This window comes from Cyprinus carpio, unplaced genomic scaffold (genome assembly GCF_018340385.1).
Source record: "Cyprinus carpio isolate SPL01 unplaced genomic scaffold, ASM1834038v1 S000006512, whole genome shotgun sequence".
Taxonomy (NCBI): Eukaryota; Metazoa; Chordata; class Actinopteri; order Cypriniformes; family Cyprinidae; genus Cyprinus; species Cyprinus carpio.
The window spans coordinates 52,397-196,575 of NW_024879180.1; the positions used below are offsets into that span (position 1 = coordinate 52,397).

The 144,179-nt window shown below is 37.5% G+C and overlaps 4 protein-coding genes, 1 non-coding gene and 1 pseudogene across 5 annotated transcripts in view; 5 read left to right on the plus strand and 1 right to left on the minus strand.

Moving 5' to 3' along the window:
- The first annotated feature begins 21,713 nt into the window (after positions 1–21,713).
- On the plus strand, positions 21,714–23,034 carry LOC122143813 (HAUS augmin-like complex subunit 6). The gene is made up of 4 exons (XM_042754400.1): positions 21,714–21,837; positions 22,667–22,729; positions 22,841–22,896; positions 22,987–23,034. The coding sequence occupies exons 1-4, from the start codon at positions 21,749–21,751 to the stop codon at positions 23,004–23,006; spliced, it is 228 nt and encodes a 75-aa protein (XP_042610334.1). The 5' UTR covers positions 21,714–21,748; the 3' UTR covers positions 23,007–23,034.
- A 2-nt stretch (positions 23,035–23,036) lies between these two features.
- LOC122143816 lies at positions 23,037–30,612 on the plus strand (annotated as a pseudogene).
- Positions 29,228–29,358, plus strand: LOC122143817. Its single transcript, XR_006159380.1, has one exon.
- A 139-nt stretch (positions 30,613–30,751) lies between the features above and the next one.
- On the plus strand, positions 30,752–89,794 carry LOC122143814 (DENN domain-containing protein 4C-like). Its single transcript, XM_042754401.1, is given in 18 exon segments — positions 30,752–31,083; positions 74,805–75,095; positions 75,097–75,116; positions 78,229–78,481; positions 79,548–79,617; positions 81,241–81,410; positions 82,773–83,014; positions 83,292–83,358; positions 84,370–84,449; positions 85,664–85,808; positions 86,849–87,024; positions 87,137–87,237; positions 87,378–87,400; positions 87,402–87,597; positions 88,103–88,212; positions 88,214–88,249; positions 88,964–89,002; positions 89,615–89,794. Coding segments are annotated over 17 exon segments (2,160 nt in total). The 5' UTR covers positions 30,752–31,083; positions 74,805–74,816; the 3' UTR covers positions 89,768–89,794.
- A 48,095-nt stretch (positions 89,795–137,889) lies between these two features.
- On the plus strand, positions 137,890–139,678 carry LOC122143815. Its single transcript, XM_042754404.1, has 3 exons — positions 137,890–138,419; positions 138,523–138,707; positions 138,858–139,678. Exons 1-3 carry the CDS (start codon positions 138,339–138,341, stop codon positions 139,630–139,632), a joined length of 1,041 nt encoding a protein of 346 aa, XP_042610338.1. The 5' UTR covers positions 137,890–138,338; the 3' UTR covers positions 139,633–139,678.
- A 2,972-nt stretch (positions 139,679–142,650) lies between these two features.
- LOC109064769 overlaps positions 142,651–144,179 on the minus strand; it is a 9,259-nt gene continuing 7,730 nt past the window's right edge. Inside the window, exons 7-11 of the mRNA XM_042754406.1 lie at positions 144,113–144,159; positions 143,911–144,036; positions 143,653–143,823; positions 143,216–143,559; positions 142,651–143,093 (exon numbers count right to left, since the gene is read on the minus strand). Of these exons, the coding sequence (XP_042610340.1) occupies positions 142,733–143,093; positions 143,216–143,559; positions 143,653–143,823; positions 143,911–144,036; positions 144,113–144,159 (1,049 nt within the window). The 3' untranslated portion in view covers positions 142,651–142,732. The remainder of the gene's footprint in view (positions 143,094–143,215; positions 143,560–143,652; positions 143,824–143,910; positions 144,037–144,112; positions 144,160–144,179) is intronic.

The following is a 144,179-nucleotide window of genomic DNA, read 5'->3' on the forward strand; positions in this document are numbered from 1 at the left end:
CAGTCGCGCGGAGGACGTTGTGCGAGGCCCCTCGAAAGTCGACAGGCAGAGAAAGCTTCTCCCCGTATTAGCATGTTTACCAGAGTATGCCGATTGGAGACACTAGCGAGGAACCTTCCCTCTCGGCCTACAGGGGTGCCCCGGGACGTTCCAGCGAAGGATGGAAATCCCCCCATCCTGCGTGGCCACACCAAGGAGTACGCGGCCGCCTTACATGGCTGCATGAGGCAGCTGATCAGCTCGAGGACCATGGGAGGACATCTGGATCCGTTTTATGCGGAGGGTACTCTCGGAGGCTTGGCGGGCTTAAGGACTCACCGACCAAAACCCGTTCGAAAAATGCCACCTCTAGCCCTCGTACTCTGGCGGCCTGGACTCACAGCTAACCCCCGATTGCCAAGCCCTCGGGCCGAGGTCTCCCAAGTCGCTGCAGGTATCATCGGCGCACAGGAGAAAGGAAGGGGAGGCCACTCCCATATCCGCCCCGAATGCCACAGACGCCAAAGGACCCAGGTACGAGCCCTTCTTGGGGTTGGTGGGTTAGTTACCACGATGTTTTAGTTCCACCAACTTTCTCCTCTTTAGCAGCCTCGACCCTGACGAATCCCGTGACCAGGAAGGGGCAGCCGAGAAAAAGTAGTGCTTGACCCCATCGGCAGAAGAGGCCTTCGGCCAGGAGACCCAAGACACAAGCACTTACCTAGTCCGCACCTGTCCTTACGCGCTATACCGGACTTCAGATGCCCCTTCCTGTTGACAGACGGGATGCCTCCGACGCGGGACTGGTTGAGCATCCTGTCCCAGGTCCAGGCAAGGCGCCAGGAGGAATCGGGTAATCTATATCAAGCAGGAAGCTGTCCCCCGACGAGAGAAACTACGCCGTCGTGGAGAAGGAGGCACTGGCCATCACACGTGGGCAGTCATGGAGCTGCCGGTACTCAATGCTGGAGGCAAGTCACGTGGTAACCGGACCATGCGCCTCAGACAATGGATGGCCCGCTCACAAGGCCACCCATCATGCCAGGGTGACTCGATGGTCTAAGCGCTCCAGGACGTTCGCACTTGAGGTGCGCCATCGGGACGGGACGCCAACGGAATGCAGGAGGCCTCTCACGAATCTGGACAGCTTATGCAGGTCTGTCGGGGGTCATTTCCAGCCTTCCCGCCCGCACCCTACACTTCACCCCTACTTTCATGCCACCGTTTATATTTATAACCGCAGGACCAGATACGACGCTTGTGTGGGGGGGGGGGGGGGTGGGTTTCTGACGAGCGTCTAGGATGAACTCAGTGGTCGCCCTGGCAACCAAAGGAGGCACACCTGCACGTCCTCACCGCCGGCTGATCGGTCATCAGCTGCATCTTCTACCTCGAAAAACTCAGCAAACGCTAAATCCTGCTAAAATGCGCATTATTCTTCTTTAGCTTGGGTTACGACTAATTAATTTACTTGGCGTGGCAGCCGCAGCTGATGCTAATTATGTCTCTGATTTGTTTCGCTGTTGCTGCCACGCGGATTTAATCTAGACAAAAAACAAATAAAAATGGATCCAAAAGAACTCCAGTCTGGATCCAGAAATGAGAAGAGATGAGCCACACCCTTAGCGTACCTCAGATGATGCTAACCCCAGAGACACATTACAGAAACTACAACATTTTAGCTATAAAGTTTGATTTGCATAATTGCTGTAAATAGTGTTGTGTGGTTACGTTTGTTATTGATTTTTTTCCAAACATTTCTGCCTATGCACATAAAACTGACAGTCCATACAAATAGGAAGGTGACTCAAGGAACCTGACAGGACACTGGAAATTGTCTAGAAACTTTCATTTTTCTGTAAAGTTGCTTTTGCAATGCATTTGTCATCGTAAAAAAGCGCTGCTACAAATCAACTTGAATTAATTATTTTACCAAGATACAAAAATGTTTAATTCCAAAACTTTGCCATTTACCAATGTTGTTTTCCAAAAAACCTTTTAAACATTTTTTAATGTTCAAACCTTTATTTAATTAAGTGTTACAGTCCAAGTGGACATATAATGCCTCATTCATTCAAAGTACATGCATGGGGGTAATTTTGCAAAAAGTTGTGTAATTATTTTATCTACAACTTATTGTACTAACGCTATTTTTGGCGTTATTGCATGGTTTTGTAAATACAATCGTTCGCTCATGCCAGCTTGGTTCAAGCTAGTTCTTTATGGACTTTACAAATATGCTTTCATAATAATGAGATGTTTATATAATTTAAGTAATGTTATTGTATGTATTATAATCTATAGATTTAAAATGGAGTAAGTAAACGTTTTGGTCTACGGTAACGTTATCAAGTTTAAAATTGTCATTGTGATACCTGTTAGAAGTACAACGAGGATTAGAAATGAAACTGGGCTAAGTTCTGTGGAGTCCGGCTTGGATGAATGCAGTGTCAAGTAAATTTCACAGGTCCCGGTTCTAGTTTGATTCGAGCCCAGAAATCTGATAGTGATGTTACACAGGCATCCAGCGGCCCGTGATGTGGCAGATGGATCCGGACCGATATGACAAAGCAAAGGGTTGAAAAGCTTTAACCGAAAATTCAGTCGACGAGTTACGAGAGAAGTTGTGTACAGGCTCGAGTAGGGCATTGTGTATGTCAACGCCAGAGGTCAAACGGCGGTTCAAAATTGGTAAGTTTTATTCACTAGGACTTGTAGTGAAGTCAGCAAAGTTCGCTTGACAGAAGAATACAGGTATCTAATCCTAAAAGTATCTATTTTTTTTTTCTATTATACCAGTTGTTTTGAAGTGAAGATGTTATTTTGGTACGCGGCTACAGCAAGCTCAATAACGATACTGGGCGGCGTGGCAAGCAAAAGACTTCACTACTGAACATAGACTGAAACAATAAAACATAAGACAAGTGTTTGGGTAGTGCCGTGGGGTATCTGGGATGAACGTTATACTTAGTGTTATGCATTGTGGTCTATGGGAAGCTTCCTAGACGTGTGAACATATGAAGCAGACATCAGCGAGTCCCTCGACAGTTAAGAAGCATTTAACTTTTTTACAGTGACTATGGTTAATTAAAATCGAGGAGACAATTCGAGGGGTGGTCCATATAAAGCATCCACTTAATAATTAATAAATAATAACATAATAATAAATAAAACCATTTCAAAACAAAAGAATTGAATGCTGGATATTGTTGCCCAAATGTTAGTACTAAGGTAAGACCCCCCCCCCCCCCCAGCCAAACAGACCCCCACGATGTACCACATGACAGTTCAGATAGACCACAGAAATGTACAACCCTATTCACATCACAAGCCACTTACAATCCGTTTTTTTATTTGTTCATTTTTTTTTTTTTTTTTAACAGCTATAAGATAATTAGATTTTAGGACACATGAAGTGACGAATTCTTGGAAGCGTGAATTTTTGTATAGTGAAAATGTTTGTGAAATATGAATTGAATTTGCACCCTAGATCACTTGCTGTTAATAAACCCCAACTACGTTTAGCATTCCAGGAACCTAATTAAATTTGCAAGCCCTGGAAACACACGGGCATTAAAATGCAAGCACTAGTTAATGACGATGCATTAATTTCATTTCAGGTTAGTGACTTATTCAAACGTGCTTTTTTTGTTTTGTTTCAAAGACAGATGGCATTTATTTTTTTCTTTCCTATGACGTACGTATTGCAGGCTTTGACTCAACCCGCTATTCTACACAACGCAACTATGCCATTGCTAAATTAGAATAGGAGTTTCGAAAAGCATGGCGAAAAGAAATCAGAACCAGGTCGACTTAGGGTGTTTCATACGAGGAAACAGAAAAACAAAGAACCCGCACCAAACGTGTGGCGGTAAGAATCGGGAGATTGTAAGTTCGACTATGCGGCGGCAGGACAAAACAGAGGGGCCGGCTGATTTTTCCGTTTCCCTGTTGTTTTGTGGGACCCGGCTTTGACGATCATTTGTTGTTTGATAGCTCAACGGTGGGTGCTATTTGACCCTGGTAGGACGAGAAGGCGAGAAGCCCGCCTCATACATGCCACTCCGCTGGCTTACCGCCTCCTCTCGGTCCAATGCTTGGTTCCGCGTCGGGGCTGCTAACGGAAACTGCAGAAACAGAAACCAGGGAAGAGACCGGCGCCAAGCTGATACGCCATGCCCACATTTGGCTAACCGATCACGAAGTTGTAGATATAAAATCATGATTACACAAAGTTTGGCGACGTTTTAGCTACGGACGCGCTTCAACTCTCTCAAAACAATTTTTTTGGCAGGTTAGAAGAAGTTGCTTCTGCTCTTATTACGTTTCCATGTTAAAAAGTTTTTTGTGGTAGTCTTTTCTGGCCTCGTCGCGAACCTAGACCAAGCGGACAAAAATATTATTTGGTGAATTTGGGTTAGTATTGATAGCTTGCAAAACGTTGGTCAAAATCGTTGAGTCGATTTGTCGTAGAGCCTCAAGCGTCTGACTGCTCTATTATGCGAGATGTTCCAAATTTACAAAAACCAACGGTAAACTTATTGTGGTGTCCGTCTGTGCCTCGAATTCACCGGAGTACATTGCAAAAACATTAAACATCTAATCTATGAATGTCCTATACCAAGCTCTTTTCCACCTCTTAACGCGAATACCCCTTCTAACTCTAATTATGGCAAGCGTCAGGCCTTTACAGTGATGTGTTATATGGTAATGATAGCTTTATCATTATGTCATAACTCTAACCGGTGACATTATATTCGTTGCTTAATGTCCACTGAGCCAGCGACATTTTTTTTTTTTTGTAATTTATTTTTTGCTTTCAACAAGTCGACATTTCTCAGTGTGCTGTGTCCTCCTGATCAGCTTGTGCCAACTCGTTTCTCATTAGCTACAAATTTTTGTAAGTGATAAGGATAATGTTTAATATAATCATAATCAATAATAAATATTATTTTTAATTAATTAAATTAGGTATTCTGATTAGAAATCAGTCATTTCCACCAGAATACTATACTATTTGGTAACACTTAAAAAAAGAAAAAGCTTTTATTAATAATACAATTTTAACTTAAAAATATGTGTCTATTATGTTACACTCAGGGCTATTTTATTAAAAAGAACAACTATTTTAAAATGTATAGTTGTATGCATTAATTTGTGCAACAAAAAAAACTGCACTTTTAACATCATAAAAAATGAACATGTTAAAAGCACCAGGACCTGGTAAAATCACAAATTACAGATAATAATTAGAAACAAAAGCACAAAAAAAGTGTCAACTGGTCATAGGTTGAACGTCTTGCTGGAACACTTTTGGTCTTCTGAACATCTTTAATCTTTAGAAGTCTATATTGCTATGTATATGGTGGGTGTTATCTAAGTTACTGTTCATTAATTTAAACACATACTTGTATTTTCTGTTGGAGATGTTTCTGTTCTCTCAGCATCCTTCATACGTCCCAGATGTTATGACTTCTTAAGATGAAACAAATAAAATTTTTTTCGTCCATATAATGCAATATACAGGACCGCTTCAAAAACCACAAACAAAGTAAGCATAAAGTAAAGTAAGTTGGACGGATGGATCCCCCCCCCCCCCCCCAAAAGAAAAATCTGTGTTCATCTGAGAAAGCATTAAGATAATTTAAAGAAACAAGAAAAATCCTCCTCTTATTTGTATTTTTGTGTAGGTTGCTTCCACGTTTTTTAATACCTTAAGTACCTTTCACTCAATGTGTCTAGTCCGATCTTGTCACCTTTAACTGACCCCTTCGAAACAAGACCCGTCCCACTTTCTTCTCTTCTTTACTGTTGCAAGTCCCACCAAGCTATAACCCCTGGCACCCCACACAACTGCCGACTGCGAGTACTCAGACAACAAGCAAGTTACTTCGTATAACAAGTGGTTGCGCTTTAGAATTTTGCTTTTCTTTAGTTTTTTTTTTTTTTAAAACACAGAGAAATTCTCTTTTAATTTCCGTGACAGATAATTTTAGTTCCTAAGTTCTAGAGGCACGTGAATCTATCATCAAATCATATTTACTTAAAACATGAAATAAACATGAATGAACATCAATAGGTATTTTATTTCAACTGCGGGAAGTGTCAATACGCACCATTTTTCTTCATTCATAGGTTGGAAAGCGTCTTGCTGGAACACTTTTAGTCTACAGACATCTTTAATCTTTAGAAGTCTATATTTACTGTATATATTTGTGTGTAGTCTAAATTCTCAGTCATTAATTTGCTTTTATGCTTGCAGAAAATTTCTATCTGGAGTATGTTTCACAGTCTCTCAGTCATCACTCTCCTTTTTTATCCCAGATGCTTAATACTTGACTGCTTAGGATGAACAAAAAAAAAATTTTTTTTTGTAGATCCATATAATTGCACATATGTCTGGGGGACCCATCCAAAAACACACACAAACAAAGTAAGCATGAGTGAAGTAAAGTTTAGACGGATGGATCCGGATGGGTCCAAAAAAAAATCTTTGTGTTCCATCTGAAGAGAAAGCAATTAAGATAATTTAAAATGAAAACAAGAATATCCTCTCTCTCTTATTTTTATTTTTGTTGCAGGTTGGCTTCCACTTTTTTTAATACGCCAATGTACTTTTTCCACTCCAAGTGTGTATATGGCCAGATACTCTGTACTTTAACTGACTCCTTCAAGAAAGACCCGGCCCCCTTTCTTTTACTGTTGCTGTTATGTCCGATAAAGCTGCTCACCACTGTCACTCCCCACACCTGGCGTACGACAGACAAGACAAGAGCAAGAGATTACTTCTGGTATGAAACAAAGTGTTAAACTTTAAAAGTTTTTGTCTTTTCTTTTTTTTTTTTTTTTTTTAAAAGAGAAATTCTTTTTAATGTAGTCGTGGACAGATAATTTTAGTTCCTAAGTTCTAGAGGCCAGCGGAATCTATCATCAGAATCATTATTTACTTAAAAACATGAAATAAACATGAATGAACATCAATTAGGTAATTTTTTATTTCAAGCTATGGGAAGCCAATAATGCTTTTCCATTTTTTTCAAGTTTAAGTCCACCCACTTTTAATCCTGCTAATCAACTAAATAGTAATTTTTTATATAATAATTAAGTTTAAATAATTAATTTATAATTTATATAAATATTTAATTTATTTGTTTAATAAATTGCCTTTAAAAAAAAAGAAAATAAATAAGTCATTATTACTATTATTGTTATTTACACACACCACACATACACATACACATACATATATGTTTTAAAAAGACAATATTAATTTTAGTTAGTTATTTGTTTGTTTTTCGTTTTGACAGGAACATGTTTGATAAGAGCAAAACAAAGAGGCATTCTACATTGTCATCCACTTTTTATTTAATAAACTGGAATATTCAAAAAGCTCAAGATGTCTTCAGGTAGTACAATACAGCACCTCTTTTAAATTTTGTCATCCTCATTTGTTCTGATTTGAATTGTGAATTTGAAAATCGCATTGTTTTCATAGACATTGCTGGGCGATTCGGGATCAGAAGGTGGGGATGCAGAGATTTCGAAGGTTGCTTTTTCATGGCTCCAAGAGATAGCGGTATGTTTCATTTTGATGTTTAATGTATATTATTTGTTACTACTGTGCCTGCTTTGCGTAACTGCAAGAAAAAATGTTTAGGGTATATATTTTTAAAAAAGTCCTTTTTGAATGTACATTTATTTTTTTGACTTTTTAATGACTGTTTTTATTGTTCTTTTTTTTTTCTTTTTTTTCTAAATAAATATATTTAGAAATGAAGAAGGTAAAAAGCTTTTCCTAAGGTGGCTGCATCACATTTTGCTCCTCTGCTTCTTTGGACCAAGATTTATCAACTTGATGCTCTACCTTATCTAAACATATCATGCTGAAAACACTGAAGACATTTTACCACAGGTATGCTATTGTTTTTTCTAAACATTTCCTCAAAAAAAAAAAAAAAAACATCAGGATTTTTGAGTGCTTTTGCAAACTTCTTTCAATTAGGTTTCTACAGCACCCCCTGAGCACAGTCAAAAAAATTTTCAATATATCATACAGACTTGATGAGTATGCTCAAAAACACAACTTCCTTTGTTTCCTTGCACTTCTGTCCTCCAAAGCTATTGACCCAGGTATCAATCAAAGTTAGCCATCTTGAAGGAAATATCAAATCTCTAAATTGCAACCATAAGTATTAGGAAGTAGGAGGAACTAGTAGAGAGGAAGCTTTCAGACTATCTGCTGTAAGTGAGGATACACATGTGTATTCTGTGCAAAAAGTAATGTTGCTCCATCAAGAAAACAACAAATAGCCAAAATTTGTTTATAAAGCCACAATTTTAAAACTTGGGAAAGCGCTAAGAAAAACAAAGTCACATATTTCAAAGACCAGAAACTATAAAATAACACTACAACATGCCCAGCAAAACATAAAACAACATAGGAAGCTACTAATGAGTTAAAAAGCTGAAATCTTTGCAGGTGCAGCCACTGCAAAAAGCCACAATCACCTCTAGATTTCAGATGAGTTTTAGGACTGTTAATAGCATCTGATCAGTAAAAACTTATTGATATCCCGAAGCTGATATTTCCAGATGAAAGATCAACAAGATAGTAAGAGGGAGCCAGGCCATTCCACAGATTTAAATACCGTAAAAAGACTTTAAAATCAATTCTATAGTGAACTGGGTAAGCCAGTGCGTAGTGAGCTTAAGCAGGGATAGTTCACCCAAAAATGCACAGGAATTCTGTCATTAATTTCTCACCCTCATGTCATTCCAAACCTGTAAGAAATAAAATTAAAAGATTTTTGATAATGTTCAAGAGCTTTTTGACCCTTCATAGACAGCAACACACACTGACATGTTCAAAGGCCAAGAAAGGTAAAAGTAAGGTCATCTTTAAAGTAATCCATATGACATCAGGGGTTCAACGTGAATTTTATGGAAGCCACGAGAATACTTTTTGCTTGCAAAGAAAAACAAAAAATAACTTTATTCAACAACAACTTCTCTTCTGTGTCCAGTCTTCAAGTCAGTTTCACTGACACACACATGTGTGCAGCGTTATCTTAATTTGTGTTCTGCCGGGTTTGGAACAACATGAGGGTAATTAATGGCAGAATTTTCATTTTGGGTGAAAATATCCCTTTAAAACAGGCATGATGTATTAATGATTTTTTTAACCCCCATCAGAAGCCTACCACTGCTTTTTTGTAATGCTTGCAGTAAAGCAAGAGATGACTGATTAATTCCTATGTACAGAAAAATACAATATTCCAGCTTTGATGTAATAAGTGCATGAATCTGCCATTTCAAAGTACAAACAATGTCAATAATTAACAACAACAGGTCATTTAATACTTTTAGCTAAGAGCTGTCTCTGTAGAGTGACATTTTCTAAGACCAGATTGGAAAAATGTGAATATACAGTTGGAAGTAGTATTGGAACAGATGCATGTTTCGGGAGACATTATATGGTTCCAGATAGGTGTGGAATTGTCACTGTTTTCACACTTAATTTTGATTGACAATTGATCATGTCAATCCATTCAATCTCGATTCAATATCACAATGCATCAATGCATTATATAAAATTTATTTAGTGTGTTTTTTATTCAATTATATAAGAAGTTAGCTAATTTTTTAAAAATACTCATAAATTAATAATCAATCAAAAACAATTAAGAACTTAATCAAATAAATATAGCTTCACAACTTTGTGACACTGTCATTATCAAGGGACATGTTTTAACTGCTCTATTTATTACAGTGGTTTTGTTTATTCGAGAGTCTACTGATTTACATACTCTTAAGTCCATTTTATGCCTCTATCAGTTTTTAGAGGTGTGTATGTCTTTAAGAACTGATTGAGCTGGCCTGTCAGGTGATTAGTCACCTGACACAGGAAGTAGAAACCCCATAAAAAGAGCAGCGTGGTGTAAACAAACAGGGAGGCCATTGGGTAGAAACCCCATAAAAAGAGCAGCGTGGTAAAACAAACACCAGGAGGCCATTCAAAAGCATAAAAAGGGGAAACAATTACAAGTAATTTCTGTGCATCTAAGAGTGTTAAAGTATCTGTAAGTTTAGAGACAACCATTTGCCTAAACTACATCCAGTTTTTTGTGCTATTTTGTTTAGGCTGTAACGGTCACCGTGAACAACCTGCACTGCCACGCCATGAAGTGCATCGACGCCACCTATAACAAGTATAATACTAAGTTTTGTATACAAGTGTAATAACAGTAATAGTTGCAAATTGTTTTATTTGGACTATGTCTATAGTAATTACAAATGACCTCTTCAAACGCCATACACGCGGTTTCCTTTAGATTTAGAGAGGAAGAGGAACTGCCCTGCAACTTACATCTATTAATCGCGAAAGTGTCGCAACAGGTTGAAAGTCTGTCTTGTGTCCACACAGGACATTTGTAACTTCTGTCAGCACCTCATAAATAGGATGATATGAAGGTAAATGATTATAGAGATTTGCATGCTAGAGTAATATTTGTGGAAGTGTACATAAGACTGTACGTGAATTAAATTTGCATGCTAGCGAGAAGCTTTTGTAAATGTGTGTAAATTGTGTCTCGGGCACAAGAAAAAAAAATATTTGCAACGCATTTACTGTTGTCTGTAAGTGTAATTAGTGTATTGTGTGAAACTAAGGCTTCATGTTAACGCCAAAATCAATATGATCTGCATTCTTCTGACTTCCATTTTTTCCCGCTTACTTACACCTTTGGTACATTTTTTTTGCCAAAGATGGTCACTTTGCACTACAAGCTCATGAAGCGGTGGTAGTTGGTAAACTTCAAAAACAACAGTTTAAAGAGAACTGCAAAACAGATTGACTGCATAGAACCAATCTGTATGTGTAAAAAAACAAACTGTTGCAAATGTCTAAATGACTTGTGTATATGTAGAACGGCAAAAGTTCCAAATAATCCCGATCGTACATAGCCTCGCTCTTCCTTTCTGTTCTCTGCGCTTACTCATACCTTTAGCACATGATTCTCAGCCAGCACTGAGTTTTGCAAAAGCACCTAGGTGGGGGAAGTTAGGTCCCCCTTTTCTTGTAACCAATCAAATGAGGCTCTTGCTGACTCTCTCCATTTTACTCTTATCTGTTTGTTATTCAATAAACACATCATATGCCTTGGTATTTATGTTAATTTAGTTCAGGATGCGCTCTGCTTTTGCAGGATGGGTACTTTTAGCCTATACCGCATAGCAAAGTGTACAAAAAAAAAAACTTACTTAAAAACATGATATTTTATAAGTTTATTGTACCATTGGAAACACCATGTGTTCATGTACTCGAATTCCGAGCTGTGTAGTTTCTTCTCTCCCTCAGCAAGGCTATATATGGATATATTGGTTTATGCCAATATTATATTGTACTTTTTATTATACTTAAAAGAAAGGTCTAGTATCTGCACTAGCCCTAATGCACATTGCATAATTTTACCTGTGTCTACTGATCCATTTTTTTAAAAACATTTAGTTCAATAATAATTGAACCAACAGTAATATATTTTTTTTTTATTTTAACATGTGTTGTAATTTAAGGGGGATTTTACAAAACAGTACTAAGAATATTTGATAAAATATCTGTCTCAACGTATTCTCCATTTATTATCTGTAATACTATTGTGTAACCACTAGATGGCTGTTTAGCTCTCTCTATATAAACATAAACATGACTGTATGTTCCCTAGTGGCTGGGAACTTTGGATCCCCACATAATTAGCTACTTAAAATTTAGATATATATTTAGACATTATTAAAGACATTATTATTATCAACGTTTTTTGCATTAGTCAAATCTGGACTACTTGAAAAGCCTTTGTTACTCATTCTTGCATCATATAATAGCTTGATCACATGAAAGTGATCGAATTATTACTGAAATTTCAAAATATACAATTGAGTGTTAAATACCATGCATAAACAGAAACATGGTCTGAAAAAAATTGAAAAATTCATATTTAAGTAGCATTATTGGCATAGTAAATTTACAAAGAGTAGCACTCTGATACCATAGGAGACAGAGTTGAGCATTGTCACATAACATTGTTTTGATTAAAGTTTAACATCAGCTGTAAGCAGATTATGAAATTTCAAAGTAAAGCCAAACCAAAGCAAATAATGTTAACACCGGCTTGCAATTCAGTATGAACACATGCGAGTTTAGCAAGGAACACAGCTTATCAAAGGAACATGCTTTAAGTTTTTATTTTTAAATCTTTTTTTTTTACTGTATGTGCAAGTTAAATTTACCATTCCGGTGGCAAGAACGATCCTGAACTAAATGAAGATAAATGTATTGGCGTATGATGTTTATTGAACCAATCAGATAAGATCATATTTATTTTGCGTTAAGCATGAAGCTGCAGTTTCACAATACATGAATTACACTTACGAATAACAGTAAAATGCTGCAAATAATTTTTCTTTGTGCTTGAGACTAGATTTACACCTTTACAAAGCTTCTCTTGCGCATGCTAATTTAATTTACGCTTACAGTCTTATGTACACTTCCACAAATATTACCCTGCACATGTAAACCTTTATGACGTCATTTTACCTTCATAGATGAGGCAGTTTACTGTCGGGGATTTGTCATTTCGTGTCGTGCTGTGCCACATCCAGTGTAGCATCACTCATTATAAATGAGTTCTATAATATTGCATCATGCTCGCTTCCAGTGTAGACAGGGTGTATTTAACGTTCTTATTTAGGCTATTTTCTCTTTTAATGGTATTATTTCTTAGATGTTTATTTTAGTGTTTTGGCAGGGTTGCGTATTCACTGACGGAAGTGCAAAAATAAACATGAGCTTTCGCGAAGTTAAATAGGGGTGTTAGATGACTGAGACAGTATTGGGGCTTTTCTCAGCAAGGATTCAAGAGTTAAAAAATATGTATCACTCCCGCATTAAACCAGTGGTCAACCACACCAAAGTTATAAATCATGTAAATATCACAGCCCACCAGTCAGGTGGTGCTGCATTAGATTAAACTTCTCAGGCTTTCCTTCATTGGGTCTTGTTAGCTGATGACCTCAAAAGAAGTTTCGTGCAGCCGATCATCGCCATTGAGTTCTCAGCAAAATATAGCATTTACTACAAAAATTTTAAATGGCAGCAGGCCCAAAATGGCATCTGACATGGGAAATTTTTATTTTTTTTTTTGGACAAAACCTTTCAGGAAGTTATTAGCAAAAAAGTATGCATTTTTCTCCATATCTCCCTCAAGACCCACTAGGTGTCAGGAGTGCTCAAACACAGCAGAAGTCTGGTGCAAAGTCATTTCTCTGATAAAGCACACACCAAGTTTGGTTTCATCTGGAAACCATTGCGGAGATATAGCCTCATATCCATTTTTGTCGTGTTTTGTAACAACTTAAAAATATTCTGAAAAAAGCTAAACCTTCACGATTTCGGCATGAGCCAAGGAATCAGAGGAAAAATAATTCTCCTTCAAAAACTTTCCCATGAATAATCAAAATAACCTGAGATCATTTAGAATGATTCAGCTTTTAAGATCAAGCAGAAGATCCATGCCGGTTTCTTGATGGTAGCACCATGGAACTAATACACAAATGGCAATCTCATTGGCTGGGGCAATCTATTGAAATTTTGGATCGATTTCAGGCAAATCAGTGCTCGAAGGCAAACACTGACAACATGATTGCGTATTCATGAATCTAGCAGTTAGTAGTAGTATTAGTAGTATTATTATCTTTTTAGTAATAATTTCTATTAACTGTGATAACCAATATGTTAAGCATGGACCACCACTCGTAAGTTCAGGTAAAATGAAAATATGTATTCATCCAAGGCTGCCAAGTTTTAGTTCTTATCACTAGGTCTATCGAAAATTAAATGGGTGCAACATTATCACATCATCATAATATAATGCTTGATTGACTGATGTTGAAGCCTTTAAAACTTATGATATCAAATTATCATTGTCTTTCAGTATACCATAGAAACATGGAAAATAATCTACAAATACTGAAGCAGCAAACTTTACAAAACATCAAATTTAAAGAGATATGCCAAATAAAATTTGGTCATGACAGTAGGGTATTTCTTGAATCACTTAGTCGACATTGGATACTTAGACATGTCTTGACGCTATCAGCATTATATGGGAAATGCAAAGTACATATAATGGTACTTCCCAGATGTTCATGCAAATCGTCATATCGAATCCTATGAGATCGATTCACAATACTATCTTGTTGTATGGTCATTGTTGCAAATCCGCCATATCAGCCATAGATGATCAGCTGACTACAATACTAAACTAATGTGCATGCGCTTGTATGCAAGAGACGAGACTTGTACTATCATAGCCTGGATTTTATCCAGCTATGTAGTGTTTAAATCACGGGCCTTGCACTGAGAGACCCTTTGAAAGCACCAACGAAAAATGTCGAAATAATATACTTTCAAACATGCTACTGATAAACTAATGTTAAATATAAAAAATATTTAAAACTGCTATTTCATATATATATTCGGATGCAACAGTCATATATTGCTATTAGGACCGCACGTCCTGTGACGAGTTTGCCGCATCAGAGCAAAGTTATCAATCTGCAGTAAAAGAAGAAAATCAAAATTAAAAACAAACAAAAAAACAACAAATAAACAACAAAAACACAACAAAAATAAAAGTATTTTAAACAGGCAAGTTCATATATTTGCAGTAAAGTTAAATTGAACGGATACATCGGCGGATACATCAGTCATATTACAGTGCAAGAATGAAATGCGCATGATGAGCCCGACGCACCACCACAGAACCAAGAATGAAATGCACAGCACCAAGAATGAAATACACTCAAACATAACTGTATATTAAACTCAGTTAGTGGGAGAGGCTAAGCTTAAAATATTGCACATATATAGGCTGTTCAGATTACTTGTTAAAATGCAATGAAATACCTTTATCAGCAGGCTCCATGTAATGCCTCTGTTTGTGGATGTGCTCCTTCACCGCACTTCAGGCTCTAATCCTCATTTAATTCAAGAATGCATCTTTCCGGCTTGATCTCATGGAACATGGCAATACTAGGAAAAACACAAAATAAAAAATAATAAAAATAAAAATAATAAATTAACACAATTAATATAACAAATAACGAAGTGAAGTGGCGTAACATACAGCCAAGTATGGTGACCCATGCTCAGAATTCGTGCTCTGCATTTAACCCATCCAAAGGCTTATCAGTGCACACCACAGCAGTGAACACACACACGTGCATCTGCTATAATGGTCGATATCTCGTGAACATTCTGCCCTATCATTTATATCGACATTCGTTCAGGGTTTGTTCATGTGTTGTTTCTGTTACATGGACGTAGCGGTCTCTAGGGGCGAGATTTTTTTGTGGGGTGATGACATCATCGTTTCAGAAAATAAACAAATTTGCTGGTCCGCACGAAAACGCAAACGGCGGCGTTTTTCAAATTGTCCATCTGGGACCCGGTTTCACATCAAATTAGTCATTGGTAGGCAGAGGCTTTTTTTTTCCGTGTCTTTCTTTAAAAATGAAATGATGTCTGTGCATCCAGTGATTAAAGGCTGCGTTCTTCACCCTTCACCATTCCATTATCTTGTTGCTGATTTCTTTTGAGCGCGATTCTGACACCCCCCACCCCCGCCGGAAACACTCGAAGAATCACGAACGTATATAAACGGCAGGTTTAATAGGAAAAATAAAAAGGAAATTTAGGCAAATCATTGAATTGTGAACGACTTATTACCATTGTGTAAATAATATGTAATCATGTAATCCATAAAAAGTAACTGTAGTCTGATTATGAGTATTTTAAAAAGTAGTTTACTCTAATTTACAAGTACTGAGTTTTGGAAATCTGATTACGTAATCCAGATTACATGTAATCCGTTACTACCCCAGCTCTGTATGTATATATATATATATATATATATATATATATAGTGTATGTATATATATATATATATATCTATATATAAAAAGTCAATCATTAACATAAAAGTTTTAGAGCATTTATCAAGCAGAATTTCTCAAGTTTGTTGGAACATAAATGTAAACTTAAATATACATTAAAATAAAAGAAATAAAATTTTATAAATAAAAATCAATTAAACTGGAAAAATATAAAAAAATAAAATATATAAAAAAATAAATAAAAGTAGTGCTGCAAACACACTAGCAACCAGCAACATTTGTGTTTTGGTATAAATGACACAGAACATCTAAAGTGCATTCTAACTTCAAACTTACATCGCAGTCTGTTCATTATTAAGATTAAGTACAGTCAACCAAAACATATAAAAGGTTACACTGGTCAGTTTAAATAGACCGTAGTATACCGGTCCACTCTGCTGTTATGCCAAGGATGTTTTTGCTCATGTGAAGAGGATGATCTTTTCCGTCTAGTTTACATAAAAAAAAAAATATAAAAATATTATAGTTTAACATTCAGGTACATTGCGAATATGGAAACATTTGGATATGTGCAGAACGAGACGTGAGCAACAACCTCCAAATACCTCTAGCCAAAACCCACGCGCGCTCGTCCTCGTCGGCACGCACGCATGCACTGTCACGATCTACGGATTATTAAAATGCCGGGATTTTTAAAAACAAATAGGCCTACTGGAATGCGAAAATTCAAAATCGAACATTTTGCAGAACAGGATCAAATAAAGTACTGGTCATTAATACTCGCATAAATGTTCAATGTGAAAAAAAAGCGGTTCACTGACTGCGCAGCACAGCCACAAGTGCCACAGTTAGCCTACGTTTGGGATAATTTTATTTTAATACTGTGTCATTTGAAATTGCAATTGCGTTTTAAAATACAACAACGAGCACCACGAAACCATTTAAAGAGGCGCATTCAGCGGTCTCCTTGACGGAAAAACAGTCAACAAAGTAAAATTATCTCAAACGTACAGCGCGCTCCCTTCATTTTATCAAATGATCATAATCACATTCATTTTACAGTCCTGCTACTAGCATTTTATTCAGACTAAAACCCCTTTAATTCGGGTGAGAAAGCTTTTTTTCCGAGTGGCTTTTGCATATAATGATAATACCGCTGCAGACGCATTTTGCAGCAATAAGCTTATTCATTGATTGTTAATTTAAACGACGATCGATCATGGAAATGAAATATTGACATCCCTTAAATGCAAATGAGTGGATGGAAACCTGGCTATTGTCTGCATCAAACCATGCTTCTGTACAAATGTTATTCACCATTCTGGGCTGCTCCAGGACAGCTGTCTCTCCGAGAACGGTGCTTTCTGTGAGCGGGGCAGAGTAACGTAGCCCTCAATCACGCTGCAGTGTGTGTGAGAACTTGCCACCTACTCCACCTCATTTACAGAGTGAACTTCTCTGACTACCTTTATCTCCCAGGATTGTTGTTGAATCTTCCAAAAAGTTTTGGGCTTGGGGTCCTTCACATGCGGCAGCAGCACTTTCCACCGCACCAATAGCACGGGGCTGCCCGCCGACGTGCCTGAATTTAAATCGGCGCTATTAAACACAGATATCGGCCGATGCCGATATATACAAAAATGACAAATATCGGCCCGCCGTATATCGGTATCGACCGACCGATATATCGGTCGATCTCTAGTCATAATAAAAGTAAAAAAGCCCAAAGCTAATTGCAATTAAAATGTTACATATTATTTCCAAGCATTTATACCATAGCTAATTAAAAGCTTGCGAATAGTCACATAACATATTACTTCAGAAAAATCAACATAAGAGCGAATTTTTAAATGGTTTTAAAAAAATGTTTTACGGTTATCAAACCAGTGGAATATTACATTTATTCCTTCAAACAATTAACAAATCACTTTAATGCAGCTATTGCTCATATTACGACTTAATACGTGGGGAACAGGAAGCTTCTCGCTCAGCACAGTGGAGCGCATCGTTTTGTTAACTTTGTGGTTTATTATTTTGAGCGTTTGGGACGCGGGTGACACACAAGACCCTCTCACAACATATTGCTTTATAGATCTGTTGCGTTTGCCGTTCAGATATGTTCACGTAATCATGCTGCACGTATCAGTAGTTCCCTGCTCCGGTGCGGTTAGCGCTCACACTGCATGTGTACCGTGCCCTGATTAAACTGAACGCTCTGACCCCCCTCTTCCACCTCCCCCCCCCCACACCTCTTTTGGGCACCGCGTCCGAGCGCGGCACGGAGCGATCACAGTCAACCGAACCGGGCTTTGGGGGAAGACACGTTTGGGCACGGTTCACATCCTTAGAAAATAATCGCACAGCCTAATCGATAATCGGTCATTAAATCGACTAATCGAATATTCGAAAATCGTGACCCATCCCTAGTTTATAATGGGTTTTATGTTTATGTCTCGTCATTCCGGCTGGACAAGGCTTCACAATATGTTATGAGGTGAAACATTTCTGTCTCAAAAATCAAACGCGTTTCAGAAGGGGGGGCATAGAGAAGAAACAATAATGTACAGTATGTAAATAATGTGTTTTTTTTTTTTTTAACCTTAAACCGCCATATAAAAAATTTTATTACACCAAATACACAAAATAATGTTCTTTTTAGCAGCATCATATGACCCTTTTAATAGTGTACATACAGATATTTAAGAAGCTGTTCAGTTTTACAAAGATAAGCTGATTTGGTGGTATAAAATGCTAAGCTATAATATATATATATCTATATATATATATATATAATATATATAATATATATATATATATATATATATATATATTAGTGTTTATGTGTGTATGAAAAATAGTATATCAGCCTGGCAATTATATTGCCAAGGTGGGCGTATAGGGTTGGTCCTAAGACAAGAACACATTTTGGTGTTAGGTGACTAACCTCACCACTTCAGTCAAAAGAGTGAAAACTTTAGGTTTTTTCATTTCTCTATGGAGTGTTACAAGACTCGACCACACACTCCTAAAATGGCTCGTTTTAAACACACCCTCACATGTCTACAGTACGTCACGATGTGGGAAGATTTGCATAACGCCGCCCAGATTTTCATGCAAAGAAAGAAGGCGTAACTTTGATTCTTGCTGTAGTATTGTTGCTGCCGCTGCCATGTCGTGGAGATGCTGTGTGGTTCGTTGTGAAAGCGAAAATACTTTTCTTTGGCCTTCCAAAAAGAGGACACGACTAGAAATCAGTGGTTAAGTTGTATTTACAACACTGTTCCAGAACAGTTCAACCCAAATATTCAGATGGTGTGTGTGCGCATTTTATGGAGGACTGTTTCCTGATCCAGGGATAGTAGACTACAGTGCTAGCTGTTTTGACTCACAGTCTGTAAGTACATTTTCAAATTTAAAGAATTTACCACTGACTATTCAATTGCGACTTTTGAGCAGTGTAGAGTAGCGCTTGTTTGTTTTAGTTCCTTCGATCATGAATGCAGACATGGTTTGTATGTTTACACAGCGCGGTGCATATAAAAAGAGAGTATAAGTCATTATAAATCCATAACTATGTCCCCACTGGATGCAACAAATGTCTCATTTATGGATTTAAAACAAAGTTATTATAAATAAGATAATTTGAGCTGGGCTGTCAGTGGACATCACCAGTCACCAGTTTCTTTACAAAACAATAAATAACATTAACTATTAGGCATGTCTAGATATTTGACATCTGTACATGCCTTGTAGTTAATGTCATGATGAGTAGTACAATTATGGGTACTGTGTTTTCATCATAGATAATATAACTGCTGAATGATGTTAAACAAATAGGCTAACTTTCCTAACTTATTTCTACCTAGGCTACACAGCATATTAGTTACTAACCAAAATGCGATGGGCACACAAGAGTACAGTGCAAGATGAGAGGGAGAAAACGCTGGCTACTCAGCATACATGGGAATAATACTCATAGTCTTTGCTCTGCAAAAATATATATATTTTTTAATTATTATTCCTTTTTTTACTGTGTGAGAAAATGGATGTGTGGCATAAGAACAGTGTTAATTGCATGAGTCTTACACATAATGCATAAGTTGGCAGCCTTGCGTCAAGTGATGACTTAAGTTTTATGCTAATATAGAAACATGGACAAGACGTGTTTGTTTTTTGAAAGTGTATTATATTGTTAAAATTGGAGTATATTGTAAAATTGGGCCCCTTAAGCAATTTATAGGGCTCCCCATCTCCAGAAAGCCAGACCAGTACTTATTCTGGTCTTATTTATCTCTTTAGCTGCATCCCAATTCAAAGACTAATGCGGCCAGCGTGGTTATTGCGGTCTTCAAAGGACGATCCGAGTCTAGCCTTCGCAGGATTTCCTAATTGCGCCAGCAGGTGTTTCAGATTGCCACTCTTGTCGCATAGCAACGGTGCAAGAAGAGAGCTGCCATATATGTTATTCTTAATGAAAATGAAAATAACTGGAGCCTGTATTGTTAGATTTTGACTTTTAATTACCGAATAACACTTTAAATGTAAGTATTGGGTTTCGACTTGAATATTGTAATGACATGAAAAGAAACAAAATATAAAGCGAGTAAATGTCGATTTATATCTTACCAAAATGTGATTTTTGTTATTTTATTACTGATTATTATGTACATAAATGGACCATGGTGAACATACTTAAACCGGTTTTCAACCCTGTTTAGTTTTATGCAGCTGAATTTAAAAAAGTTAACTTACAAACGTCACTGCCACTCGTCAATGGCAGCTGTCACAGTTGCTAGGCAACAAGAAGAGTCCTCTGTAGGCTAGACCGGTCCAAGTGCTTCGGAAGCAGCCTTGATATGGTTTGCAGTTGTAGCAACTGTTTGTTAATATTCTAGCAATAAACTGTATTCGTTTCATTTGCAAAATAACAAAGTAGTGAAGTAGTAGAACAATTTATTTTCATTTGCAAATGTTATTTAAAAAAAAATATATATATATATATATATATATATATATAAGAAATTGTCATTTACAAATTATAACTTGCTTTGCAAAAATGAACAATTTCCAGAACTACTTGTCTTTTATTTACAAGTTTCAACTAAATCAATGCACAAAAATTACTTGCCTTCATTTACAAATAACTTAAATTACAAAAGTAAATAAAAGTAAATAAAAAGGACAATTTTCTGCGAAGGATCCATCTGTTGTATCCTTCATTTGACGCAAAAACTGAGTTCACACACAAAAACAATCAGAAATAAGGCATCCTTAGCAAGCTAGATATTTGTCTGGCGGCTTTCAATGCACCCCTTGCGGGATGCATCGTATATTGGGATGGTCTTTGCAGCACCGCCGTGACGCAATCGGCTTTCAAATGCAGCCTTCGTAGGATGCGTTCTTTGAATTGGGACAGCCTTCGTCGCACCGCCATGATGCAATCGCCTTCAAATGCGCACGTAGCCTATGAATTGGATGCAGCTTTTGTCAAAGGTGTTTTTCTTTTCTTTGGAAATTTGCCTTCAGCAGAAAGCTCTGTAATGTACTCCACCATCTCACTTTTACAGATTACTCTGGGGGGCCACTCTCACAGTCTCCTTATAAATGCGGGGAGGGCCAAAAATTTCTAAAGGAATTTATCACATTAAATATGTAGCCTTGTATATTGTCACCCTTTTTTTGGATTGTTTAGAAATTAAAATGCCATGTTTAGGGTATTCTAATTGATAGAATTGTGTTTTTATTTTGTCACATTAATAATTAGATGACACTTGGGTCCCCTGAGGCTGCTGCATTGCCAGTAAGTACAAAGTAGCTGGAGATGAAAAGATTACACCTGGTGAAGAGACAATTCCAGAGAGTGACTGTAGGGCAGGACTTTCTCATTCAAGACTACCAGAAAAGAGCTAAGTGAGTGGCTGCAATCCTTCCTTTTTTACCAGGGGCTTTCACATCGGAGGAACCTTTTCATAGTTCCTAGAACTATTGGCAGAGGTACTCACTTTTTAGTGTGTTCACACCGCAGGGAACTAGGAATGGTTTTCAGTTCTAGGAACTCCGTTTGGAGAAACTAATTGATCCTACTTCAGAGTAGGGTCTAAAACAGTTTCTATAGTAAACTACTAGTGACATAAGTGTGCTGATTGGCTAAACGCATATGACACACCGGCTACCCGGCATTTTTAAAAAGCCATGCAAAAATACTTACTCCATGAACATGGAAAAACAGCGATAATGGGATTTACCTGTTGATATGGGAACACCCCTCATGTGTGGTGATTTGTCTGAAGCTCCTATAGAAACAGTAATTCATTGGCATATTACACATACCACACCTCAAAAAACATTGTCACATCCACATTCGAATTTTTTTTTTTTTTAAATTAAAATTTAATTAATCTAATCCAATCAAATCAATCCAAGCCAACTGCACAAGCCAGTGGCTTTGGTTGCTGTCTCAAGAGGCTTACGGTCAATAATGCGAATATTGCATTGGGTAAGGGATGCCGTTTCTCATTGAAGTTAAAGGATTGATGGCATAGGAGGTTCCTTATATAACACCAATGACACAACACCTCGATCGACTTGATTTTGCTTGTTTCTATATGGGATTCAGATAATTGTCACACCTGGGGGTGTTCCTATTATTGTTGGCTACTGTTGCAGCATCTTATTCTCTACTCAGGAAAGTGTAACATATCTATGCATTTTTTATTTTATTTTATTTTTTACCTTTCAGAGGTTTGGAGACATCTTTGAGGGACCTTGATGCAGAAAATGCCAAATATGATCACTTGCTTAAGTAAACCTCTAAAATATTTTATTTGACAGCTCTGTTGAAGTAAATTGAATTTGCACAAAATATTGGTTTCATTTTCACTTTACTTAAAAACGGTGTTTCTTTTTTTTGTAGAGAACATGACAGTAACACAGATTTGAAGGAAGATATTCTTGCAAAAAAATCGAAAGGTTTGCACCAATTTTTTTTTTCAGTAAACTTTTTAATTTATCATTTTAATCATACCTATTGGTTACATTTCTGATAATTTACGTTCTTAGGTGCGAGGCTTTTGGACTGAGACAGACAGAGTCTTATCCCCCCTTGTATAGTAGATCGAAAAGTGGTGGAGAGTGTGATCCATAGACAGGTAGACCAGTACATCTTGGGTGGGCAGGACTTGAGCGTGAAGATACCTGCGGTTCTGCATGAGAGGATGGAGAGGCTATCCCACCAGGTGAGAACTATAGGCAGAAAGGGTAAAGAAAACTTTTTTAACATGTTAGAAAAGGTATGCATTTGAATGAACATGTATTTCCTAAAATTTGATAGGTCAGCATGATATTTTGATGTTGAAACATCTGCCAATGACAGGGTGTCCGTGGGTCCTTAACATTTATTTACATTTATGCATTTAGCAGACACTTTTATCCAAAGCGACTTAATGGATTCAGGCTATACGTTTTTTTTTTTTTTTTTTTTACCAGTATGTGTGTTCCCTGGGGATTGAATTTTAAAGCATAACTGAAGGTCTATAAAACGTTTAGTCAATAAAGCATTTTTGTTTTAAACAATGGCACTTAAAGTTTACAAATAAAATATTATTTCAACCATATAGCCTGTGAATAAACACAATGCATACTTTTCAATGAAACAACACTTAGAGAGTGTAGGTAGCATCTGGTGTGTGGTTTTGTAGGCTACTTCAATATAATGAGGTCGAAGTTTAAGAATAGCCTACACCTAGGTGTTTTTTTTTTTTTTTTTTTTACTCTCTATTTAACAGCATGAACTTACAGTGAAATACGTCTTCCTTCAAGTAGACTGAATGTTTTCCTGCCTTGCTAAATATTAAGCTCATAATAGATAAGTTGTATTCGCCCCAAACTGATTTTGTAAAATCAAACCGTGGACGGTGAAGCTGGGTCAGTTAGCGCGAGTCACTCGCTGTGAAGCGGGAGCAGCTGACGGAGGATTCCGCTTGGTCTTAAAGCCTGCCTCAAATGCCTACATTCACAAATAACAATGATTTTTGCAAAAATAATGATTTATTATCAATTGATAATTTGTTGTTATGATGGTCTTGTGAAAATAATAATATGGGCTGCGAGAAAATAATGAATAAAGAGTACGGCTGATGTGAGTGCAGGCGTTTCAACCCAGTAACATGACAAAACACCGTTCCTCGCAGCTAAAAAACAAAGCGAATTCAGTTCAGCTGGAGGGGGTTGGGTTTTTTTGTTGGGGTAGTTCTGTATAGCTTGTGGGGGTCGAAATAAAAGGTGTGAAATTTCTTGCTCTTTCAGATGGACAGTTTCTTATGAGGGTTTCAAACTTGCAGAGCAGGGTTAGATAGGTCAATTTTGGTTTTAAGACAACTTTGAAGAAAGGTTTTGATCCACTTCAAATATTGACTGCTAGCACAATATAGTTTATTAGTTATTAGAACTTAATTTCAGAGGAAGTTGCCTTAACTCAAAAAAAAAAAAAAAAAAAATGCAGACTGTTGCGTTAATTTTATTTCGTTGCGTCCATACAATATTTTTTAGAGTGTGAAATATAAATTCTCACAGAATGTAGCTAATTCATTACCAATATATTGAACCATCTCTTTATGTTTTTCTAAATCCCAAACCGAGTCCAGACATCAGTAAAGGATTATAATTTTATAGGCTGTTTTAGATTTGGAAATTTTTGGAGACAATATTTGTAGACTTTGTGATTTACAATGCACAAACCAGAAGCAATAATATCTGCAGAGAAGGGTTGGCCATTCTCAAAACATAAAAATATAAATTTTATTTCAATTTTCATTTTTGTGCTTCAGAGGAAAAAATCATTAAGGTATCTCTCCATTACGGACCGTTTTGAAAGAAGAATTTATGCAAACGCGTATAAAATGCTTTAAAAACTTTAACAGAGATGTCTAGAGGGTATTTAATAGGTCTGCCCCCACCTAAGATTTTTCTAGTTAGGCTAATAGTAGTTCATTTGTCATTATTCAACTAATCGCAGGTTTATATTAAATTTACATCTATAATCCATAATGAGCCTTAATATATTCCGCGCTCAAGCACATGCATTAAGTTTGCCACAAAGCACTGGCAAGAAGTAGCCTAATGTGAAAAAGGAGACATTTTAATTATTTATTAATAAACAAATGTTTTCTTGTCGGCTGCAAGATGAAATTCACAGTGCTGACTCTGTCCACATGGATGTGCCTTTAGAGAGAAATGCAACCTTCACAGATTACATAATGCTTTTGTTTTGAATTGATTTGTTTAAAAGTAGACATTTCAAGATTTCTGTAGATATATTTCTCATGTATGAGACACCCCAATTTTAAGTTATTTCATTATCAGGAAAAAATTTAAATGAATGAGAGGGCACTTCCCTGTCATGCATGCGCAATAATAATTTTTGCACAACCACTTGAATATGAACAATAATTCACATTTTGCATATGCATTACAAAGTAAATAATTTTTTACATGCAATTATCCAAAATAAAATCAAACAAGATTTGTAATGAAGATAAAATATGTAGACAAATAAGAATAAATGCTGTGCTCAGCATCACGTGAGCCGCGCAAATCTTGCACTCTTAAATGCGGCTGCAATTTATTTAATTTTTTTTTACTTTACTTAAATTATATGAAAGCAGGTAAAAAAAAAAGCTTGTAACACTCCAAAGAGAAAGGAAAACTTGAAATTGCATCATATGACCCCTTTAAGTATGCAAAGGCTGATAGAACACTGATAAAAATATTGCTTTGGAATAAATTTACACCACCAAACATCTGTGATGCGGTGCTTTTGTGGGGATATTTTGCATGGAATATTGTCTGCTGATATGAAAGTTCACTGTATATCTTAGTAATAAATATAATTTTTTACAGCGTTGATATTTTGTTTTCTTTTTACGTTAAACATGTTAATTATTACATATGTGACCCTGGACCAATTAACCAATCATAAAGGTCAATTTCTCGAAATTGAGATTTAAACATCATCCGAAAGCTGAATAAATGAGCTTTCCTTAGATGTATGGTTTGTTAAGATGTTATGGTTTGTTATGACAATATTTGGCCGAGATACAACTATTTAAAAAATCTGGAATCTGAAAAAAAAAAAAAAAAACCTAAATACTGTGAAAATCACCTTTAAAGTTGTCTAAATGAAGTTCTTAGCAATGCATATTACTAATCAAAAAATTAGGTTTTGATATATTTATGGTAGGAAATTTACAAAATATCTCTATGGAACATGATCTTTTTCTAATGATTTTTGGCAAAAAATAAAAATCGATAATTTTGTCCCATACAATGGTTTTTTGGGCTATTGCTAAAAATAATCCCAGCGACTTAAGACTGGTTTTGTGGTCCAGGTTCACATATATGTATGTAATATAATGTGTATTTCCATTACAGGTTTAGGTCTTACATTTTATATAAGGTGGTATTAAAAAGATCTTAAAAGTCTTAAATTTAACTTGTTCATGTCTGTAGAAACCCTGCAATGAGTTCTGTCTGTGTCCATAGTCCAGTGTTGGTAGCTTGTATAAGGGAGGGCAGCCTGTCCTCGTGTGTTTGCTGGAGCTTCTAAATGAGGGATTACACATCCTAAGTGAGGAGAGAGAGAAAAATTGTAGTGCCCCGGTGTACAGCTTCAACACCAAGACCTCCAAGAGCATGCCTTGCTCTTCAGCCGCTCAAAAGAAAACCTCAAGCTTATAAGGTACCATAAATATGATCTTAAACATTAAATTGTCTTTTACATTTAGAATTTTGAAGTGTACTTTAATAAATTTATTTTATTAAATATTACAATAAAAGACGAAATGGAAAAACAAACACAAAGAAAAACACTTGGTTATTTCATCATAAAAACTAATTGGGAATTGGAAAAAAAATTGTCACTTGTGAGTTAGACACTGATGATTAATCAGCGTCTGATTTAATTCATGTGTTGGCAATTTAAATCTGTGACCACACCCTCTGAGTTCACAGTCACCTGAAGTATAAAGGCATGCAAAGCAGTGCAAAGGGACACGATGAATATGGGGACTTATATTGGTTGTTTACCTTTTGAATACGGTATTTTAGTGTTTCAGTTTAACACTTAAATTCAAGTGTTCAGAAGATGTGATTTGTGATATTATTCCAGGCGGAAACTAATCAAAGAGAATGCAGCAGAGATGAAGGTCACCATTGGGAGGCTGGAGGAGGACTGGGAAAACAAGTGGGCAGAGTGTTTGAAAAAAACACCTCTGATCTCTTATCTTAAAGAGGATCCTGTAAGTAATTAATTAATTGATTAATTAAAAATAATTTGGACATTTAGCAGACACTTTTATCCAAAGCAACTTACAAATTAGGACAATGGAAGCAATCAATCAATCAACAAAAGAGCAATGATATGCTAGGGCTATAACAAGTCTCAGTTAGCTTAACGCAGTACACATAGTAAGGTTTTTTTCTCGTGCCTTTACATGGAGCAACATTTACTACACAGACCCGTTGTTTACTGACAAGCTGCGCAAAACCACAATCATATTTTGTGCATGTTTTGCACAGCTTGTCAGTGAACAGCGGCTCTGTGTAGTAAAAAGATTTATAGTGCAGCCCTACTATTGAGGTTATTTGTTTATTTGGCCATGTCAAACGTTGCAGTATCCAGATTATACAAAGCAGTATCTATAGTATATAGAAGTTACACATTTAGTTTGGTGTATCTTTGTTATTGGTATGAATTTTTTTTTTTTTTTTTTTTTTTTTTTTTTTTTTTTTAATCTGCTCTCTGTAACCTTTAACAGGTTTTTGACTTTGTCTCCCCAATGGCTCCTCTCTCATTTGAGCCAGCTTCTAAGGCTAGCTTTGAGGCTAGTATCATCTTACAATATCCATATAAACTACCTGGTAAGTTAGCAGCTTATATGTTTGCATTATGTAATTTTTTTCTTTTGTCGATGCGGTGTAATATTTATTTTTTTCTGTCCCTCACTTTTGAGAACTGCTAGAGCAGCCGTCACAAAGAAAACCAGAGAGAATGGAGGCAGACATCAATTTGGAACCAGAAGTCTACCAGGAGCCAGAAATCAAAACGTACAGCATAATTTGATGTTTCTAAATGTAGAAAGTCTGGAAAGATAACATTTGTTCCATGGTCATGGAAAATGAATAAATAAAAGGATGTAACCACCCTTTTTTTTTTTTTTTTTTTTTTTTTTTTTTTTTTTTTTTTTTTTTTTTTTCTCAACAGCACTTCTGTGGAAGATGAATGTAAGGGGGTCTTGCTGTCCTCTGACAGCTTCTTTTCTTCAAAACCAGTGACTTGTGACACACCACCATGTGAAACTCCCTTGACTTACCCGGTTAAAATTAAGTCTGTGACTCAGACACCCAGTCCAATGCAGGTAGTTTTGTATTGCTAACCTCTATACTTTCCTGCTTGTACCTCTTCATATTAGCCACATCCATGCTGGCACAAACACTTCATCTCAGGTTGTTAATCTCAGAGGGAGAAATATTTACACACATAGGTAGCAACATCATGGGGTATTCCAGAAAGCAGGTTATGCTACATCTAGTTAAGTGTATGGATAAAGTAAACCAATAACCTCAATTTTTATTCCAAAAACTGAGCGTTATCAACTTATTCATGGCAGGTTATGTTTTAGTTTACTCTGGAGGTATTCAGTGCATACATGCCCTATTGAAAAGGCTTTGAGCATAGTTCACGGATTGTTAGTGATATGCCCTAAGAATGTCAATGACTACTTAACAAGTAGTATGAGGTGGTGCTTAGTCTGTTTCCATGGTGATTTACTAGATTCAGCACCATATTGAAAGTGTTCACTGTGAACATTCCCTGAGCTATATGAGGTTACTCCTTGTGTTTTGGGGTTTGTGATGTCAAGTTAACCCTGCTTTCTGTAATAACCCCTGAAGTTCATGCAAATAATCGAAGGTATGCTTGCATTATACCTTATCTCTGAGAATAATGTGGCATAGAAGATAAGAGCATTTTTGTAAACTGGTCATGCGTATATTTCAGCCTTCGTTTACCCTCTGGAGAGCAATCTTGATTCCATCTTTATTTTATTTTTATTTTTTCCTTTTTCTCTTTACAGGCTTCCCACAGGAGAAATCTGCAGTCTAAGATGAAGGCCTCTGTCCTAAAGAACAAGGCTGAAATTCTAGATTTGGAGTGTGACAACTTGGCAAGTCAAGTATGTGAAATATTTACCACATATTAAACATGCAGTGATTTTGTAGTTTTAGTGTTTTGTACAATTTACTCCGGGAAACTGATACATGGGCAGTGCTGAGCAGTGCTCTACCCAACACAAGTTTTCCCTATATCAAACCTGCTCTCTGATGACCGGTGCGAATTGAGAGAAATCGCCACGGACAGATACGGGGCAGACAATTTGCTGTTAGGTTACACAAATGCGTGTGCAATGTTACAAGGTTAATTTGCTTTTTGGTTTTCAGTTTGCAGAGGCAGTGATTATGAGTCCAGTCAATAGGAGTGATGTGGAACTGGGGCAGTTATTAAATATCATATCTGATCCCTTTTCAGCAAGGAAACAGCTGTGCCGCACCCCTGAGAGTCTAAGTATAAGTCTTTTGATGACGTCTACACACTAGTATTTGAGTTATACATGTTTAGGTCACTTTCACTGGAATTGTTGTTTGTGAATCTTGAGTGTCTTTAAATGTAACTCTCCCTAGTCAAAGATGTGAGAAGTTCATGGAGAAAAGCTGTGGAGGAAGGCATGGCTGAGAAGAAACGAGCTACTTGGAATCAGCAAGACAGCCTTTCTTGGCTCAAGACGCCTATGGCGGAGGTGAATGGCCCTTGCACCGGACCAAGTCCAGAACCTTCTCTATTATTTTCAGCTACTCTTGCCCATTGCACTCCTCCTCCTGTCCCAGCAGGGGTCATCCCTCCACTCAACTGTGTCATGGGACTCCTCAGAACTGGAGGCTCTTAACAGCCAAAGGTCAAGTGATATTATTAAATTCAGCATTGCTCAGGAGGAGCTCCCAGACCTTTTTGAGGATGACTTGTCATTTAACAGTGATGGCTCAGCAGAGAGCCATAGTAACAAGGAGCGAGAGGAAGAACTTATCCTATCACCTGTTGAATCTAAATCTCTTGATGGAAAAACTCCCTTACTGTGCTTTGAGGCCTCTTTAGATAAATCCCCTTTCAACGACTTCAATATTAAAGAGTCCCCAGTACATTCAAGGAAGAGCCCAGGTTTGAGCCAATGGACTACTGATGAGAGGCTTTTCTCTCTTGATTTGGACAAGCTTGAGAGTTTGTCCCCGCCTTCTCCCGCAGAGAAACTCACCCTGCCGAGTTTAGTGAATTTGACTCTTGATGAATACTAACATATCTTAAACAACTCTTCTTAGGGCTTTTTTTTTTTTCTTTTTACATACTAGTATGATGCAAAATGTGTCTGCCATGAATTTCACTTGCAGCTTGATGTGCTTGTGATCAGCCTAATTAACAAGACCGTTAAAACATTTTAATGCCACTCATTTTGTCTGAACCATGTAAATTCTTATGACATTTATACTAAACTTTAGTATGTACAAACTAATTGTTACTGGTAAATATTGGCCAGAAATTGTTTGTTCATGTTTTGTAATAAAGAGCATTTTATTTGCAAACCCTCTTTTATATTTGGTTTTCATTTGACTTTGCTTTTCTGACTTATGCAAATTTACAATCAGGAATCGCAAACATTGACATGCTGAGAAAAAGTGTAACTGTATGTTTTGTGGGTTGGGAAAAACTATACCAGACACCTGTTAAGCATGGTGCGCACTAGTCTGTAGATAAGGGGCGTTATGATGTGCAGAGAGGAAATGTGGAGCAGCGAGTCATTCATGGGCGGGTCCATCCGCCTCCAGCAGTCAGTCCGAGAAACCCGAGAGCGCACCAAAGTAACAAAACACAAACATGGCGCCTACTTACTGCAGTACAGACTAGCGCTGGACGGAAACAAAGTTTCCAGGAATTAAACCCAACGAGCTCACACTGAGTGGACGTTTATTCTCGCTCGAGTCGGAGTGGACGGGTTGGAAGTTGCGACTGGCCTACATGTCAACGCGTTTTTCTTAGAGTGCTTTGAACAGCTGGTATGTATTGCTGCGTTTGAAGTTGCTTAATGTAGACAAACGCTTCGAGATGTTACATTATCTCGGGCTTGTCGTCTCGTAATGTGATATTTTCGCAGTGGTTCTCTTCAGGGCGTATTTATTTCCACGAGCCGGTCGACATTTGATGATAAAACATGAATTGTTTGCTTTCTGTTGCCACGAAAAGTAAGTGTGCTGTGGTCGAGTTGTGAAGTTGCTTGATCTCGCGAAGATGCAACAGATGCAATGAAGCTCGTTCACAGGCCACATTAGGAGGGATACTGGCTGTGTATCAAATCTAGAGTGCTGTATACCTAGACAACATTTTGGGCTAAAAGTACGCGCGTATGATGTTTAATAGGTTGTTCGCTAGTTTTGGAATAGCCATGGTGTTTGAAATAAAGCTTGTAGTTGATGTTGGGTGTGTCTGCGTGCAGGTAAACCTCACTAATATGGGATCCGCCTGTTTGAAGTTACAGATGACTAAGAGAAGTTACGGTTCACCCCTGTTTGTGTGTGTGTGTATATAGAGAGAGGGGTAAAAAAATATAGCGCCAACTAAGGTCATTCAGTGACTAAAACTACGTAATAAAATCTCAAAACATTTATAATGTAGGATCAATTATCTGGGGTATTTTAACGCTTTTGGTGTCAGATTTGCCTTGGTCAAGGTGTAAGGAGGTGAGATTATTAATTTGTGTTGGTATTGGTTTGTAGGTGCTCTCATATGGTTTGCGATTCAGTCCTATGTAGCAGTAGAAGGCCGTGTTGAGTTAGCATGTTGTAAAATGCCTATCAATAATTATGTAAAAACAGCTATTGTTAAAGCTAATGTGACATTTCAAAATGGGTAGAGATTTGTTTATTAGAAAATTCTAATGTCAGAACACTTCATATTTGTATGCCATGGGGTGCTTCACATGTCAGTGGTATCAAGCGTGACAAAAATACTATACAAAACATCATAAAACAATTTGATGAATAATACATGCTGTGCAGAAATGGTGACCAGTTACAAAATCTAAAATGTACATCTGTCTTCTATATGCATATATACGTGTATGTGAAACTTTTCTTATGAAAGAAAAGTAGGCCTACATGTATGTTATTTGTTAACAGACCATATGCTAGTTCAAAGATATAAGTTTCTTGTTATGATATTTTATTGTGGTTAAAGAGAGAGAGACGTGCTTGTAAAAGAAGCTTGAGAAGGCCAGATGGTTCACATTAAGGTGATTGATCAATATTTGTAGTGACCTTGAAAATTGTCTAGATTTACATTGTGTCTGTGCATTATACTGAATTATGATCACTAGGTTGAAGGTTTTGTGTGCGCCTCTGTTTGTGTGCATGTGCGCTGACCTTGTGCCTCATTTACATTTACTCTGCTGCACTTCAAGGTTGCATCAGGTGACTATGCGATCATAAAAGGAGCCGTCCTCAGGAGTGGCTTAAAGGTAACCGTGAGGCATTGTGGGTATGACAAAAGGCAGGCCATGTGGCAAGAGGGCAGGGCTGCTGAAGTGAAAGGGAAACCCAAAACCACATGATAATACTTTTGGTGTGCTCACTCTCCCTCTAGCTTGAAAATGTTTAGCCTGTGTTATGTTTGAGAAGTGGAATCAATAGTCACGTGACATTTTTTTTGTAAACTTTAGAAGAAGAGAAAAAACCTTGGTGCCATTTCTTGAGTTATATTATTAATACTTGATTGTGACAGATTTTTAAAACATCTAAAGGGTGAACTTTAAAAGAAATTACCATTTTCACCTGGTTTAAAGTTTGTTTTAAACAATTCTACTGTAACCACATGGAATTCAATTTATATATAGACCCTCTCCCCCTTATTTTATTTTATTTTACTCTTATTTTAAGTTTTCAATCCTGGTCCTGGGGACCCACTGCTCTGCTCATTTTGTATGTCTCTCTTGTCTGACACACTCAGCTGAGTTCATGGAGCCCTCGCTTATTGAGCTGGTGATCTGAATCAGGTGGCGTAAAAGGGACAGTTCACCCAGAAATGAACATTTTGTAATAAATTACTCCCCTTCATGTCGTTCCAAACCAGTAAGACCTCCCATTCAACTTCAGAACACAGATTAAGATATTTGATGTTTTTGTGTGGTGCTCTCATGAATGTGTAGCGAAGACTGACATGGAAGAGAAGAAATTGTTAAATATACTTATTTTTGTTTTCTTTGTACACAAAAAAGCATTCTAGTAGCTTCATGACATTATGGTTGAACCGCTGATGTCACATGGACTACTTTATTGTCAGAAAGCTTTCAAAATTAACTTTATTTCTTTTCCGAAGATGAACAAATGTTTTATGGGTTTGGAACGACATGAAGATGAGTAATTAATGACAGAATTAAAATTTTTTTGGGTGAACTATCCGCGGGGGTCTTAAAAAAAAGTCTTAAATTTAGTGATATCAAATTTAAGGTCTTAAAAAGTTTTAAATTGTACAAGAAAGTCTTAATTATGATTTCAGGAGGTCTTAAATTTGGGGATGGAAAGACCAGAATTGTGATATGGCTTACTGTGAAGATTAAACTTCAAACGGCTAACGTTATGATTTCATTAAATAAACAAGCGTTGCACGTTCAGAGTCCGGTGCTGTGCTGCTTTGTGTTCTACCGTTACTACCGGGGAAACATTTATATTTCTACCAAACGCTCCACCTGCTGGCAAAGAATAAATGAGCATTTTCAATAAAACAGATGTTTTAAACATAAACAATACAAAGGCAAAAAACAACCAATGTTTTTTACCCTGCAAACACGCAGAGCTTTAAATGTGAACTGGTGGATCAATCAGAAGACAATGCATTATTAAAATCTAAACAGTATAAGGGTGTGCAATATGTATGGTCTGCAGTAATATCGTTATAGTTGTTTTGACAATGTACGATTTGATATTATCAATTATATTGCGAAAAGCAAAAAAAATAAAAATACACACCTACAGAGTGCAAGCTAACATTACGTGATGAAGTCAAGTAGGTTAGACTAGTGCGCATGCGCAATACAGTGCATTCTTTCACTGCGTTAATTAGTCTTTTAAAATGCATTTAGAATTATCACATAATTCAAGATATAGGTAAGAAAAGAAAATGTATATGATCAGAGACAAAAAGGGTGTTTTAAGCATCAAAAAAAAAAAAGTGCAATACAGCTTTAAGTTTTGTTTTTCCCCATACAAATATATATTTTATCATTCATTTTTTACAATGTCTGAAAGAAGACACTGACAAAAATGTCATTCAGTGTAATAATATTTATACACAAAAAAAATCTTGTTAAGCATATTTAAAACATGAATCATTTGATGACAGTGCAGCCCTCAAATATCAATTAACTTTAATTTTTAAATATTTTTCCTTTGCTAATGTCCTTCAAACTACTGTTTTCCAATTTTGCCATCAAGAAGTTTTTGTAAGGAAGTTAAAATCATTTAAAATATATTAAAATTTAGAATGATCATATATTCTTATTTGTATTTTAATAAGTACAGGTCAGAATAAGTATATTGTTTGCATTTTTACATAAATATTTGTTACACTGAATGACTATGGTTTTGTTACTCTGATGACGATTTGCCAAAAAGAGAGATGACATTGCCATTGTTCCCATAACTGAAATATTTTAAGTATTAATCAGTGTCATTAATTTAGTTTTAATAATAATCCTGAGTAAATGACTGCAGAAACAGATGTTGAAATATAATAAGAATTTTACTGATGCTCCCCTGCCATGCTTGCTTAGCTTGTCACTGTGTTTCTGACTTGATCAGCCTCAAAAATTTCTGCTTGCAGCCACATTTATTAATACTTTTTGTTTTTAAACATAAATAGCATTATCAGGATGAGACTTCTGGTGGAGAATCCCCTCAGTGAGCTCTCTTGAACCACTTACATACTGTAGTGAGGGGGTCTCTCTGCCCAGAATTATTGGCAAGCTATTATTCCAACAGTTACAATCCTCAATACCCTTCTCTTTTCCTGGCTAAAGGCATGTTCACACTAAGTATGGTAAGGATAAAGATAAAGATAAAAAAAAAAATAATAATTATAATAATAATAAAAAATAAATTACAAATATGGAAGAAAAAAAACCCCTTCTGTATAAAAGAATAGCAGATTCCACAGCACAAATAACGATAATTGCACAGAGAAAAACAATACTGTTGGAATCTCTTTTAAACTGTAGGATACTGATGAATGTGTTTTTTTTTGTTTTGTTTTTTACAGCTGGTGAATGATAAAAGCATTGACAGCCAATTAGAATTCATTCAACTTTAAAGAGCTCAAGCTTTTAATGTGGCAGACAACAATCTGCAGCACATGCTTAGAATGAACGGTGATATTGTTCATCGGTGTGGAGGCTAACATAGTTACTGTTATAGTTATTTTATAGTTATTGTTCTTGGTGTGAAAAGACTTTAAGAGTGCCACCCAAGCTACTGGGTCCACACTTAGTTTATTAGCTTTTTGGCTTTTTACAGTGCCTAGTGACTCCCTCAGTTCATGCATTTATACAACCAATCATTAAAATTTAAACATTCCTCATTTATCAGAAATATAAATAAGATGCTAAAATTGTTACCTAAACAGTGATACTGCCATTCAGTGTAATGGATGTCACTTTGGTGAAACAGAGAATTTGCATTGCACTGAATGACAAAACATTACCCTGAATGACGAAACTTCTACTTCAGCTGATATTTCAGACAATTTACTTGCATTTAAGATGTTTTTAATACAAGACTTTTGTAAATGTAATTTGATGCTGACACCAAAATTGTGACGTCTCCTCTTTGACCCATAAATTTTATATTATTTCATATAGTTCAGTGGTTCTCAAACCTGTCCTGGAGTACCCCTTGCCCTGCACATTTTGTATGTCTTCCTCATCTATCACACCTGATTCAACTCATCAGCTCATTAGTGAAGTCTGCAAGACCTGAAGTGGGTGGGGTCAGATAGAGGGAGACATACAAAATGTGCAGTGCTGGGGTACTTCATGGATAGGTTTGAGAAACACTGATATAGTTAATATCACACGAGGAGTGCCGTTTTATCTCCAAAAGTCAGCATAATTACAAAAGTGATATTGATTTTATACAACAGTTTAATAAACAAGTTAATATTAAGAGACTTGATATTATAAAGCTACATTAAGAAAACATTGAATAAATCAAGTTGTTTTTATGCATTCAAATAATTAGACATGCTAAAACAGAATTTGGTAAGAATAAAAAATATGGTAAGAAAAAAAAAACATTTCATAGGGCCCTTAACGTAATTTTTGTTAAACTTTTAATAAATTGATGTGAAAATGTATAGGTTTCATGATTTGAATTAATTTAGACATGCATTTTAATTAATACAATTAAATGTAACTATTAAAAAGGAGTCGAGAAGAATTAAAATAAAAAAAAAAACAGAATCCAGAAAAATTAAAATAGAAAAAACGGAATTTAGGAAAAAATAAAATGGATTTCATAGGGCCCTAATAATGCACAGATCTATTTCCACATATCAGATGCTTTGTCCTGTTCTGAAAACAAACTGACAGTGTTTACATCAATTTTGTATCATAAAAGTAGATGCAATTTCATTTAACTGCAGCCGCGAGCTTCAAGACAAACAAAAACAAAGCACACGCAAAAGTCTGTTAGTATGTGAGTTTCGTGCATCTATTACGTACTGCATTCCAAACGGCAGAAATGAAAGCGTATCTAAAGTAAAAGACTAAAATAACAGAGAGTGGAAGCACTAGCAATGTGCACGTGTCTCAGCGCATAATCTGTGCAGTGAAGCTATACATCAAATACATCCATAATATTATAAATTGACTGTTTATTACTTGTCTGTCGTTTTACAGTGCTGTAATTTTTAAAGATTTCATATTATTTTAAGGTGAGCTTAAAGGGTGCACTACTATGAAAACTCACACAGCTTAATACGTATAATTTCATAGATATTGTTAATATAGTTGTTCATATTAAAAGGGGTCAAATAATGTTGCTAAAAAGAATGTTATTTTGTGTATTTGGTGTAATGAAATGTTTATGCGGTTTAAGGTTCAGAAAACACTTTATTTTCCACATAATGTGCATTATTGTTCCTCCTCTATGCCCTGCCTTTCAGAAACGCATCGTTTTTTACAAAGCTCCTCGGTCTGAAAAGCGAGGTGTGTTCTGATTGGCCAGCTATCCAGTGCTTTGTGATTGGTCAAATGCGTCAAGTGTGTGACGGAAAATGTTACGCCCTTTGCCATACTGTGATGCATGTCCCCGGTCAGAACACCGGTGCGACAAGACAAAAACAATAATACCCATTATAAACCGAGCCATTTGTTGCATCCAGTGGGGACATAATCACGGATTATAATGACTTATACTCTGAGATTATATGCGTCGCGTTGCATCGCGCCGCTTAAACATAAAACCATGTCCCAATTTGTGATTGGAGAAATGACAAACAACAAGCGCTAGTCTTCACCAACGGTTCTCAATTCAAGTCCTCGTGCTGAGAACCACTGCTCAGAACTTGCATTTGAATCATAAGTGGCAAATCCTTTACAGATGTAAATGCACTTACAGACTGTGAGTCAGAAGTGCCGGCATTGTATAGTCTTCTCTCTAGGATCAGGAAACAGTCCTCCATAAAATGGCGCTGCACACATCTGAATATTAGGGTTGAACTGTTCTGGAACAGTGTTGTAAAATACAACTTTTACCACTGATTTCTAGTTGTGTCCTCTTTTGAAAGACCAAACAAAGTATTTAACTTTCACAACAAAACCCCATCTCCACGACATGGCACTGGCGGCAACAGCTAGAATCAAAGTTGCCAGTAATGGAGGATTAAATAATTGTTCCAGTTCCCGCCTCGGTGTACCAAGCTGAAGTGTGACGTCATCTGGGCTTTTGTGATATATGTATTTAGGATCTTTTTATAAAATACATTTTATACATACACATTTAACTAAAGAATCCTGCAAGCACTTCAATTTTTCCCCCTTTACTCATACTGCACAAAAAGTGTTTCAATAACGTTGAATGGGACTGATTATTGCAAATATAGATGTGTTCTGGTTAAACTAATTTTAATTTTTTTATTTTTTGGCTAAGGTTTGCATATGGTGGTGTATTCTTAATGACAGCTTTCTTAAGAATATATCCTATTCATAAAATAAGAAATATCCCAATATATCGCCCTTGCTTTCAGTATCGCAAAATACCGTATCACAACCACTGTATCGTGATATGTAATCGCCAGAATTCTTGCCAATACACAGCCCTAATAGAAAGGCAAACATTATAATACTTTCTCATTTGCCGTCAGCATTCAGCAAATACGCATTTCCATCATTTAAACAAATCTTTGAATGGCTAGGCCTAATAAAAATTAAATTTCACAAACAGTGCAAACTTAGTCGAATCCAGTTGTGAGATCTTGTGAAGTGTGCATGTGACTTGCATGATTGCGTGTTCTCTGCATGACTTTCGGTCCGTGCAAATGGAATGCTTTAAACATTAATTTGTGATTGTCAAATTATGCTGTGCTTTATGCATTTGGGCACTGTCATATTCATGTCATTTTCACTGTGTGCTGTATGTATAATTTGTGTTACCTTGGCTTTATTTGAAAAAATATGATTCCCAATGCACACAAAACTTCACAGAATACTGAGTGCTCTGTTGGTTACAGTTTACTTCTTTTTTTTAATTATATTTTTATGAAATATTTATTTATTTGTGGAAAATACTTTGTCATCTAAAGTATTAGTATGTTTATTTTACCAATTAATTTTTTAATCAATTTTTCAAATTATTTCAATTTCTTAAATATTAATTAAAATAAAGACAATTTTTTTTTTTTGGGGGGGGGCTGAGGTTCGAGTTCAGTGGTGCACAACGGGGAAAAAAGAGGGGGTTTATGGGGGGTGGGGACTGAGGGTCAGAGTTCAGTGGTGCATGGGGTAAAAGAGGGGAGGGGGTCAGCTTCCTGACAGCCTGATAAATGATGCTGTCCTTCAGTCTGCTGGTCCTGGGCCTGGAGACTCTGCAGTCTCCTCCCTGATGGCAGCAGACTGAAGAAGCTGTGTGACGGGTGAGTGGGATCACCTGCGACGCAGAGGGCTTTACGGTTGAGACGGGTTCCATAAATGTCCTGGAGGGAGGGGAGGGAGACACCAACAATTTTCTCAGCTGCTCTCACTATGCGTTGAAGAGTCTTCCGGCAGGACGCGTTGCAGGTGCCATACCACACAGTGATGCAGCTAGTCAGGATACTCTCGATGGTGCCTCTGTAGAAGGTGCGCATGATGGGGGACGGGACTTTGGCTCTTCTCAATTTGCGGAGGAAGTAGAGACGCTGCTGTGCTTTCTTGGCCAGTGCTGCAGTGTTGTCAGTCCAGGAGAGGTCCTCTGTGATGTGCACACCCAGGAACTTGGTGCTACTCACTCTCTCCACAGACGCACCATTGATGGTCAGAGGAGCATGCTGAGTGTGCACTCTCCTGAAGTCAACAACAATCTCTTTCACGTTCAGAAGAGATTGTTGTCACTGCACCACCCGGCCAGGTGGCTCACCTGCGCTCCTGTAGTTTGTCTCATCTCTGTTGCTGCTAATGAGACCCACCACAGTCGTGTAATTTGCAAACTTAATAAAGAGGTTGGAGTTGTGTGAAGGTGTGCAGTCGTGGGGTCAGCAGAGTGAAGAGGAGGGGGCTCAGCACATATCCTTGGGGGGCCCCAGTGTTGAGTGTGATGGTGTGCTGGATGTGTTGCTGCCAACCCGTACTGCCTGAAGTCTTCGAGTCAGAAAATCTAACAGCCAGTTGCACAGCGAAGTGTTGAGCCCCAGCTGGACCAGTTTGTTAATGAGCTGTTGAGAGATGATTGTGTTGAATGCTGAACTGAAGTGTATGAACAGCATTCTGATGTATGAGTCTTTTTTTCTCTAAATGTGTGAGTGCTGAGTGGAGGGTAGTGGCGATGGCATCATTGTTCGAGCGGTTGGACCACTATGGAAACTTGAAGGGTCCCAGGGAGGGGGAGGGCAGACTTGATGTGGTGCATTGACTAGCCCGTTCAAAAAAAACGCACTTCATGAGAATAGGGGTAAGTGCACCGCTGGACGGTAGACTTGAGCATGTTGGGAACAACACCCTGACTTAGCGAGATGTTGAAAATGTCTGTGAAGACATCAGTGAGTTCTGCTGCACAGTCTCTGTAGTACCGAAGTACGCCCAGCGCCGAAACTGTTCGGGAGATGTCAGGACCCGGAGCTTTGCGTGGCGTTGATCTTGCTGAAAGGATCTTCCTCACACTGTGTGTGGGACAGCGTCATCACCACTGGTCGCCGGGAGGCGCGTGGAGTCTTCTGTGCAGTGGGTGCTGTTTTGTGCCTGCAAAGCGAGCGAAGAAAGGCGTTCAGCTCTTTCCAGCAGGGGAATGGTGATCTTGTCACAGGGTCCGCGTTCTCTGCTGTCGCTGAATCGATGGGCAATCCTCCTGGAGTACTGTCCTCTTAGCCTCTCTGATGCCGCGGGACAGGTAGGCCTGGTGGCTGTCCTCAGCCCGGCCCCTCATCTCCAGCTCTAAAGGACAGCGTTCCGTGTCGTTCAGGAAGTCCCTGTAGAATCTCCCCTGTCATCACGGCTTCTGGGTTGGTTGGCCCAGCTACAGTGATGGTCTCTGTGACTGTTACATCACTCAATACACGTGGTGCTGTCGATGGCATTCAGAACAATCCCTGAGAATACTCTTGGAGGTCTGTGGAGTAGTGTAAGGTGCATTGCACACAGAGAAAGTCAGCTCCAGCCCTGCTTAACCATATTCCAGTCAGTGTGTCAAAACAGCCGTCAACGACGCGCCCTCGAAGACCCGTCAGGCCACACTTTGTTATCTGTTTTTGAACTGGTTTGGCGACTTTCCAAGGAGCAGTCCTGAATGCAGGCCTTAGTTTGGGTGACCATGTGTCTTTGCGGAGCCTCTGGAATGGCGTCCTTTTGTAAAACCGCCGTTTCTGGGGGGTCTTAAAAAAAATGTTGTAAAACCTCCCCGGATCGTGTCTGGTGAAAGTTTAATGTTGGGGGGGGGTTGTGTATTTTTGGGTAACAATACACTCTTAGGTCGGCATGGTTGAAAATCCCCAGCCAAGATGAGAAAAAGCATCAGGGTGGGCTGTCTACTGCTCACTAAATGTTCTGGTACACAGTTCATTCAGTGTTTCACTCCTGTTGTTGATGTTGAAGCAAGGAGGAATGTAAACAGCAATGAGCAGTATGGCTGTATATTCCCTCGGTAGATAGAACGGCCGGCACTTAATAATCATAAACTCCACCAGGAGTGAGCAGTGTTTGCAGACTACAACAGCATCAGCGCACCACACATCATTGATGTAAACACAAAGTTCGGCTGCGGCGTGATTTACCTCCTGCGGCGAGGACTCCGTCAAGCGATAGCATGTCAGCTGATCGAGCTGAATGGCACAGTCTGAAGCGCTGTTGCTGAGCCATGTTTCTGTGAACTACAAAAGCACAACAGTCTCTTACGATCCTGCGAGTTGGCGTGAAGTAATCCGGATGTAGTCAGATTGTGTGTCAAGGCGTCGTTAGCCAGTACAGTAGTGGGGATAGCGCTGGCTTGTGTGGGTTAGCCGTTAGCCTAGCCGGATACCACATGGCTTACCCTCTTCTGCTTCTCTCCGCGCGGCTTGGCCGTACTGTTGGCAAGGCGCAGCAGTGGGGGGTCGGTGGTGAATGTAGGCATCCAGACGGGCCGAGATCTAGGCCTTGGGCCGGTATTGAATTTTTCTTACAGCGGTTGAAAAGCAATAAATTCAGCGGTATTCGCGGTAAGCCAGCCCTTGAGCCAGTATTTTTGGAAGTGATATCAGATCTGATCGCAATTCTATGAGAGATCCTGAAGATGGGGCATCATAAGACAAACAAACACATTTTTTATTTATCGTATTAGACAGTAATAGATATTTGTTGCATGTTTATTTTCCATATTTTTTTTACCTTCAGATTAGGCTGCAATTAAATTCGTCATCAAACAATCACTTAAACTATAGCGACTTTTTCGCGCAGGAAGCTAAACAGATTGAGCATAAGGAACGTTTATTAAACATTTATTATTTCACATTTAGAATAAGAACATTTAGAACAGAAATTATGTCTGAAAAAAAAGTTGGCAAAAACAAAAAGGCTTTATGGTTTACATCCCAGCCTTTCTAATAGTCCATACAATGGAATGCTAATTAAAGGTGCATAGATACATTTTTTAATCTGATTAATACTCACCTGTATCTTGGAATTAATCTAGATAAAATGGCTCATTTGACTTCGTCTTGTTCTGCCGAACGGCAATTGCAGGATGTGCAGGGCAAGGTCTTAGTTTTTTTTTTTTTTTTTGTGCGGTGATGAACGGTTACGGTTAGACCCGCGGAGCGTCACGGTGACCGCGTATTTCGGTGTAAGGCATAACCGTCCCGGGTGCCTACCGGATCCCACCTTTTTCCCCCCCCTTCGGCATGTGCAAGGTTAACTCGAAAAAAGTGGTTCGTGCCAACATCGAGCCTAACTCACAACTGTATGCGCGCTTAAAGATAGTGTAGACCGATGAAGACGTACAAAAAAACTGCGACTCCCAAGACAAAAAACACGAAAACGCCGTTCTGACGGGACGAGAACCGCTGCGTGTCGGACGCGTGCCGCCATCTTGAGAAGTAACTTAAAAGAGAAAGGCTCAGTGTAACTATCGCACAGACTGTAATAACTATAGCCTCAATCTCTCTTTTCCTTTGCGCTGTGACTCCGTGTTGATTTCAAGCGAAGGCATTCTGGCGCACGGGATGCCGCAGAAGCTCTTGTGCCGCTCTGTTATTGGAGCTTTTCGTATTGTATAATACCTTTACGCAATGAAAGATTATGTTTACGTTTCTTGTTGTGACCTGTAAGCTATCTAATCTAATGTAGAGCCCAGTAATGGAGGCAGCAACTATGATATATAGAATCCCTCTAGCTTGTTGCTGCCTTATATTACATACATATAAAATTTTTTTTTTTTTTGTGCTATACATTTAAAAGAAACCTCTTTTAATTTTATAGTTTATATTTAGATATAAATACTTGTATTTAGATATAAATACTTAATTTACTTGTTTTTACATGATGGATTTTACATACAGAGACAATGTGTACATTTTACCAGATTTAGTGCTACACTTAGGTTATATGTTATGTGTTAAGTAAATAGTATTTTACTAATGTTAATTTATAAAAACTGTGCACGCATGATTTTTTCTAGATAAATTTGCTGCTAAATGTATCCACGAACCTGGTTTATAAGGTATTTTTGCATAGATTATGATATATTTATTTATATATTATTATGTTGATAGGTTTTACCCAGCCTCGATCCCTTTAATGAATATTAGTAGTACTTTTAACAACTGAGCGGTATGAGAGTGGTTATAGTTATATATTCAAAATCGAGCAAAAGGAACGGTGGTTTCTGTTGTTTTCATATTACAAATTAGTTACTATTACTCTGTGATGAGTGTGTTGCTTAGTCTTTGGTTTATTGGTTGATGTCTTTCCACATTACACCCTCCTGCCTCCCCCATTTCCACAGCTTTACACACCCATTTCTTGATGCTTTTTTTTTTTTTTTTCGTTCAGTTCAATCTTCTCTGTGTTTTCAAATCTTATTCAATTTCATGACATTTTTAAAGGAGGTTCAGGAATGTCCTGCCTGTATTGTGACAACTATATCATGATTTTGGTCATATAATGCAGGCTGTATGGGGTAGGGTGGCAAGATGGAAATATACACATGGATAAAGCATGAAAAAAGAAGTCTCTTAAACATGCCTAGAATTTTATAGGCATAATATTTGAATCATATCAAAACCAAACTAGAGCTTTTGGGCTATAATTTTTAAAAGGTTAACTGGCATAAAAAACAAGACCCGTTTCTTGTGCCCAAAAAACACCATATCCATGAAGAAGCAAGGTTTTGCAAGAATCGCTGCTGTCCGGCTCTTCAGTGGCAGCCTCAAGTGGGGCATTAGTCAGATAGAAGGATAGTGCTCCATATCCAGAATGTTTTTGGCAAAACTTGCCAATCCTTCTAATCTTTCAGCCGATAATAAGATTCTTATTTTATCTAATGTTGGTTACAAAAATTATGTTGGTTTCATTTAATTAAATAAGATAAGATCTGACATGATTTAACCTATCCATGTTTTTAAGCTTATCTCAAAAGTATGAGACACAACACACACACATTTGTCGACCGATATTGTTCTTTTGACTGCGAGCAGATATCTTGGATCTGGCGGGGGAAATACATCTTTAGGCTGCAACAACTGATATTATTACGATTATGAACAATCAGCGACAACGAGTCTCATCGATATTCGAGCTGCCCACAGTGCACGTCTAACTTCGGCCGGTCGTGTCAAATTACAGCAATGATTACTGCATTTCTAAGGACAAAATGCCTCTAAAATAGTGGCGGAGACAGAATAGATCGCGGGGAGTTACGTATCCATTGGCCCAAAACCTGAGAAACTTCAAACAGACACGGGTATCCTCCAATTTCTACTAAGTTTTCTTCCATTGGTGTTCGTTGGTTGCGCGGAATGATAGAGACGAGGTCTAAGTAAGCCGTATTTCTGGCAACAAGTCGGCATGCTGCGCTTTGTGGGATTTGTGGTCCCTATAACTCCTCCCCTGTTATACCTCCGCGCATGCTCTGTATAGTGCTCTCTCATCTGGATGTCGTGTCATAGCCGTTGTAATTTTTCAGATGGTCAGAACACTTTTTCACACACAGCAGGCACGGATTATTTGAATCGCCGAGCCAGCTCCAGGATAATTACTTATCCCAAGATATCTCACAAAGATCTATCGTGACTCGATTGGCCCTATTACTCGGGTCAGATCGTCTTATTTTGTCACTCACGTACGCTACTTAAGAACCCTGTGATTGTTCCTGTTGATTATCGGGGCATTTGCTTGCCGATTTTCTCCCCCTCAAACCATGTCGTTGAGCCCCAAAATCTGTCTCGAAAATCGTTGCATTGTATCTTCTGAACTCTGGCGCACTTAAGTGGAATAGTGGTGTTTTTCCTGCACGAACATGTACTCGTTGCAGCCTTATTGGTTACAACTTGAGTTAATTGTGATTTTATTCGTCTCTTAGTGCAATCTTTATTATTATTCCTTTTTATTCATGGAGATAGATTTTATGGAAGAAAATTTAAATACTGTATATATCATTATATCAAAATGCTTAACAAATTTGATTTAAAAACAAACAACAATTCAATTTAAACAAATTATGGTTTGTGCCAACTGCTGAGCGCTAAACTTACAGTAGTTTGATCACCAAAAATCATTCTTTAAGCTTTTCTCTGTATTGGTTAGTCCTTAGAATAAGTGCCTAAGCTCTTTAGTTAGCATAGTAAGGCTATATCTACATATCATATACAAATTCATTGCTCGTGATCCCAAAATTCTGTAAAGAAACTAAGGTCATAAAGGCTTTATGCGTGTTTTTTTATTGCCTCCCGCCCAGGATACCCAATTACAGTCAAGAATGTACCATCAAAAACATTGCCGAGCATAAATGCAAAGATCGTTATTAGGAAAGGGTATGAAGCCCATATGTTTGGTTATGTGAATAAATAACTCTTTAGGAGGACGATGTTGACAACTAAGTTGTTATGAGTCTTTGCCCAACACATGACATAAATAGCGTTCGTGATTTAAACAATTTTATTTTTGACAGATTTCCTAACATGTGTTTTGCATCCTTTATTACTGGGGGCAGGTGGGCTTACATAAATTAAGCACCTGTAATGTTCTTTCGATAGCATTTCAGGTTGGCCTTATTTTTACAGGACTTGGGCAGAAGTGGAGACGAAGGTGGTTGTTTTTAAGTCAAAGGGACAACATATAATATTTGTAATCCAATGATCGTGGTGTTTTTTTTTGACCCAAATAATTGATCTCAAAATAATGCGTTAGTTGGCAGCCTATTATATACTATCTATATATATATATAATTGATATATATATATTAGAGAGAGAGAGAGAGAGAGAGAGAGAGAGAGATAGAGGATAGATAGGATATATAGATAGATATCGAATAGCAATATTTAAGAACTTTGAAATCATTTTTTGACAATGGAATTAAACAATCAACACTGCAAGAGGGCTAGGAAAACTAGCATTTGACAACATTATTACACTAGAACAAAGCATCCTATCTCAGTAAGACGTAGAAATGACACCAATGCCAAACCTAAATAGTCACCGAAGACAGCTCTGGCTTAGTGCTGTAATGGTTTGTTCAAAAACTAGAAAACAATCCCCATTTAGACTATAGAACATATCCCCCAGAACTTTAAAAAACATGGTATCGCTTTAATAGATTTTATCTCGAGAAGAAATGCTACTCACTACCTTTGAGCCAACCCCGATTATTAATAATGACTTTTTTTGTATAAATTAATTTCCTTTGTATTCAAAAACATTCTGTCTGATTATTAGTACAGACTTCTAGTCCATATTAGTACACAACTGTGTAATGAATGACAGCGCAGCGAACAAGAGGGAGAATGTGCGCTCTGTGCGCTAAAGACATCGCGAACGACAGAGGAATGGCCCTGTGCCGCGGTCTTCATCCGCCGCGTAGGAAGTGTAGCAAAAGATGTGAGGAAGACAGAAAAAAAGAGATCGCGGAAGAATGTCAAGGACTCGGGATAGGCAGGCAAACCCAGTCGTGTGGAGGAGGATAAAAAACAAACAAGGGTTCATCTAACAAAATCTTGGAGTATTTGTGGGGTTGTGTGAATTTGTGGTGTAAGTAATAGAAGTGGATTAATGTAAATAAGAGTGAAGAGATCTGGAAGCTGTAAGTTATAATATATATACGGGGAAAGGGATCTGTGAAGGGAAAATACTTTATTTGATCCCGGGGGGAGAGGAGGGGGGGGGAGGAGGGGGAAGGAGGCGAACAGAGGAGGCCCTGCTGGAGAATTTTTCTGAGAGGGTCAGAGAAATGAAGGGTCCTAAAGTGGGAATACATTTTAGAGAAGACACTATCGATGTGATGAAAGGATAAATGGGGGGTGACAACAAGTGGTACAAAGACAGCAGTTGGATTGAGAATTAATGGGCAGGATGAGTAATGGAGAGAACTCCAGAATACCAGAAGGCCCCCCAACAAAACAAAAAAAAAAAAAGAAACCACACTATAATAACGAAGAGTAGAAAATTGATTTTGCATTGTCAGTGAGTGAAATACGTATTTTGAAGCCCCAAGCACCACATGGGCTTAGTATTGTGGTGCAGAAACCCTTGTTGTGCAAGCACAGAGGTAAGATGTTTGTTTGTAGTTGGTCACGGGGCGAGGTTTGATGGGGAGGAGCACAGGAGGGGAAAGAGAAAATACGGGGAAATCTCATGAGGGAGATTTTGAGATAAGGGGCCCCCGGGGGAGCGAGAGAGAAGAGGCGGAGGAAGGCGATGGGAGAGGAGGAGGAGGAGAGTGATGGGGGAGGGGACGAGGAGGAAGAGGAGCAAACATCGGAGGGCGCGTGCTTTCAATCACCGGCTCGGGCAGTCACACGATCCTTAGGTTAAAGAAATCAAAAGGGGGAGAAAATGTTAGGTTCTTGGCTGGTCGACATTTTAGGTAAACAAAGCTCAAAGATAGTTCAGCTATGAGAAGCCCGGGAGCGGAAAGAAAGAGAGCTCCGCAGGCCACCAAAGATTTCTAATTAGTATTAAGAGGTCTGAGAGACACCTCCCAGACTGACTTAATGTGCTTCTTCTTGCTATCCCACTCCTTTGTTGCCTTGGTGGTGTATGTTTTGGGTCATTGTCCAAGGCTGGAAGACCCATATGCCATGACGAGAACCCGAAATGCAGATCTGCAGTGGTTCCTGGCATGAAGGGAAGGAGGGTTCATTGTCCAAGATTTTTTACAGTACATGGCTCCGTCCATTTGCCCCCTCATTGCGTGAGAATGTCCATCTCCTGTACCCTTAGCGAAAAACAGCCCCAAAGCATACTGTTTCACCTCTGTGCTTGACTAGGGAGTGGGGTTCTTGGGGTCATAGACAGCAGTTTCTCTCCTTCCAAACACGGCGGGGCAGTTAATGCCAAAGAGCTCAATTTTTGGTCTCATCTGACCACAGCACTTTCTCCCAGCCTTCTCTGAATCATGTAGATGTTCTTAAATGGCAAACAGTAAATGGGCACTGTATCATGTCCTTCTTAGATGCAGGGGGTACCTTGCGGGCGCTGTGCAGGATCTTCCAGCAGTCCGATTGTCACGCGTAGTGGTCTTAGTTGTACCAATGGTTTTTCGCTTGGGGTGCGGACGCGTGTGTCGCTGCAACTGCCTTATCTCATCACTAGAACAAGCCTTTTACTACCCATTATTCTCTCAGATCTGGCACAGAGCTGTCGACCAAGGCATCTTGTCCTGCTGGTATCTCCTTACTTCTGCATTAGCCAAGATCTTGCACCGAAGGCGAGACTTCGAGACCCAGGCAGATTGATCCTCTCACCGTTATTGCGACTTCTCTTTCTCGTGATCTCGCATTCGCCTCGCTGAACTGGTGCGGCACCATACAGTTGTCTCCTCATCGTGTCACGGCGGCAATGCTTCCTTTCGCTGATGGTCGTGTAAACCACATAGTCCCGCTCCTCCTGTGGGCTGGAGGCACAATCTCGTTGTCTCCTGACATCTTTGGACAGCCTCCTTTTGGTCTCTTCGCCCATGGCGACTGCTGGTGCTGTTTGACAGTACAACGCTACTTGACCGTGTGTTGTCTGGTGTGCACAAAAACAAAACAAAAGATAACACGTCAGCAGTTGTCGACGTCAGCGGCGTCACAATAGCAGGTGCTATGAACGCGCGTCACACACCTCCCAGCAAATAGAGAAAATGCTGGAATAAAGTCGTAATGTTTTTGTTATTTTTTGGAACAAATTGTATGTTACGATGCGTAAAAAACAAGTTCTAACGGACATCCTCTTATGTCACATGGACTAACGTTGGATGAGTGGGTTTTTATTACCCTTTTCTGGATGGTGACAATAGTAACTGTGTATTCAGCTACATACGTGGCTCTCAATCCAGGTGACGGGACGAAGCTCCTCGGGACCTAAATCTAACAAAAAAATATCTTAAACTGTGTTTTCGAAGATGACGGAGGTCTTACAGTGTTTGGGAACGATCATGAGGGTGATTCCTTACTGATATCTTTTAAATATTTGGGTAAACTAACCGCTTTCAGAACAATGTAAGAACTGTCCTCTGAAGATAGAAGCTGTTCTGCAGATCCAACGATGAACAGGAATTCCTGCATCCCACTTCTCTTCTCTCTACCAGGATACTCTTGCTTCTGTTTTTGTTTACCACTGGTTTTTCGAAAACGCACCACCAATCTCCACCCTTAAAGAGTTGTGCAACGCAATCTGCTCTGGGCACAATGATCTAAGCTCAAATCTGATTGGAGGTCTGCCTGATTCATCACGGAGCAACGGGAAAAAATTGACACCACAAGGAAGAAAAAAAACAAATCCTTACTTTTTCCGCACATGCGAATGGATCATCGCCTGGTGTGAATATCCCCATAGTTGAGTCTATTTTTTCCGATTCAAAAGCATCATTGCCCAACCATGGGGTCTCGCAGCCGAGTGTTTTCCCACGTGTTCTCAAGTGTGTGAAAGCCTTTCTCTCCTTGTAACCACTATATCAACATAAGGGACAGTTTGTCTGAGGGTGGTTTGAACAAAAGAGTAGCCACATAACCTGCCCCAGTCTGATCGGGAAATCAAGTCTCTTGATGTGTGCACTGCTTCCACTGCCTGGTAGGGCACTACCTGCATGGTGTATGGTTCACGTTTGGGGGGGTTTTCCACCTGGGATACGGACCTGGTAACCTTTTTCAGCAAACTCATAGCCGTAACCAAGATTGATGTGTAAACCCTGCTGATCACTGAGTTAATGGAGAGAATTGTCACTAACTCTCGTCACTGACTGAAAGCTTATGCGACATGAGACACACAACAAACCGCTAGATTTAATCAGCACAAGACCAGCAAAAGGTCGACACAAAACTGTTTTTGAATGAAGCGCACCCTTTGTTTTTTTTCGTTGTCTGTTGAGGAAAGTTTCAGACCATTCCTCTTGTTGGATAGTGGAGGAGTGGGATCCAGCAAGCAGCTTGATGGGGCGACCTCTATTGAAAAGTTTTTTTTAGGGAGTCACGGCATAGTAGTCGTAGACACGCAGTGTAAAAGCATGGCCATTAACTTGAAGATTGTAACACGTGGCCTTTAATTTTTCATAATTCACTAGTATAACTCAATAATCATAACAGTTTTATCTTTTACTATCCTGCTTTGCATCCACACCACTTGGCTGTTTTGTTTTCATTCTGAAAAAAAACTAAATTGATGCCACCATTTTATATATATAAAAAGAAAAAAAAATCCTAAAGACAGTCTGGCATGATTTTTTGCCGGAAGATCACTTGAGACTAAATTACAGACAGAAATTTCACTTTTCAAAATGACAAAACTGCTCTATTGCTTACACATCTGTGCTCACTATGTAAGTTATTGCAGGCACTGTTAAGCAAGGCAAGTCGGCGATAATTTTTTATTTTTATTTTTTTTTATTTGGCCAATAGCGATGGATTACATTTTAGGCCTTTATTGCAGGCTTTGTTGCTTTATTTAAGTTGCACCAGAGACCACTCAGTCCTACACTAGGTGGCCACTATAATACTGCCTTTAAACGATTTTGGGATCATAACCTTGTGATCGAAAAAATATAATATAAACTTCTATATTTAATAACTTTTGAACAAACCGTTTAGGCTCTGTTTTTCATGAGATTAATCTTAGGTAGATTCTGTATTCTGATGTTGACAGTAATGATAAAGCGCCACAGTCAGCTGAAAGTTAGAAGCCTCAACCGCAATTCTCGTTTATTGCCACACTTTTATCAGCCTGATCAACCGATATTCTTCTTTTTGCATTGGCCGCATTTGCTGGCTGATATGCCCACAGATTTATTATTATTATTTTATTTTTTTACATAACATTTACAACACAGATACAAATTTGTAAAATGGTGTAGATTAACTTAGTTTTGTCCAGTGAGACGTGTGCTCCATGTTTTGACTACTGATGACTTCAGGTCCCTGTATCCACATTGACCACCAAACATATCCACGGCCCCCTGCCATCAGCTTCCGTGTCTCACACACAATGCACAACCTTTAGCACTATATTTAAGAACTATTTCAGAACGCTTTTAGGGGCCGTTTTTCTTCATACAAGTTATATACTGACAAGCCCAGCGACTTTTTTCTGGAGTAGAACCTTAGCTATGTTTTCAGATTGGAAAGTTTTGCCATTACTGCCCCACGAGTGCGAGTTCCTGACTTTCCCTCGCATCTGTTCTGTGCAGTGAGTGGCAGAGAAGCGCACATTGAGCATCGGGTCATGTACCATCGGCAGATTCCTCAGTAGATGACTACCAAAAACATCATCTCCCCATCCTTTTACTCTCACAATGAGGTTATCATACTCGTTTGCTATTGCTACGTTAGTAATGGACCATGTGATTTCCACGATTCAGAAAACACGAGACGGAATTTTGGCAGATCCCAGGTCCATAATGTGTAATTTATGGGAATTTTTCCTGCTGAAACAAAAAAAACCTAAGCTGGTTGGACCTGATTTTAGCTGGTTTAAGATGGAAGTAGCTGGTTTTTAGCTGGTCTTTTCCAGCCTGGCACAGGCTGGTCAAGCTGTTTTAGCTGGTTGTTCCAGCTGGTCTCCCAGCCCTGGTCCAGCTAAGACCACACTGGACCAACTAAGGAAGTGGCCAAAAACACTTTCATAGAATTTTGGTAAAAAGATTTGGTTGGATTGGCTGTAGCTTGCTTGCCCTACACAGTTACCTTACATTGTTTAATTGCTTAATTCAATTATATATTTTGATCTATTTGGTTTTTAAAGTAATTAAGGATAAGTAACATTTACTGTTTTTTAGTACCCTGATGTCAGAACCTCATTTTGGATAATACTTTTTCCAACTCCTTATACAAAGTTTTGGTTTGGTAATCTTCATGCTCTATCAAAACGTTTTTTTTGATATCGCTGATTGTTCTTGTATTGTGCACCTAAACACATATCATGGCAGATGCCAAAATGCTTCGGAGGCTGTATTTAGCAGTGCTTTATTTTATTGATGTGAAACTGTACATCTTTCCTTGTCATGATACACTCGCCACCTGTTGGTCCAGAAAGTGAAAAACTAGTAACGATTTACTAGGGGTGTAAAGAAAATATCGAGACCAAAACTGATAATCGCAATATTTTGTTTGTGCGATTACTGTATCGATTCCCTCAAAAACAGAATACCGATATAAAAAAAAAAAAAAGTAATAGGGGAGGCAAGATGGTCCCAATTCACCTGTTTCCGGTGTACAAAGCTGAAGGTGTTCGCGTCATTTGGGCTTTTTTTGGTAACGTCCTACCGCGGAACCATGGCGCGGGTGCCACCTCAGCGTGCTTGGCCAAAAAAAGCGTCCCCGTGTCGAGGAGGCTCGCGTTGGGCGGTAGGGTCTTAGGGTAATTGTTTATTTATTTTTTGATTGCTAAGGTGTGCATATGGTGGTATGTTCTTAATGACAGGCTTCCTAAAATAGATCCTATTACTAAAATAAGAAATATCCCCAAATATAATCACCTGCTTACAGTATCGCTATTTATTTGCAAAATATCATAGTCGCAATCCCCCCGTATCGTGATAGTATCCATATTCTAGCAATACACAGGGCCCTGGACTAATTACAACATAAAGCCATTTTTTATTACCGCTTTTATCAGTTTGCAGATAAATGATCTTGGACATCTTGCTATTCACTCACTGTTTGTAACTGATGCTGTTGGCTGTGAACCATGATGCTGCCTGTTTTGATTTTACATTACATTTATGCATGCAACCCCCTCCTCTCGGCTTTTATCCAAGCGACTTACAGATGCATTCCGGCGAGTTTTTTTTACCTAACATAAAGGTCCTTCTCCAAAGAATCTAGTCACTATTGTTGAATCAGAAAAGTTTCATAGACATTTTCCCAAATGTAATGATAAAAATTAAACTTTCATATTAATCTGCGTTAGATTCTGCACACCAACTGAAATAAGCAGTCTCTTTATGGTTTTTAAGGACTGGATGATTTTGGAATAAGTCAGAAAACCCAAAATTCTATTCAAAACATTTGATTTCATCTTCGACCAAAAAAGAAAGTGTTTTTACTACAAAAAAAGTCACCTCACCTAATGATGTTCAGATTATGCACCCACATACTTGTTCGGGAAATTCTTTTGCAGACACACATGACACCTGCTTCAAGCTACGGTCGTGGCAATTCGGAGGCATCGGCCGTGGGACTGTGCGGTGTATGGAGCCCAGGAGGATGCTTCGATCGCGGCTTAAGCTAACCAGAGGTTGGTCTTGCGCTTCACACTTTCTCTTCACAAATATCCCAACAGATTCTCTCAATACGGGTTCAGAGTCAGGGAGAAGAGTTTGGCAGGTCCAATTGAGCGAGTAATTACCCTGGTCAGTAACATAATCTAAAATATATGAAAGTTTAATTTTTATCATTACATTATGGAAAATAATGAACTTTTTAATATGGTACTTTTTTGAGAAGGTCCTGTATGTTCCTCAAGATCGAACCACACCTGCGCGCTAACGAAAGGTAAGTGGATTTCTGGTAGCCAACGTTGGATATTTCCAAATCAACCAAAACAAACCTGGGTGGATTCTACAAAACAATCTTAAGGCTAAAAAGTAGCTCATAACTTGCTGATTTAGGAGAAAATCTAAAAATAATGAGCATGTACTCTAGAGTGTTTCACTCCCCAAGGTTTTAACACTAAAACTAGCTTCGTAAATCTGTGAAACATTAGGAGTAGTGAGACAACGCCAAAGTCACTCAGACAAGCACAGACTCTTGAAATGGCTGTGTCTCCAATCTGCCTCAGAATATAAAGATTTTAGCAACATTGATGAAAGAGCTTTTAAAAAGGTAATCACCTTGGTTTTAAAGTAGGGCTGTACAATTAACGATTTCTAATTGCGCTTACAATTAATCTAATGTTCAAATCTCTTCTGTATTCTACTGCTTGCAGATGCAATTTTTCTTTATACATGTTATATTAAGGCGTTTTTTCCCATTAGTTAAACCTTTATGTTTAGTATAACCAGGATTACCATTCTATTTTACCAACTTTTTTTTAGAATTTAAAGAAGAAACAAATCCATGTTAGTTGACATTGAGCTTAATACATAGAAAAGCACAACAGTTTTTCAGTAGTGGTTGCGCTTGTTTTATTTTCATATAAAAAATACAGCATGCAGTTGCATCAAACAATGATATAAACATCATTCAATGTAAATGTGATAATCGTAATTATATCGCAATTACAATTTCAAGGGAATAATCAACAGTCTCCAAATCCCCAACTCATTTTTTTCTTTGATTAATCCTTGTTTTCATTTACCAACTGGGCAGCAGTCAAGAGCTGTCGGGTGGCCCGTTTGGTTTTCTTTTTCATTTGCCCTGCCGTACTATCACCTCAGGATTTACTCCGTTAATTAAAAGGGCTGTTTAGATGCATATTCACTAATTTGAGAACCCACATTAAAGTCGGACAATTACGAAAAAGTTAACTTGTTTAATTAGTGAAACATAGCCGCATTTTAAAATCTTTATTTGAATGTGGCAAGTAGCAGTTTTATTTGTAAATCTTATGAGTATGGCAAAATACTATTGCACTCTTCAATGTTCTATGAAGAAATCTGACTATCAGCCAATCATTTGTGTGCATATTTGAGTAGCGCACGCTTCTAGCCCCAGCATCCATAGCAACGTAGGTCACAAAACGCCATGATCTCCTACTCTAGCTTAAGACTTATCTGCTCATTCCTTAGTAAAAATTTGTCTCAGCATGCTTTGTGAATAGTGGTTTTTTTTAAGAGAAAACATCTGAGCGAAAAACTTTTTATTGCTATTAAGGAGAAGCTCCTATTCGGCAAGATACAAAGGTTTTTTGAATACGTGCCCATGAGCTATATTTTTACGACTGGTCCCTACGTCGTTGGCCTTTTGCAAGCCCCTTCTTAGTTGTTTCCGCCGACTTTTTTGGTCGTTTGTTTTTATCCGCCATCTCTATCTGATCGGTCATCAGCCATACAAGCGGGGCTTTGGGGCTAATGGCCGTCCTGTGCACTGAGCACTAGGTCCCGTCATACGCCCCTGATGCATGGAGTAGACACCCCACCGTACGCTGCTGTTTGGCTACAACATTTGTTTGGGTACTGTACTCGGTTTTCTAAAAGCGTTTTTTGCAAAATACATTACCCCGACCCTTAATTATGTTAATAACTAAAGATTCGTTTACCCAGCGGTTCTAACATGGATAGTGTTATCGGGCTAATATGTTTTTTTTTTTTTTTTTTAACCATTGCTTAGTAACTTCCTGAAACCATGAGCATTAACAAAATATTTGTAAAAAATGTATCTTGTTTTACGTCTTTGAGTTTTTTCTAATATTTGTGTGTTCCCTTTATATGTAAATAAATTCTCATTAGGACCAACTTAATTTTATGTGAAGAACTTACTTTTCTAAGCGACAGTCTCGTTGTCTTGTGATGTAAGTTTGTTTTCGAATTTCTGACAAGTTTTGTACATTTTGGTCTAATGACTAAATCCTCATTACTGAAGGCTGCTAATGCGCTACTGGGGTAGTGCCTGCTGCATTGTGCGTATGTTTTTTTTGTGGCCGATTCCCCTAAGGCCTAGCCATTCTGAAGCGAGCTGTTTCATTCTGGGGCCTAGTTCTGGCTCAGTGAAAGGCTGTGCATGACACAAATCTACCAGGCTTCTGTCCACCCCTCTCTGCCTCTGTCCTGCAGCCACAGAAGCGTCTCTCCAGCACAAAGACACTGCTTCCTTTTGTTCTGGGAGGAGACGTGGATGATCACAAGGATCTGTCACAGGGTACACAGTATGTAAACTACTGAGACATTTCAGAGATTAGAGAGGAAAAATTTTTTCAAATAAATAATGTACTGATTTTTTAAGATTTTATTCACAAAAATCTTCCCATTCACTGACCAGCAGGCTCAAATCCCGCGTCGTGATGACTGAGCGAAACGATGCTTGGATTTCCTACCACGTTTTACATGTACAGTACACTTTTTTTTTGTCATTCATATTAAAATCAATTCCGATTGAAAGATTCTGTGTTTGATTTGTTTTACATGATAACGTTTTCTCTAATCCGAATGACAACAATAGCCTTTAAATCACCATAGGAAAAAGCACCTGTGTTTATTTGCGTTCATATTTTTAATAGCTGCTGTGCACTTGTTTTGAATAAACTCACTGATTATTTGAATCCCATGCGTTCATTTGAGCGCTCAGTCCGTGTGGCCAGAACACATACACATACATAGAAATTATACCAGACCCCCTTCTATCATGGCCACACAAACACGGAACAAAATTGATTTCTCCATTTGCCAGTTTTTAATAAACTAAGTTGCACCTATATATCTATCAGTAAAATCCTAAAATCAATAAGGCTTGATCTCAGCCAGTTGATCGACACTCATCATATCGCCATAGTTTCTTATGTTTTAGCACTGATGGATTAAATAACAATATGACCCTCTGTACAATGCTCTGAATGGACTGTATTGTGATCCAAAAAAAAAGTTTTTCACTGTACTTAAATAGAACAAATAAACAATTTCTTACCAAGAGTAGCTTGAACTTGAAATTAACAACTGTTGCTGGGTGTAGAAAATTTTTTTGTAATCATACATTATTCATGGCATGAGCACATAATAATTCAAGCAGATTGGAAATTATGAATCTGTAATAATAAATGACAAAGGCAAATTTTGGTCAAGTTTATTTTCATTGAGCTATACTGTCAACCTATACTGTATTGTTTCAGAGATGAAAAGCTGAAATTTGTGCTTCATTTCAGATCCTTTTTCCACTCGGGTCTTGAGAGTCAGATATAGCAGTTCATTACACAGCAAGCGTTCTCCTTTCTAATTTGTGCGCACTTTTTAACTGTATTATTTACATGTTTCACTTCTACCTCTCCACACTATTTCCCAGTCTCGCACTGTAGTGTCCGTGTCCCCAAATTCCAGAATGCCACAAAAGTAATCGATTTTAACGCAATTACAGTGGCAGGTTTATCCCCACCCCTCTCAAACCAATTACAATGTCATTCCTTTTTGGGCATTTTTTATTCCGATTGAGGTGTTTACATGGAGCATTTTCATTTGGATTGGACTTTTTACCCAATGCTCCATGTAAACGCACAGAAGTTTTATTTATGTCTTTAATTAAAAGATTCTGTACACACTGGTGTTGCTAACATTCCTTGATAAATCTTATTTAAATGTGAGACTTTTTGAGAGGAAGCTAGATTTAGAGTGGAGCAGTAGAGAAACAAAAGTATGACTGCCTTGAAATGGTTACTGTATACTGGATATTGAAATTAAGTCTAATTTTTTACCTCTGTCATTTGTTTGGAGGCTGACTTTTGTGAATCAAGCCGGGCTGGTGTCATTACTAGGAAATATGACCTTTCTTTTTTTCTCAGACTACAGAGGGGCTTGGCTGTGCAGCTGCATGTGAAAAGGAAGGAAAGATTAGGCAATGTGGAACAAATAAGGCTGAAAACACTTCAGATTTCCACCTGCTAATTGCAAACAACCCAGCCAAAAAAAAAAACCATGTAAATATGGGGACATATGTATCTGAATTGTTATATATTCATTTTTTTGCTTGCACTAACTGCAGTAAGGTAACTGATTATCTTATTTTTTTATAACTTAAAAATCTAAAGTTTTCAGAGCTGAAATATTTGGATTACATACTGTATGTTCTATTTGATTACAGTTAAAGCTCTTATTAACTCAAATATTTCAGGTAGTGTGTTTTCAAAACACCTTTTTCCATAGCATTTAGCATTTAGAACTTGAAAAAGTGTACAGAATAAGTGCACAAGTTTGTTTGTTTGTTTGTTTGTTTATGTTTATATTTACATATAATTCAAAACAAGAAGTTAATTTGCTATATAGAAAAAGTACTGACTTGCAGAGCTTCTTGCAAAATTTCAAAAATCGCTGTAGCCCTTCGGCCTGACATTCTTCAGATTTTGGTAGCCCAAAATGAATTTAAGTAGCCTGAGAAAAAAAAAAAAAAAAAAACAACGGCTGAACTTCACTGCAGAAAAATCTGCATGATTAAAAACTTCAGGGATTGCTTTTTGTCTTCAAATAACAAGTCAAGAGAGTAGGGGTGCAACGGATCACTAAACCCATGGCTCAAATAATATTGCATTAACACATATCAATTTTGAGTAACAGTCAGATCACTTTGCAGATGAGCAAAAAAAAAAAAAAATGTTCATTATTATTTAAATAACAGGAATACTTTTTGATACCCACACAGCAAAAACTAGTAGCATATAGGGATGTAACAATTCACTCAACTCATGATACTATTCACAATGCTGATTTCACAATACAATTTTCTCACAATTTTTCTTTTTATCAAAATGAGATTTAAGACAAATTATAAATGAAAAGCTGTCCTTTTATTATTTCTCCAACAAAATGCTGCATATTTCTTTGTGAAATTGAAATGCCAAATAATAAAACTAACTTTAACTAACTAAATCCCAAATCAAATAAAAAAAATAATATAAATAAAATAAATCTCTTCATATAAACAAACTAAGGCTTTGGCTGTGCTTTTTCCGTTTAAAATCAGAGGCAACCACTGCATTCTAATCATGATCCAAACAAAGATGTTAAAAACATTTTATTTAGATTGCAATTAGATTGTATAATTTTGAAATCTGAAGCAAAAACAGAATGGTCTGATTTTAGCTTTGTGAATGAGATTCAAATGTCACTCTCTGACAGCCCAAATGGAAAACCAATAGCCCCGGGACATCGGACTAGCAATTTGCGAGCCCTGCTTTGTCTGGTGGGCCTGGTGTGCACATTCAACATTAAATGTGTAAAAAGTTACTAATTAAAAAATATTTTTTGCTTGCCTTTACCTCAGCATATCATTGGTAGTTGGGCTGTTGTAGTTCAAATGTGGCAAAAATTAGTCACAATGAGCAAATTTCTAGTTAAAATCACGGGTCTATAAAGAGAACTGGATTGCTCAATTACGTCGTGAAAAGTGATTTTACTATGTGAGGGCCGCCACCATATTGGTAATCCCTAGTATTCCCCTACATTCCATTGAATTAATAGGAAATCGTACAAATTTAATGCGAAAATATCACCTAACAAGTCAGTGTTTTTAAATCTGAAGTATGTACATTCTTCCAATGCAAACACCATAGGCATGTAAACAGTTTTTTTTTTTTTTTTTTTTTTTTTTTTTTTTTTTTTTAATGTCGGGAACTTTCCGCTACTCCATTAAAAAAGCTACTTTCATTACAGTAGCGAACATCTGAACAGGGACGGCACTATGTAGTAAAAAAAACAAACTTGGATTTTCTCCCAATAGGCCCACCACCACTATAAACAGTTGCTACTATCTCACATTATTACAGCGATCCTCTCGCATTTATGGCAAATAGCATAACAAAACCCATGGTGACCCTGCTGACAGAAACAATAGAAACCATAACAGAAATTCAAATCATTTCCACTACAAATACCATCAAAAACATTACAAACAATCAAGTTTCAACTATTAAAACCATTAAATAATGGTTTCCTGTAGTGTGTTTTTGGACATATTACATTAGGATTTAGTGGCTTTAACAAAAGCCATGAATAGAAGGTGACCAATTACCAGTAGAGACCAACAGGCACCATTACATTCAAACCAATAACAAATTTCAATAGCTCTCAAATGCTCCCATTGTAAAATCGCTGCTGTCTCTTTAACGAATTCATTGAATATTAATGACAGAAAGATTACGTGAGCGCTCTGACGCTCCTGACGTAGATCGAATGCTTATCTTGTATTTAAAGCAGCCACAAAGCAAAGAAACAAACTTGTTAAACTTGTGCAGACTAAACCACAATTGAGGGTAAAAAAAAAAACGTTATAAGTTTAACCGCCATAAATATTGTTGTGGACGAAGTATTAAGGTCCTTTACCTAATAATGTATAAAGCACTATAAAATAACTCTGATGCAAGTAAAAGTCCTGCATTGAAAATGTGAATTAAGTAAATAGAATCAAGTAAAACATTACTTAATGTTATAAGTACTGTTAAAAATTATAATCAAGGAAATTTGTTTTAAAATTAAACCTGGGAAACTTACTGTACTATTATGTATATGATATCTCAATTAGATTATTATTCCTATATCATTACTGCACATCAGCAACTCACCGGAACATGAAAACAATCTCAGGACAACCTTGGTCCACGTATCATTTTTTAATTTTTTATATGTCCCTGTACGCAAACAGGGACACATCACTAGATTATTGCAAACCCGCCACAGCATAATCAACCTGTCCTATATTTTGTTTTGAGAGAACTAATGTGGTCGGAGCTGCATACTCCCCCCACTTTTTGGGGAATCCTCTCAAGCGGTGGACTTCTACGTTCTGACTGGTTGCTGCCGAAACCGCTCGTCATAGCTCATTACCATAAAGTTGCCCTGATTTCAAACTCTCCTCGACGCCTCTCAATGGCCAGTCGCGCCGCGCGCACTCCTCGCCGCTGCTCGCGCCGGCTCACATGAAATGAATGACTTCCGGCCACTTTGATGCTCTCGACGGTGGCGGTGTGAACACACAGTTATCTGATACTTTTTTCTTTGACTAGAACAAAGCCAGGCCAATGGCCGCTGGATGGCCAGTCTGCCCCAGACAGACATGACCCTCAACATAAATATAACAAATGACAAAGTGCTCATTCTGAAATCTAAAGAAAGGATTTATGCTTTGTATACACACATACGCCTTGTACAGTTATTCATTGTTTATATAATTTTGTTATAGGGTTTTTACATGTCGTACAGTAGGTGCTAAATGCAAATGGTTCAACTGATTTCGTTAACAGCATTCATTTTGAAGCAGGTAATGATTTAAGTGGTGGTTAAATTAATTGTTAATTTGGCATACAACATTTTACATGGAAATGGTAATGCTAGTAAACATATTTTCGCGATCCTGAAACTGAAATCCTTCCTAACTAAAAAATTAGTGTTTACTATTGTCATTTTGCATTATTGACACACTATTTCATTGACCATACTATGTTAATTACAACAATTACGATGTCCTGATGACCCTCTGATGTCACATGGACTACTTTGATGATGTTTTTATTACCTTTCTGGATGTGGACAGTGTACCGTACATACATTTTCAATTGAGGGACAGAAAGCTCTCGGACTAAAATCTAAAATATCTTAAACTGTGTTCCGAAGATGCACGGAGGTCTTAACGGGTTTGGAACAACATGAGGGTGAGTCATTAATGACATAATTTTAATATTTGGGTGAACTAAAACCCTTTAAGCATGCTGTTAATACAATGATACAGGAAAGTTTTGTAAGTCCTGGTCTGAAGATATCTGCATGCCAGCATTCATTTACAGTCATGGCACCACCAGCTGGCAGTAGGAAGTTTGGCAAAAAATAAAGACTTTTGATATATTCTTCCTATTTTATCACTTTAAATTCATATTGCCCCACTGTTAGCTGTTTTCTTAAAGCCACTGTCTGGCTGTGAGCATGGGTGCGAGGCCCCTTCATCATTGCTTGCAGTCTTAATATAAAACTAGAGCTTTGATTGTGGGCAAATAATGACAGTTAGATCCAAAAGGTAGTTTTTTAGCACAGAACACAGTTAGCTGATTAGCTGAATAAGATTGTGTGCTATGCTAATTATGTTACTTTACCCTACCCGCATTACTGGCTTGTACTTTTAAATACATAATTATTATAAATTGTCGGTTTATTGCTGGTCTGTGGTTTTACACTGCTGTAGATTTTTAAAGAATAAATATATTTTATTGTTTAATACTCATTCAAAAGGTCACATACTTGATCTTATTTGTCGGCACTGGAAGAACACCTTTTAATTGTATTTCACATGACCTGGAGTGGAGTTGACTTCTTACTACAAACGACCAGCTGCAGAATGTTTTAGATGTTGTTGCACACCTGGGCTAGATCTCGGACTGTCTCATTTGCCTCATACTGCTCCATGGTATACTCCTGAGTTACATCAGTTAAAAGCAAAGGGCATCAACTTGAGCTTTTATATATGAGATCTGTTTAATTGTACGCATGGAAATGTATGTTCACCCATATTAGAGACTACAAAGAAGCCCTTTCTACTACTAAAACAAATGATTATGCCAATTTGAAAAAACTTTGATGGTGGTGGGAATACAAAAATGTTTGTTCTCTACAATGAATAATATTTTGAGACCACCAGATGTTTTTCATTACATTCACATTCTAATACTCTATGTGGATGATACTTTTATGACTTATTTTTAGTGCTAAACTTAAAACTATTCATAAGAATTTAACATCCAAATAATGGGGCATAGGGTTATATTCTTCTCTTTTCAGGATGTTTCCACTTAACTTCTTTTTCTAGTTTTTATTTGACTACGGCAAATGAAAGTGGAATGTGTCCAAAAATCTATTACCTGTCAGTTAGACCCTATTCCTACACATCTTAAGTTTTGTTTACCTTCCTTGTTACACTGATAACTCAAATCATACATTCTTCTCTTTCACTGGTACTATTCCTCATCCTTTAAAGTAGCAGATATAACTCCCATACTTAAGAAACCTGGTGTGAATCATAATAACCCGAAAAACATTTGATCCATTTCTAATTTACATTTTCTTTCTAAATTACTGGAAAAAATTGTCGCTCAGCAGGTAGGCTACATACTCATTTAATGGAGAATACCTTGTTTGAGCAATTTCAGTCTGCCTATTGTCCGTATCATAGCACGGAGACAGCACTTATTAAAGTCACAAATGATTTGTTAATGGCTGTGGATCCTGGACTTTTATCAAAACATTCATCTCCTCGATTTAACTGCAGCTTTTGACACTATCTCACATAGTATTTTATTTGAGAGGTTGATTTTCTATTGGAATCACTGGTTTCCCCTTGATTGGTTTAAATCATATTTATCTGGTCGGACTCAGTTCGTTCAGATAAAAAAAAAATTAAACCGTGGATATCTCCGATAACCAGTGGTGTGCATCAAGGCTCAGTTTTGGGCCCTCTTCTGTAATTTATTTATTGCTTCTAGGACAGATTTTCCATTAATTTAATATAAATTTTTCACTGTTATGCAGATGACACTCAGCTCTATATTTCCTTGAAGCCTAATTCAGTATAACCGCCTTCTTCCCCTTTTGCTTTTTCTGTCTTTCTGAAATTACGTCATGGTTTTTATATGCATTTTCTCAAAGTTAATGATGAGAAGACTGAAATAATATCAGTAGGTACTAAATCAAAAATGCGTAAAGTGGAAGTTTTACACTTACTATTGACGATTCTGTTATCTCTCCTCCTTCACAGATTCAGAGTCTGGGTGTATCATCCTTGACAGCACTCTGTCTTTTGAGGCACATGTAAATAATATTACACGGTCAGCATATTATTATCTGCAAAATGTCAATCATCTTCCGCAATATCTTTCTGCTTATGGCACTACTTTCCTGGTGCATGCATTAGTTATGTTGATTTCTGTAATTCTCTTCTCAGTGGTATTTCACAGAAACTTATTCATAAACTTCAGATGGTTCAGAATTCAGCGGCTCGGATCATTACACAACACCAATTGAATGAGCATATAACTCCAGTTTTAAGGCACCTTCATTGGTTTCCCAATTAGATATCGAATTCAATTTAAGACTTTACTTGTTCACTTATAAGGCTCTTCACAATCTAGCACCTTCATATCTGAGTGAACTTTTTCATGTGTATTCACCCTACCCGATCTCTCAGGTCTTCTGCTTCTGTGACTCTTGTTGTACCATCTGTACATTTGACACCATGGGAAGTAGAGCCTTTTAGTTGTATTGCTCCAAAGATTTGGAATACTCTACCCTCAGGACATACGTAATAGTTTTTAGTCTCTCAATTTTTAGATTTGATTTTTTTTAGATTACCATATCCTAATGATTTAGTTATGTTATTGGGGGGTATTGCTTTTTTCTTTGTATTATTTTTATTGTGTTGTATTGTTTTTTTTTTTCTTCTTTCTTAAATTATGTATTTTATTATATGTACCTGTAAGGTGTCCTTGAGTGACTTGAAAGGCGCCATAAATAAAATGAATTATTATTATTATTATTTATTATTATTTATTATATTGTTAATTATAGTTGTTCATATTAAATATGTATGAACTTATTACATGACTTAGAGTTATTTATTTTGCAAAATCTTTTCATTTTAATAAATATTACATGAAATTTTATTACAAATTGTTTGCCGCTCCAATTAGGCTCAGTGTGTGCTCCCTTTAAAGGGTTAGTTAACCCAAATATTAAAATTATGTCATTAATGACTCACCCTCATGTCGTTCCAAACCCGTAAGACCTCCGTTCATCTTCGGAACACAAGTATAAGATATTTTAGATTTAGTCCGAGAGCTTTCAGTCCCTCACATTGAGAATGTATGTACGGTATACTGTCCACGTCCAGAAGGTAATAAAAAACATCATCAAAGTAGTCCAGTGTGACATCAGAGGGTCCGTTAGAATTTTTTTGAAGCATCGAAAATACATTTGGTCCAAAAAGTAGCAAAAAACTACGACTTTATTCAGAGCGTTCTCTTCTCTTCCGTGTCTGTTATGAGCGCGTTCACAAATACTGCAGTTTAGTGATATCCGGTTCGCGAACGAATCACTCGTTTAACCGGATCTTCTTGAACCAGTTCACCAAATCGAACTGAACCGTTTGAAACGGTTCGCGTCTCCAATAAGCATTAATCCACAAATGACTTAAGCTGTTAACTTTTTTAATGTGGCTGACACTCCCTCTAAATCAAAATAAACCAATATCCCGGAGTAATTCATTTACTCAAACAGTACACTGACTGAACTGCTGTGAAGAGAGAACTGAAGATGCCGAGCCAGATAACGAACAAAAACCATTGACTCGTTCTCGAGTCAAGAACCGGTTGCATAGGTTTTCGGATCACTAGTAGTGATGGGAAGTTCTGTTCTTTTCCTCGAACCGGTTCTTTCAGACAGTTCGATTCAATAAACTGGTTGAAGAAAACGGTTCACCAGTTCTTTTGCGCTCAACGTAATGACTTCATTGGCGATGACTGCCCTTGATTCAAGCCTTCGGTTTTACCCGCGCTCATAACATTAGTAATCAGTTCAGAATCAATCATCAAAAGAACCAGTTCGGTTCAGACGCGCTGTGTGTCAGTCTGAATCACGCATGCGCAGTATCATCAGCTCCTCGGTTCACGAATCGGACGCGTCTGACAGAAACGGTTCTTGACTCGAGAATGACTCAATTATCTAGCTCGGCTCGATGTTTGTCTTCAGTTCTCTCTTCACAGCAGTTCAGTCAGTGTACTGTTTGAGTAAATGGATTACTCCGGGATATTGGTTTATTTGAACTCAGAGGGAGTGTCAGCCACATTAAAAAAGTTAACAGCTTAAGTCATTTGTGGATTAATGCTTATTGGATACGCGAACCGTTTCAAACGATTCAGTTCGATTTGGAGAACTGGTTCAAGAAGATCCGGTTAGAACGAGTGATTCGTTCGCGAACCGGATATCACTAAACTGCAGTATTGTGAACGCGCTCATAACAGACACGGAAGAGAAGAGAACGCTGAATAAAGTCGTAGTTTTGATATTTTTGGACCAAAATGTATTTTCGATGCTTCAAAAAATTCTAACGGACCCTCTGATGTCACATGGACTACTTTGATGATGTTTTTATTATTACCTTTCTGGACGTGGACAGTATACCGTACATACATTCTCAATGGAGGGACTGAAAGCTCTCGGACTAAATCTAAAATATCTTAAACTGTGTTCCGAAGATGAACGGAGGTCTTACGGGTTTGGAACGACATGAGGGTGAGTCATTAATGACATAATTTTAATATTTGGGGTGAACTAACCCTTTAAGCTCTCCCACATTCAATGTCTATGTAAATACTTCATAAACGGACTTTAAATATTAACTGATGTTGTCACTTTAAGTTAATCTTTTTAAAATATTTAATAACTTCTAACTTTTCTTGATTTAAGATGAAAATATCTAGACATAACTGTAGTTTATGCCCAAAGATGATAGACGACATGCGTCTATTCAAAGAAGGATCCATTAGAAACCTGTCATATATGTCCAGGAAAAAAGCAACTAAAGGCTGGAATACACTATGTGACTTTTACAATTTGAACAGATTGTTAAAACACCAGGCAATACACACTTACAGACTTCGTAAATGGTCACAAAGGAAAACTGTCCATCATACACTAAACGACTGAGGATCTCACACTAGCAGACTTTAATTCCGATCACAACAAAATCACACAGAAACGTGCACATTGTTGCTAGGAGACACATAACAAATGAAAACAATATATGTTCTAAAATCAGTAAAAAAAAAATATATGTTTGATGTCCTCTGTCTGGATGGAATCAAAGTCTGTAGCTTAAAAATCTGAGTCTGTGACCATCATACAATACATGATTTTCTATTAGATATGTCAACTCAAATCTGCAGACTGGCTCTGACATTTGGCAACTAATTTCAACTTCTCCAGACTGTAAATCGCAAGTCGCAACATCTAACTACTGGGGTGCATCAGGGCTCAGTTCTTGGACCACTTCTCTTCTCTGTCTACATGGCATCATAAGGTCTGTCTACATGGCATCCTGATGATCCGACGGTAGCAGCTTGCATCTCAGCTTGTCTAACAGACATTTCTTGCTGGATGAAGGACCATCACCTTCAGCTCAACCTTGCCAAGACAGAACTGCTTGTGGTTCCAGCAAACCCATCGTTTCATCACAATTTCACAATCAAGTTAGACACATCAACCATAACTCCTTCAAAAACAGCCAGAAACCTTGGAGTTATGATTGATGATCAGCTAACTTTTTCAGACCACATTGCTGTCTGGTCCTGTAGATTTGCTTTATTCAACATTAAGAAGATCAGACCCTTTCTTTCGGAACATGCTGCATCTCCTTGTTCAAGCTCTTGTTCTGTCCAGGCTAGACTATTGCAATGCTCTCTTGTCAGGTCTTCCAGCCAGTTCTATCAAACCTTTAAAATTAATCCAGAATGCGGCAGCAAGATAAATTTTTAATGAGCCGAAAAGAATACACGTCACACCTCTGTTTATCAGTTTGCACTGGCTACCAATAGCTGCTTGCATAAAATTGCATAAAAAGGCATTGATGTTTGCCTACAAAACCACCACTGGTTCTGCACCCCTTTACCTAAATTCATTACTTCAGACTTATGTGCCCTCTAGAAGCTTGCGTTCTGCAAGTGAATGTCGCTTGATTGTGCCATCCCAAAGAAGCACAAAGTCACTTTTACAGACTTTTAAATTAAATGAATGACGTGCCCAACTCAATCCGAGCAGCTGAGTCCATTGCCATCTTCAAGAATCGGCTTAAAACACATCTCTGTCATCTTTATTGGACCCTCTAACTTTAGCACTCACTATTCTAATTCTATTCTTTAAAAAAAAAAATCTAACTACCTTTCTAATCTTTTTGTATTTTATCTATTTTCATTTAATTTATTATATATTTATAAAAAAAAGACCTCTAACACTAGCTTGCTCTAATCTTTTTCTATTCTATCTGTTTTCTTTTTATTTATTATATTATTTAAAAGCCCTTGCTACATGTACTGCGTTTAAGCTAGCTGAGACTTGTTATAGCACTTATATATCATTGCTCTTTTGTTGTTTTTGATTGCTTCCATTGTCCTCATTTGTAAGTCGCTTTGGATAAAAGCGAATACTAAATGACTAAATGTAAATGTAATGTAATGTAAATGTAAATTGGTGGAAAATCAGGGCAAACAAATGTGTGGTGTATTCCTTAGAATATAAATAAGTTGTCATCCATTTATTAGAGTCTTCATAATGAGGCTAGTTTATGTGTCCATCCCCATGAATAAAATATTTTATTAGTACGTTTTGTTCTTAGATTTTTTAATCTGTGTTACTTAGCTGAATGTGGAATAGTCTAGATTTTGCAGTGTGCTAAAATGACACTTAATTATAAATATAAAACTGATCAAATTGAATGCCTTGTTGCTTGATTTTAGTGTTGTTGTTTTTTTTTTTTTTTTTTTTTTTTTTGTGATTGACTTTGTACCTTCAAATAAAACATTTTTCAGTTATTCTTTAAAAAGACATCTTAAGTTTAGTTTACCTTCCTTGTTACCACTGATAACTCAAATCATACATTATTCTCTTATCACTGGTACTATTCCTTCAACCTTTAAAGTAGCAGATATAGCTCCCATACTTAAATGAAAAAATGAAAGTCGTGACATTTGCAAAGTATGGTAACTCATACTCGGAATTGGTGCTCTGCATTTAACCCATCCAAGTGCACACACACACAGCAGTGAGAAGTGAACACACCATGAACACACACCCGGAGCAGTGGGCAGCTATATATCCAGCGCCCAGGGAGCAACTCGGGGTTCAGTGCCTTGCTCAAGGGCACTTCAGCCATGGGTATCGAGGGTGGAAGAGAGTGCTGTTCATTCATTCCCTCCCACCTACAACTCCTGCCAGCACCGAGAATTGAGCCTGCGACCTTCTGGTTACAAGTCCAATTCTGTAACCATTAGGCCATAGCTGCCCCTAGGAAAATTAAGAATTAAGAAAATTTTCCAAAATTAACATCGTTAACAAAATTAATATCGTCTGTCAGCCATCGGCGATGGACGATGGCAACGTCTATCAGCCCAACCCTAGTACATATGGCAGAAATGTATGTAATCAAACAGACGATTTATAGCAAAAATTGGTAGTTCTGTATGTTGTTTCAGGGTTGGCATCATCTGAGGTCCTCTGAGGGCTTGGCAACATCTTTTCTCAGGTGTTCTGGATCCAGACTGAAGTTTGTGTAAATCCGAGGCAGAAACGGAGAAACAAATGGGACATAATTAGCGTAGCTGCTGTTCCAACCAAGTAAATGTAATTTGTTTAACCCAAGCTAAAGAATAATAATATGAATTTGAATAAACAGTGCCAAAATGCTATTAATTGTTTGAATACTGTAATAACATAGTAAGAGTTTGAAATCTGAAACTTTGTTTCATATCAAAAGTAGCAAAGCACAAAGCTTATTGCAATTTATTGGATGGCATCTGTTCTACAATGCTCAGGGACAACCATCCTGGTTTAGGGATATTAACTGTTTCTTAGGATGGAAACTCCCATTCTGAAAGATCATGGTGTGGTCTGATCTTCTGTCACAAATAGAGAGACTTAGAGAAGATGTTATAATGTGTAATATTAATATATAAGGTATGTATAAGGTCACATATATTTAAATCACTTCTGCTCACTTTTGTTAGACTGAGCATGTAGGCTTCAGGGAGAAGCAGAAAAAGAAAATAAACAAAACATTTGTATGTCTGTGTACAGTGAGGTTGAAGCTGTTGCTGTGGTAACAGTAAAGGGCCAAACTATTGTGTCAAATTGAATTAGGGATAAGGATGCTGAGAGCTCCAAGTTTAATTATTTTCACACATTTCAACCCTGTTCATTGCAAGTAAATCACTTGTGTATGCAACTACATTTTGCACTAAGCAACTAAACAATGTTCATCATTAGACATTGGCTAATAAATTGTTAGATTTCACTCGCCAGTGATTGAGGTAGAGGTTTGAGTTTAGTAGAGATACAGTTAGGTTCATATATATTTGGACACTGACACAATTTTCATAATTTCGGCTTTGTATGCCACCAGAACAGAATTAAAAATAAAACAATCAAGAAACTGAAGTGCATTCAAGGGGTTATATAACATAAAGAAATATAACATAAAATGCTTGGCAGTTGACATATCGGTAAGCCCTGCCCCCTCTTAGTTACTGTTGCTCCCTCAGACAAACAAATGACATACAATGAAATCTGTCAGTGTGAAAACCTTGTCGCACTATGATTTAGCACAGTTTTGGACATAGAAGTGCCACCATTCAAGTCGGAATTAAATATTCCATATAATTTTTTTTTTAAATAAATATGGTGGGTAACTTGAAGCGAGGGTTTACAGGTCACAATGCAAGTGGGAGAAGTCTCCTGTAACGGTCATCACAATCGCAGATGACAACATGCAGGATCGCGGAGTACGACTAAATTAATATACATTTTCCCTTTTTAATATGGAGAGGCACTGAAATGTAGACCTTCGTTTATGTGTTTTTAACTTACACTGTACATGATGTGAGAACAGTTTGCTATTAGGTTTTTAATAGCATTGACTAACTAATTTTAATGTTAGCTGGTTTTAGCAAGAGATACTGTACCTTGCTGAAACACGAGATGACATTAACGTTATGCTTGAGCAGATGATAATTGTAACTTAATGAGTGTATGACAACCAGAAAATGAATGTTTTTTGTCTTCATTGGGATTGGGGTTGAATGCTTAGGGACATTTTGCTCTGTTTTGTTTGGGTTTAGGAAATGTATTTAAATTCTATTGCCCATCCTCTCAGGATAACTGGAATCAGTTTTACAAGTATCACAGACACATTGTTTTTCCATTTTCATAGCATAAACATCATCAAATTGATGAAAGCTTCGGATCTTCCGGTGTTTCTCTATGTCGCTGAAACCTAAAGATGTCAGAGTTCCGCTCCCCGTGTAACTGAAACCCGACTGCCATTGGCTCATCTGCATTCAAGGGGAGGGACTTACCGATAGGTCAATTACAACCATTTTTGTACACTGTTCCCCCATTTTCAGGGCTCAAATGTAATTGGACAAATAAATATAATCATAAATTAAATGTTCATTTTTAATATTTTATTGAGAATCCTTTGCAGGCAATGACTGCCTTCAGTCTGGAACTAATGGACATCACTAAAGACTGGGTTTCCTCCTTTGTGATGCCTTGCCAGGCCTTTACTGCAGCTGACATCAGTTGTTGTTTGTTTGTGGGTCTTTCGGCCTTTAGTTTTGTCTTCAGCAAGCGAAATGCATGCTCAATCTGGTAGAAATCAGGAAACTGACTTGGCCAGAACATTCCACTTTTTTACCTTCAAAAACTCCTGGGTTGCTTTTTCTGTATGTTTTGGGTCATCATCCATTTGTACTATGAAGCGTCGCCCAATCAACTTTGCCTGAATTTGGGCAGAGAGTATATCTCTATATACTTTAGAATTGTCATCAATTGTATGAATCATGTCATCAATAAACGCCAATAACCCAGTGCCACTGGAAGCCATGCATGCTCATGCCATCACACTGCACCACCATGTTTCGCAGATGATGTTGTATGCTTTGGATCATGAGCTGTTCCAAGCCTTCTCCTTACATTTTTCTACCCGTCATTCTGGTACAGGTTGATCTTAATTTCAGCCGTCCAAAGAATGCCTTTCCAGAAGTGGTCTGGCATTTTTTTTTTCTTGTTGTGAACCCTCTGTATTTGCTCTCGTGAGGTCTTCTCTTGATTGTAGACTTTGACAGTGACACGCCTACCTCCTGGAGAGTATTCTTCATTTGCCTGGAAGTTGTGAAAGGGTTTTTCTTTACCATGGAGAATGTTGCTGAGTGTACCAAAATCTTACTGAACTGTTACATCAAAATGAGGTATATACCAATATAATTTAGAGGTGTAACAGTACACAAATATGTGCCCTAGTGTATTGTTAATGCTCTGTTAAGTCCACGAGACTGTAGGGTGTCCCATTCATCATTTTAGCTTTCAGAAGGGTGCTCGCGAGTGTCCCCTTTCCGACCGCTATGCGCCCTTGATGCGCACTTCTGCTGAGCCTGTGAGATATGCAGCCCACTTCTACATGACAGTCAAAGCGACATTACGTCACGAAAGTGTATGGCAGAGTATGGCAGTTGCCATACCCTAGCCCAATCAGGTGTGCCATGAAAAAATTATCCAAACTTAATATCTCTGTTATATTTTGTTATTATTTTAAATCAGAGAGTTTTTACAAATAGTTAACCAATAATAAAACTTCGTAATGCCATAGGATCCTCAAGCTCTCAGCGAAACCTCGTAAATTCACCACGACTCCATTCAGATTGATGCGCAGCACACAGGAGGAGACAGATCTCTGCTTTTTTGCAATACAAGGATAAATAAATAACTAAGGTCAATGTTTGTTTTTGTGTGTTTGAAGAATGGAGAAGTAGGCTATTTGCCATCTAGTTGTAGCCAATATGCTTTTTGTACGTTTAAAAAATATACTGTGCATATCGCATTTCATCATTTATATCAAGAGATTTTGGCCAAGTGTATTAAACAACAAGAAAAACTAAGCATCCATAGAACTACAGTAAACGTTATATAACCTGTAAAATTTGATGAAAGCGTATAATACGATGTACTTTCTGCCTCAGATGCCATACTATTGACAAAAAAAACACAGATCTCTGTCATTCGCTTGTCATAAACATTAACTCCATTTGAGCTTGATTTTCGTTAAGTGCAAATGTCTGATACAATACCAACACTGATGACGCAGCGTTTAATTATTAATTTTTTTTTTTTTTTTTTTTTTACCCTGTAGGCTATTTCAGTGCTTCAGTGTGCCATGGGATTGCTTTATTTATGACATACCCCCCCCCAAATTGTTCCATTTAGGGTTAAACTAAATGGAACAATGTAAAGTGTACCATTCAGTCTTTGGCTTGATTTAGCAGTGCATAAAAATAATTAAATAATTTTGATTTTATACATGAGTCTTTACATATCAAAACAATAATTTATCCCAATACAGTGAATTCAATTCAGTGAGTTTGCTTGTGTCCAGTTGTGAAATAAATAATTATGCAACAACTGACATGATCAGGCACTTTGTTGGAAATTACAACCACCTCACAAATGTTTGAATGCTTCAAAAGGTATGCAGAGACAATGTTCTTAGAGGCGCACACCTTTTGGAAACTTTAGCAGGCATCTGAAATAAATTTTTATTCCATTTGATCCTGTTGTAGTATCTTTCCATTCCATAACATGCACCAATTGGCAGGCCAAAGAGACAAATAGGTTGATCAGTGTCTGTGCAGACAGACTTGTGCTGATATATTAATCTGTTATGTAATGAAGAGGAAGTAGACAACGAGTCATTTTGGCAGCTTGGTTTCAATAAAAGCTGTTTTAGAGCTAACTAGGAAGTACATAGTTCTAAAACGCACAGTATATACCAGGGTTGTGTAATAAACCGGTAGACGCATCAAACCAATGGAAATTTTGCCGACCATGCGATTATACTCACATGATGTTCCAGATGTTACCATTAAAGTTGATATATTTCTTATGCAGTTTTTAGCCTTGCCCTTTTTTTAACTTTCAAGTTACTTTAAACAATTCAAGCTCAATACCACACAAAATAAGAATATTTGAGACTCGTGCACTATTCTGACAGATCTTTTTCTGTAACTTTGATAACTTTTTGCTTACATTAATTTGGTTAGTTATTATTTTTTGCTATAGACTATAGAGATTGGTATTAAGAATTGTGAAATTCAATGTCATATAAAATTTGGGGTCATTACAACCATATCTACATCAATATTCTATTGTGATATATATCATTATTGTGAAAACACTATCCTGTGCCATTTACTTAATCAAAGGGCCTTGACTTCTGCATTGTGCTTCTGTTTATGGCAAGTAGGGCTGGGCAATTTTTCAGATTTTATTAATTCGAATTTAGTATTTTGCCACAATTTAGGCCTTTTTTTATAAATCAAGGAATCACAATTTTGAATAGAAATATTACTAAATGTTAGAATTAGACACGTTGATCATATGCTAATGATAACAGTTAAGAGAAAAGAATGATCTGAATGCACAAAGACGCCTGTGATGAACCGCTCACGTGTGACGCACTCGATGAAGGAACACATGTAGAACATATTGCGAGGTGCCATTCACGCAGAATGCACATCTATGTGCTTCTGCAGCTCTCTGTGCTTCTCACCTTAGTCTGTGTTTTCAGTGTTTCAGTGTCTTTGATGGCAGTATTACAAAAACTGAATGTTCAACTGTCAGTGGTCCCCATCCTGCACCATTCGGTCATTATGACCTCAGCCAGGATGCTGTGATCAGCTACAGTTTTGGTTATTATTCGTTGGCATCTGCTCAGCTTAGAATGTGTTGTGTATTTTCAGATTTTTTGATAGTTGATACAGTTTGGTATGGCAGTGTATGCTCTAAAAATATAAATTATACATTTAGTGAATGTTTGTAATTGGGGGAATGACAAATAAGAGTGTCCAAGATAAAGAAAAGTAAAAAAAAAAAAAAAAAAAAAACTTTCCAAATATGATTTGAAACCTATAAAAACACAAAATCAACAGTTCTTTCTCTCCAAACAGGTCCGTCCAGCCATGATTGAGGATAAGGGTCACCGTGTGACAGACTACTTTGTTGTGTCTGGCCTGACTGACAAGTCCACACCACTAGAGCAAGATCTATCTGAAGCCAAGTCCAGTGGGCCCAAGGCACCCATCACAGACCTTGCCGTCATCAACAAGTCTGCCGGAGAAACTGTGCCTGAAGGTTTCACATGCATTGAGAGTACCTACAGTGGCCAACCGGCCAATCTCAACCATGGCAGCCTCAAGAGCCCAGAACTCTTCCTGTGTTACAAGAGGGGTCGTGGGAAGCCCCCCACTCATTGACATCGGGTGAGTTTGTAGGGTGAATGGGGGTTCCTCTGTGTAGCAGTACTCTTAAACTGATATTTATTATTCAAACAGAAGTCAAAATGAGTCACAGGTTTTTACAACTTTGTTTGAATTGGGAATGTCTGCATGATCTGTCTGAATCAAGCTTTTTCAGGCTGGTTGGAAATTCTTGTTATAATCTTACAGCTGTACGTTACACCTTTTTAAATTATGACAAAAAGCACAAAGGTGATTATAAAAAAAAAAAACTAACTTATAACTACCAACTACAGCATTGCAAGTAGCCTAGTAAAATATGCATGGCACTGTGACTTATCCTGGACTATGATGGAATGAAAATAATAGAAGTTGTTCTGGATAAATATTTATTTTATTATTTAACTTGACTTGATGATTAGTTTTAAAAATAATTTATTACTTTTTAAAAATATATATATATTTAGTATTGAATTTATTTTTGCATAGCTTTATTTATTATTTTCATTACTTTTAATGCTTTAGTTTTTATTAATTCATTTATTTATTTTATATTTATTTATGTATATATTACTTTACTTTTATATTTATTCCCACATGAATTTCTTATCATATTTAAATATTGCAACATTTTATTTATTTTTGTTTGTATTCTGTCTTTTTTATGATAATTAGGTGGGCTTGCTTACCATTGTTTTTTTGTAGACTAAAGAGTAAGCTTGATTACTTCTGATTTGTTTTGGAGTGACTTCAGGTCCTAGCCATATTATGTGTAAATTATGGTTGATGCTTCACAAATAGCTAGAGGTGAACATTTTCGCTTATAGCTGGAGGTGCTTATGTTTTAGGAGAGCTTTATGCCGGTGTTCTAAGGATTGTGTTAACTAAGGATATGCGTGTGAACTATTTCTTTTCTTAATTTTCAGTCACCTTGATACATATGCGTAAACTTCATAGATGCTCAGTGAGATGATACTGAGGGAACAGCCATAATAAAGTTTTCACAATATTCTTCTGGCATGAATTTTTTTTTTTAGCAAATATCCCATTACTACTGGTATTAATATGGAAGTAGCCTTAGGGAGGATTCCCTCATTTCCTTGTTGCATACATAAAAGTAAAAATAAATAAATGCATAAATAAATATGTAAATAAATACATGACAGAATATATAAATATAAATATGAAAGCATAAATAATAAATATACAAATAAAAAAAAATGTTAAAAGAATTAAAGACAGAAAATAATAAATATATAAAATAAAAATAATACAAAAAATAGTTTAGAATAGTTTATCAAGTCATTTATTCATTCATTTTACCTATCATTCATTCATTAAGTAGGCTTTAGCCACATTTCCATAGAAATGTGTTCATAATATTTGCAAGCTTATCTTAATACCTCATGGGGCCTGTGAATTGTATAAATAAATGTATAATTAATATATATAGTTAAAATGTTAAATAATTTATTTAATTCAGTTTAAACATTTTTGTTCAATGTTTTTGCTATATTCCAATTGCCTATATTTCTACATTAATATTTTAATGATGACATTGTCATTCAAATACCCACCCCTCTGGTTGTAACAAATTGCACCTTGCATATATGCATGTCATTCAAAATCTATTTGTGGCCTCCATTCAGCATCAGCTGACTACGAGTTTTATAGTTCAGCTCAAGGCCTTCACTCTTTTAAGGACATAGTCCACTGTCACCACTGACTGGATCCCTGCCTGGTACAAACTCCTCTATGCTCTCCCCAACAATCATCATTGCTAAAATCACAGCATGGACACCACACCCTTATTTCATTAGTTTTCACCATATTCCCCCTTTTGAACATATTGTATGTAGCCTATATTGTGATACAAAATAAACCCTCAAGGCCTGACACAACATACACTGTATTTTGTCTTCATTACTGTGCCACAGTATTAAATATCAAGATGATGCAATGTACTTGCTGGTAAGGCATTTGATGCCACTCAGTGTGAGTAAAGCTTTTAAAGCCCATTTGGGCTCTCTGGAGTTCAGAGAGAGACTCTGCATAATTTGGTGCCTGAACAGCACACCACCTATTATTTAGGACTATGGTGCTACAACAGATTACCATATGTTTTTGAAAAATACAATAACATTCACAACATGGTTTAAAAGCTTCTGAATATAAAAAGGACTTTTATTTGTCTGTCTTAATATTTCAGTCAACGAAAACATAAATATATTTTATAGCTTTACCTTTTATACCGGCAAGGTTTCAGCAAAAACATGCAATAGTAATGATATAGCAGCAGTTTCAAGACATTATATGATGGGTAAAATTAAATATATGTGTATACAACAGTTTGTTCTTGTCCTTGAATCTGATTGGCTGAGAGGTTTTTCTAACCATGAGATAATTCCCAGTATCTCCACGGGAATCTTTTCACCATTTGAATCACTCCGCTTGCAGCATTTCTCACAGTGAGTGTGATGGCGGATGCCCAAGACCGCTATAATTTTAGAAATACTACTGTTGTTGTGTAGTTCAACATTTTCAAATTAGTAACGCAGACTTACTAATTAAAATATATTAAAACAGAAAAACAGCTATTTTGATTGTTTTAAAATATTTTATTATTATTTATTGTTCTTATACTTCACAGTATTACTGTTGACAGTATTCAAGTTTTGTTATCGTACTATTTTTTTTAAGTAAATGCAGCCTCAGCTGGCACAAAGGACTTCTCTCTAAAACATTAATCCAAGTTTTAACCCTCAAGCATCCTTCGTATAGTAGCCCTTAATTTGTCCATCGTAGACAAAGGTCTCAGGTGTGATACAAATAATAAAAAAAATGCTCTCAATTTTAGTGTTTCCCATTCATTTCCTGTGGGTGCGCACTTTTGACCACAAAGGACAAATTAAGGAGTTTTTTTTCTTTCTAATCTGTCTCCTCTTCTCTTTTCACTGTCTTGTATACAAACCCTGTTGTGCCATGACTGGACATGTTAACACAGACCTTGATAATGCTAATGTAATGGTATGCCATCACAAGAAGAGCCTAAGGGTACTTGTTAATGGGTTCTTTTCCATTTTCTGTCTTTTTCTGTGGGTTAAGTTGCTGATCAGTTTTTTTTTCTTTGTTGTAGGGTCCTATATGAGGGGAAAGAGCGTCTTATTCAGGGTTGTGAGGTCATTGAGGCCACACCGTTTGGCCGCTGTGCAAATGTCAACAACAGCTCTGCCACATCCCAGCGCATATTCATTACATTCCGCCGCGCACCCCCCGTCCAGCCCCAGAACTCATTGGCTGTGACTGACATCTGCGTCATCATCACAAACAAGGGCGAGACTCCTCCTCACACTTTCTGTAAAGTGGACAAGAACCTCAACTGTGGCTTGGTGAGTTCAGCATGGAAGTCATAACAATGTAAAAAATAAACTGTGCTGTTATACAATTCATAGTTGTCAGTCACGTTACTGGGGTGGAGGGAAAAAAAAAAACACTGGAGCAGTCTAAACATCTTAACATGAAAAGCACTCAACATGGCTAAATGATTAATTTTAAACAACACCCAGTTAGACTTTATTTTAAAGGTGTCATATGATGTGATTTAAATTTTTCCTTTCTCTTTGGAGTGTTACAAGCTCTTAAAGAAGAAGATCTGTAAAGTTGCAAAGACTAAATTCTCAAATCCAAAGAGATATTCTTTATAAAAGTTAAGAGTCAACCACGCCTACCTAAACCAGCTCATTCTAACACGCCCCCACATGTCTACGTCACCATGTGGGAAGATTTGCATAACACCATCCAAATGTTCACGCAAAGAAAAGAGGCGTAACTTTTATTGTCGCTGTAGTATTGTTGCTGCCGCCGCTCACTCTAGCCCGCTGTGTGTTTCGTTGTGAAAGCAAAACTACTTTGTTTGGCCTTCCAAAAGAGGACACAACTAGAAATCAGTGGTTAAGTTGTAACACTGTTCCAGAACAGTTCAACCCAAATATTCAGATGTGTGCAGAACATTTTGCGGAGGATGAGGACTATTTCCTCATAATTAATTTCTTAATTTCTTAGCCAGAATTGATGTGTGATTAATTTGGAATTTAATTTGATTCATTAATTAGCACATAATATAATTAATTACATTAAAAATTAAAAGCACTTGACAGCCCTACTACTACTACTAAGTATGTCATAAAAATAGTGATGTTTTTCTACTCAAGCAACACTAATATCAGTACGGTGGCTTTCTCAAGCCAAGATTATTACAAATCTTTGAGCAGTTAACAGTACTCCAACGAAATAGATCATTTTCTTTTTAACTGATGATTCAGGATCCCTCAGTATGTGGTTCATAAAGGTTTCTTCAGTTAAGTGTGCTACTAGCTGTTGAGCTCTTTCATGAACAAGATATAATTCAGTAATTCAGTTAATTTGTTTCTTCTTATTTTTCTTTTTCATGCTCAGTGGGGATCGAGTGTATTTTTGTGTTACAAGAAGTCAGTGTCTGCGTCCAACTCCATTGCTTATAAGGCTGGTAAGTCTCCATCTCTGCCACCTTTTTCTGATTCTGTCTATCCATCTCTCTGTCTGTCTTTCCCTCCATCATTTTTTTATTCATTTCTCTGATCCAGGTGATTGATTTTTTTCTGTCAGAAGCTTTTAACAGTGTTCTCAGATACTTAGTAAGCAGCATTTCCTCTCTGCTGAGATTTCCTGAAAATAATCACTAACTGCAAATGATTGATGTATGTGCATTTTGCAGTGGTTTTGTTTGTTTGTAAATAAATCCCAAAAAAGGTCCCAGGGCTCTGTAAAACAGTGTCTAACAGTCCTCCGTTTATATGTTCAGCACATCACTGTGCACATAAATAATGTCTGTTTGATGTGTTAGTTTAAATGCTGACTGCTTTTATGCTTTAGTATGGTGGTCATGACCTTTAGATTGTCATAGTTCACTTTTTGTCAGCAAACAGTCAGTCACAGTTGCCAAGTCCGCATATTATATTATTATATGCAACTTTGGGCTGCTTATTTTTTTTTTTTTTTGAAAAGTTGCGTTAAAAAATCCTGGGTTGCGTTTTTTTTTTTCTTATTTAAAAAAAAAATATATGGTTGCTTGTTAGGAAAATCTGACAAGCTACTTTGTTTCCTTACATTTATGTTTGACGTATTCTCCAGTGTATTGATTGACACTCTGTCTGCTCACAGTTAAAGGCCAATTAGTGCAATAATATTATATATAAAGTGCTGTAGCGTAATTCATCAAAAAATCCGCCCATCATGTTCAGAAAGAAGGAGCATGATGCTGTAATCCAAGTGATGATTAGACATAATAAGAGGAGTGGGATGACTTTTCTTTATAAGGTAATTTTTGTAATGTATTATCATGGGCTGTAATAAAAAAACAAGTAGGCTTATATACAGTATGTACATTTGTTTTGAATATATTTTATTAGGCTATAAATATGTGACTATTAGGGGTGCACGATAAATATCGGTCCAATAATTAATGCGCATCTCGTCAGTAAAGCCGGTTCTCTAATCAGCGGTAAATTCCATCAGGTGCGTGATTTCACATAAAGCCGGCTTTACTGATGAGATGTGCATTAATTATCGGCCAATATTTATCGTGCATCCCTAGTGAGTTACAGCTCCCCTTTGAAACTCCTGTGTTCTTCTCCTTTTTCATCTCTCTAATCCTATTCTGCTCACAGGTGATTGGAGATGAGTATTGTTCCCAGTTTGATTTTTGTAAAATAACTTCTGTTTTTACTTTTTAGATAAAAGAGTAGTTTCAGTTTAATATGTTGCAGGCTCATTTATTGGTATTAAATAATTTATAAAAATATTGAGGATAATAAAAAAAATATTGGTCTTGTTTTTGAAGCTTCGGTTGCTTATTTGTCTTGCGAGAGTTGGCAACAGTGCAGTCAGTTTCTTTATCTCCATGTTGCATCACTTCCTGTCACATGACATGTTAATCACAAAGAAACAACTTCACTTCCTGTCTCATCACTTTCAAGAGGATGTTTTTTTTTCTTCTTTTTTTAAATAGCATAAATGCTGATGCCATAAGACAGGACATCAATGATATCTAATCATAGAAACATGGCACACATTCAAACACTATGGTTCTAATGAATCATTCCATTTGCAGATCTGATCTTTCGCTATCCTGAGGAGGACTATGAATCATTTCCCCTCTCTGAGTCTGTACCCCTCTTTTGCCTTCCTATGGGGGCCAAGATTGAGTGCTGGGCTCCTAACACACGCTACCCTTTACCTGTCTTCTCCACATTTGTCCTCACCAACTCCAATGGAGAAAAGGTAAATAAAATATTGATGTCAGTGTGATCCTACTAGTCCTGGTGCCAGGACACACGAACTGGGGGGGGGGGGGGTGTATTCTGATTGTCAAATATGTGTAAGTGAAAGTAAATTTGTTTGTCATTTAAAAAACTTTATAATGCTCATTCTCAGAATCGGATCATTATAAAGTTACCTAGGATCATTTATACTGTAGTCTTTTCTCACAGCAGCTGGAATATCATGGGGGATTGTAATCCAGAAAGGATTATGTGTTTATGAAATGCATGTGACTGAAATTAGATTATATTCCAGTTTTAAATGTGCTTCTGATTACAGATATCCTATGTGGGATCACAAAAGATTTGTATTTTAAAGAGAACCAGTTCTTAGGAAGAATTTGCCTTTTGGGTTAAAATAATTTCTTTACATGAAAATCGAATGGTATGACAATTAGAGATTAGACTGTACAGAAACTGAAATCTACACGATAATACACGCACACATTTATAATGATTTAATCACCATTGTTATCCAGTGAAAATTCTTTATTTGGGTCAAATTTCCAAGTCATAGGCTAGAAGTTGTGATTCCGAAGTACAGTATCCACACCGGTGCGGTGACTTACAGCCACACATCAAAACATTAGATTCATCCACACCATGCCGGTGCATAACCCACACAATGAAGATAATTCCACAAATAACTGCATTGCAGGTTTTCAAACAGAGATGGCGACAAAGAGGCAAAACTTAAGGACTGCAGCTTTAAAAAACTCTGTGTGTATTTAACAAATGTCTTTTTTGTTAGTAATTAATTTAAATGTCTGAAACCTACATTTTAAATACATTTTATGTGGTTTAAAACAGTGGATTATTGTGATATAGGCAGCGCCAGATATCGCAAAAACACGTTTGAGTTTAGCAGTGAATGTTCTTAATACACCAGTGACCATCTGCATAGAATGGTTAAAATCAGCATGGTTGGAGGGGCTCAAATTGATTCTGAGGTGGCACAAATCAGATCCGATACCGCTTGGTTGAAATCGTATTTATTTTAGATTAATTTTATTTTAGCTTACCGAGTTAAAATCATATACTGGGGGTGGAGGGGTGGGTCATTCAGATCATTGCGGGGGGCTTCAGAACAACACCCCCCAAGCCCCCCCCCCCTTTGATGCAGGGCCTGGATACTACTGTCATTCAGCTATATGTGTGGTGCAAAATGTGTGATTTTCATTCTTTTATTTGAGAAGACATGTATTATACTTTTTAACAGCACTGTAGGTCAAAGACTGATAATTCTATCTGAATCTGTTCAGATTTAATGGATGGCATAAGTTGAAATTGCAACCTGTGTCCTATTTTTGTTCCCCTTCTGCAGGTGTATGGAGCTGGAATACAGTTCTATGAGCCATATCCTGTGGATGGTCTCAGCGAGAAACAAAAGATCCAGCTAGGTCTGGTCTCCACTGTGGACAAAAAGGCCATACCCAACCGCACAGTCAACACCAACAAGTGCATCTGCCTGCTGTCCCGCTGGCCTTTCTTTGAGTCCTTCAGGAAGTTCCTAATGTTCCTTTACAAGCTGTCAGCCAATGGAGTCAACCCTCTGCCCATTGAGAAGTACAAACAGATTCTTTCTTCAACTGCAGTTCACCACAATATGAATCTGTTCCAAAACCGAATTAACTGTCTACATAGGTAGCTGTCTTCCAAGGCAGCATAGTAACCATCATGGAACCTCATAAGTGACTGATTTGGAAAGCTCTACATAGACTGTTATCAGTATATTTGTAATAGTAAATCACCTAGCCATGTGTTTATCAGAAGAGGTCATTTGTTTCATTGTGATATCAGTCTATTAGTTGGGTTAATATGATTGATTTCTTTTGTTTTTTAGACACATATCCCATTTCATGCACAATGTCTCCTTCCCTTCTCCTCAGAGACCAAGAATACTGGTCCAGGTAAGGAGGACAGATTTTTTTCACTGTTATTCTGGATTTCAAAGTTATACATTTAATACCTGTAACCATACACTGACGAGCCAAAATATTATGAGCAGACACAGGTGAAGTAAATAATGTTGATCATCTCATAAATATTAAATATTAAGGTCAGAGTAAATTAGATGTTAAGCAGACAATCAGTTCTCGTAATCAGCATGTTGGATGCAGGCGAGATGGGCAAAAATAAAGATCTGTTTATGGGGCTGCTTAGCCACACACCAATCTTAGTGTCGACAATGGACCTGTCCACCATCGAAAGCACCTACAACAGGCATGCGAGTGTAGGAACTGGACATTGGAGAAGTGGAAGAAGGTTGCTTTTGGTACTGTTTATCTAGGGAAGTGATGGCACCGGAATGCACTGTGGGACAATGACAAGACGGTGGAGAGAGCGATTCTCTGGACAATGTTCTTCCGGGAAACTATGTCCAAAAATTCATGTGGTGGTAAATTTGACATGTGCTACCTACCTACACGTTTCAGACCAGGTACTCCCCTTCATGACAATGGTGTTCCCTGGTGGAAGTGGCCTATTTTAACAGAAGAATGCACCCTGCCACACTGCACACATTGTTCAGGAATGGTTTAAAAAATATATAATGAAGAGTTCTAGGTGTTGCCCTGGCCTTCAAATTCCCCTGATCTCAATCAACTGAGCATCCGTGGATGTGCTGGACCAGCAAGTTCAATCCATGGCGGCTCTACCTCGCAAACCTAAAGGACTTGAAAGATCTGCTGCTAACATTTTGGTGCCGGATACCGTACTACACTTTCAAGGGTCTTGTAGAGTCCATGCCTCAGCGGGTTGTCAATGTTTTGGCAGCACACGGAGGACCTACAGCATATTAGGGAGGTGGTCATAATATTTTGGCTTATCTGTGTATGTTTGTTTATAGAGTTATACGAGTTATATATTTATGTGACTTTTTGTCTCAACGGATTGTTTAGACTTTGTTTAGGTAATGCCAGATCTATTTTTTTCCCCCCGTACTGTCGGCACATGACACCTTAATCCTGTCCCAACCTGTCTGTACACCTTTACCACTAAGGTAATTATTTCTGTTTGATTAAAGTATGTACATAGGTTAAGCTACTAGTGTTTTAGATAATGAAATATGAAACAAGTGGCATATAATAATAGATAAATTTTTGTTTGGACAGTTTCTGGTTGTAAAATCTTAGTGAAACTTAAGTGTTTCCCACAGTATTTAGTGAGACTTTGGCTTTCAACTGACAGATTTTAGATCTGACAGATGCTTCACCAAAGCAGTGGCACAGAACACAATGTTTTTATAGAAGTGTAAAATGTTTGGTTTATTATGAAACTGTGGTAGGACACATTAGTACGGTGAGTGAGAAGTGCAAAACAGATTACAAAATAACAAATTACAAACGCAAATGCAAATCTGAAAAACAAAATAACAATTCAGAAAACACAACAACAATTCAGATACATAATAGAAGATATTTAAAAGAATGTTGATAACCAAACCGTTTTGGTTCCCACCTCCACTGTATGGACAAAAAATACATTACCTGTCAAATCGGCATTTTCTTTTCACTCAATCACAAGATCCTCTCTATAGTTATTGGTTTTACTGACCAGTGTACTAGGTTCTATAAAATTGAAAGGTTCACGAGTCTCTAAAACGTAATTTTGGCTGTGTTGCATATTACATCACACAATATTTTTAGTATTAAGCTGAAGGTGCTGTAATAGTCACCTTTAAGCTCTATATAGTAAATAATTTGTAACTCAGTGTTACAGTGTCTGTTGGGCAAGGAATTACATTGAGATTGATGACTGTTTAAATGGAGCAAATACAAAACACAGAAATTACACTGTTAACACTTAATCACAAATTCATCCTAGAATTGTAGTTCCACTGTTAAGGTCTGTTCACACCAAGGACAATAACTATAACGTTTTAATGTTTGTTTTAATTTCATAAGAATAGGGAAGTCCACACCACAATTATACTGATACAGATATTTTTTTCTAGCTGATAAACAGTCAGTTTACTTTTTTGTTCTTAAACCTTTTGAAGAGAAAAGAGAAGTAAATAATAAAGTAATAAATAATAATAGATTTGAAGTAATAATAAGGAATATTCACCTTTCAGAACAATGACAATCTAAACCTTATAGTGTTTTCAAATATATCAATATGAAATGTCCTTTTACCATGAATTAAAACCACTTCTGTAAAATTATCTTCTGATATTTCGATTATTTTCCACTCTTCCTCTTCTCTGCTCTTCAGTGGAGCAGACTACAGCACACTGCTGATGAATCTGGGCCCAGAAAACTGTGCCACTCTGCTACACTTTATCCTGCTGGAAAGCAAGATCCTGTTGCACTCCCTGAGACCAGCTGTACTGACTGGGGTGGCTGAGGCTGTTGTGGCGGTGAGTATTTGGGGGGAAAAAAAATTGGTTTGCCACTTTGTACAATGTTTCACAGTAAAAACATTCTTATTTACTCATACAAAACATTCTACAGATTCAGAACCATGTACACTGATATAATCTTAATAAATTATGCCGGATTGTTAAAGTCTGCTGCATCCTCTATAATCAAAATTGAAATTACACATGGCAAATTGCACTAAGCACAAAATAGGGAAGCACTGAATTTTCGGGTGCCAAAAATAGCATTTTCGGACGAAAGAGAAAAACAGCCAAACTGTGCCACACCGCTCATCAGTGTTCAGCACGCAGGTTTCACTCTCCTTCTCTGTCGTCATTGCGTTGTGTGACGCACCGCTCAATATTCCGCTCTATGAGTTTGCGTTCCACTTATGTACCTCTCATTCTAACTGGAATAGCAAAGTCCCCTCAAATAAGGTGCCAACAGGAAATTTAGTGTGCTTGTAGTGTTTTTGTTTGCAGCACTACAGCTGCACTGGGCAACACTGGTAAAATACCGCTACCTTCTTCTTCACAGATCTGCTCACATGCTCTGATAATAACAGATTTGTAGTAGGACTATACATTAATTGGCTAATTAGACCAAAAATAAATTATATCTGATTCTGTTGCATAGAACTGAATGAATAAAATAATACATCAATATTTATTAATATATTTTCTGTGCAGTGTGGTTATTTTATTGGGTTTTGTTTTGTTTTGTTTTTAATTCAGTGTCAGTGCAATTCAGTTAAATTAAATAGTCTTACAAAATGACATCATATTATTTAATAAAATAATAAATAATTATTACAAAGTATTTTCAGTTTTGATTTTCAGTCAAGTGCATCCAGAATTTTGGGGTTTCGGTTTCATTCCTAGCACAAAATGTTTGTGAATGTAAATTGCAAGTAGAGTAATTGAAAGTAATGTAAATTGTATTCTCATTTAAACCTATTGTTCAGAAGGGAATGAAAATATTTGAAGGATTTGTTATATTAATAAATGGGACACCATTGTCATTATCATCTCCCGTCTAGATGATCTTCCCATTCCAGTGGCAGTGTCCTTATATCCCTCTTTGCCCTCTGTCTCTGGCGGGGGTCCTCAATGCACCATGTCCCTTCATTGTGGGCGTTGACTCTCGATACTTTGATCTCTACGATCCCCCACCTGATGTGGTCTGTGTGGACTTGGACACCAACACTATATACTTGTGAGCACCCTTGAACTTTAAGATTAAACCTTTGGGAATGTATTGATATTTGTTATTTTTTCAAGGCATGGAATATTATTTATTTGTGATATTTGCCTTTTTTTTGTTTTAGGTCTGATGAAAAAAGAAATAGTAACTGGAAGAACCTCCCAAAGAAGCCCTGCAAAGGTCTCATACACTCTCTAGGAAATCTTCACCATCAGCTTGCCACTGGTAAGATCTCCTTTCACCTTTACAGCTTCTTTATGCATTAAAATGATCTCCCTCTGCTGCATCTCTGAATTTTTTCAGTAAAAAAAGGTGTGACTATGGGTACGTGAAACCTATTGTATATGAGGAATTTTTCCATACAGTTCGGCGTACAGCACTAGAAGGCCTTGGCGGTGGAGATGACCCCTATCGAAGCAGACTTTACCTGGCATAAGAAAAAGACAGAGCTGGAGATGGAGATTCAGGAGGCGTTCCTGCGCTTTATGGCATGCATACTGAAGGGCTACCGAACCTACCTCAAGCCAATCACACAAGCACCTTCTGAGAAAGCTACTGCTGCAGACTCACTCTATGACCTGCAAGGTAACTCTTCCAGCAGAATAGTGCCTGTGTAGTGATATGAGATCTTGGTTTTGTGTCCAAGGTCCACAAGACTGTTGGATGTCCCATTGCTTATTTGGACATATTGAAGAGCTCCTTCCCTTTTTTGTAATATCTAGTATCCTTTTGTTAATATCACGACCATGAACAAGATTTGCTACTTGCTAATGCTAGTCAGGTGGGTATCAAGGGAGGGACATTCTTATTCTAGAGTGTTTATTTTCATGACTCATCTCACACTTATTTTGTCCAATCTCTTTGCTCCATTTGTTCACTCAATAAAAAGAACTGTGTTTAAATGTGTTTATGAGTTAAGCTTTTAGGACTACGCCTGCATACAGCTAGCCTCAAAGCTAACAGACATAAATGAAAATTTATAGCAAGGCATGTCTCTGTATGTGCCTGTACAAAGTGTAATTATTGCCAAAGTATTGAGCTACTGCAACTGATTTGTCACTGAATATTAATTCTAATGTCTCTTCTTTAGGATTCTTAAAGAGTAGAGATCGGTGCGCATCAGAAGTTCTACTCTCAGCTACCAAGACTCAGATCTTCATCCGCTTCATTGAGGAATGTACTTTTGTTAGCGACAAAGACCCCCAGCTTGGCTTTCTTTGATGACTGCATTGGAAAAGTAAGATTGTGACCACATTGCAATGCATAAACCTGTTTTCTCTCCTCCACCCCCCCCCCCCCCCCCCCCCCCTCCGTTCAGCTGCACCCATTAGGGGTCATCACAGGAGAATTATCCACAAATTCATTTTGCACAGGTTTTGTGACAGGGGATACAGAAGCTTATTCTTATGTATGTTTTTATTAGTGGTGCATGCTAATGTACGGTTACTATTGCTCATAATTACTTAGACTGCAATTTTTTGCCTGGTGGATGATAAAATGGATTTTCACTGAAGGAAGAACCTGAGCCTTCTCGCGGGATCAGTACAGTATATCATGGTTTGATTATCAGCGATGGACTCGTTTGACCTAGCAACCCATGTAGACACTCTAGCAGTGCATAGAAATTCTCAAAACACTTTTAGCAACCATATAGCAATGCCCTGGTTTTACACTAGCAATTACACAGTAAAGTGCAAACAAACTCTTAAAATACCCCAACATGACAACCACTCTGAACGTCCACCCATCATACAGCAGATTTTTCAGAGTGAAACACCACATTTTTTACAAAAATGTAAAAAACAACAACAACAACAAAAAGGAGCTATGAAAAAAATTGTTGAAGTATTTTAGTTTCTGAACCACTAATAGGAAGCTTATCTCCCAATGGCAAGAACAGGGCATGCAGAGTTTCCTATTATTGAATTTGTTTCCCACATCTCTCTTTCAGCTTTTTCCTTCCGACAAAGGAACAGAAAAGGGTACAAAGGTGAGCCACTCCTATCAGTTAGGTGTTTCTGTGTCATGCTTGATGTCATATTAGTGATACACCCAGTGTAAGGCAAAGTAAAGCAAAAAACAGACTGACCAGGTTTTTTTTATATATAAAGCCTGATGGCAGATTGGGCAGACTGAGCTGATGTTAAACATGGCCCATGTTTTACTGTCCTCAGATCTGTTTTGTTGTGGCAGCTTTAAAGACTGTGATAAAGGACATTTAGTCTTAGACCTACAATTAAGGGATATGTAGGAACAGATGGTTATTGTTCTTCATATGCAGAGCAGTTGGTTTAGTAGTTAAATTATTTACTCTGCCATCTGCTGTTGGGTGCATTGGCACATCATATATCTAAACACTCTTAGCATGGGAATAATGTGGAGAGAGTAATGGAAAGTTCCAGCAACTCTGCAAGCTGATGGATATTACATGCCAGAGTGCTTGTTAAAGGTGAAAGCAAAAAAAAAAAACACCTTTTTCTTTTGACCATATTGGTCAGCATATGAGCTCTTTAAATTGTCACATACTATTTTATCAAACACATTAGTGTTTGAAAACATTACGTGTGATTCATGCATTAAAGACTATAACTGCATTGCATAGGCTGAAGATGAGTCATCTGAGGACACCAGGCTGATGGAACTGGATGAGTCACTGAAGAGTGAGCACACAGTCTTCGTCATGCCTCCGGAACCACCGCCAGAAGATGGTCCTGACCCCCCTCCCAAATATAGGTATACACACATAGCGATATAACAATACCTTAATTTCAGTAACAATCCCAGTGAAATCCCATGATTTCACAATATCAGTTTCCAGTACAAGAGCAAAAAATGAAATTCAAGTTAAATATAAAATAGCATGTGTAACTTTTAAAATAGAAGCAAGCAAATGGGAGCAAAAACAATAACTAGTTTTGCGTTGGTGCTGTGTTTATAGCTTGATCAACTCCACATTTCTCTACTGAAAACTTTATTTAAGTGACCAATTTTGTGGTATAATATATTTCTACAGCGTACATAATGTGAATGCACCTAAATTGTTTCTTCATTTTTCTGATCTACACGAGAGTTTTTATTATTTTTTTATTATTCCTGGTCACTTGTACTTCACAGATCTATGTTATTCCTTGGTGATTTGTATTTCATGTTAATTTTAGCAATCTCAAAATAGTCTATTTTTTCAGATTTGTTTGCCTTTATTGTGACGGAACAGTATTTTACTCTAACTCTGGGCGCCCGGAGAAGCTATTTGTTGGCTGGTGCCGATGAGGCTATTAACGCTTATAAAGATAATTTTTTGTGTGACACTCTCAAAACACAGCAAACAAGATTTACAGTATAGTAGGTTATCATCACTGATGTTTGTCTAAGTGGGTCTCCAAGAAATTGCACAGAATATATAGATAGGCGATTTTTGGGAGTAGGTTGCCATTCTCCTTGTGAAATTTGGAAAAAATTCTTTGTAGTATTAGTATTTAACTAACGGCTCATAGAAATTACAGCAGATAATGACTGTATCACCTACTTTAAAACAAAGACTCTGTCTGTTCCACAAAAACAATAATTTAGGAAAAACCAACATTTTTTTAAGATATTTACTAAAGTTTGGGCTTCTAAACAGTAGTTTGCTTTTATCAAAATCACTAATTAAAAATTAAATCATTAATGATCATAAACTGGATTACTCTGTTTTGACAGAAACCTGAATAAGATAATATATTACTTTAAAATTAGTCTGCCTCTTCCAGGGATTGTTGATCTTGTATCTTGCTATTATTGACATGAGCTACAGTACACTTGAAAGGGCTGGAGGAGGCCATAATCATATGCTCGAGTTAGTTTTTTCATGGAGTTGATGGTCAATAATATACTGCAGAGTGATGACATGTTCGATGTGTCCACTTATCACCATAATCATATACTTGAGTTAGTTTTGTCATATGGAGTTGTTCATTAAAATGTACATGTGATGATGTGTCAGATGTGTCCACTACCTTGTCTCTTTTATGTTTGTACTTAATTAGTAGACTATTAGTATTAGTATACTGTTATTTCAAGCATGAAAGACAACTTCAGTATTCATTTTTCAGATTTATCACAAATGATCTTTATATTTGATGTCTCTGAAGTAATTGATGTTAGAGAAAATCGTCACAGTGATACAATGAGTACACTCATGCTTTTAGGAAAGCAGCTTTGAAAAATGGAGCACAGGTGAAAGTGTAAAAATTGTATTACAGAGGTATTTCAAGGGGCATGGAAGGATAATGTTTCTAACTACAGACAGGCTAACAGTTGCAAGATTGGCCAATTACAGAGAATTCAAAGAAAAAGAAAAAAGAAAAAAAAGGCCCCATGACTGGGGTAGCATTTTGAAAACTTTGTGAGGCAGCATTATGCTTGCAGTGGTTGGTCAGACTTTATTCGGTTCATAATTCATAGGTTTTTCTTTGTTTGTTTGTATAATTCAATAGTATTTTTGTTGCAAATTTTGAATGATTCAGTCCAATTCATAACAAACTTTATATAAGTATATCAAGGGCTTAAGAGACAGAATATATAGTTGAGTTGTGTACAGTGTAAAAACTTTTACCATATATATACTGGATGTAAGAGTAAATGTAGAGGTTAGTTTAAAGGCACTTAATGACATTTTCTCATTTTCCATGACCTAATATAAGTGAGAATGGTTTATGGTTGATAAGTTGTTAACAAAGCATTATCTAACTCTTTACATATGAGCTAGTTAGACAGTAAAAATTTGGTTAATTACAGTGACAATGAATGAAGAACTCACTAGTTTGTGTAGAGTCTATTAATGCATTAACTACAATTTAAAACTATGAAGTAACTTTAAGCTAAAAGTTTGCAAAGGTTTTATAAGTACTGTGTAGATATGCAGTACCTTCCTTTTTGCCATGGTGACAGCACACTACTTAAAGGGTTAGTTAAATTCTGTCATTAATTACTCACCCTCATGTTGTTTCCAAACCTGTAAGACCTCTGTTCATCTTCAGAACACAAATAAGATATTTTTTGATGCAATCCCGTGAGCTCTCTGACATTGGTAAAATAATCCATGTGACATCAGGGGTTCAACCGTAATTTAAAAAAGTTGCGAGAATACTTACTGTGCCCAAAGAAAACAAAAATAATGACTTTATTGAACAATTTCGTCTCCTCTCCACTATCACCCTGCGCCAATTTGGTGAGTGTATGTTCTCAAAAAATGTTCTAAAAAATGATATGTCAGCTGTGTCATGCGGATACATTTTCTGCATTGTTTGCATCTAGTCGTTATTTTGTTTACTTTTGCACACAATAAGTATTCTCGTAGATTCGTAAAATTACGGTTGAACCCCTGACGTCACATGGATTATTTTCACCAACATCCTGTTATGTTTCTGGACCTTGATCATGTAAGGATCCTTGCGCGGTCTATGGGAGGGTCAGAGAGCTCTCAGATTCCATCAAAAATATCTTAATTTGTTATCCGAAGATGAACAGAGGGTCTTACGGTTTTGGAACACACATGAGGGTGAGTAATTAATGACACTGAACTATAATTTTAAGCAGCTCTTCTTGACTTTTCTGGCATAGCTCAACCAGGCCTCTCGCCCTCCTTTTTTTGCATATTCATTGGGTGGGAATTATTTAATCAGTGCACACTGCACTAATGAGCCATTTGTTACATTGTATTTCTTGAAAAATGTTTTCTGTTAATGTTTTAGTCACCTTTGAGATTTGTAACCTTGCAGATCTTTTTAAATTTCGAACTGCAACATAACACACTAATTAAATCTGAAAAAGCATAATAGGAACCCCCTTTACCTCTTTACTTTCTTTAGGACACATCTCCTTCAAACCTTCAGGTTGGCAGTTTTTTAGGTCCTTTAATTTTCTCCTTGAATATTTTTCCGTTTGTAGACATTATCAGAAACTATGGCATTATTTTTCATGTGATTATGCAGGTGATAATTGTTGTGTATTTCCTCCAGACCTGACAAAACCTCTCAACTTGCCAAGTTAGTAAAGTGTATATGTAATATCAAATATTAGATGGCTAGCTAGGAGCTGATATTTATAATGAAATGAAGACATACATATTCATGATTTGTCATTTATACATTAAGGATTTAAAAAATATATTTCAGATTTACAATTATGTATTTAAAAATTAAATGATTAACTATATATTCACAGTTCACACCTTATATTCAGACTTTCAGCAAAGAAAAAAAAGAGATGGTCCATTTTTCAGGAAACTGTATTTTAGAGATAATTTGTAAAATTCAAATAAACTGTACAGATCTTTACTAGAAAGTGTTTTCATGCTTGTTCGATCAACCATAAACATTGGCACATGGTAGCTGTATCTGTGGAACAGTTCCTAAACACTAACGTTTATAGGTGAAAGTGTCCACATTCCCAATAACTAGGGACATTAAAGATATCTTTCTACTAACTCCAAAAAACCCCAGGAAGAAAGATTCCCAGGGTTTCTGTTCATCCTACTACATGAACATGTCCATAGTCCCCGCTGCAGGGAGCATGAGGACTGCGATGGTAGGAATTGCATAACTACTGCAATATCTGTAATTTAAGAGGCCCTGAGACAGTGTCTACAGGGAGAGAAGGACAGCTGATTGTCAGACCACATGTGACCCTTAGTTGTTGTTCGAGAACTTGTTAAGTGCCTTGGTGAAAGAGGAAAGTAACATCTCACATTATTCCATTTCTATTATCAAATGTCTGTGAAATTTGTTCCGTTTTATGTCTCAGTTGTTGAATCTTTTACATTTGTAACAAATATTTCCACATAATAAGAAATTTGATGGAAAAAAAAAAAAGCAGTTTTGCTAAGTCAGCTTCACAGTAGTAAACCAGGAAAATAGTAATTAAAATCCATCAGTTATTAAAACAAATTCAATTTCAGCTATAAAACTATTTTTATAAGTTGACAGAAGCACAATGATCTTCCTCTGTCCTTATTATTTAGCTCATGTTTGGTTGAATGTTGATTTAATTTAGTTTTCAATAAAATGTAATTGTTGCAAAAGTTTTTCAGTAACGTTGAGTATTACAATTGTCTTTAAAACCCCAACCGAGCAAGCCAAGGGTGACCAGTGGAAAGGAACCAAAAATATTACTGTAGGTAGTGGAGAAAACAGGCTCAGTCAGGTTGTCAGTTCTCCTGTGTCTAAATGAACAACACAGTAATGATTTAAATGTTGGTTGTTTTCCATGCTGTATCACACATCCATTCATAGTCAGCAGGTTGCAGGGTTTACTAATAATGTTTAGCTTTGGCCTGCTGCTTGCTTCATATCTGAATGATAGTTTTGCTAAGTCATGTACATACAGACAGCTAAGATGTGTGAGTGACTGATTAGCTCAAAATATGTACACCTAATGCTTCTCCTCATTACTGAGCATAAGTCATCTGAATAAAGAAGTCTGGATAAAACTGCATACGCTTGCATACCTCAAAAACGATACACAGTGCTAAATGTGTGGAATGGCACTCCAAATGATGAGCTTACCTGGTCTACAGAATCGGCCCAAAACTTTTTGTCAACCATTTCTTAAGTACTGAGACAAAGGGCTTTTGCACCGCTTTAGTTTCAGAACTAAATGTACAGTACTAAAGTACTGGGACACTTGTTGCGCGAACTGTTTCCGCAAGTAACGCATGTACTGGGTTGCATTTGCACTCGACTGACTGGGTGTCTAGTAATGAACGTAAGCTGGTCAACAGCGATGACAATTGTGTGCGGACTTTTTTAATAACGTTTACAAACGAAGAACAACATTAACAACAGGATGGGGATGAGGACGCTGTGATCGGAGCTAGTGCTTTTGTTGTGTCTCCTCGGGTTTCACAATATGGACATGGAATGGTAGTTGTACCGTAAAGCGATTGAAAGAACGTAAAGGTAGGACTAAGAAACTCCAGCGACCACTGGCTATTTTTACATTTGCTACACTTCCTTGCACTTTCAGCGTCTGTATATTTAGTCCCTGGTTCGTCATACTTGCAAAAGAGTTTGCCCACAATGTTTACAGTATGTTACATGGCGTTTTAAATAATGGCGGGTGAGGGCGTTTTCGAATGCGTTTGGCCAATCAATGTCTACTTACGTCATGGGTAGTACCAGTTGGGCTGGTTAGACCCTGCTTCGGAGTAGGATAATTTGGTTCTCGAAAAAGGCAGTCCGGTACTAAAATAATGCCCAAACGTGGGTAGTTCCACAATTAGTTCTGGTACTATGAAAAGGTTCCTGCGGTGCGAAAGGCCCTAAAGATAAACATTCTCCAAATGGAGACTTTAACTTATCATTTGAATTTGCATCAACTAAGATCTTAGACCTGGGAAGTTGAACCTTGGACCGCTTGTATGGAAATAGTACAATCTAGTAAATTAGGAGTAGAAGATAAATTGGCTGGAAACAAATACTGTAATTAACTTTATTTATACCTCTATGATTATTTGCTTTTCAAGTGACACCTTGTTTATATTGAAAAAAAAAGGAGTGAACGTTGTTCACACAGAACCCCCACTTTATCTGGCTGCCATTCTCTTGCCCCTACATTTCCCTCAGGCCCCTAATCAGCATCTAAAGCAGCATCGTTATCCATTAGCTCAAGGGTAGTCATAATCTAATTTTCTGCTTCTGTTGGCGGCATTTGAGTGCCCTGTCTGTTTTCCTCACATCAGGCCTTATACTGGCTCAAGCACGTTTGGCTCACCACTGAGCACTTTTTGCCACTATAATAGTCCTCTCTCTCTATTCTCTGCTTCTCTATCTATCGTTCTCCCAGTCCATCCAACCTCCCCCAACATATCCCCCATATAAAACTTTTTCTTTTTCAGTTTTTACGGGTAATGAAGACCATTCTGTAGTCCAAGGGCCGTGTTTTCAAGTGCTATTTTGTGTTGAGTTGCTGAGTGTAGGAGAAAAACACTAAGACATTCATATTTCAGGTTGAGTTTGTGAAATGTCTACAGAATTGTTAAAAATACAAAAATTTGACAGTAAATGGAAGGTTGCAAGGCAAAAAATGTAAATCAAAACGCTTATAATAAATCCAGTTCCTTTTACCCATTGAACATATCAAGCACAAAACCTATACTGTATATACAACAACATCCAAACTACTCGCATCATATCATCTAATATCAAATGGTGTCATCAAAATTATTATTTTCAACTTTACTTTGCACATGGACTACAATAGTCCGCATTCAGTGTCTTTAAACTCTTACATGCAGTCACAATAATGCATCTATTTCTTAAGTTTTACCTTTGATATTCTTACAATGCTTTCATATATTTATTTTTGCTATGAGAGCAAATGCTCAATAATGATTTGGTCACGTTATAGTGCTTGAAAGATAATGATCTATAGAATAATTCAAGTCCCCCTGCAGTCACTATTTATTTCCATTAAAGTCCGTCTTGTGATAAGCAAAATTACATATTGAAATTTTTTTTTTATTTTTCTGTGTTAAAAAAAAAAAACTTGCCCTCATTTAGTATATGGCGGATCCATGAATATGCTAACTAGTTCCCGATTATCCTCAATCAGCACCTGCCACAGGACCTGCCGTCCACTCTCTCACTCAGTTAATTAAAAATAGTACAAATCCTTTGCACGGTGTGACAAGTGTTAATATTAGACAAATTCATTTTCGGAGAGGAAATGTGCCAGTTTTCATTTTTTTTTTTTCAAATTCTGAATGAAATTATAGCCTAAAAAGTGCACAACGGGCACTCCTCTTGAAATCACTAAAAATCTCTCATTCATCTTAGTGTTAGCATAATGCTACACACTTTTTTCTGTGTAATCAGTGAAGCTCAAGCTCTACAACATTGCAAAATAATCTCATATTTCACATTGTCAATCTACACTAGTTGGTTTTTAATGATTATTATACACATACATGCATAACTCCATCAGGGTCCTGGCTAGCACTATCCAGCCCATCTCGCTGGCTTCTGCGGACCATCCCCCTCGGCTATGATGGCTATTCAGTTTGCACGGGCGTCCCCCATCTCACCCGCCTCACCCTCCACCATCCTCCTTGAGTCGGAGGGTTCTGAGGTCACTTCGTGGCCAGTCACATTCCGGGCCTGCACAACCGTATGACTGACGAGCTGTCTCGAGCTACGCTCGCTCCCGAGATAGTAGCGACTCCATCCCAAGATGGACATTTCGGAGCCACTCCGGTAGACCTGTTTTTTGCCTCTCCCAAAAACCTCGCAATGCCAGTTTGTTCTAACTCCCTGCCCGAGGGACCACTCGACACATACACATGGCACACGCTTGCCTGCAGGGCCATGCTTCAACGTTGTGTTTTTTCCCCTAGTAAAACGCTTCTCGCCCAGACACTGTGCTAAGGTAAGGGTAGGACGAGGAGCTAGCGTCCCTGTTTTGTCGGCCTATTGACGATGCTACTTAGGACGGAACCCAAAGCTTTAGGACGCGTGCCAACCAGCTTCTTGATTGTTACCTTCTCCTAATGGCCTGCAGAGCATGGCCCACGGTATTGTGAATGGCCCATTTGCCCTGTCGTCTTTCAGCAGGCACGAGGCTGTGCCACATCCTGCGCAGTCATATGCTCGCTGCACATCTTCCCCGAAGTATGGCAATCTCCTTGGCGCTGGCCTCCTGGCCGCCATTGCTGACAGATCAATTTGTAGAGCTGCGAGCTGGGCGCACCTCCCACACGTTCGCTAGATTCTATAGCCCTTTTCGTGTGAGCCAGTTAATCCTCCTGTGTTCTCACCTCAAACTGAGAGTCCCTGGTGTTTAGTGTCTGGCTTCCTATACTGCTGACCAAGTATCGGTCACGGGTGTAGACACCTTTTCCAAGTCTCCTCGTCAGAGCCCTCGGCAGCAAGACATGGCGGGACCATTCTGGCGCTCAGGCCTTCACTCTATGAATCCTTGAAAACAGGTAGAGGTTCTTGTGGTTTCCAGATGTGCTACCTAAGTGTATCTTATATGTGTAAAGTCCCATGGTATTAGCCTCAGAGCCTGTGTTTCCCTGGCAGACCCCTGCTATTTCCCATGAGGGTTTCATCATCACTTCTAATCTTCCATAAATGCACCTAATCGGATTGCTTTTATTTTTTTCTTAAGCTCGCCAGTGTTTGCCTGTTGTTCGCTCTTTTTGTTCTCACGGATTTACCTGTTCAATCCTGTGACGTTCCTGTCTTCCCTGTGGTCCATTTTATGTCCCCTGTCTTCAGCATTTTATGTTAGCGCGGCTTTGTGTTCCCCTTTTGGGGTGGTTTCAGTTGTGTTTTTGTTTATTTTTGTGAATTATAGAATAAAGGAGACACCATCTGCCTGCATTTGTGCCGTCTTTCACCAGCTCTTTCTGACCGTGACAGAACAAACATGCCATTGTGAAAGACTCAGTGACTATGGGAATGTTTTTTTATACCCAGGCTCCCAGAGCAATTAGAGGATACCATAGCTTGTGGCCAATGGGCCACATCCTCGCTAGGTCTGCACGAGGGGTCCTTTAAACCCTTGTGGCAGTTGTTTCAAATGCACTACCACTTATCAGTTATGTTCGTGGATGACAACATCCACTAAATTAAACTGCTGTAAAATGTCTCAGTATAAATATTTTTTTTTCTAATTTTTTCTGCATCAATCTATTAAATCAACCTCAGTCCCCTGATCAAAACTACCAATAGGTTAAAAAAAATTCAACGATTTTTAACTCGTTAATTACCAAGTGCATAAATTATGTTCACTGGTTTGGGGAAAAAAACACACAACCGACATATTTTCAAATATAAACAGTGATTGTGGACGGGATTTTGTTTTTTACCTTTTATCACAGTCGTGGGAACATTTCAAAGATTTAGTAACAACTTTGGCTTTGAGTGCTTGTTAGTTTTTGTGGGCATCATTAGATTTTAATTTTTTTCTCCCTCATTTTGTTGTTCGTGGCTGTTTTTTTCGCTGCCCCATTGACTTCGCATTATCAACGACATTTTTTTTATTGCAAAGCCATGACACCATATAATAATGCATTCTTGATTTGTTTGTGGTTTTCCCTTTTGGTGACGAGGTAAAATTTGTTTAGTTTTACAGTTGATTCACTAGGTGGACCATTAACCCTTAGACTAGGCCTGTGGGCAAAAAAAGCTTAGGGTTTCTGACTTGGGTCTATATTGCGAAGTTATATGGAGTATAAACCGCCACTGCATATTATATGGTGTGTGTGTGTGTGATGTGGTTGTGCGTGTGTGTGTGTGAGAGAGAGAGAGTGTTTTGGAGAGAGACCTTTGCGCTCCTGCCATTGATGTAAAGTTTGAGAAAATCAAATGTACAACCTGCTCTCTCTCAGACTACATGGAGTAAACAAAAGTGTCATTATGCACCTGCTGCCTTTTGAATGGTGGTGACTAAGTATGCTAAACAAAAGCAAAGTATGTGGATTGGTAAACACTTGCATGCCATCCTGCTGGTCAGTTGATGGTGGAGAAGAGCAGCAAGCAACACGAAAAAGGAGCTTGACTGTGTACAAAGTTGGCAAAGTTTTTAGAAATGATTATGCAGCTTGACCACTCCAGCGTAGATGCAGCTTATTTGAAGTTGGTATTTGCATTTTGGTTCATAATACATTGTTCATAAATCTGATGCAAAATAGAGTGTCTTACCGGATTTTTAAGGTTTGTACAATCAGGCTTAATCCATTAAGAAAAGACAGCACTTTCACACAGTAGGCGCATCCGTACTTTTTCACCATCAAAAGGCAGTCAGGTTTCATAAACACACTTCATTTGCTTTTATTTGTTTCCCCTCCATGTAGTTTCTGATAGCTGAGGTGCATATTTGATTTTTTCAGATACATCAAGGTAAAAGTGCACAAAGGTCTCTCTCACACTCTCGCTTTTCTCTCTCTCTCTTCTCTCTCCTCAACACACACAGTGCACACACATCCCCTATAATTTTGTTGTTATTACTCCATATTAACCCATATCTACAAGCCAGAAACTATGCTTTTTTTGCACAGGCCTAGCTAACGGGTTAATGGTCCTCACCTGGTGATCAACGGGAAAAAATAACAAATGTTACCGTTCTTCCCACAGGGAAAACCCCCCAACCCATCAGAATCTCACACTACTCCGCACACACATCCTATAATTTCGCTGTTAGTATCCTCCATATATACGCCCATATACAAGCCAGAACTAAGCCTTTTTTTTGCACGATCCCTGGTTAAACTCCAGGTGCCTAACTCTTAAAGTGTAATAAATCGCGACCTCCGTCAAACCTGCTAGTTGATAACAACTCTTGTCTAAACAATAACAATTTTATACGCTCTTACCAAAAGGGAAAACCACAAACAATCAAGAATGCGATGATGAAATATGTTGGTTGTCATCCGCGTTGCGCCTTTTGCAATCACAAGAATGTGACGTCTAAGTCCAATGGAGTGCAATGAGGCAAAAAAACAGCCACACGGACACAACCAACATGATGGGAGAAAACAAATGCACACAGTCTAAGCTGCGCAACAAAACTAACAATGGGCATCAAGGCCAAAGTTGTTACTAATCTTTGACATGCCCAGACGTTGATAAAAGGTAAAAAAATATCCGTCCACAATCACTTTTATATTGAAATGTCATTTTGTGTGTTTTTTTTCCGCCAAATCGTGCATAATTTTATGAACTTGGTAATTAAAGAGTTAAAAATCGTTGATTTTTTTTTAAACATTTGGGTAGTTTGATCAGGACTGGGTTGATTAATAGTTTTGCAAAAAATTAGAAAAAAATATTTTCTGATACATTTTTTTTCCACAGCAGTTAATTAGTGGATGTTTTTCATCCAGAACAATACCGAAAGGGTACGTGACTTTTGCCCACATTGTATTGTTAAGTTTTGAAAATTTATCTCTCTCCGCTCCTGCAAGCGCCGGCGGCCCGATCGAGGATGATGCTGAAGCCGGTGGCTAGAAGAAAAAGTCTGTCAGCCACCTCGCTCCGCGCCGGACCCGAAGATGGTATCGCGTGCGGTCCTCTGTGACCCCTAGACTCCGCCCCTTACTGGACGCGCTTCCGGCGGCATGAACACTTCCTAGTAAAACTCCCCACGAACCGCCGGTCAGCTACGAACGAAGGACCAGCCAGATTCCCTGTTTGTTTATGGATCGCTGTTGCGCCTTATGACTACACTCCCTAATTTTTCTCAAGGATTCTTGGGATGAATGAGCTACGGCAAGACCATTGTATTCGCCCCTTGTCTTTGGTTTTTCCTGTTAAATAAAAACGCTCTCGGCGAGGGGGAGGGCCTGTCGACGCCACGCCCACTGTGTCTGGGCGTTGGCTGCGCCGCGTCACACATCATAGAGTCGAAAGTTTTTCATTTGCATGTGTTTTTAAGGCCTGTCAGTTTAACATGGGTCGCATAAGACGAATCAGAGAGACAAGATATAGAGGGGGGCGAAGCGAGCGAGTGCGCCTGTGAACGCGCTACCGACCTTGCGCGCGCAAAGTGCACGGCTTACACCGTCTTCAAACAACACGCAGCGTGTCATTTGCTCTCTCTCGTCCTCGTCTTCTGCATAGTAATCAAATTCAATTGATCACAAAACCAAAGCAGATGGTGTGGCGAAAACTAAAAACTATCCAGTGGAAAAATGTTTCTCTGGTTGTCTATCGTGTGCGATATCCTAAAGGTTGGGGGGGGCGTGATGTGAGGGGGTGGTAGGAGGCGGGGGGGGGGGGGGGGGGGATGGGGGGGATGGGGGTGGGGGGGGTGCGAGAGGTGGGGTGTGGAAAGGTATAGACCTGGCCCAAGTAAGTACTACAACGCGTGCTGTACACGTCTGATTCGCGAACTAATGATTCCTTTGAACCGATTCAATTTAATGAATGGTTTAAACAACTGACCTGTCCAACACTGAACTCACGAGACGTCTGAATTGGTGTATAAAAAAAAATCTGTAACACTTTACAATAATGTTCTATTTATTAAACTATTTAACTACATTATTTAACATTTACTATTACTAAACTGCACTTCTACAACATTAAGTTCAACATTTAGGCTATAGCCTTCATTGTTAAAATCAAAAGTTGTACAGTATTTGTTAACATAGTTAATGCACTGTGAAGTAACATTACCAAACAATAAACAGCTGTGTTTTTATAAACTAATATAAACAAAGATTAATAAATATAGTAACAAAAGTATTGCTCGTGGTAAGTTCATGTTAACTAATATGTTAACAATTCAAACCATATCCTAAAGTTACAAACAAATAATTTACTCTAATTTAAATAATACTCTGATGTTTAAATCTAGTTAAAATGATAATGTAAGTTTGCTCCGACCCATTTTTGTTTGTTAAGAAAAATTAGAGTAGATTTATATCGGGGGGCAATATATATTGGCAGAGCAATAAATATCCCTATGGTCAGTTTTTCACCGGCAAAATCGCTCCCTTTGGCTGTATTACGAAGACCTCTTCTATGGCAGGCCAGGGGCTTATGCTTGAAGAGACGCACCGGCTCATCTAATCCTGTTTCCTAGGGTGGCCTGGTATGAGGCCTGTCCACTGGGAGGAAGGCTGGTGGAGCTAGATAGTCTATGCCTATTTGGGAGTGGTGGACGCACATCATCTATTTTAAGGAGGGTAGAACTGCTGGAGGGTGGCACCCCTCCCTCAGTTCTGGGTCTGGCGCGTTCCAGAACCTCATCGCGTTCATGCTGCGGCCACTATCGGGCAGTTCTTGGGTTCGCCTGTGTCACCTCGTGACCTCGGTGCTGAGCCGGCATCGTGGATGGATGGCCACTGATATCGGTGCGGGGAGTCAGTAAGAACTCGCTCAGGATTCTACCGAGGCGGTTGGTGGCTCTCTGCCTAATCATGATGCACACGTGCGCAGTAGTGCGTGGTGCCATAGCTAACAATATTCTTTGAAGCGGCGGCTGCCCACTCACGATCGCCGCCTGAAGGCGCGCGGCACCCGCTCAGCATATCCTCCTGCAGGGCGTGCAGTGCCCGCATCTGCCCCGCTGCAACTGATGTTACTCAGAAGTGGTGCTGGTCGGCTCAGCTCGTGATCCCACTTATGTGGGGAGCAGCGGCGCCATGCTCATGATCCTCCAGAAGTAGCTGCCACCCTGCTGCACAGATGTTCTTTGAAGAGCGGTGGTGGTTGCCCAACATCAGTATCCCGGGCCCTGAGGATAGCAGAGGACAGCCTAGTTCATGAGTCTTTCCAATTGGCATACGATGGACCACTTATGTTTTTGCCCACCACTCGAGGGGCGGGCGTTGCTCCTACTGTGAGAATCAGGATCTACGCACAGCCCGTCACAATATCTCCGAGATAGTGGCTAGTGTCCGCTCAGCTAGTTCCCCCAAGGTGGCGGCAGGTGTCGTCACCGTTTGTGGGCACAGTCAGCAGTTCTCCCGACGGCAGGTTGGCAGTGTGCCACCATCACAAGATTCTCCATGAGCGCGCGGTTGTTCGCTAACAGTCTCTTAAACAAAGGGCAAAAGGAGCTCACCTATGTAGTCTCCTCTGTTCTGGCGGAAAGTGGTCGATAGCCCAGACCATTGTCGCACGCTTCCAGAGTATGGCAGCTCAACAACAGAACTTGGCACCCTGTCGCTGTGGCGACCGCAGCAGGTTCTGTGGTCTGGGTCGACCATGCCCGCTGCGCTCTTGCCACAGTTCCGCAGGGTCCCTTCGTGCAGGGTCAGCCGGACGGGCTGTCAGCTCTTTGTTCACTGTTCCTGATATATTCAGAAGGCTAAAATGGGCAATACGTATCTTTTTAAAGTATTTGTACGGGCATATTAACAATCACCAGATATTGACATGTAACACTGTTTAAAAGAAAACACATGGTCACCACTGGGGGTCACGTTTATACTTAAATGTGTCATAAAGTTTTTATTGTTAGAGATTTGATTCACCATGTTTTCATGATAAACCAGAATGGTTTTTTACTGTCCATTATTGCTACAACTGCCCATGTGTAAAAAAAATTTAAAGACATCTCATCTGTAAAAATAAGGATCACATGACAGAGTAAATAAAATTTAGAGGGTATGAGGGCCAGGTCTAATGTCTGTTGTATTGTGTTTCTGTTTGTATCTGTTAGTTGACTAGTGACTCAAACAATATTGATTAGACCATAAACTAATTTTGAGGGTTTTATGTTAGCACTCTGAATTTAGGTCATGTGCTCCTCTAAGTATAAGTCATGCTTGTTTTTCCACGAGTTGATAAGAATTTCCTGCTAGTTTAAGTATTGGAGCTGTTTGATTCGTCCATCACAAGAGCTGAGACGCAGGCACTGAGTAGCCAGGAGCAGGCAAGGGGCGCATGTGTCGTCAGCAGGCGCCTAGCCCTGTTAGCCAATGAGAACGAAAACAGGTGAAGAATTTCTACATGGGAATTATCATACTGCCAATACTAGAAATTCTGCGTATGGCTGATCATACCCAGATGTGGTCCAGATTATACTGTGCATTTACATGATTATTACATTAGCATTTACACAAGAGTCATTAAAAATGTTCTGGTCGTTTTTAACTTGACACCATTTGAAAAAGGAACCTCCACTACTCATGGCAAGGTGGACTTACCAATGACTCTAAATTAGAACCTTTCAAAGTAGGCAGCTGGCTAAGATAATATTACATCCAAAGAATTCATGTCGCCGCTTTATTTATGTGATGTGACCTAAAACTACTGTGTACTTTTAGAGTTTTTTTAAAATTTGATACGAATGCTACTTATTGGGTATATATACATTCTGTTTTTGGCTCTATACTTATGATAAAAAAAACCTGCATGCTAATTAGCAATCTGCTAATTATTATTTCTGTAATTAGCATTTATAAATTATTACATGTTGACTGGCTTCTGCGCTTGGGAAGCCTACCGCATTACCACCAAATCTTGTCCATAACACTTACCTGTGATACAAGACTTATTGTTTATCGACCAGCCACTAGTTAGGAAATACGAGAGTGACTGATAAGTGCACATCACGATTGGTCCAAACACATGCCATGGTTAAAATTGTCATGCACACACCAGGGCAGGTGTAATTAGAAATATGAACTGTTGTCCAAAAAAATTCACATTTAATCATTGGTTTTATCACAACTGCACGTCATAAGTCAGTCCCCGGTTTGAAATACACTCCTTGTGTGAGACAGAAAAGATTTGACATATTTTACTATATGTAAGAAATACTATATTGATTAGCACGCATCACTAATAGACTTTATCTTATGAAAATGCCTGAAGAAGCTTAAAAAACACAGGCTAAAGCCATCCCCATTGTCATAGGTGTGTGTTGTTTGTTCTTGTGGTCTTCTGTTTTTTTTTCAAAGACACTTTTTATGTTAAAGTTTTAGCTGTACGGTGCATTTAAGTGATTTTCTCTTTTTTTTTTTTTGTGTTTGTGTGTTTTCTGACAGATATTGGTGTTTTTTGTTTGTTTTTTTTTAGCTGTTTTGTCGTTTCTTTTTTTTTTTTTTTTTTTGTTTTTTTGTTTATTTTTTGTTTTCGTATTTTTTTTTGTGTGTATAACTGTATTGGGTAGTGTCTGAGTAATGTGTTTTGATGTAGTTTGTGTTGTTGGATTTAATTGGCATTGTTTTTGATGGGGTGTTTGATCGGCTGTTAAGTTGTATTGTATCTATTGTATTTTGGTTTTTGTTGGGTTATTGTGGTGTTGTTTATTTTGGTTTTTTTTTTATTGGTTTTTTTTTTGTGTTGTTTTGTAATTGGAGTTGGTTTGGTGTGTTGTGTTGTTGTTTGTTTGTTTTTTATTTTTGTTTTTGGTAAGTTTGTGGTGATTTTGTTTTACCACTTGATGTAGATGTTTTGGTTGGTTTTGTTTTTTGTTTTTTTGCGTGGTTTTTGTGTGACTATGGTGTTTTGTGTGTTGTGTGTTGCTTCGGTTTGGTGGTTTGTTGATTTTTTATTTTAATAATGTAGTGTTGGTTTTGTGGTTATTAATTGTGTTTGTGGTTTTGTTCTTTTTCTGGTGTGTGTGTTTTGTGTTCCTTTGGGTTTTTTGGTTATTATGTCTTGTGTATGTGTGTTTTTTTTTTTTTTTTGTCTTTTTGTTGGTTTTTTGGTGTGTGTTTGTTTTTTATTGCTACGGGTTTTTTTTGTGATAGTACAAAAGTTTTTTTTTTTTTGGTTTTTGTTTTTTTTTTTTTTGTTTATTTTTTGTGTTGTTCACTTTTGGTTTGTTTTTTGTTGTTGTGTTTTGTTTTTGGTTGTTATATGTCAGGTTTGGTGTGATTTTTTTCTTTTTTTTGATTTGTTGGTTATGTTTATGCCTTTTGTTTTGTCCTGTGTGTTGCATTGTGCTGTTTTTACTTTTTTTTTTTTTGTTTCTGTTGGTACGAGTTATGTAGAGCTGTTTTAGTTGGTTTTGTAGTTTCATGTTTTGGTGTTCTTTTTTTTTTGTTGTTTTTTGTTTACTTTCTTTGTGTTTGTTTGTTTTGTTTGCTGGTTGTGTTTTTTGCTTGTTTTGTTTACTTTGTGTTTGTTGCTTTGTTTTTGTAGTATTGTTGTGGGTCTTGTTGTTTTTTTTTGTGTTGGTTAACTGTAGTGTTGGGTGTTTGGTTTTTTTTTATTTGTTTCTGTGTTGTATTGTGTTTATTGATTGTTATTTTGTTGTTTTTTTCTCAATCAATTTGTTGGTCTTGGTTTGTTAGTTATTCAATCGTATTTTTGTTTTTGTGGGTTTTTGGTCTTGGTTTGTGTTGTATTTTTTTTTGTGTATGTTATTTTTGTGTTTGTTAGTGGTTTTTTTGTTATTTGATTCACTAATTTGATGTTTGTATTGTCTAGCTGAACGTGTTTTTGTTTGTTTTTTGTGTTTTTTGTTTGGTTTTTTGTTTTTTTGTGGTTGGTGTTTGTTTTTCTCTGCTTTTTTTTGTTTTTGTGTTTTTTATGTTGAGCTGCATGGTGATGCTGTGTGGGTGGTTGGCTTTGGTTTTGTTGGTTTTTTTGTTTTTTTGGTTGGTTGTGCTGGTTTTTCTTTTTTTTGTTTTTAATTTTTTGTGGGTTGTTGTTTGTTTATTAAGTTTGTTTTTTGTGTGACTGTGTTTTTGGGTGGTGATTGTGTGTGGTTCAAGGTTTTTGTCTACATGAGTGTGTCAATGTTGTGTTGTTGTTGGTTTGTGTTTCTGGATCACGGTGTTGTTGCTTTAGTTGTTGGTTTTTTGTTGGCTTGTTTTTTTTGGTTTTTTGTCACTGTGCTTTGATGTTTTGTTGTTTGATGGTTTTGTTTTTTGCGTTCACATATGTCTAACTTTTTTTGGGTACTTGGGTTTTTTTTTTTGTTATTTGACGTTTTCAGTTTTGTGTTTTAAATGTGAAATGTTGTTTGTGTGTTTTGGTTCTGTTTTTCTCTTTTATGATACTTTTGTTTATTGTTTTTGTTTGGTTTGTGGTTTGTTCATTTTTTTTAGGAAAATAGTTTATCAAGAATGTTTGTGGTGTGTGGTTGTTTTTGTTGTTTTTTTGTTTGTGTGTTGTGGTGGGTTGGTATGTTTTTTTTTCTTTTTGTTTATATATCTGGTTTGTTTGGTTTTTTTGATTGTGTTTTGTGTTGGGTTGTTGTTTTGTTTTTTGTTTGTGTTTTTTCTGTTTTGCATTTGTTATTTTTTTGTTTTTTGTTTTCTGTTGTGTGTATAGTTTTCTTGGTCATGTTTCGTCTTTGTTATTGTTCATTTTAGCCACAGGCTTGACAGGGGCAAAAGGAACTAAAACTCCTTCAGTGATGTGGTTTTTTAATGTTTTTTTTTTTTTGTTGTGTTGTTGTTTTGTTTTTTTTTTTTTTTGTTTTGTTTTTTTTTTTTGTTTTTGCAGTTGTTTTTTTTTTTATTTGTGATCATTTTTTTGATTGTAGTGTCTTTTTTATTTTTTTTTTGTTTTGTTTTTTTTTTTTTTTCTTTTTGTTGTTGTGTTGGGTCATTTAATTGTTTTTTGTTTTTATTTTGTTTTTTTTTGGTTTGTGTGTTTTTTACTTTTTTTCTGGTATTTTTGTTTTTTGTTTTTCAGTTTTTTTTTTTCTACTTTGTGTTGTGATGTAAGTATGTTTTTTTTTTAAGCTGATGTTTTCATTGTGTTTCTTTCTTAAAATGTTTGCACCAGTGTCTGTTGCATTTTTCGTATGGGTTGTTGGTCTTTTTTTCTTTGTTGTTTGAATATTGGGATTTTTTTTTTTTTTTTGTTACTTGTTGTTTTTTGTTATTTGTTACTTTTTGTTTTTTTAATTATTGATGTTTCGTATGGTTTGTGTTTTTTTCTTTGGTTTGTGTTGGGCCTTGTGTGTGCTGTGTTTTTGGTGTGTGGTTGATTTTGTTTGTTGTGTGCTGTGTTGTGTTGTGTTGTCTCTGGTCGGTTTTTGTTTTTCCCTGCGCGCTAAAGTATGTTTTTTTGTGGCCATTGATAGTCCCTCGTCCTTTTATGTCTTCCTGTGTGGGTTAAAAATGAAAAAAAATCGCTTCATTGCTAGGGGTCTGGTCCGAAAGTGAATCCAGTGGAGAAAGAAAATTCCCCTCACAACTAATTGCAAACTGGCATTCAGATCAGCCTCAATTTGGTGTGTTTTAGCAAACTCCCCAACTTCCAACGCAAGTTCCAATCAATTCATTCCTTTTTTCGAGTAAGAGCCAAATCATTTCCCTGCTCAAGTATTTGCCCGTTTATTTTCTTTCAAATGCAGATTTCATTCAGAATTAGAATGTCACAGTATGAGAAAAAAGAATTTTGACTTTGTTACTTTTTTGTTTATACTTTATTTACCTTCACGTGGCGACTTTAATTGGAAAATTCTCTTTTAGCTTCATTTAAGTGCTGTGTCATGTTATTGAATTAAAAGTTTTGTAGGATACTCTAGATTCATTTATGGGTTTAAAAAAACTTCGCCCTTCTGTTGAAGCATTTCCATTAGCGAAAGCTTAGGTAGCTGTCAGTTTTCAGGTTTTTTGTTATCTTTTTATCAATCCGTTTCAATTATGCCCAATCTTTAATATCTGGATGGGTGGGACTGCAAATTTTGTTGCCTTTAATTTATTATTTTATGAACATTCATTTATTGCCAAATTATATTATTTTTTTCCGAATAATAAATAAAACAAAACAAAATAAAAATAATAGTAATGTTTGTAAACTCCAAGTAGGGATGTCAAACCAATCCCCCTTGTAACAGATGCTATGTTTTGAAATAACACCCGTTCACTAGGTTTACTTCAGAAACGCGTTCTCTCTCGACAGCACCATCAGGTGACAAATAAGCAGGGAATTGTGACATTTTCTTTTTTCTCCACGTGTGAATGAAGGAATTAATAACAATAAATAATTCGTGGTCACATAAACTAAAGATGCATCATGATAGCTGAAAAATATAAAATTTAAGTAATGTAACATACTGCTACTGCAGTACAGCTATAGCTTTGAAGTGTACTTGCTGTTATACTTGAACAGGCCTTGCAATTTGTAATAGATAAGATAATTTAATACCGTTTAAAAATAATAAGCCATTTAAAGATGGTAGTGGAGTATGGGCTATAAATAAAATAAAATGATCAATAAAATGGCAAAGAAGATTCCGGGTTGGGATGTAAAAAAAATGAAGTGTTATATGGCCGGCCTAGTTCCATAAACACCATATTTTATTTGTTTGTCACTGTTGTGACCACCCCCATTAATTTTTAAAGGTACAAATAAAAGTTGTAAAAAGGTAATTGTTATTTTATTAAGAGGGAATTTCAGTTGTTTATTATTTCTTATTCACATATTTCTACCATTTGTATTTGTGAAAATGTGGGACAATCCCATTAACCATTTTTAGGCCATATAAATAAATACCATGTGTTGAAAACAGGCTACCACTTTAATATTTTGGATTTTGTCAAGTACAACAATGAATTAACTGTGAAATATTTGCAATGATTATAAAAAAACACGCACACACCAGCCACAAATGTTAAAGGTTTATTAAAGGTTTAAAGAATACCATATAGTACTGTGCAGAACATAGTTGTAAAACTGGTTCTCACAGTCACAGCAGAATAAATATATGCGGAGAGAAATTAAGGAGAGCAAGGAGAAGAAACAGAAATGAGCTTGAATAGCTACATTGAAATAGACCAGAAACAAAGCAAAAAGAAAAGAAAAGAGAAAAACCAGGGAGAGATCAAACACCGAGTCCTGACAGACAGCACTCAACGGGATTTCTTCTCTATAGTAATGGTACTCCAGGCTGTTCTGTTTCAATAACTTTTTGAAGTAGTGATGGTGGACTGCAGCTGTCGAATTTCAAAAAAATAAAAATAAAAGACTGAATCCATAAGTCTGCTTCAAAACAGGGTTATCGTTTTGGGATCTAATAATATAGACAAAATTTGGTTTCCTGCACCTTCAAAGGCACTTTAAAGGCAGTTTTAAAAGGGAATGATGCCCCTGCCATATTCAAATACCCCTTTATGGTCTCTAAACCTGAAGCAATTACTTTTTTTGTGTTCACACAACAGGAAATCAAATTCTGCCTACATAGCTGGCAAAAGACGTTTCTATTCCAATCCTATTCCAAGTGGGGCAAAAGTCCCCGTCCAAGTGTTTTAGTTTAGTCACTGCCGCTACAGTCTGTGGTTTCAAAGTTTCTGTCTTCGCCTGGCCAGCAATGCGTACACATGCCCAATCCAAATCCCCGCAACCTGCAGCAGGCCTTCAATGTTCTGCTCAAGATGAATGAGCTGTCTGTGAGGTTGGAAGTGTGCTTCGATGAGTGTGTGTAGATAACTAAATTTTGTTATATATTTTTTTAGTATTATTATTTATGCGGGGCAGCATTTAAATTCAATTAAATTAATGACAATATCTTGCAGGGTATTTAGATCTCTTTTTGATTGTTGAGTTAGTGCAATTTACACTTACTGTTACACACTATAAGAATTATAGCAACTAAAATATATTTGTAATTAAAGCAAATGTAAAGTAAATTAAATAAAGTAATAGGATTCTATTTTAATTCTTTCTGATCTATTTTTAATTCTAAGTTTTAAAGTAAACTGTGCCCTAAACCTTAGATGGTCTGAGATTTGTTTATAACGTTTTCATCATCAATTAAACACATATGCATCCCTGACCACCACCTAAGATGGTTTTGAATGATCAGATTACAATATATCTCAAACGTCTTTGAGCATGGCATGTATTTAATGCAAATGTTATGCATTTAAAGCACTGTCTATTTGTGTTCAAGATCTTGAACAGATTGTTTAATACCAAGCTTTAAAGAACGGTGTCATAGGGATCTGAACTATACTTCGAGGTTATACACATTTTTTCGCATTTTCTACACATTTCTTTCAGGAAATTACACTTAAATTGTGCCTCACTTGACTTGTGTATTCATTCATGTACTTGTTGTGTATGTAAGAAATGACTGTCTGGTAGAACTTGGTGTGACCCTACAGCACAACCTGTTGTGTTTTAACAGGTGTGTTACCCGTGCGATGGTGATGCAGTTGGTGTGTGTTTGTGTGGGAGAATGCCTGTCATGGTGGGCTGTGCGTGTCTTAATGGAGATGAAAAAGAGGCTGGTGGTTGAACCCAATGCTATTACTTATGGATACTACAACAAGGTGATGAAACTCCTTACTTAACCATAAATAAACACAAATATAGCACCTGCACAATACAGCAAATGCAATTAGCAGAACTGTGAAGACCACTGTACCTTTTACATGTTGAATATTGCAAAAGCAGCTTTTGGTGTCTTATTTTGTGACCCCGTGGACCCCAACCAAGGTCATAACAAGTAGCACAGGTCATATTTGTAGCAATACTAGCCACCAATACATTGTTGTGGGGTCAAAATTATCGATTTTTTTCTTTTATGCCTTAAAAATCATTAGGTTATTAATTAGTAAGATCAATGTTCCATGAAGATATTTTGTACATTTCCTATGTTGGCCAAATATTCTCTTCTTATCCTGACAAAACTATACATCAAATGGAAAGCGTATTTATATCAGCTTTCAGATGATGTTAAATTCAAAAAAATTGACCCATATGATTGGTTTTGTGGTCCAGAAGGTCCACATTTTATATCCTATATTATTATCTTTCTGCTACTAAGAGTTTTGTTTTTGTTAAATGGAATTTTTGTTTAGTTCACACAAAAGAATGTAACTGTCAAACATTTGTTTCAGGGTTGTTGTTTTTTTTTCCAACAGTCTCAGATTTGCCTTTAGTCCATGAGAGAAGAAACAAGTCATTGATGTGTTTAAATCCATAATGGTTTTTTGTCTATGAACATATAAATCTGTAACATTTTGTTTCAATCAGGACCAATCAGAAAATAGCAGCCTGTAAAGTAGGCATAATTAAGAAGCCAAGCAATGAAGCGGCGTAGGCACCTATTGGCCTACAATAACCTCCCTACATCCCCCCCTCCCCCCTTTATTCTGATTCGTCCATTCTTGTTCATCCCATAGAACTGCTTCCAACAAAGTTATGAAAAATTTGGCACACAGATAGAGTGTAGTCCCAACTATAACCTCACGTGAATCTGAAGTCTCTAACTCAAACCCTTGTAGAGTGCCACCAATAGGCTCAAAAGTTGCACTCACGTTTATGCTAAGAAAAAAACTTTTAACAAAACAACTGTAAAGTCTAAAAGCAAAAGTTATTTAATTCAAGTTTTTATTATTCAGACCTTTCTCAAATAAGACTCAAACAAATTTGGGCAAAGAGCACGCCAGAATGAACTTGTATCTCAGCAACAGTTTAGTGTATACAGACATAGCTTGATCTATGTTAAGACAACCATGATTTTCCAAGTTTTTCACACTCCCCGGTTCTTAATGCACGTTTTTTCCATCTGGAGCATCAGTGAGTGCTTGAAACTTCTGTAACAGTTGCATATGATGTCCCTCAGGTTTGTCCTCAGTTGTGAAAAGATGTATCTCAAATCATGCAGTCACCTTGTTGGAAAGGGTTTCAACATATAAAAAATGCTAAAAAACGAAATAATTTGTGGGGACCCTGAAGGATTTTTCTGAAGAACGCAGGCATTTGGAACTGGTTCAGGACAAACAAAGGACCCATAAATGACTATCAAAAAACAAAAACACAGCTGTGGATCATTGCGCGGTAACAACACAGTATTAAGAATCAATCAGTGAAATGTAAACTTTTTGAACGGGGTCATTTCTATAAATTCAACTATTATTTTCTCTTGTGGTGGACTATATGTAAACGTCTTTTATGTGAAATATCTTATTCAGGTCAGTTTCTAAATAAACCATAACATGCATTTTGTATGATCCCTCTTATTTTTGGTAAAATAACAATTTTGCAGATTCTGCTAGGGGGAACTTTTTAACTCAACGGAAGTGTGTCATTATCACCTCACACTGACCACCACATTTACATTAGTGCCAACCTGCCAACTATTTAGTCACAATGTTATAAACCATGAATCATAAATAATGGTTGGGATTAAATCATATTCCTAATTGGTTGTATTTATGATTTTTTCAGCTATTTCAACTTAAACTGGTCTTGGTGCTCCCTGCCACATACTCATGCCTTGTTTCTTGGACCCTTAATTGCTGCTTTGCAGCTATATGTTGGTATTGATGTTCACGACATGGCCCAGGCCAGGCAATCTATTAAAATCAGTCCTCATGACAATAGGCTAAAGAAAATCAATAGCTATTAGCATTTTTTGAAAATCTTTTTTTTTTATTGTCTTTATACTGTATGTTTGCTTCATTGATTCGGTTACTTTCCTGTTTAATACTGTGAAGCAGCTTTGAAACAGTCTCGTTTGTACAAAGCACTATTAAAATGATAATGGACCTGACATCCATTGATTACAAATTCAGGGAGCATTACAACATGTTCAGTGTGTTAACATTATGAAAAAATTGTGTCATGGTTAACTGTTGACCTGTAAACTGGGGCTGTTCTGGCTGTGCTTTATCCAGGCTGTCCTATGAAAAGTCCCTTGGCCAAGTCGTAAACCCGTCAGACGGACTCTTCATGTGGACCAAAAATGCGGAACCTGGTGCGAGGAGTGGTGCAGTTTAAGCAGGGCGTTGCGTGGAACAACGCACCTTAAAGGAGGACCTTCCCTGATAACCACAGTTTGAGTTTCCTTCCTTCCTATGCTCATGCATTTGAAATGTTTTAATACATATTGGTGGCACTTTGTAGTGGTTAGATATGGTTAGATACAGGATGCCAGTTTTGGTGGTTGACTGCTTTTGATATTACTCCCTCTGGACACTTTATCCCCGCTCTGTCAGACGGGAACGCATTTGCCATTTCCAACAGTAACGAGTTTTCCTACCAGCATATTAAAATATGCATTACCAATTCTTCTGAGTGGAATGGTAAAGAAACTAGACTAATATTACTTTTTTGTAATTTAGGTCTAATAATGGAATGCCACACACTTTTACTAGCTACTGATGTAGGTTGCATGATTGGTCTCTTACAAACATGACAATCATTGTAGTTTCATGATTAGTCTTTACAAACATTTACTAACAAATGCTGGACTGCAAATCAACCATAATATTAAAAAAAATGTCAGTAGTGTTTTGGCAGACCTGTGCACCCGTAGTCTGGCAAAATGCTGCTTGGAGCACATTACAATCTCTCTAGCAAGCTGTTTAAATTTGCATTAATTATTCAGCAAATGCAACTTTAAAATGAAAAATGTATTATAAGGTATTATAAAGGGATGCATTTTTGTAATATTTATAAAATGTTTTTTCGTCAGTTTTTTTTTTTTACATAATTTTATTTAGACCGTGTGATAGTAAAGATTCAATAACATAAAAAAAACATTATGAAATACAAATTTGTGAAATGCTGTGTGTTTTTTGTATAGAGCTTTCAGCGGTACAGAACAGCAGGCAGGTGCTGATGGAGACAGTATTGACAGCTCAAATGAGCCTGTTTGTAGAGGAACCACATTCTCTTTCCTCACAGCCTTATAGTTGAGGATGCCGATTGACAGTGAATAATAGTACAGGTACTGCAGATGTGACATTAAATATAAATTTTACTTGCGTTTCTGTTTTGTATTGTGACTGAGTATGTTCTGTATTTAATGATTTCATAAGCTGGTCAGTCTGATCACGGTTATGGATTCTAAGAACAAGCTGCCCCAGGACCTTACTGATGAACCTATAACCTCTCCAACCTCTCTCCACCAACCACACTAGCAGTAGCAAAGCAACCAAAGATCCAAATGGTACTGTAGTTGGATTGTTGTTGGAAATTGTTAATATAGCTTTAAAATGCCAAGAAAATGCATTGAGATTTGCAATATTAAATAATGCAACAATTGTCCCCACTTTTATGGACTTAATATTTTCAAAAATGTCTTTGCCACAGTACTACTGCAATGCAATGCCATTTCACTAAACATGTATAGAAATTACATTGTTTTGTGTGTGTGATATTTTTTCTTGTGTTGAGGTTTCTATGATAATTAAATCACTGAAACAGAATGAAACCAATAATGTTTATCTTTTAAACATCTTCAGTCACATTAATGTGTTATTATTTTACATTAGCCCTGGATTGTCTAATTATACACTGCTATCAGAATCATTTATTTAAGATAGTGTCCATCTTTTTGTCTCTTTAAAGGGGACGATGTTGCTAGTTCTGTAGACAGTGTTGTAGCTGTGACGGAGTCCCACAGCACTGCTGAGATAGCACCTTCTGTTGCCAGCATTGTTAAACTGTCTACTGAGATATCCCTGTCCCCCTTTGACAGCAGTGCCAGACAGGGGGAGAAACTGGTCAGTCACTGAAATTTTACTCTATGATTAACATAAAGACTAGGTACAAATTCTTTTTCTTATTCTGTATTTTATTTTCACAGAAAAACGAACAACCGAAACCTTAAAACCTTTTTTTTTTGGGGGGGACTTTTGGACATGCATAATCTAGTTTTTATTTAGAGCTTTATAAGAGCTTTATAAGTAAGTAACATTGTTTTTTGTTGTCTTAAATGTCTCCAGCAGGTGTATGTACAACTAAGCTCTTCATTCCCCCCGTAAGAAAAGAGTGAAGATCTGGCCCTGCCTGTGGAGGATGACTCAGTAATCACAGTTTCACCAACTCTCTCTCTCAGGCCTGGACAGCAACACAAGGATGAAAGCTTTTGTGGAGCGGAAGCTGCAGTTTCACGTGCAGAGAGCAAAGCTGGCATGCTACAACAAGAAGGGCAGTTCTGGAGCTCAGAGTGCTGATCACATGGGGCGCAGATGCAAAAATCCCTTGCATCCGCATTCTTCTGGCAGTCCTGACCCCTCCATCCATTTACAACCATCACTGAACTATCCCTTTAAAGAGTGTGTAAGATGGAGGCTACAACAAGCTCTGCCCTCCAGCAGGAACATGAAAAGTAAGGCAGAAGGAACACAAAGCATTCAGTTCTGTGGAAGAGAAAAGTGGAGAAAAAGTAGAGAGCAAAAAGATTCGGTAGACACACCCCAGGGGGTGAAGTTGTTGGGCGCGAGCATAAGCAGTGGCTCTACCTCCTCTAAAGCTTGTGGAAAGGGGAGGATGTTTGGAGTGGGGGTGGATCTTATCTCTCTTCACTCTTTGCATCGGAAACTGAGGATGCAACATCCCATTCAGAGCCAGGAGTCCAACACGGCCCGTTTCCACCTATGGTGTCAAGGAACCTTGCAGATGAGATTTGAGATGTACATGATGCCCACAAGAGCCCCTTGAATGGTAAATCTTCCAGCATGGAGTTGCAGCAGGGATCAAACCAACAAATCACACTCAAGTTAACTGTCCCACTCTCCTGAAATAAAGCATGTCTTTGGAAAGAAGATCAAGCCTTCCAAATTCGGCATCCAGTTCAAAAATTGCTAGTTTACACAGAGACTCCCAAAGCGTAGCCCTGCATGTCACGCGCTCTAAGACATTTTGCAGTCAAGTCCCCCAAGACACCAGGCCTCTGCAGGTCAAAAGGTCATCATCACTCACATGACTGACTGCCGCTTGTAAGTCATCACAGAGCATTTCATTGGGATCCGTCATCACCAACTCCATATCAGCATCAATGAGATGGCTCTCTTGCTGTTAGGGCCTAAAGTAGATATGCTCAAGTCAGGCATGAAGCAAGCAGCCAATGTGGCCAGCAAAATGTGGGATGCGTGGCCTCAGCCTCTCTCCTACTCGGATGATGAGGTGAGAGACTGTAAGAGAAATAAAGATGTTTAGGAAATCCAGAGAGATTTCTTGAGCATCTCTTTCATGTATAGGAAATCATGATGCTTACAAACCAAAATTCACAAAGGTACACCAACCTGCTCTAGAGAATAAAATTCATGAGTAATTAGGTCAACAACACAGCTTTAGTAACAATATATTTCTACCTTGCAACATTCTTGTTAAACCCTTGATGGTGATTCATGTTAAAAATATGTTTCCAAGTGTGTTTCATTGTTTATGAATGAAAGCCAGGTTAGACAGACAGAAAGTTGTCTAAGATATACCAATATCTATTTACTGGTTTGTTGAGGGTATTAGTATTCGCTTTTAAGGGGTCATGAATTTGAAATAAGAAAATTTATACCCTGATTTTTACCCTGAAAAAAAAAAACAAAAAATGTTTATAAAAAAAAAAAATATAATCTTCATGTTCCTAACATCCCTCTTTGCCCCTGAAGGGTCCCTATAGATCTTAGTTTTGGTTTAAGTAAACTAAAATATATCCACTAGTTCATCTCATGAAATATCATCAGTACCAAAACTCCTCCACTGTGTGTGTTTAGTACCCGAAGAAGTGCTAACCTCTTAAGCATTTCATTTTTTCCTTTTCCTCATTGTAAATGGGTGGACCATATGTTTAGTCTGGACTGTTATTTTGGATGTCTGTGATTCACAGGAAAAGCAATGCACAGCTCACACCCCGAGACAGTTTTCCCTGCTAGGCTAGAAGAGCAGTTTACGTTGTCTGCAGAAGGAGCACCAGATAACACTTTTTACCCGAGGGCCGGATGCCCAGCTTTGGCCTCAAACGGCTCACACACAGCAACACCAGCCTGGGCAGCAGCAGTGGAAAGCAGCGATACCAGCCGTGGCACAGCTGTTCGACATGTAAAGGACTCATACGCATACATGCATTGTTGAATGTCCACACCTCCACAAACACATGATATCAGCCCCCCCCCCCAATGAAGCCAACAAAGATTCATTTCATCATAATCATCATTTCTTTTTATTTCAAATTTGAAGATAAATGTGTTGTTTAATTGCAAGGTTAACAGTGTGTACGCTGTGTTCTTTTTTCTTGTTTCAAATTCTTTTTTTTTTGGGCATTTTCTTTACAGCTTTGACTCCAGGCCGCCCGCTCACTGAGAGGTGCAGACGTCCGAGAGGTCTGAACATAGTTCCTCTCATCATGCCCCATCACCTCCAGCATTTACCAGAATTGTGCTTTAGAGGTGAGGACCATCGCCCTCTGCGGATGCTTAAATACAGAATCTCACTTCAGAATTAAGTAGTAAAGTTGAACTTCAATGTTTTCTTTTTGGGTAGGGTTGTCTAATGTTCCATCGTGCTCTCAGTGTCGGTCTTGTGAAGCTCTGGTGTATGACGACGGAGATCATGGCATGCTGGACAGCGGATGACTTTCCAATTCTGAACGGGGCCACCGAGTCCCTTTCTGAACCTGTTTTCCTGTCAATCTCTTGTCCCTGTTTCTTTCTCCTCTTTTTTTTCTCTTTTTCCTTTTTCTGTCCTTTTCGGTTTCTGTTCCTTTCCTGTTGTCACTTTCCTTTCCTGTCAAATCTCTTTCTCTCCTCTCCATGTTGGAGTCCACCGACCTGGCGTGTTCTATAACAAACCACCGGGGTGAGTTTACTTACTAACCTCTTGATGCTGAATTATGCACTGAAGGGGCATTATACTTGGCTGTTTTTGTTCTTTGCAAACTGATTCATCATTCATAAAAAAAAATTATTTTTTTTTTTTTTTTTTTTGTTAATAATTTTTTTATGATAATGACACACTAATGGACCACTATTCATGGCCAACCTTGGAAATTAAAACTCACCTGGTGCTTGTTGGCTGATGTGTTTCATATGCGTGGGTTTCACATAAGTGTCCTTTGTTTCAGTGTTTTGGCATCAAAAAACCATACACAAGATCCTGGTTTTGATTAATTAATAGAGAGTAATAATTATAAACTGCTGCTGTGTATTTTTGTGGTTTAACAGCTATCTACTTTGAAGACAAGCACATCAGGAGAACAGTATTAAACAGCTCCATAGCAACACATTCCGGTCCCCATCCGGTTCCGGTCCGGCATCCGGCCACCTCCGCTGGGCTCCTCGGAAGTTGAAAGGGTGGGGGGTGTTCCTAGTGACCCTCCAACCAGCTCAGACCTCATGAGCTCCTGAGCTTCCCCAGAAATCTCCTGAGGACAGCAAGGGTTCCTGTTGAGAATGCCTGGTTCACTCACACTGGGGACCCCAAAAGATGTATGAGAGCACATTCTTGAAAAGTGAAAAAAAAAAAAAACTCTTTTATGTCGTGTAATGAGTAAATATTCAGAACATTGAATTTTTGATTTTTGGAGTAATCAGTGTAGATAAGGTGATATTAAAGTTTTTTTATTGTTAATAAAAACTTGAAATATTTTTTGTTGCTGAAATTTTGAAAGTTAATTTTCCCAATTAGTAGTGTAGGTCAAAAATGGGAATGGTTTTTTTTTTTGGGCTAACTGGTTTGTTTTGTGGTGTCATGAATCCTCGGATCAACATTATGATGGGCTGTGACTTTACACCATAGCCTTGGTAACCAAGAGCCAGCCATAACACCATACATTCCAAAGACCCACTGGGTCTCATGGAGAAAAAACAAGCTAGAGAAACGCCAACACTTTAACTCGGAAGCAACAGTGGTGGGAGGCCCCTTGCCGAGTTTGGGACTTATCCACAGACCCAATCATGGGCATTTCCAACTACCAGCCCTGCCCAAAACAGCAGCCTACAAGAAGGATGATGGGCGGTGAGGTGAGAAATCGTCCCGTTTTTAAATATTCTTAACATGAGCTTTATGAAATAGATACTTATTAACTTCACAATCGTGCTTAATTCCCTGTATTTTTGATGTTTCCAGGACACCCTGGAGTACCAAAAAGTGGCCGAACCCAAAAACCAGTGTTCTGTGGCCTGTTATCTTCAAGTCCACTGGTCCTCCGCAAAAAGAGTTTTTGGAATCGCTGGTTAGAGGAAATGAGGGGGATCAGGTATTCAAGCTTGACTGACTTTACTACACTACAACCTTTATAGTAAATCATATGATGTGTGATGTTATTAATTCATCAAATAACTTCCCCTGTTGCCCTGTCCCTGTTTGAGTGGATGGAGTCTTAGAAGCACAGAACTACTGTGAATTCCTTTAAATTGTGTTTAGTCCTCTAGTTTTGTGCTTCAAGTATGTTAATAATATAAGGAATGTTGCAGAAAGCCAGCCGCCTGTTGCCCTTGTAATGTTATCTGTTGCGGTTTTGGCTTTTATGGTATGGTATGGCCTCTAACTTCCATCCCATATGCCATTAATCTCTCCAGGGTAATTCTATACTCATAAGTTCCTCAGTCAGCACCCCATCATCTTCTGGAACCTGGTGTGGTATTTTTGTTCGGCCGTTTAGACCATGCCCAGCGTTCTGCCTGGATGATCAATATTTCTCACATCTGAACACTGCAACAATGGAGATGCAGGTACTTTGACATTTATTTCACAACTGTGGAGCTTCTTACTGACTTTTAAATGTCCCTTTTTTCCTTCACACAATTGTGTGTACTGTGATTGTAGCCCAGTAATTGTTTGCTAAATAGCTGGTTGATACTGCTCACAACTGGCGATGATAAATGCTCACACCTCTCTCTTTTTTTCACCCCATGAGCTCCCACAAACAGCTTTTGTCCTCAGGACAGTAAAGCTGGTGTAATGCGTGGCAGCTGCTGTGGGACAATGTCAACTTTAACACCGGGGAAGCCCACAGAGCCCCTCTATCATCTTTGGAGGACCTTCCTGTAAGGTACAAGCAGGAGCACTTTGAAAATTATTGATTAATATCTAAAAATATAATTTCCCGATTGTCAAATTTTTAAATCTTTATAAACTTAATAAACTTTAATTAATAGTGTCGAGAAACCTCATGAAATGGATGTGCCTGATAGACTACTTCAATGTCACTGTGAATGTGAGTTGTCATTGTCCGTGCAGTGCAAAAAATAGGGCACTCTAGCCCCCACTGGTACCGACCAGGAACTCCGGACTCCTGCTGAACAGCATTGTACGGCGATCATTCAGAACACGAAACGATGTTGTAGTCGGCCACCCATCTAACAGTGCTACCTCAGGGAAGGGCAAAAACGGCCCAGAATTAGCTAGAACGCCAATGGTTGGACACGTGCAAAGCATCTTTGACAGTATATATCTAGTTTAGGGCATGTGAGCTCATAAGATGCCCAACACGGCTCATAGATAATTTACACCGCAATCTTAAAGCAAGTCACTTGTTTTACAAGCTATGGACAAAGCTAATGTGCCCAGTCTGTTTAGCGCTTCTGCAGCCAATGAGCTTGCTTGCCTTCCCTAACCAAGAAAGCCTCTGATTTCAGTGTTTGCCTATCAAGAGCCTGGTGTTCTGGGCGCCTGAGTTTCCTCTGAGAATCTTAAGGATACCGTGTGTGGTGCCACCCATGTGAAAAAGTATCGAAACTCAGTAAGGTAAATAACTTGTTTATCCTTCAAAAGTGTGTGCATGTAGCAACGTTACCGCCCTGGTTCTATAAGATTTCATTATAATATTTTTGAGGCACCTGATGTGCATTTGAAACTGCAAGAGCGCACAATCACAAGCAAGGAAGAAAAGTACATCTGGAAATAATACTTTGTTTTTGTATGGCATAAAGACCAATTAATTTTCATTTGTCTAGATCACTACCTCATCTGCATCTGTAATAGTAAAGATATTCAACTTGGGATCATTCAAGTCCGGGTTGTTTAGCTGTATAGCATCCACAATACACATTGTTCTTTTCAAAGCAGCTTTTTAAGTAGTACGTATTCCTGTATACATCTTATAATGGCGAATTGGCTTTAACTTGATCAGTCTGTTAGGCTGGGTGATCTGAACTAATAATTTAGCAATATATCTGTAACCACTTTTGGGCGATCAGGACTGAATTTTCATCAATTGAATGAATATTGCAGTGTCTCGGATGTGATTTATTTTTTTTATACAAAAATACATATTAGTAAAAAATATTAGTAATATGGAAAAAATACATATTAGTCTGTTTTATTCTAAAGTGAATGTAAGCTGTTTTCCAAATATTAATATCAAGCAGTTACTCTTTGGTGATTTGTGTTTGTTTACACTGTGTGCATCCTAAAATATGGTGACCATTACACAGAATGCAACATGCCGTGATATACAGTATAGGTGTTTTCCTTGTATTTCTTCATCACCGATGACTAATCTAAATGCTTCTGATTGGTCACTGCATTCATATGCTCAACAGAAATATGTGATTGGTTGTAAAACTAAAAACAAATGTTGATTCAGGTTGATTCAGCTCATCAGCTGACTGATTCAGCTAGCTCCACAGAAGTTTCTTTATCTAGCTCAGTTCAGCTCAAGATTTTTTCACATCCGATAATGTCAGTACAGTCAAATTGATAATATTAATATTAAGTGTCTTTTAAAACTTGATCTAAAGGTGGACAGGCAGCAAAGAATCCAACCCACTTAGGTTGTGAGAAATGCTTTACATACATCAATAGTTTTATAAGGAATTGTTCCGGCTGTTCCAGTAGACCCATCTCCAATCAGTGGCGGGGAGGACGAGGAGTGACTCGTATCACTTTTAGGGGAGTTGAATACAGACAATGTGATACTCAAGTTACACCCGTGTATTCGAGGGTACCGAGATGGTTCGTCTTAGGTTTAAAAAACTGATAACGTGTTGGCGGCCTCTCAAAGACAACACTAAAGACGATAAATATTAAGTTAAACTATGATGAATTATAATTGTTTTATACACAGATTTTCATCAGTACTGAGGAATAACCCTTTTCTGTCTCCTGTGCATCCTTTTCGAGAGACAACCTCTGCACATATTTATGGATGTTCATGGGATCAGTGCAGGAATTCATTATGACTACCAGGACTGTTTACTTTGGCTTGTCCTCCATCAAACTTTTGTCTTTTTGATCCATGTATCATACTGGTCTAGTCACATTTCATTATGAGTGTTTAATAGAGTTTTAATTCCTTATTCATACAACATTGTTTCAAGAAATACGATGTTGTCCCTAGCAATCTCTAGACTGTTTTGCTTGACTAATGAAGTGAGTCTTTACTAAGTAAAAAGTTATGCTAAAAAAATGATAAGCGTATCGGAGACAGTTGGATTATCTGATACAATGTGATTATCAGCATTTACGACAGGAGCTGGCTAGTAAGACACTCAACATAGCTATTTAAAGGGTGCGAGAAACGCAACATTTGACGAGTACACCTGGTCAGGTTGTGGCCAACCCTCCAGGCCCTTACAATTAAGTAGGTGCACGCAAATAAAAAGACACAGCACTAGGCAACAAGGTGTGTTAACACAATCTCAGAAGCACAAGAGGCTTTACATTACGTACTTCACCAAACACCTGTGAGCTAGTTAATAAACACATAATAAAAGATAACAATAGAGACATAAACAACGACATTAAACAGAATAAGTTGCGTTGCGACATCCCAACAAAGGTAAAAGTGGGACCACCAGACTTTGAGTGGTCTCCACATCAGTCTCCCTGAGAGGCCCCTGCCCTGCAGAGGTTGAGTTCCTAGCAGGGTTGAGTTGGAGCTGGTGGAGCCTAAACTCTGCAGAGGCCGTGGCCCTCCAGGAAGTGAGGTTTAAGGAGCAAACTTCATACATTAATACATGGCAAAAAAAAAAAAGCTCATACAGCTTACAAACCGTTTAAGGTGATTTCCGTCAATTTTCTAGTCCATCTTTTCAGTTGAATGATAAAAAAGTGCGTCAGAAGATTGCTAAAACTAATGGACACATGTCCTATTGGGTTGTTCCCTGCATGTAATGTCAGGGCTTCGTAGTTAGAGGAAAAGTTGTGTTAAAAAGGAACAGAGAGTAACATTGGTCATATTCATTAACATGCTAAAACGATTTTACAGCTTATTTATCCAGTGAGGGTTGTAGCTAGTGGCACTCATTTTGTAATATTGCTACTCTTCTCTTCAATGTCCAGGAGTATCTACAGGGAAATTTTATTTCTGTCACTTGTTGCCTTTAGGAAGGGAGCAACATTGATATTGGTAAGTGGATGCTCATTCTCCAATTTACATGATAGGGCTTATAATTACTGTGTGTCACATTAATTAAATAGCCTATAAGAGGTGGGATCGCACAAAAATGGTGTCGAACACGAAACATTTCACAAAGTAAAAAAAAAAACAAAAAATACCAACATAACCTTAGGTTTGTGTTGCATTGGGTGTCATTTTGTGTTTCTATGTGACATTTGTCTGAACAATTATAATTTCGATTACTGTAAAAAAAAAAAAAAAAAAATCGATATATATATATAATATAGATATAGTATATATATATATTAGAAAATACATTTAAAAATACAAGTATTTCTTAAACACCTCTGGCCAAATCGAATTTACTATTTTTGATTTGGGGTTGGGTGAAAACCAAGATCCCAAGGGATTCCTTGGTTGAGGATTTCACTTTTTAACTGTCCTTCCTCGCTTTGTGTTTCGTCCACAGAGGCCTTTAACATACTCGTGACAGTGCCACGCGTCTTGCATACAAAGAGCTCACACAAGAACTAGCTGAAAGTCTCAATATCCCCCCATTGACAGACCATCACTAGCAACGAACGTGCAAGTGGTGCCCTCAAGTGCTTCCCATAATTCGGAAGCCCCGTTTCATCTGAGTCTCAAGTGACTGTAAAACGTCCAGGGAGTGAGAATTGTACAGTCATTTAATTTCATTTGCACCTGTCACCTCTGAAATGGTACTTTTTATCATCCACCAAAGCTATAAAAGACGATGACTGGACTCTTTAGTTCTGAAATTCCTGAGAGTGTCATGCGCACCTAACCCGTACAGCAGGTAAAAAGAAAATCAGTTCGTAATTTTACTGGTGGTGTTTCAGATGTTGAACTGCCTCTTGTTTGTGAAGCCCATTTCAAACACCTGCTAGTGTGGAAGTCAAATGGCTAAGAGCTGAAAAAAATCTATTCAGCTGTAAGACTGGTTGCTCTACACCTGCCTTCCACTCTTGGCCTATCTCTTCTTCAGCCTTGACCCTGTGGAAAGGATGTTTGTGGATATGGAGAGAATGTGTTCTGGAGAGGTGTCAGTGACAACTGGTCTGTATTTTGATGTGCACATTTAGAAAATGGTTTGCTTTATCATTCTTCCATTGTTGCGCATGTAGTTGTTAACTATATATTTTTCTATATTGGCGATATTTGCTTTCTCCCAATGTGAGCGATCTTTTGCTAGATTTTGTTGGAGTCTTAAACACAGTAGCCCTTTAAGGTTAACTGTGGGCTTGAGTGTCACAGTGCAGGTGAGAGGTTAGAGTGTGCGAGCTCGATGAGTTTTATGTGCGATGAAGAGTGTGTTTGAGCATGTACCATTAGATAGACAACACCTTAAAGTGATATGATCTGTTAAAGAGGTACAATCAGATGAAGTTTCAGAACATTCCAGGACACCCATCTCTAAATGTCTTTAAACACGGCTTTAGAATCAAATACGAGTGATTGGATATAGTTGATAAAAGCTGTTATATTCTTAAAAACTAGATACTTTTATCCTAAATGTAGGATATCTTGATGTATTGTGGGATAAATATTGTGAACTATTATTCATCCCGGAAATGAGGAATATGTTAATTTATGCAAGTGAAACTAACTCCTTATTAATGCATGTTCATAGTTTTTTCTTTCCTTTTCTTTATTTTTTCTATCTTGACTTTTTTTTTTTTTAGGGATAGACACACTGGGTGGGCGTTAATCTGTTGTAGCTCTTCGATTGACTGTCATGCGAGAAACCGCATCTTGTAAGCGGGTCGATATCGTGGAAAGACGTTTAATAGAAAACTCAAACTAGGAAGATATATAGAAATATTTTTTAAAACTTGCTTTTTCTTACATCACTAGATGACTTTGCGTTTATAGCAAACTAGTCGTCGCCATTATTTTATCTTAAAATCTTTGTTTCCAGTCCCATTGTACTGTGCGAAAGCCAAAGGATTGTAAAGAACACCTTGTCAGTTACGCGCGTTAGCGAATGAATCATTGAATAAATCAAAATAGTTATTGTTGGCCTTGGTCATCAAGTAGTAAGGTATGACTTGTGGATTTGTAAAAATATGGCGATTAATTTACCTATACTCAATAAATAATATGATGGAGTGAAATCCCTTTTGGCGTCTGTATTTTATTTAATCGTATTCTTCATATCCTAACAGCTTATTCTTTTTATTGAATTGAGTTTGTGTATTTTTGACAGCCAGCGTAAAAGATACATCCCTTCGTTTCTGGAACAAATCAGGTTTAAATGAAGTATATTTGAAATTGTTGTATCATTACCAAGAAAATGTTATGTGATGCATAACTCTTTTCGGCCGGCTTATATCACTGTTTCTCCTCATATTAAAACCGACAAATTAGATAAACACGCAATGCACACATATCAATAATAGTTTTTTAAACCATAATGTACTTTTTGATCTATATCTATATCCACAGGAGAAGGTTTGTTTTTTTTTGAGAACAAGACAAAGAAGTTTAGTATATCATGATAATGTAGGAGTGTCATGTTTTTAATAGGTGGATATACTATCTGTCTCTGGATGCTTGCATTGCAATGGTCACATTAGGAAAAAAGCTCTGATGCCCTCAAACTGTTTGAAGATTACAATCAACTGGAACTATCATTTTTATTTACACTGTTAATCTGAAGTCACAATGTTTCACTTGTTTCATACTGAGAGAATCTGACCCATAAACAGCAGCCTCATTCAGCATTAAGTTTTATGTTACAGGCTAAAACATGGCCTTGATGTGACTGTAAATTCTCAAAACTGTACATGAAAATTCACCCCCAGTGTTAATTGCTCTTTTTTCCTCTTACAAGTGTGCACGTGTTGTCCCCCTTCTCGAGCATTTCTGAGAACCAAGTGGATTTTGAAAACAAAAAAACTGCAGCTTTCCAAAAGATAATAGCCGATATAAATACATACATTACCCATCTTTATAGAATTCCGATCTCAGATATTCACAATAATATCATTGCAATCATTACAACATTTCTAGCACCACCCATGCATGTGTATCTGAATTTACCAGCAAATTGAACCTAGCACTGGCAAACGCAGTCATACACTGTTGTGAACGACTGTGACATGTGTGTACGTGGTTCTCACACGTGGTACCAAAAATAATATTTTGTTTTGATAAGGTTAGTGCTGCCGCTCTTATCCAAAATGACTTCCTTTCCTTTCATAATTAAAAATTATGTAAATTCTAAGGAGTTTACTTTTACAGTAATGTGCAATACAGGAGGATTGTTGAATAATTAAAAATTATGTAAATTGGAGGGAATTTGTCAGCTCGTCCAGTCCTATGGATCTTGTGAGCTATTGGTACTGGAAGACGCCTCCTTACTGCTATTTGCAGCACAAGTGTTAACCCCCAAATATACACATGTAAAGAGTACCCCTTGCAAATATACACATACATTTTTTTATATCAGTATCACAATTATCCTATAGAGGATAATACTACCTTGAGTAGGTTTGCCATCATTTCGGCATAGATAAGCAAACTTGAAAACTGTCATCACATGCAGGACTAAATGGTTTCCAGAAAACATTGCTATTACATTTAGAAACCCTTAGTGATAATATCATTTACCAGTAGTCACTTTACTATGACGTGTTTAATTAATCATGTTTTGTCAGGGCTTATGTGAGTCCCTCGTTATCACTGAAGATATAACCCGTCATCACATATGTGTTATGGTATTCACTGATACTGTTAATAACCGCTAGCCCTGGTGAAGTTTTGCTTGTTTTTGTACTCGATTTAAATTAACTACTATCTCATAAAATCCCGTCAAGCGTTGACGCATGTATGCTTTAATTAAGCAATTTGTTTGATAGAAGGGGTGGTGTAGTTCAAGAAAAAAAAACTGGAATTGTTTTATTAATCTGCTTTTTTGGGCATCATGCATGTGAGATCACAAATGCAAGAGAGTTGACGATAGATTTTTTTTATAAATAAGGAATAAGAAATGGGGTGGCACGGAGAGGGTCATGCACGGGTGCCTTGTCATATGTTGATGACCTAAAATAAGGAATGTTCATTTCCTTGTATCGTTACACAGTGCACTTGTTGTAAGATTTCATGCAGTTGACAACGTAAGTTTGTTAAAAGCTGAATCAGTATTTTCACCTCTACTGGAAAAAAAAATAACCTACTGTTTATAAAGGAAAGATGATAATGGATAAAACTATTAATTTTGTGCAGATTGTTTTTTATTGCATGCAGATTCTGCATGATTGATCCATACTTTAATGGTGAACAAGAACCAATGATCTGTGATTCATAATTTGTTTGTGATTCCCAATCACAGTGTCTAAAATTTCACTCATATTTCTACAGGGATCACACTGAAATGCTACAGCTAAGCTGAGATCTCAAACACACACTATAATGGTATAAAAAACTCAATAAAATGTCTTTTCACACAATTTTTCATTTAATGTTACCCAATTACATTTACACAGCTATACATTCAAGACATTTACAAAGAGTAGGAACACCACTGGACTTTTTTTCTTTTTCTAAAGTGAATGGACAGCTTACACAGTACATTCGGGTGGAATTTTTTTTTTTTTACAAAAAAAAAAAAAAAATTTAGTCTGGGACTATGAGCCCAGTTCATTTATATCCTCCTAGAGATAACCTAGAACTTTTCCTTCCTTTTAAGACTTATTTATACATGCTACAATAGATCCAAAACCAAGAATTCATAAACAACTACTACATTAATGATGACACATTAATGATGGTCAATAAGGTGCATAAAATACAAGGGATTATAATGGGGTGTTTGCTAATGGCAGAGTTTGTGTTATCTTATGTAAAAAAAATCAACTATTTTTCTCTTGAGACTATAAGGTGATGAGAATGGTAGATTTCCAATCCCCACCTCTTCTATAATATCATCAATATGTATTCATAGTTTTTCTTAATACCAGCGTATCTGAGGAGATGACTGAGGCGTCTAACCCAAGTCAGGAATGCAGTAACAGTTGTTGTACTTCTTATTTACGTCCACAAGTCAAGTCACCGTTATTTATATAGCGCTTTAAAACAAAACAGAATTGTGGTCAAAGGAACTGAACGACAACAGTAATTAGGAGAACAGTTGTGGCAATAATTTGCAAACAATGACAGTTAAAGGGCAGTTCATCACTGAAATTCACCAGTGCTGTCATCAATGTGCAGCTCAAGCACAGTTTAAATAGTATCTGTGCAGACCATTTGAAATCAGATCGTCAACAATATCGCTGTAAGTAATGAAGTGGTCCCCCAACTAAGTCCAAGCCAAGGCGACAGCGGCAATGGACCCAAAACTCCATCGGTGACAGAATGGACAAAAAAAAAAAAAAAACAACCTTGGGAGAAACCAGGCTCAGTCGGGGGTGCCAAGTTCTTCCCCTGACTGCAGATGAAATCCGCAGTTCAATTCCAGGGCTGCAGCAAAAATCAGATTGTGTAGAGGACTCAACCTGTTCCTGTGGTCTTGTCCTGGGTGGTCTCTGAGACAAGGTCTTTACAGGGGAATCTGTATCTGGGGCTCATCTAGTCGTCCTGGTCTCCGCTGATCTTTCAAGGGCTGTAGAGGTCCTCTCTAGAGTGCTGAGCCACCATCTGGGGCTGATACATACTGGATCCCGGGGGGGGTGTGACTGCAGTGGACCCTCTGACTTGGAATACAGACCTTGTATCTGGTATCCGTCTACGGTGACCTCTAAATAAGAGAGAGTAAACAGAGTAATATTAGCGTATATGTCATTCTTCTAACGATGTAGCAAGTACATCGGGGTGTTCTTTGGGAAGTGTTCCCGGTTCCGGTTTACCTAATTATGCAGCCTAAAACTATTTTAACGGATTTTGGATATTAGAAGCAGTATTATGTGTGTTATGTGTAAGCAAGGTTTAAAGAGATGGATCTTTTAATCTAAGATTTTTAAACTGCAAGAGGGTGTCTACCTCCCGACACAATGTTAGGTAGGTGTATTCCAGAATTTAAGGCGCTAACGTGAGAAACAGTTGCCGACCGCAGTTGAACTTTGATATTCTAGGTATTATCAAATTGCCAGAGTGTTTTGAGAATGCAGGCGGACATGGAGGACTATAATCTAAATCTAACAAGTGCTTGTTTCAAATACTGAGGTGGCTAAACCATTCAGGGCTTTATATAAATAAGTAAGCAAGATTTTAAAATCTATACGATGTTTAACAGGGAGCCAGTGCAGTGTTGACAGAACTGGTCTAATATGGTCATACTTCCTGGTTTTGTTAGTAAGACTCTATCTGCATGCATTTTGGACTAGCTTGGAGTTTGTTTTATTAAGCGTGCAGAACAACCAATAAAGCATTACAATAAACTACCTTGAGGTCATAAACGCATGGATTAACATTCTGTCTGCATTTGACATTGAGAGCATAGGCCGTAATTTAGATATATTTTTTGAGATGGGAAAAATGCAGTTTTACAAATGCTAGAAACGTGTCTTTCTAAGGAAAGATTGCGCCTGTATCAAATAGCACACCTAGGTTCCTCAACTGATGACGAAGAATTGACAGACCAGCCATCACGTCTTAGACAGCATTCTAGGTTTATTACATGCAGAGGTTTTTAGGTCCTGATAAATTAACACCCGGCTGACGGCGTCGTTTTTTTTCAGGAATTTAGCATAAGAAAATACTCATCCATTTTTTTATATCCGACTATGCATTTCCGTTAGTTTTTTCAAATTGGTATATTTTCCCCGAGCTGCAAAGAAATATCGAGTCTGAGTATCGATCAGAATAACATGTGAATCAGCTAAAAGCGGGTTTTTCCTGATGATATCTGTCACCAGGAGGGTAAGTACATGTCAAGTTTTGAAGAGTAATGGCCCCTAGTAACATGGAGCCTTGAGGTACTCCATGCTCTGCACTTGTGATTGATATGATACCATCTTCATTTCACTGCTACAAATTATAGGGTTTGGCGGGTCATATGAAGTCTGAATATAAAACCATCCTAGATGCACTTCCATTAATGCCAACACAAAGTTGTCTAGTCTCTGCTCCGTCAAGAATTTTGTGGTCACTTAGTGTGCAGTGACGCAGCACTAAGATCCAAATAGGCACTAATAGAGATAAGACAACCACAATCAGATAAGAGCAGGTCATTTGTGTAAACTCTAAGGAGAGCAGTCTCGGTACTATGATATGGTCTAAATCCTGACTGGAAATCCTCACAAGATACCATTTTTCTCTAAGAAGGAATATAATTGTGAGGATACTAGTTTTTTTTTTTTAATTTCTAGTATCTTGGCACTGAAAAGGGAGATTCGAGATCCATCTGTAATTAACTAGTTCTTTGGGATCTAGTAGTGTGTTTTTTTTGTTTTTTTTTGATGAGAGGCTTAAAAACAGCCCCGTTTGAAGGGTTTGGGGGACATATCCTAATGACAATGACAAATTAATAAAAGTCAAGAAGAGGATCTATGACTTCTGGAAGCACCTCTTTTAGGAGCTTAGATGGAATAGGGTCTAACATACATGTTGTTGGTTTTAGATGATTTAACAAGTTTTATAACAATTCTACCTCTCCTATAGTAGAGAATGGGTGGAACTGTTCCTCAGGGGAATCTATAGTGCACTGTCTGATGTGTGTGACTACTGTAGCTGATGGCTGCATGGTTACAATTTTCTCTCTAAACAGTATCGATCTTAGAAGTAAAGTAGTTCATAAAGTCATTACTGCTGTGCTGTTGGGAAATGTCAACACTTGTTGATGCTTTGTTTTTCGTTAATTAAGCCACTGTGAATAAATTCCTGGGGTTATGTTTTTTTTTTTTTTTTTTTTTTTTTTTTAAAGAGACGTTTATCGTCTCTTTAAAAAAAAAAAAAAAAAAAAAAAAAAAAACATAACCCCAGGAATCAGATCTAGCAGTTTTTAATGCTTTTAAGGCTTTGCTGTAGGATAGGTTACTTTCCCCCCAAGCAATACAAAATACCTCTAGTTTTGTTTTCCTCCAGCAGCGCTCCATTTTCCGGGCTGCTCTCTTTAGGGTGTGAATGTGCTCATTATACCATGGTGTCAGACTGTTTTCCTTAATCTTCCTTAAGCGTAAAGGAGCAAACTATATTTAAAATGCTAGAAAAGAGAGAGAGTCCATAGTTTGTTACATCAAGAAGTTGTTCTGAGGTTTTGGATATTTTTGCTAAGGAATTGGGATACATCAGGAAGATTACTTACAAAGCAGGTCTTTTGTGGTAGAAAGTGGTGGTTCTACCTTACTTGTAACAAGTAGAATTTACAGTTTTTAGCTATATGAAGTTTGCACAAAACTAAATAATGATCTGAGATATCATCACCTGGCTGCATAATTTCAACACCATCAACATCAATTCCTGTGACAGTATTAAATCTAGAGTATGATTCCGACAATGAGTAGGTCCTGAGACGTGTTGTCTAACCCCAAATATAGTTCAGAATGTCTATAAATACTGATCCCAATGCATCTTTTTTCATTATCAACATGGATATTAAAATCACCAACAATTAAAACTTTATCCTGCAGCCAGCACTAACTCAGATATAAAATCAGCAAATTCTTTAAAGTCTGTATGGTGCCCTGGTGGCGTGTAAACAGTAGCCAGTACAAAACATCACAGGGGATTGATCATTAACACTTGTTTCTCTGGACAATGTTATATGAAGCACCATACGAGTTATACTTGAAGCCCGCACTTTGAGAAATACTAAAACCATTGTTATACATTAAAGCAATACCTCCCCTTTACCTTTTGGACGTGGCTCATGTTTATAACAGTAATCTTGGGGGGTAGATTCATTTAAAATAATTTAATCATCAGGTTTTAGCCAGGTTTCAGTCAAACAAAGCACATCTAGGTTATGATCAGTGATCATATCATTTACAAAAAGTGCTTTCGTAGAAAGGGACCTGATATTCAATAAGCCAAGCTTTATCATTTGTTCATCTGTATTGCATCTGTTTTATATTTGTTGAACCTCAATGAAATTGTTACTCTTAAATTGGTTTGGACGTTTTTTTGTATTATTTGTATTCCTCTAGTTACGGGAACAGACACAGTCTTTATGGTGTGATATCTAGGTGAAAGGAGTCTCTATGTTGCTGAGAATTAACTGACTTCTGTGGAGTGAGCGGCTAGCAGACGGTTGGTTTAGCCAGTCTGTCTGCTTCCTGACCTGGGCCCCAGTTTAAACGTACAAAACTCTAAGACTATGTGCCATATTTCTAGAGAGAAGAGAGGCACCAACACCAGGAGGGATTAGACAATCTCTTTTCAACAGGTCGGGTCTGCCCCACAGCTCATCCAATTATCTATGAAACCTATGTTATTCTGCGGGCACCACAAAAAATAATGACTCATTACTCAAAAACTTAGCAAAGAGAGTCAAAAGGTTGGTATAATTTGATAAAATCTTTCTATATTTTTAGGAGAAAAAAATCCTTGCATTTGAAAATTCTCATGTGGAGAAATAGGTGATAAAATGTCAGAAAAATTATTGTGGTCAAGGGAAATTTTTCATATTGGTCTTATTTGACATTCAATATCTCACAACAGAAATAAGGTATAGGAGAAATTTTCCTTTTTGGTGTGTTTCTCCAACATATGTGCTGTATGTGAATTAAGTTTTATGGTGATATCATGAAGTAATCAAAAATTAGAGCATTTGGAACCAAGGTAGCCCATCTCTTAGCCCTTGACAGTTTTGAAATTGTTGTTCTGAATTTGAAGCAAGTTTAGTCAAAGTCCCAAATAATTATACTTGTTTTATTTTACTCTTCAAATGACATATGACACGACTAACTGAGCTGTATGATATTTCTAACATAAGAGTTCATGGCACTGTGGTAAGACAGATGAATAGTTACTCTTGTTCAATATTCTTGAATATGCCACTCCGATTTTATTTGGGTAGGAGATCCCAGGCCAGGTAAAGGGTTTTCCAGCACGGCTACTCAAATAAATGAATATCCTTAAAGCAGAATTACTATAAAACACAGTTCAAATTTTATTAACCGAATAATCAGGTAATTTTACTTCCAAACTGGCTAAATTTACTCAGGCTAGAATGGCCCACATAACTGTAGAGGAGAAATATAAAAAAATTAAATAAAATAAATAAATAAAAAAAAAATACAATGACCACAAAAAACAAACTTCGATTTTCATACATAGCAGCTCAAGCATGAATTACCAAAACCACAGCACACATGTAAGTGATGGTGTAGCCTATATATTTCCTCCCTATACAGTTACACAGAGTAAAACTGCCAAGTAATGGCCTAGTTTGCATATAAATTAATTAAAAAAAATAGTCATGGGCCAACAACCAAATTGAAAATAAACAAATAAACAATTCACAAAAACAAAACAAAAATACAATTAAGGCAGGGAAAACAGTGATAAGTTGAGCTGGACCGAAACAACTCTAAAAAGAAAACATTAAACAAAACAATTTGTTAACCCATGTTAGACAGTCCCACTTTATCAAATCAGGACAACGATTTTTATTACTCCAATATAAAAAGAAAAAAAAAACCACCATTACATTTTAAAATAGAAACCACGATCTATAAATATATTAAATCGACAGTAAATGCTTAATATACTATCTTCACAATAAAATATAAATACCTCTGAGACTTTAGCAGATCACACACACACCATTAAAGGGCTACAATCATCACCATACTTCCATAGATCGCGAACGCTCATGTACAGTGTGCGGGCTCGTTCAGCATCTGCCACTCCTCCAGCCCAATTGCATAATATTGTCACTGGCTTTTGACCAGCGATGCCCGCACTAATTTAAATACCTCACAAATCCAATACAAATGACCAACAAATAAAATGCTGATATTCTCTTCCAAAATGGATAACATATTATATATGTATATCTATATATATATTATATATATATATATATGTAGTATATATATATATATATATATGTATATATATATATATATATATATGTATAATATATATATATATATTTAAAGGGAAATAAAATAAAAAACCCTACCAGCGATTGTTCTCCCAGCGACCGACGACCACCTGCACGCCAAACCATTGAACGCAACTCATCTACTAGTTGGAAGTACGTGTGTATTTAAAGGGAAATCCTACATACCATAATAGGTACGACAGCGCCTCCCAGAGGCCTGGCTACAGCACAAAAAAATATATTTAATAAATTATGAAAAACATTTTTTTTTTTTTATATTTATCTGCAAAATAACTCAGCACTACTTAGGAGTTAATCAAAGTGGCCACATGCACGTAAACGTCAGAATCCAAGCTTTCAAATGACATGTATTTTGTGTTAATCAAGGCAGAGAGTTTGAAAAATATGTTTGTTTGTTTTTTTCTTCGCTGGAGGAGCTAGCAGCACTGGTTAGGAGTTGATCAAAATGGTTGGATGCATTCTAAATCTGAATGTAAGCTTTAAAATGATATATATAAATAAAGTTAGCTATATAAAAGATAACAGACAGAAACATTCTAGGTTTTACATTCTGCTTGCCAAGTGTTCAAAGGAGCTCTCCAACTGATTTCTTCAGTTCACGGGTTTAGGTATTATTTACACACGAAAGACGCATTGGATTGTTTTAGACTCATTTCAGTTGTGAGAATCTGCTGTAAATAATGATATGCCATTTTCCACGATCGGAGCATGTTATGAAAAGACAAGCATAAAAATCCACGAGAAAGTTACACCATGTGCGCATTTGGATTTTGTGTGTTATAATTCGATGATGAATATCTTTAGATCTATGACCGATATGGTAAACTGAAATAATTTCTGAAAATAATGACATGCAATTGTATACATGTTTCGTGAAGTTACGAATAAAAACGTAAATAGCGCGTTTTTTTTTATTTATTTTTTTAGCTGTGCCACGTTCCCCTTTGGCCCTGTCTGGTTTAATGTGTTATATGAGGTATATGAGGAATATCTATCGATCTGGGGTGCGTTTCCCGTACAAAGACGTAACGCGCTGATTAACCACCATCCCTATGGAAAGCCGTTTTAACATTTAAAAGTTAAGTTTGACCATCTGGAATTAACATTGTAGATATCACTAACGTCTTTCTGACTAGTCGTAATTACATTTTGGATAGTTGGAATTGTAATTCAAGATATCAACATAATAATTACTACTAGAAAAAAACGACAGATAGAGATATCTGTAATTCAGTTTTGACTAGGCAAAACTGAATTACAGATATCTGCAATTACGTCATTGAAAAACGACATTCAACTCGTCACACCATCTTAAATGACAATTGTAGATATCTGTACTTCAGTTTTGCCTAGGCAGAATGAAAGTTAAAGATATCTCAAACGTCATTACGACTAGTGCAAATTTTTGTGCATGACGTTGCTCTATTTTAGATATCCATAAATACGTAATTTCCCTTAAGGGCATCATTTCCTTATTTCTATGAACAGAAGAAGAAAGAAGCAGTCATGGCGTTGGCTGTAATCGAAAAAAACACCAGAAAATGGCATGAAATTCAACGAGCCTTCACACAGGGGATTTGTGGAGAGAGAGAACGTCGTTCTATTGAAAACTGTGAAAGAAATCTCGGAAGAATTGAGCATTTGCTATCACCAGACACAAACAATGAACTCAAAAGCAGTTTGGCTCAACTGAAAACTCTAATAGACGCAAATTTCCATGCTGGGGAAGACAGACGTTTTTCTGTCAGGCGCACTAGTTCAGGTGAGTCTATCACAGTATTCATGTATTATCATATGCATTAACGTTAAAGGGGAAATCCGGCCGTATTTAACATCTATGGTTTTCTCAGCTCACCCATAGACAATAGAAGTTCATCGCGGGAGCTGTAGGAAGCAAAAAAAAAAAAAAAAAAAAAAAACAGACAAAAAATGATCCGACCTTGCCAACTAGCTATGGCTAGCTAGTTACATATGACACTGAATCTTCAAAGCGCAATTTCTCATGAAGCTCCGTTCAGGAGTACATATAGTTTTCAGAGAAACACGTGAATGCTTCAGTTTGTGCGGAATGTTTAAACCTAGACCACTACTCTACGGGGTTTTTTTATGTTTAAGTCCATTTACTAACTTTTTTTATATAGAAGAATATATGATCATTTAACATGGGCTATGCTTATAATAAGCATAGCCCATGGGCCATGTTAAATGATCATATATTCTTCTGCCATAAACAGTATAGAAACCATAAAATAATTAGACCACCATTTACTTGCATTAAGCAACTCTATTGTTATTTTTATAATTAGTATTGATATAATTGTTATATAATGTATTTCCACACTTATATATGTGATATTATCAGAAAACTGAACATTTGGCGTTGTCAGTCTTTTATTTGTGCTTAATGGATAAAACAACGGCACCGCGCATTTATGGCTATACTAATTAGAAATAATTCTTTATATTTATTAATATGTGCTTATTTGTGCAATCATTAAATGTATTGGTCTTACACCACTGTTATGTCCACTGGTCACAGCAATAAATACTGTATTTTTGCAATTCCACAAGTCTCTCCATTTCCAATGTAACCTACTGGCCTATTCATTAACAATATGCAATTTCAGTGCATGTATGAGAATTGGTATGATGATAAATTACAAAAAATAAACAGTCCAATGCTGCTTAAACACTTAAATTTAGTTGACTTTTTCTTTTTGTAGGGAGAAGAGGCCGCCCAGCCATTTATGTTACCAGAGAACACATTAAATTTCTGCTGAAGCAAGGCCATACAATTTCAAAAACTGCTGAAATACTGGGATGCTCCTCATCATTTCTGTACAAGAAGTCAAAGTTGTTGGGTATACCTGTTAGAAGTATGCTGTCTGCAATAGATGATGGTGACCTAGAACAACATGTGAGGCAACTTCAGAGCCAATATCCTAATTCTGGAAATGAGGTAATTGGAGGTCTTTATCTTTAGGCTGTATTTAATTCACATTTGTTTGCCATTGTTTTGTGAATATCATGTCAATTTAGATATTTTGACAAATCTGTTGCAGATGATAAGAGCCCTGTTGCGTGCACAGGGTGTGCTTGTTACACGGTCCAGGGTCCGTGAGATGTTGACACGGGTCAATCCTACTGCTGCTGCAAGGAGATGGAGCCAGACAGTTGCAAGACGTGTTTATCATGTACCTTACCCCAATAGTTTGTGGCACATTGATGGGAACATGCGTCTCATAAGGTTATTATTACCATACTTGTCATACTTTTTAATATTTTGAAAAGCTATAATACTTAAGCAAGTAAAAAAAAGTTTACAGCTATATTGTTACCAGACTACTGTCAATAGTATTATAATCTTCAAGTAATATTTGTTTTCCAACCTTTCTAGATGGGGTTTTGTGATTCATGGTGCAATTGATGGATACTCCCGTCTGATTACTTACCTCAACTGCAGCACAGACAATCGTGCCACAACAGTGCTTTCTCAGTTTTTGAAAGCAACATGCCTCTATGCCCTACCATCAAGAGTCAGATCTGACCATGGTGGTGAAAACATCCTTGTGGCTTTATTCATGCATCTAGTTCAAGGACTTGAACACAGAGGTTTCATAACCGGACGATCAGTTCACAATCAGAGAATTGAACGCCTTTGGCGTGATGTATTTTTGCATGTGTTGCAGCACTTTTACCTTATGTTCTACTCCTTAGAGGATTCAGAGGTTCTAAACCCAGATGATGATGTCCACAGACTTTCACTGCATATTGTTTATCTTCCTGAGATTCAAAAAAGACTGGAGCAGTTTAGACAGGCCTGGAACCTCCATCCGTTGCGAACAGAAAATAATCGCACACCATCTCAACTCTGGACAGAGGGCATGCTCAAAAACATTGCAACAGACAGCACAGCTGTCAACAATGTGTTTGGGGAAAATCCCTACAGCGACCAAAACATTGATGCCATCCTAGCGCAGTATGGAATTCAAACACTGCCTACACTTGATGAGGAAGAGTTCCCAGCTGTTAATGTAGAGCCACCTCAACTCATCCTCACTCAGCAACAACAGACATCTGTACACAATGCAATCCAACACCTTTCTGATCTAAAGATAAAATATCAGGCTTGCTGTACTGCAATTATCAGTATTTTGCAAACACAGGTATAGTCCAATTCCAAGCCCAGAGACAAAAGTTTATTGGCTGCATATATTATCCAGGACTGAAAGTCATTTTTTAGTTTCAACAGCTTTAAGTTACATTACACTTTAAAATAAGTCTTAATGGGTAGCTAATGGCAGGTCCACTAGATTTAGCAGTAGCTAACAACACTGTTGGTGCTGTGTTATGTTTTGTATTTTATTTTATTTTTTGTAGTACTGTTGGCTGACAATATTTGTATTGTTCCTTTCAACTCCCATTGTTGTATAATTCGTAGAAAAAGTGGACAAGCATCTAATTAGTATGAATGAGATTTAAATGTTGAATAAAACTCTTAATGTATAAAAAATGTTAAACATCTTAAGCTTTAAATGGAATATGAATCAATAGACAAGATTTGAAAATGCATGAAAAAGAAAATTCAATATGAATCCTTGGAAATGTGGAGAAGGATTTAACTATTTTGAATGGGATTGAAAAGATGAATAAAAAAAGATGAATAAACTGGTAATGTATGAAAAACATAGAACGTTTAATGGCTTGAATGAGAATTTTAGATTAACAGTTGAGGAGAGAGGTTTAACTGCCAAAAATACTTTAACATCAATCCACCAATCGGAACAGAGACTGAGTCATTATGGGGACAGGTTACTATGATAAGCTGTTGAGGTTGACATCCAGCAAACCAGCAAGACTTTTTGTTTGCCTTCTCTGTATTCACTGTGTATTCACCAACATGTACATTAACCAAAACATATTGGCTGTCAAACTTATTGAATTATAAGCCCAATAATTCCTTACAGTTGGTTAATAAAGGATATCTAATTCATTAGATCAACCTCAGTGTCATCATAGTAACCATGAACTATAAGCCCAATATGTCTCGTAAAACCTAAAGAAAAAATACATTTTCAAAACAAATAAAATATATAAATTTATAACTTATAAAATTATTAACAAAAATAATTTAAAGCAAAAAAACTACAAAAGTTTGAGTTAGCTGAAAAGCTCAATATTGAATAACTGCCAATCAACTGAAGTGAACTGTTACTCATGCAAAATAAACAGGATTACTGCATCTAATTATTATTTTTTTTAAAGTGCATGAGATTCTAAAATTAACATCTGAACCAGTGACTTGCTTCAACAGCATTCTGTTCAATAACTTCCAAGCACAAATATAGCTCAAGTGAAAACTGAATTTCCATTAATAAGTTTTACACACAGTGACATCATGCAAGTCCAAAGGTTGGAGCTTGCAAAATTCCCTCCATCATGTATTGTTTGAAGGCTTCATAGGAAGAGTGCAGTGGCAGGCGGAGTACAAGAATACAGGTATTTGCTTCTGGGAATATTCTGTTGCCCTCATGAAGAAACTGAATTTGTGGACGGTGTGGAAATCCCAGTGGAGGCACTGTTGAAGCTCCAGATGTAAACTCCAATACCTTCTCTAGGGTGACTGGACTGCATTCTCCTTCTGTAATACAAGAAAGTGGTGAGAGACACGTATGTTGATTTTATTTTTAGGCCATATCGCCTAGCCCTAACCTTTTGTATGCGTTACTTTGGAGCAATTTGGAAGTTGCATGCTGACAGAGGACTTTTTGTGGTGAATATCAACCACAAAAGCCTCAGTCAAGTACATTTTTGGTAAAATATTACAACACAATATGAACAAGTTTAAGGGAGCTACCCACGTTCAAACAACCAGACTTCACAATGTCACTTCAACTATGGCATTATCAGCATTTATTTTCCTCCCAACCAGGACAACAAAAGGACCACTAATAATTGTACTTATGAAGTCCATGTTATTATAACTTGTACAATAAATAGTATACCTTCAATATCAATTAACCCAGTCACGCCAAAAGCATATTGTCATGTTTTCTCGGTCTCTCCTGTTGCTGCCTTGCACAGAAAAGTCCACGTCAAATAAAGTGCATAGGTCCTTCGCCTGTAGTGGAATCTCCTCACTGACAAACATGTTGTAGAACACTGCCGGATTCTTCCTAAGCTCCTCCAGTAAACCAAGGGTTTTTAACCCCTCAACAAACCTATAAAAACATGTTACAATGTGTGAATCGTCCTGGGTCATGACAGTTTCATTTTTCAGACAGGTGAGGGACTTACTGGTCCAGGGCAGTCGCCAATCTTCCATTGACAAAGAAGTCTGCAGCTGACTGGACAAGGGAGTCCTTCTCCTCCAGGCTGGACACATGTCTTAAGGCACCTATAATGCTGAGACTATCTGCTGCCTCTGCACTGTTCGCCTCTCGGACTGTTGTTGCTTCCTGTATCTAAAAAGAAAGACAGAAAGAAAAAAAAAAAGAGATAGTGAGTGACTTGTAAAGATACCTTCCCTATATAAATTAGATGTTTAAGCAATATAGCACTCGTGTTCATGAGAATGTTCATGCATATCCTCACGGCTGTGGTTCGGTCGCAGCCACGAGGCTGAAGGCCAAGTGACGCAGATAACCTGAACACGTTTGAAGCGATTCATAAATAGAAAGTTAATAGAAAATAAGGCTGTGTCACTGTACTGTACATTCAATGTATAACACCTTTCTCCTGCTTACTTTTATTAACTGTTCCCTGAAAGTATGGTCACCAACTTCATCCACCGTGGCCGGGGGTGTTGGTATCCCACAGATTTGATGGAAAAGCCTTTCGGAGAAGAAATGTGGACCGACTCCTCCATGGACCACACACACAGCAATCATTTTTGCCACCCACATGTAAAGTTAAGACTGCAAAGCTAAAATTAAAGAAATAACAGTAAAATCTTGCTCTGCTGTAATGCTTGTTAATTTAACACCTTAAAATGCTATGATTAATATTAGTGCTACTACAAATAACTTTTTATTGCACCTTTCAAAACATGTTTCAAAAAGGTGATTCAGTACATTAAAGAAACGAAGAATCATGGAAAAATCCTAACCAAGAGTTAACAAATTAAGGCAAAATAACTAAAATAAAAGACGATACAGACAATAAACACAGGATGAAACCTGCCCAGTACATTAAAAAAAAAAAAAAAAAAAACAGAATAAACAAATCAGACAGGAGAAATAAGGGAGAAATCATGTTTCCGTGTATACATTTCTAGAATTCTGCCAGTTGAATGAGGACAGTCCTAAGAATTGGGGCTTCCCTACCTTGAGTATCAAGAGACAACTGCCGGTCTTTCTCATGTCCCTCAAAGATATTTGACTGGTGGACGGCCCTCATCAACAGCCTTAGGTACTCTCTTGTCGGGCCGCCTTCGTCAACTGCCCCTTCACCATTGTCATCTTCATCCACAAACACAACATCCAATTTTGCTTCAGGGTTGAAGAACCTACGCTTGAATGCCCGCAGGCTACACAGTAAAACATTATCCCTGCACACATTTATTTGGTTGCTTGTTGGACAGAATCTTCCATCAACTTTGCTGACCATTTTCAATATGGTCTGTAGATCAATCCTGCAAACAAAGAAGTTCATGCATTTTATTTTAACTACCTGATTAAATGTAACAGGATATAGAAAATGAAACATCTACATACACTAGAAAAATATAAAATCAAGTTAATGAGAAAAACACACTCATCCACAGGTCCTCCGAGGTGATGTGTTGATACAGGAGACTGATTTTGTGAAACCGACTCATCTTGTTCATCAAGAATAATGATTGGTTCTTGGCCAGATAAAGGAGAGAGTGATGGTTCATCATAAAGAGTCAGGATTTCTTGTGGTTGTGAGAACAGAGTGAGCGGTTGCCGGGTGGAGGGCTCAGGCAGCGCTGAGCGGGTGGAGGGCTCAGGCAGCGGTGGCTGGAAAGAGGGCACAGAGAGACTTGGCTGGGTGGAGGTCTCAGACAGTGATGACTGACCATGAGATGTATGGTGTAGGGCATAAGCTCCATCATTTTGTTGATCTGAGAGAATTTCCTGAAGACAAACATGCATAATACATGAGCTTGCACAAACCAAAACACATTCCGTTTTCATTTGAGTCAGGAAATAAAAATGCAACACATTTACCTGTACATCCTTATTTGAAAACCAAAGCACATATAGAGTTGAGGATGCATTTATGCCATGATCCATTATTGACCCGGAGCAACTGCTCTCAACTGATCTTGATGATGCAGCTTCTTGCACCACAAAGATTTCACTGGCAATATCATCTTGTCCCACAAAGTCAAACAAGATCTAAAAAGATGTGAAACAGTCAAGTTTTACAACCCACTGAACCACTCAGAAGACACTTGATATTTTCTCAAGCTGAACACACATCACCTGGATTGGCTCCGACAAACGGAATTTCCTCATATTGGTGTGTCCATTTGGATATTTAAATTTGATCAACACCCCATCTGAGGGTTCCTCACATGCAGACATTCGTTGACGTCTAGCCTCAATAGCCTGAAATGTGATCTCTCATTTAAAAAAAAAAACACCTTCAGCTAGTTTATCAAACTAATTTATTATAAACACAAACCTTTTGACGTCTTTCCTCACAAGCCTGATAGACTAGTTTCTTCTCTCCTATTATTAAAAGACCACAT

What these genes read in the sequence shown, in the direction of transcription:
- LOC122143815 (XM_042754404.1), top strand. Translation starts at nt 138,339, where the DNA reads ATGCTGTCTGCAATAGATGATGGTGACCTAGAACAACATGTGAGGCAA. An exon ending in ATCCTAATTCTGGAAATGAG is followed by an intron (nt 138,420 to 138,522) that starts GTAATTGGAGGT and finishes AATCTGTTGCAG; the next exon opens with ATGATAAGAGCCCTGTTGCG. An exon ending in GGGAACATGCGTCTCATAAG is followed by an intron (nt 138,708 to 138,857) that starts GTTATTATTACC and finishes CAACCTTTCTAG; the next exon opens with ATGGGGTTTTGTGATTCATG.
- LOC122143813 (XM_042754400.1), top strand. Translation starts at nt 21,749, where the DNA reads ATGAAAAGATTACACCTGGTGAAGAGACAATTCCAGAGAGTGACTGTA. An exon ending in AAATATGATCACTTGCTTAA is followed by an intron (nt 22,730 to 22,840) that starts GTAAACCTCTAA and finishes TTTTTTTTGTAG; the next exon opens with AGAACATGACAGTAACACAG. An exon ending in TCTTGCAAAAAAATCGAAAG is followed by an intron (nt 22,897 to 22,986) that starts GTTTGCACCAAT and finishes TTACGTTCTTAG; the next exon opens with GTGCGAGGCTTTTGGACTGA.